This window comes from Stegostoma tigrinum, chromosome 18 (genome assembly GCF_030684315.1).
Source record: "Stegostoma tigrinum isolate sSteTig4 chromosome 18, sSteTig4.hap1, whole genome shotgun sequence".
Taxonomy (NCBI): Eukaryota; Metazoa; Chordata; class Chondrichthyes; order Orectolobiformes; family Stegostomatidae; genus Stegostoma; species Stegostoma tigrinum.
Window position 1 is genome coordinate 45864692 of NC_081371.1, and position 110588 is coordinate 45975279.

General features: G+C 43.2%; 1 protein-coding gene across 3 annotated transcripts; it reads right to left on the reverse strand.

Moving 5' to 3' along the window:
• Positions 1–13656: 13656 nt before the first annotated feature.
• On the reverse strand, positions 13657–110287 carry LOC125460992 (uncharacterized). 3 transcript variants are annotated; one of them, XM_048549246.2, is made up of 18 exons: positions 110091–110287; positions 95182–95279; positions 91022–91119; positions 86697–86771; positions 81656–81722; positions 80112–80269; positions 77292–77429; positions 59039–59157; positions 50275–50381; positions 43972–44037; positions 42408–42490; positions 32105–32218; positions 30903–31013; positions 28453–28629; positions 27372–27525; positions 21070–21194; positions 19538–19671; positions 13657–16235 (listed from the first exon to the last, which is right to left on the reverse strand). In XM_048549246.2, the coding sequence occupies exons 1-18, from the start codon at positions 110248–110250 to the stop codon at positions 15952–15954; spliced, it is 2268 nt and encodes a 755-aa protein (XP_048405203.2). In that variant the 5' UTR covers positions 110251–110287; the 3' UTR covers positions 13657–15951. The 3 variants fall into 3 exon arrangements, with proteins under 3 accessions (XP_048405203.2, XP_048405204.1, XP_048405205.2); XM_048549247.2 differs by lacking the exon at positions 110091–110287 and having other exon boundaries at positions 91022–91144; positions 95182–95230; XM_048549248.2 differs by lacking the exons at positions 13657–16235; positions 21070–21194 and having other exon boundaries at positions 19544–19671.
• Positions 110288–110588: the final 301 nt, after the last annotated feature.

The window sequence follows — 110588 nt, forward strand, 5'->3', positions numbered from 1 at the left end:
ATACATGTTGCACAAAGTATACACCTGTACCCACTGTCTTGGTGTTACCTTTTTTGCTGTAAAGGAAGTTGGATCAAGTGTGGAGTGTCCGAGTGGATATTGTGTGTCACTCACTTCCTTTCATTGTTTATGAATTCTCGTTAGAAGTTCCACAGTAAGTCCAAAGAGATTTTCAATTTGTGGTGTTAGACGTTTAAATTCTCTGGCCTTCTGCTCAACATGTCTGAGGTTGAGAGTGAAGCAATGGCCAGGCAATCGACGCCAGTCCCATGGCCAAACCAGCTACCATTCCATGTTATTGTTGTTGAGATCCCAGTGCTATCATATGCAATTTCATGTGAAATAGACAAAAACAGATGATTACCCCAGTGTAATGTTTGAAAATTTGTCATGCACAAGCACCTAAAAGAGTCAAAGGAGAATGAATTCTTGTAACTTGTTTGTTAACTTGAATTTATACAGCACTTACCATTCTGAGCAACTTCCTAATTGGGGGGGATCTATTACGTCGGAAATAGGGTGAGTTTGAGGAACGGCTGCTGAGGGGTCTTCAGTTCCTGAACAGACTTTGGAGTGACGGGTTGGGCCAGTTTTAGTGATTTTGAGGGGGAAGCCGTTGCTTTGCTGTTCATTCTTCAGTTTGTCCATGGCTACGTTTGCATTTGGACAGGATTATCATCAACTGCCAGACCAGCTTGTAGTTGCGAGGTCTGGGTAAAGTTCTCCAGTTGAAAGTCCTGCCATCCCTACATAAAATCAATCTGGATTGACACTTGGGCATGGGAATTTGAAAATACATGACTGGTAAAATAATCATGGTGCTTACAATATGTTCCTGTACTGTGTAAAAGCCTCCAATGCCTTAGTTTTGCGTTAGAATAGTGAGATGAGGTTTCCCTTTGTCCAAGGAGCAGCATGAGGCCATTGTGCTCCTTGACTCTGCTCTATAAGTCTTAAGTCATAGCTCATCAGTATCTCAGTCCTTGTATCCACCTTTTACTTAATATACCTTCATACACAAGGACACAAGTGGAAGCACAAGTAAATTGTTCAGTCTTTGAAGCCTGCTCCATCAAACAACTTACTGAACTGATTTTTTTTTTTCTTCAACTCTCCATTTTCCTGCTCACTCCCTGTATTGATTTTTCTCAGATATCCAGATTCTCTCTATCCCAGCCTTAAAGTACACTCAATGATCGATCATGCCTGGACCTCCTAAAGTAGAAGATTCCGATAATTAAAGCTGATAACTGATTCTCAATTTCTCCTTGAAAATTGTCATTTCAGTTCCAAATAATTGTCCCTTTTATCCTGAGATTTGTAACCTCCACCCCCTCCACCCCCTCCCCCACATCCCCAAACAAAAGTCAAGTTCCTTTCCACCAGTGACATTCTCAATCTCAGTTCCACGGACTCAACAGGAGGCTATCCTGAACGCTGCTGACAAGAGACTTGTCTTGTTAAAGGTTTTTGTTATGTATCTATTGCGACAATTTGTAATTCAAAGGGAAAGCTTTGAACTAAATAGTTGAAAGCCATTTGATGGTACACTTCTCAACTTGTTTGGTTAAAGCCAGGAAGTTTACTGCCAATCATTATTAATTAGTGCATTCTCCAAGGCAGCACCTCAACTAGTCCAGAGTCCATTTACCAACCCATCAACACTATCTTCTAATGCACTATAAATGTCAGTTTTCCCCTTAAATCTTTATTCTTTCAAATTATCCTGATGAGTGCAAGACAAAAAAATGAACAAAATGCCTTTTTTTTTCAGCAATAAAGTTCTGTACTACCAAATGACTATAAATCTATCCCTTAACTTAGTTTTGAATGACTGCTCACCTGCTCAGATTTTCACTAACCTATTTTGTGAAGAATTGATTCCTGGCATCCTCTCTGAACCGCCTGACCCTAAATTAAGTATTTGCTCAGTGTTCTGTGTACCTTGCACTAACAGAAATAGTTTCTCTGCATTAACTGTACTGATTCCTGTTATATTTTAAATCCTTCAATTGGATCGCTCCATAAGCTTTTAAAACCAAAAACAAGCTGTTTATGCAATCCACATTTGTATTTGCTTACTTTCAGTCTAGATATCCTGAGTTACTTCATAACCAGTTAGATACTTTATGACGTAGAATTTGAAGAGTAGCCATTGCTTTGCAATTTAAAAACGTACATTTCAGTTTTGAATACTTGGCTACGCAACATGGTCTAGCTGTTAGAGCATTGTATCACCTATCGGTGAATGTTTAAATATTATTGATGTGTAGTTTGTGGTGGAAGGGGGTTGCTTTCTTTGGCAGTCATTTACTTAGTGCACTAAGTGTTTGCTTTGGTTGAGAAAACCGGAGTTCATGTGGCTGTTCAACAGTCACTGACAGTTTGAGGGGATGCTTTCCTGGGCAATAATAACTGGAAAGCAGTACAGGTTCTTGGGACCACTGTCCTGCTCCTTCATCATCAGTCAAACAACTTTCATGTAGAATGTTCATTTAAGAAGTGAGTGATGGTCATTCTGTTAGAGTTGGAAATTACTGTGCCTAGTACTGCACCAACATTGTATTCTGTTCTGATACTAACCTTGAAACTGACTTTGAAATGTATCTGCATCTCAAATATTCAGGTATCAAAAGTGATTAAAAAATGTCGGCTGGAATTTGTTGAATGAAATTGAAGTTTTTTTTTCGAGTCTTGTGCCTAGTGTTTCAATATACAAGACACCTTTTGTTCCATGTTCTAAAAAATTGTCATCAGGGTGCAGGCTCAGGTTGTGTTTGTCTTGCACTTAATCGCAGTGTGATACAATTTATTTGGTTTCAGGAGAAGCTCAAAGGAAGTTTGGTATTAAAAATCAATGCAGGGACTTTTTTTTATGCATAATCCCCAACAAGGGATTGAACTAAACATTCAGCAACTGTTTGGTAAACTGCCTGGCTGAAGAGAGATTCTGCAGTTGCATCAATTGCACTTTACAGATGTTACACACTGTCCTGTACCTATTTTAATAAAATGTATTGTGCTCTGATTTGTCATGGCTCGAATGAATTTTGTGTTTTTTTTTAAATCCAGGGGATGTGGGTATTAAGTACAGGGCCTCTATTCCTTGTACCTCTCTCTAGTTATGTAGAAATTAAGTAGGCCATTCAGCCCTACGAACCTGATCTTCTATTCAGTATGCTCAGAGTTGCCCTTCTGTCTCAGTGCCACGTTCCTGCTTCCTCCACGCTCTGGTATTTTTTTTAGATATTAAAGGCATCAATCTCTCTTGAATACACTCAGTGGTTTGACTGGCAAATTCCACAGGTTCACTTTTTTATGTTTGTGTGAAGAAATATTTCCTTACTTCAGTCCTAGGCAGCTCCAGAATTTTGACCCAGTGATGCTGAGGGGCGAGTGAAATATTTCCAAATCATAATGGTGAGTGGCTTGGAGGGGAACTTGCAGGTGGCAGTGTTCCCATGTATCTGCTTCCCTTGACCTTCAAGATATTTTGTGGGTTTGGAAGGTGCTGTTGAAGGAGTCTTGGTGCATCTCAGAAATGTTGGGGTTGACCTTGGGCTTGCAGTTATAGAGGAAAAGCAACCCGTTGTTGGTTTTCCTGCTTGGAAGCATAGTCTGGGTCATGGGAGCTCACTAACCTGATTGAGCTCATTTTTTGAGTGACAATTGGGCATTATGATACAACTGTTGTATCAGGGCTTGGCAATACCTGCCCCCCCCACCCCACCCCGCCCCGGTACAGAAGTTTGAGACTAAATGTTTTCAGATTCTGAGAGGAAAGGATAATAGTTGCATTTAGTAGCAACACAACAGGGTTTGTGAAGGTTGTATTGATTTTTTCAACCATTCCCACCTCTACTGGGTCCCTGGTACCAGAATCAAAAAATAGTCATGAAATTCTCAACACAAGCAGAAGATAGTCACCACCATGGACTGGAAGGGAAACAACATAGGAGTGGAATGAATGTTCATATCTTGGGAATGAAGTCTGACACAACTGGGATCCCTGTGGCGTGGGTAACTGAATTTCAAAGGCATTCCCTGGGTGGTAACTGGGCCAGCTGAGAGATGATAACTGCTCAGATTCTATTCAAGAATAAAGAAATGCCCTGGTTGAGGGAATGGGGTGAATGCATATCCAATGGGGAAAAGGGCAATGGTTAAGACTGGAAAACACGTGGTGAAATCTGAAAACACGTCAGTGGTCCTTTTATCTTTTGACTTTTCTTTATTCATTCTTGGGATGAGGGTGTTGCGGGCCAGGCAGCATTTATTGTCCAGACGGTGCTTGAGAATCAATCACATTGCTGTGGGTCTGCAGTCGCATGTAGGTCAGACCATGTAAGGACGAGAGTTTCCTTCCCTAAAGGGCATTAGTGAACCAGATGGGATTTTCCCCCAACAATCAGCAATGGATTTATGGAGGTCATCAGACTCTTAATTCCAGCAATTTATTGAATTTAGTTTCCACCATCTGCCATGATGGAATTCGAACTTGGGTCTCTGCGTTAACAGTCCCGTGATAATATCACTAGGCTATCACCTTCCCTTCTCTTCCACTCAAACCTTCGTTGACTTCTGAAATAAAAGAATTACCATTACTTTTAACAGTTACCTTGAAAACAGAAGAGAATTTTTTTTTGATCTTGAAAATAACCCAAGGCAGCCAGTTTGTGCAAAGTCTGTTCATAAATTCCAATGAAATAACTGACCAGATCATCATATTCTGGTGCAACAGAATCAACTTGAAGCATGAACGGGTTCTCTCTCCACAGATGCATCTTCAATTGTATTTTCAAAATTTTCCACTTTGTGCTGGTTTTGAGATACATACTGGCCACTATCCTTCCTAAAGTATGAGCTACAGCAGGCCATTCAGTTCATTGAGCCTCCTGAGCTAGTCAATAAGACAATGGGTGATCTGATTTGTTATCTCAAAATCACTTTCCAGTCTCCTTAATTCCTTTGTTAATCAAAATTCTGTCTAATCCAGTCTTGAATTTGGGGAAGAGAGAATTGCCAAGAAATTCTCAGCTGAATGTTTCTTCATAATTCCTTCTCCAAGAACCTGTTCTAAAATGCTTCCATTATAAGTATGTCTGCCCTTGCAGAGACTAAAACTATACATAGTACTCTAATTATGGTCCATACAATTATAGCAAGGATCCCCCAATGTTATGCTACAAAAGAGGCCAAAATCCCAAACAAGGATTTACCTTCTTCCTTACTTACTGAGCCTGCTTACTAACTCTGATTTACATACAATGCCACCTAGATCTCTGTGCTGCAGTGCTCCCTATGTTCTCCATTTAAATAATAATTTTTGTCCTCCTTTCCATGAAAATTAGCAACAGCCCTTTTCTCTCATCTCTAACTGCTAGTTCTGGTCCGCTCAGCTTATGTACATTCCTTTTCAAACTCTTTGTGAGGAGGATTCATTTTACTACAGTTTCTAGCCTTGAGTTAGCAGCAAAATGATCTATAATGCAGGTGGTCTGTACATCTAAATCATGCATTGATGCAGAACAGTTGAAGTCTCAGTGCTGATGCTTTGGCATGTCATTGATTACAGATTGCCAAGTTGAAAGCAACTATTTATCCCACTCTTCCTTATTCACTAGCTAATATCAACCCCAACATAGTAGGCTGTTATCATGTGTAGTCACCTTTGCATGCCCTTAAAATTTGCTGGTTCCCTTTTATGCATCTTGCTTTTACATTTTTGAAGAGCTCTAATAAAATTGTCAAACAAATTTTCCCTTTTACAAAACCATTATTTATTTGGCTTTTCTCTTTTTAATAATTCTGATATTTTCCCAATGACCTGTTCTACAGTGTCCTGCTTTCTATCTCCTGCCTTTCTTGAACATGTGTTGGATTTGTAGTTTTCCTATTCACTGGGCTTTTTTTTAAACAAAATCTGTGGAATTGTGGAAGATTATACCGACATGTCTGTTATTACCGTGTTATGATCACTCTTGCTTAAAAGATTGTTACAATGAAGTTTAATTAATCTTTAATCATGTCTCATTACCTGTTGCCAGACCTAAAGTATCCTTTTTTGTTCTGTTAATTGGGATGTAGGAGCAGGAGCGGACTGTTAAGTCCATTGAACGTGCTCCACTGTTTTAATATGATCATGACCGATTGAGCATTTTGATACTTTTTAAACCCACATTATGTCTTTAAGCATTCACACTATCACTATTCAAAAGATTATCAACCTCGAAATACACTCAAATCCTAAGCTCCCACAGACCTCTAAGTTAGAGAATTCAAAAGATTCACCATAGGTTCCAGAATCTAAAACTGTCGTGCAAGCAACTTCTGAAGTCACCTTTGTCAATTTGATTCATTTTAATTTGAGGATTTGAGTCTGCATGATTTTTACATTCATCCTTTGGATGAGCTACTTTATTCCTTGATTTATGTCCTGCCCTATAGTGTTCTTACTGATACGGGATTGGGGATAAAATGCTCCTACAAGGGACCTCCTTTCCTTTGTTCTTGTTATCCACATCCAACATTTTGATCTTCTGTACCAAGTTCATTTCTCACTACTGTGCTGCTCTCATCCTTTATTAATGGAGCTACACTACCTTATCTTCCTTTTATCTTGTCCTTCCGTGGCTATTTCAATCCCCAGCCATGTTTGTCCCTGTACTGCCTTAGTTGCAAAATGACCATGTACTGAAATCTCTGGAATGGGACTTGACCTGTTATTTTCTGACCCAGAGATAGATTCCACCCTATATGTAATAAAATATATGTGGATGTTAAATCAGAATTTTTTAACAAAATATCTTTCATACCTTCTTTCCCATTGACAGAAATTGGGGATAGGTCTCCCTGGGATGTACTTTAGAAGTATTTTCCACACTCGAGAGGTGCTTCATGGACACAAGTCTTGAGTGTGACCCCTCCCTTTCCCTTTTCCTTGTTCTCTTTGATCTGTCAGGAATTACAAAAGAAAGAAAATTAATGTTATGAACAGTACACAAACTGCAGCTGCTTGTGTTCCGGCTGACCCCTCTCCACTGGTCTTTTTCCTCAGTGCATTCCCAACTTGCTGTGTTTGTCAAACGCGTCCTCCCTTTCACACTAATGTTTGTCCCATGACACTTGCCATAACTCATTCAACAATGTTTCTTTCCTTTGTGTAATTTGAATAATGGTAAACTTGTGCAATATTGTTGCCCTACCATAAGCACATAATGCTGCAAATTTTTGTTTAATGAGAATGTTAAACAAAATAAATGAAGATAAAGCAAAATAAGCTATTTACTTAGTTAAAAGATTTCAGAAAACATGTTAAATATACAATGCTAATAATTCATTTGCAATTCTCTCACTGGAGCTTGAAAGCCAGAGACTGCTCCACTCTATGGTTTGCCTTGACTATGGATTAAATTTATGGTCATGAGAATCAGTTAATCTCTTCCTTGATTCTTCATGTAACTGAGTTCAAACTTTCTCAGCTTCAAATAACTCCTTCAGGCTTTTAAGCAAATACTTTTCACTCTGCAGTACCAAGATAACCTATTTTGAATAAATGCAAACTATCTTCTTCCTATTTTTCAAAAACATATGCAGCTTCAGCTGAAATCACCGCAGACCTGCCCAAACAAGAACTTTAAAAAAGTCCTTCTTTATTTAAAGCTGTGGCATTTCCTTCCCCTCCACCCCTCAACCCCACGGGAAAAAAAAATCAGCATCTTTAATCTGGAAATTTAATGCATGAAACTGTTTACTCTGTGTTCTCCCAATGTGAGTAAATTCACATCACCCTTCAAAAAGATTTCTCACATGTTTTTATATAGCAGCATCATTACTAAAGTGCTCTGAATTCAATCATTAAACACTTTCAGATGATTAGAAAGCCCCTTGACATCAGTTCAAATTCTAAAATCACATTCCAAAATGACTGGTGTTAACATGTACATAGGCATCATCTTGCCATCCAGTCTGCTATTAAAGCGGGAGTTTCAGAATTTTGACCCAGTGAGAAGGAATGGTGTGTTACTCACAGGTACTTGCTATGTATCACCTTCTACATGATAGAAGTTACAGGTTTGGAAGGTGCTGTCGAAACATCTTCAGTAAACTACAGTGCATCCTGTAGATGGTACACACTGCTGCTGCTCTACGTCCATGGTGGAAGAAGTGAATTTTGGAGGTACTAGATGTGGTTCCAAAGACGTGGGCTGGTTTGTCCTGGATGACTTTGAGTGTCTTAAGTGTTGGTGGAGCTGCACTCATCTCAGCCAGTGGGGAGTATTCTATCGCTCTCCTGACTTGTGCCTTGTAAATGGAGGAGACAGTGAATCAGTTACTCACTGTACAATTTCTAGCCTCTGACCTCTTCCTGTAATCATTAGTATTTTATATAGTTAGTCCAATTCAATTTCTGGTCAGTGATAACCCTTTGAATGAATCCTCAGTGTCCACAATGATGGTAAAGCTATTGAATGTCAAGGGAAGATACTTAGTCACTCTCTTCTGCTCTTTGCATTATCGGTCAGTAACCTTTCTTTTCCTGTCTATTCACATCCATTCAACACCTTAGACTATGATTATGTCCAAGTGCTAGGCAATTACTATTGATTCTCATCCTCAAATAAAGAACTTGTAGATGAGATTGGAATTGTGCAGTTCAATAAAACAGTCAGCAGAGAATTGTCACCTGCCCTTCAATCCTCCTGCCATGTCCATTTGATCCAATTGAACAGTTTGACCCCCCTGTTTCAATTCCATCCACATCTCTGAATTAGAGATCTGGGGATTCAAGTTCCACTCCAGCACATGATATACTTTAACTCAAAGTCTGCTGAGTTCAAGATGTTAAATCAGAGTCTCGTCTACGTGTTCAGGTGTTGAAAAGACTGGGCGGAGCAGTATATATCCAGATCCTAATCTTAACCACCATAGCTTTAAATAAATCTCCATCCACATAGAACCCGAGGACTTGCAGATGCTGGAGATCAGAAATAAAAACAAATTGCTGGAAAAATACGGTAGGTATTGCGGCATTTGTGGAGAGCAGTTGGAGTTAAAGTTTCATGTCGTTTTCAGAACTTTTCAGAGATCTTGATGTGCATATCCATAGATTCTTGAAGGCAGGAGGGTAGGTGGATAAGATGGTTGAGAAGGCACATGGGATACTTGCCTTTATTAGTCAAGGCATTGAATATAACAGCAGGGAGGTTCTGATGGTGCTGTATGTAACTCTAGGTAGGTTACAGCTGGAGTACTGCATGCAGTTCTGGTTACTGCACTGTATGAAGGAATTAATTGCACTAGGCAGGGTACACAGGAAACTGATCAGGTTCTGGATGAGAGTTTGCTCGCTGAGCTGGAAGGTTCATTTTCAGACGTTTCGTCACCATTCTAGGTAACATCATCAGTGAGCCTCCGACGAAGCGCTGGTGTTATGTCCTGCTTTCTATTTATCTGGTTAGGTTTTCTTGGGTTGGTGATGTCATTTCCTGTTCTTTTTCAACACATCCATCCTAGGACAAGCCAAACAGAGACACGCACGAGAATTCCTAGAAGCATGGCATTCAAACCGGAACTCCATCGACAAACACATTGATTTGGAGCCAATCCACCATCCCCTGAGAAAAAGAACAGGAAATGACATCACCAATGCAGGAAATGATATCACCAAACCCAAGAAAACCTAACCAGATAAATAGAAAGCGGGACATAACACCAGTGCTTCGTTGGAGGCTCACTGATGATGTTACCTAGAATGGTGACGAAACGTCTGAAAATGAACCTTCCAGCTCAGCGAGCAATCTCATATCCAGAACCTCAACCTGAGCTACAAATCTTCTCAAAACTTGCTATTGATCAGGATGTTGCATGGGATGGAGCATTTCAGCTTTGAAGAGACAGCTCGACAAGCTGGGATTGTTTTCTTTAGTGATGAGGGGAGGTCTGATTGAAGTATCCATTTTTCTGAGGGACATAGACAGGGAGAAGCTTTTCCTCTTAAAGGGTCAATAACCAGGGAACACCATTTTAGGTAAGGAGCAGTAGGCTTTGAAGGAATTCGAGGAAAAACCCTTTCACCGAGTGTGTATAGGAATCTGGAACTCACTGTCTAAAAGGGTCATAGAGGCATGAACTTTCAAGACATTTAATATTTAACAGTTAGATGAGGACTTGGAACGCCCTAGTTTATAAGGTTATAGGCTAAGTGCTGAAAACGGGATTAGAAAATAGATGAACCTTTGATAACTGGTGTATACATAGTGGCACAGTGGCACAGTGGTTGGCACTGCTGCCTCACAGCGCCAGGGACCTGAGTTCAATTCTACCCTTGGGCAACTGTTTGTGTGGAGTTTGCATGTTCTTCCCTGTGAAATTATTCTGGGTGCTCCGGTTTCTGTCCACAGTCCAAAGATGTGCAGGCGAGGTGGATTGGCCATGCTAAATTGCTGGTAGTGTTCAGGGATGTGTAGATTAGGTGGGTTATAGGGGGATGGGATGCTCTGAGGGTTAGTGTGGACCTGTTGGGCCGAAGGGCCTGTTTCCACCCTGTAGGGAATCTATGATCTTCTGTGATCCTGACATAATGGATTGAAGGGCCCCTTTCTTTGCTATCAAATCTCAGACTCCTTGTTGAAGAAAGTGAAAGGTGCTATATAAATGCAAGTTCTTTCGTTGCTAATGGGTTTTCAAGGCTTTAATGTGGCTGTGGTGAGGGAATTTAATGTATTTCAGGAGGGCACTGAGAAACTTGATAAGGTGTGATCGAAGTACAAGCTCTATTTATCCTCACCCGATCTGTAATTATTCATCAAAAACAACGCTGTCGGATGAGGAAGTCTATTTTTCAGATAATTTTATATTGCAGCAGCGTGTTTACCAGCTATTGACAATTTTGTTAAAGGTTAGAAGGTGACATTTATAAAACTCTATCTGTGAAAGGGACAAGTTCTTTCCGACTGAGGGAGTTGTAGTCACGGAGTATGGTGTATTTGAGCTCCCTCTTCTGGTTAAACTGGTGAAGACTGGGCAACATTTACTGTGAATCACTGACTGTGGTGTGTAAGTCTTCCAGTGAGGTAGCTCGGAGGCCTTGTCCTCCAAAGTTACCTTTGGAGCCACAGGTTGGAAGTAACCTTCCAGATGCTGGTCCAATTTCCAGACTTTGAGATCATTACGTTTAAGAAAAGCGGATTTCCAAAACACCTTTTGCGACCCAAGTCATCCCAAAGTGTTTTGGAGCCAATGAAGTACCTTTGGTCATGTAGTCACTGCTGTGGTGTAGCAAATTTGCCATCTAATCCATTCACAGCAAGATCCCACAAGCAACAATGTGCTAATGATCAGATCATGTGTTTTGTTCATGTTAGCTGAGAGATAAATATTAATCAGGATACTCAGGAACCTTTCAGTATCACCTTCTCAAATGGTGACAAAGATTGTTTATGTCTGCTTGTCTGAATGGACAGGTATTGTCTTAATATAGTGAAAGACTACCTGCAAACTGTACAGGATTCTGCACTATCGGTATTGGTCTGAACCTGCATTTATTTCATCACCTCCCGGTTTTTCCAAAATAAATTACATGCAGTTAGATGTGATTTGAGTTTCCTGTTGAAAAGAGATACATGCTGCTGAAGCTCTCCATCTCACACTCATCAGGTCAAATGCGAGATTGTCAAATGATCTGCAAAGGAATTTATATCCAAATGCAATTTATACTGCAGCAGTAAAGGATTGTTTGGCAAGTTGAATTTGATTGGTTGTAGTGTTGCCATGGAGAAAGGAGCAGTGAGCTATAGGTTTCCCAATCTCCCAGACATTTCAAAAAAGGCAGACACTTTCTGTTCCTTTTATTTGTAGACTCCGTGTCCCTGGGAATGAATCTCTGTTGCTCTTGGCAAGTGTAAATGAACCATGTTGGATGCTCAATTAATTATTCTAAATTTATTGTTCAGTGAGTGCTACACCAAACAATGGATTCATATCTAGCAGTGCCTGGGTTTTTTTCAAATGCAGGCTGGTTGAGTACAGTCTGCACTCTGCCTCGTATGAATAGGAGCAAGAACAGAAATTAACATCAAACGTTAACTCTGATATCTCTCCACAAATGCTGTCAGACCTGCTGAGCTTTTCCAGCAATTTTTGTTTCTGATTTACAGTATCCGCAATTCATTTGGTTTTCATGAGCAGGAGCTTGCTGTTTGATTTGATCAGCCAATTTTGAGTGAAGTTGAAAATAGATGCCAGAATAAAAATATGTTCTCAGATGTGTGCACACAAACCTGTGTTATTTCAAATGAGCCACAGGGTTGCTAATGCTTGTGGAAAACTACCTGTCATGTTGTCAGCAACTCTTCCTTTATGTTCCATTTACCAGAAGGACCTGTTCTGATGACATACCGTTACAAAAATAGTACAACACAAACAGGCCATTTGGCCCAACTGGATTGTACTGACAATACTGAACATGTGCCTCTCCTAGACTTATCTTGCATGAGCCACAATTTAAAAAAAACTCTTCAAGTGCAGCAATCCTTCATTAATCTAATCAGTTTGATTTATTTGTGTTGTTATTAGCTATTAAATTCTATCATCGCTTTGGATTAAAAAGTAACTGTCACAAATACAAGGATGATATATTTTCAAGTAAGATTAGCTTTGTTGAAAATAGTTTTGATAGGTCCATTTTATTGCACTGTCATGGTTTTCAGGTATTTAGCTCGAAGTTTCCAATTCAGAATTTAAATAAGAAACTAACAAAAAGTGCAGTTCCCATACCACATCTAGCAGTTCATAATGGAGTAGAACTTGAAGCTCAATTCACCTTTAGAAATCAATTCTTCGGATGTGATAATCTCTAGCACTTATTGTCCATCTAAATTGCTCTTGGGTAGGTGGTAGTCGCCAGTCTTTTTGAACCACTGCTGTCCATACACCTAAAATGCTGTCAGAGATTTCTAAAGCTTTTGATCAGTAACAGTGAATGAATGGTGATATGTTTCCAAGTCAGGATGGTGTGTAACTTTGAGGGAAGCCTAGTGGCAGTGTTACCATGTATCTGCTGCTCTTCTCAGTGGAGAAAGGCTAGGTGTAGGGATTTGCTGTCAAAGGAACCTTAGTGGAATGCTTAAGCCTAAATGTTAATATCATCGACTGCACTGATGTTATATCCTTTCTGAATCTATTTTGTTGATGGAATGTCTATGAACAGTTACTCAGTGTAACACTCCACTCCATACTTATACTCAATTGAGCCCCATGTTTGTTACATACTTTAATATTTTATCCCTGACTTTAACCTAATCTGCCAGTGGCAAGATGTTTGGGCTTGAGTTGGATATCCAACAGACTGATTCAGACTCCATTTACCTGATTTGGGCTAAATGGTGCTTAAAACTCATGAAGATCAAATTGAGACCAATTATTGTGAACTATTTAAAATCAAACATTTATGAACATATATAGAGGTAACTTCAGTAACTAAGGTGAGTCTAAACAAACTGCTGAGGCCTCTTCAACTGAATATGAATAAATAAAAAAAACAGCATTTGATATTATCTAATTCACAAATAAATCAACAGGCATGGAGAAATGTTTCTGTTTGTTTAATATACAAAGTCAATTTAATCAATTTTTACAAAAAATTACACAGGCCATTCATCGTGTATCAATACGAGCCCTTCAATGGCATATATGTACTTTAACATTTGTAACATTCCCATTTGCCTAGAACTTTTCATATTCTTGCTTTTCAAATATTTATTGAATTCTTTCCTTGATGTTTAGAGTCTCTTCTTTAATAGCATTCTACGCCCAGTAATATCTAACACACAAGCGTGTTGAATCCTTTGTGTTCTAGAAGACACTAGCACGACACAGTATTCAGGGCACAAATTATGTTTCAATCCAAATATTTATTAATGGGCATCTACCTCTGCTCATTTTAATAGTTTCCTGTGCAGTGAGTAATACAGCAACAAAGTAACAACCCAAACACGCCAAGTTGGTAGGACTGAACCTCGAGTAGCAAATTGTCAGTGGTTTGTCTCCTAGGTAGGAGAGAATGGGGAGCAGACAGGAGTGGGAGAAAGCATCTGAGAAGGAGGAAATAGAATGGAAGAAAAGGAGGAGGCAGGGGAAAAGAGGCATTGAGGGCACGAGAGAAGAGAAGGGGGAAGAGATGTGAGAAGGGAGAAAGGGGTTGACACCTGATGCCTTATTGTCTGATACTTTGCACATCTCTAAAGCAAAAAGTCATAATCATCCAGAAACCTCTGAGATAATACTCAGTGAAGATAAACACACATTCCAGAGTTAAATATTTTTGTGGATCTGTGAACGGAATGGTGTTGTTTCTGGTGACCTACAGATCTGCTTATGCAGATGGAAAACTGCCTGTCTTAGTTTCGGCAACTTTATATTTTCTCTTGAGTCAATTGGTTCCACTTGCAAGAAGGTCATTTAAAAAAAAAGTATGTTCAGTGCTTGTGCGTATACTTGCAATAGCCAAAAATAATTGCCCATTCCTAGTTGCCTTGAGAAGGTGGTAGTGAGCTGCCTTTTTCAATCACTTCAGTCTACGTGGCAGAGAGAGACACCGACATGCATCAGGGAGGGAGTTGCATGTTTTTGACACAGATAGTGAAGGAACAATGATAGTGTGACAAGGCAGGATAGAGTGTGGCTTGGAGGGGATCTTGCAGATGGTGCTCTTCTGCTCCTGTCCTTCAAGGTGGTTGAAATCTGTGTTTTGAAAAGCCTGTTAGTTAAGTTGAGGCTGTTGGAACAGTGTCTGCTTGGATTTAGCAAAAAAAAACTTGGCTTCAGGACAGCGGGAGCGCTTACTTTTCAGACTAGAGGATGGTGGTCAGTGCTGGCCTTCTACTTCTAGACATTGCAGGTTTGGAATGCACTGTCAAAGGAGCATTCACTGTCAAAGGAACATTCAGAGATAGCAAGAACTGCGGATGCTGGAGTCAGAGACAACACAGTGTGGAACTGGAGGAGCACAGCAGGCCAGGCAGCATCAGAAGAGCAGGAAAGTTGATGCTTCGAGTCGGGACCCTCCTTTAGGGGAAATGAGGTAAGGAGTGAGAGGGTTATGGGAGTATTGAGGTAATTGGATATTGGGATAAGAGGGAAGTATAGTGAAGTAGGTTAAGGGGGTATTAGATTAACTTAGATTAGATAGGGTAAACAGAGTGCCAAACATGGGGTATAAGGCTACTGGGGGAAAGGGATGTGAAATGGAGTATGGAGCAGGGGGCATTGGGGTTGGGGAGGTGGCATACGGGGTAGGAAGTATGGGGGAATGGGGTATAAAAGTGTACATGCAGGGCTAGGAACTGCTCTCTAGATACCATAGTTTTGAAAAACACAAACTAGTCAAACAATTACTGCATTGAAAAATGAAGGCTTTGACTTTACAAGAACATACACATCTACGCTTGACACATTGATTTTTGAACAGTTAACACAGTATGTAAGCTGCGAGTCAGGTTTGATAGACCACTGCTGTAAGCATAATTTTTTTAAAAAAATAGCGTTGCATATTTTTGGGATCCAGGTTTTACTCTTCATTATTTTAGTTCATGTCAGCCATGACTCCGTGGGTAGATCCAAAGACTTCACAGAAGCCACATTAGTCAAGATTTGAACCACAGGGAGGAGATATTAAGACAAACCTCAGAGACAGGGTCTAAAGAAAATCTTCAAAAGCAGTGAGACGTTGAGAATTTTAGTGAGGGATTTCCAGAGCTCAGAGTCTCGGGAACTGAAAGTGTGAACATTGATTGTGGAGCCACTGAAATTAGAGATGTGCTAAAATGGAGGGACTCAGAGACTGCAGAGGGGTGTGGAGTTGGAGCTGACTTCAGAGATGGATAGAGGTGAGATCATGAGGTCTTTGGAAAAGATCAATGAAATGTAAAGTTGATAAATAGGCATTACTAACTATTTATCTTTCTCCTTTTTTGTGTAGGATTTCATAAATGGAATGTAATGGAACTCTGCATTCTTATCTAAATCGTAAGCTGCCAGCAATTTATCAACCTCAGCAGGCAGCAGATTCCACTTTAGACTCATAGACAGTGCCTGAATGTCTCTGAAAGGCACTTTCCCTGTACCATGTGGATCTTGTGCCTTAAGGACTGACTTCAGGTCATTCCAATGTTTGACGATGTCACGCCGCAGTTTCTTCTGGATGTGGGCAACTGGGTTTTTCTGCAAATCCTTTTCTATGTGAGATAGATCAGAATAAAGAATCAAACACAGAGAATACATTTCCAAATTTGGTGGTGAGATGAACTTATCTTAAAAACCTGAAATCAGTGTTTATTCTCAGGAAATACAGGGATGGTGTTCATTGGGGAAACAGTGCAGATAGATGCCATTCAGCCCATCACGTCTGCATTGATGTTCAAAAGCGGATCCTCTTCCCCTATTCCCAGCAAATATGAAATATCATTAAAAATCTAAAGACTGCCGATGGAGTGCATTAGCAGCAGAGACATGAGGAAGGAGCAGTGAGCAAGTTCTGAGGGTGGGAGAGGAGAGTGCTGGGGGTGGGGAAGGTGTGGGGTGATGCTGAGATTGGGGGTGAGGTGGTGCAGTGGGCAGAGGTGTGGGCTGGGCCTGAGCTGGGGAAGGTTTGGGTTGATGTTGGGAGGAGAGGTGGGTAGGTGTGGCTGGGGCAGAGGTTGGGGGCTGGGTTTGGGTGGTGTGGGGTGGGGAAAGTTTGGGGCAGTGCTGGGAGTGGGGGTGAGGAGATGTGGTGGGGGGGAGGCATAGGCTGGGTACTGGGGTGTCGTGGAACGATGCTGGGAGTAGGGGTGGGTAGGTGTTGCTGGGCTTAGCTCTAGGCTGGGTCTGGGTAGTGAGGGCAGGAGTAGGAAAGTGAGAGCTGCTGCTGGGGTTTGATGATCCCTGATCGAGATGAAGCCAGTTGGCTGTTGGAATCTCTGGGGTCCCACTGCCATTCCCACCGCATTCCAGGGCCAAACCTCCCTCATTCTCAACTATTCTTCGGTCACCAATTATACCAGCCTAATGAAAGGTTCTTTCAGTTTCTCTCTCTCTGCATACGCTCTCATGATTTGCTGAGTATTTCTGCTGCATTTTCTGTTTCTATTTAATTTCTTCTCAAGTCCTACTTTTTGTTACTAAGCTCATTTCATTATCTCATCACCATTCAGTCATTTAATCATATTTGTCTCCCACTTCATCAGTCACCTCCCCTCGCTCTTCTCTACTTACTCCAAATCTGTTCCATTCCAGTTCTGATGAAAGATCATTGACCTGAAACAGTCATCCTGTTTTTCTCTCCACTGATGCTGCCAGACCTGTTAGTATTTCCCACTCTTCCTGTTTCTATTTCAGCTCTGGATAAGAGTGACTCTATGGCTTACAAAAATGCTGACGAACGTGGTGTTTGGGCAGAAGGAAGCTCCTGGAACCCTTTGTCCAAATGCTGCAGTTCTAGGGGCTAGTATCCAACCCAGCTTATGTTATTGCTTCTGAAGTGAATGCAATCTTAAACCATCTCAGCAAGAAGGTCTCACAATTTTCATTTCATAACAGTGGCTAATCTTTCTTGGGATACAAAACTTGCCCTGAGAGGAGAGAATGAATTGAATAGGCCTATATTCTCTGGTGTTTGGAAGAATGAGATGGGATGCCATTGAAATCTATCAAATTCTTTGAGAACTGAGCACAGTTGATGCAGAGAGGATGTGTCCTTTGGCTGAACAATGTACAATCAGAGGTTCTAGGATACAGGGTTAGCGATTAAAGGCTGGGATGAGGAGGAACTTATTTCTACACTCTGAGGATTGTGAAGTGTTGGAATTTTCTACTGGTGGTGCAGTGAATGCTCAGGCATTGGCTACATCTGAGACAGATAGCGACAGATTTTTGGATATCAGGAGAATCATGAGCCTTTTAAATGTAGTAGTTGTACTCACCTCCACCACTCCTGCCATACATGGATTATCCTCTGCATTTCAGGTCCTTTTTAAAATCTTTCCTCTCTTCACCTTAAACCTATGTCCTCTAATTTTGGACTCCCCTACCCTGGGGAAAAGACCCTGGCTATTCACTGTATCCATGACCCTCATGACCTTATAAACCTCTATAAGGTCACCCTTCAGCCTCTTACGCTGCGGGGAATAAAAGCCCCAGTCTATTCAGCCTCTCCCTCCAGCCCAAACCGTCCAACCCTGACAACATCCTTGTAAATCTTTTCTGCGCCCTTTCAAGTTCACAACATTTTTCCCAGAGCAAGGAGATCGGAATTGAATGCAGTATTCCAAAAGTGGCTTCACCAATATCCAGTCCAGCTGCAACATGACATCCCAACTACTGCAGCCAATGTCTGACCAATGAAGGCAAATGTGCCAAAAGCCGCCTTCATCACCCTGTCTGCCGATGACTCTACTTTCAAGGAACTGTGCACCTGTACCCCTAGGTCTTGTTGCAGCTACACTCCCCAGGGCCCGACCAGTAAGTGTACAAGTCCTACCCTGGGTTGCCTTACCAAAGCGCAACACCTCATATTTATTTAAGTTTAACTCCATGTGCCACTCCTTGGCCCATTGGTCCATATGATCAAGGTCCCTTTGTACTCTGAGATATTCTTCTTCTCTGTCTGCTACGCCACTTATTTCAGTATCATCTGCAAACTTACTAACCGTGCCTCCTGTATTCACATCTTTATCATTTACATAAATGACAAAAAGTAGTGGACCCAGCACTGATACTTGCGGCACACTGCCGGTCACAGGCCTCCAGCCTGAAAAGTAACCCCCGCTCCCCGCCCCAACCGTTCTTTGTCTCTTACTTTCAAATTTTGTATCCCATTGGCTAGCTCCCTCTGGACCCTGTGATCTAGCCTTACTAACCAGTCTACCTGCAAAACCTTCTCAAATGCTTTACTGAACTCCATATGGACAACGTCTACTACTCTGCTTTCATCAATCTTCTTTGTCACCTCTTCAAAAAACTCAGCCAAGTTAATGAGACATGATTTCCCATGCACAAACCCAGACTGACTACCCCTAATAAGTCCTTGCTTTTCCAAATGCCTGTAATTCTTGTCCCTCAGGATTCCCTCCAACAACTTGGTGATGTAAGGTTCACTGGCCCATGGTTCCTTGGCTTTTCCTTTACAGCCTTTCTTAAATAATGGCACCACATTAGCCAACTTCCAATCTTCCTGCACTTCACCCGTGTCAATTGATGATACAAGTATTTCATCAAAGGGCTGAGCAATCTCTTCCCATATGAATAGAAAGGGTTTAGCAGGATATGGAATTAGGTCAAGATTGGAAAGTCTCGTCAGCATGGATGAGTTGGACCGAAGAGTCTATTTCTATGCTGTACAACTGTGTATAACAGGGTCGCAATGGGAAAATGGAGCTGAAGTAGATATCCAGCTATGGTATCAATGGTGGAGCAAACATGAGGGACTGAATGGCTTTCTCGAGCTCCTAATTCCTGTCTTTCATCTAAATTACTAGAAAGGCATAAAAGTTTCACTAACCTGTGTCCTTCATCTTTTTCATTCTGCTGAAATACCGAAGGAATTTTCTCAATGATATAGCTTCTGCTGGGTAACTGATTGGCAAACTATACCACAGCTTTTCAAGTTCCATGGGGAGAAGGATTATTTTCATTCTAAAGAAAAGGTTCCAATCAACAGTAGCAACACAATGATGTATAATGGACACAGTGTGAGACAGTACAATATTGGTTTTGTGCAGAATTCCCTTTTTAAACCTTGCTGCCACTCCCTCTTCCTTTAAGATGCTCCTTCAAATGCTCCTCTCTCCTGCCCTCAGTGTAACAATTTTACAGGATCCTTTGGCTTTGAACCTCTAGTTCCTAATGCTCTCCACCATGAGATTGGTGGGGGGACGGTAGTCCAAACTTCATTTCTGGCTCTGCTTTCACTAAGTGATCAAGTTTGGTCACTGCAATTGAGCAATAACTTCATTATTGTTGTATAAGGATAGTAGTGAGATGAAGGAGATGCACCTTGGTCTTTCTCACTTGGAAGTTTGCCCAGTCTGTACCCTCCATGTGACTCCAGCTGCATAATAATGTGGTTGACACCTAACTGCCTCTTAAAACTATGCAGTTTTATCGAACACACATAAGGAGAGAGCCTGCCACCCTTTTCACAAGGTAGTAAGCATGCAGCCTTGCCAGCAATACTTACACCCTGACAATGAATAGTTTTAAAGAACAATTCCAACATGTTTAGAAACAAGGGATAGATACAGTCTAGGAGAATAGTTGAAAGGAAAGAAGAAAATTTAGGAGGATCTTTGGAAGGAGGTGAAATTGGGGTGAGATGCAAACTGAATATAATAGCTTCAGTCTTGCCTATGTTCAACCAGAGGCTGGTCTGTGAGGCAACAGAGTGACTAGAAGATTGAGAGATGGGAGAATTGGTAAAGTTTGAGGCTCTGATACAGATCGTGATGCTGATCCCATGTCACATTCTCATTAGAAAGCAGTTAATGCATTTTATGGCTCAGTTTTAGCTAATAGCAGTTTATACCTCTATCAATAATGACATTTTCCATTGTTGTACATTTTCCATCTGACAGCTATGCAGAGATGACTCTAGTTTCTTTGTGTAACGTTTTATTTACAGTGCTTTAAATAGCTAATCCATATTTCAGCTCTCCGCTTCTAACTACTTATACAGTTTGTTGACTTTTCTTTGAGTCCATTAGATACAGTGAACATCAATCCTTAAGAAGACTTGTACTATGAAACCTGAGCAGTGTGAATTGAATTAGATATGGCTGTCAGCAGATCTGGAAGTATTTGTGGTGAGAGAGCTCTGTTTCTGTCTCCACTGAAGCTGCCAGACCTGCAAAGCTTCTGCAGTACTTTGTTTTTTTTTGAATTTCAGATTATCAACATGAACAGTATATTGCTTTTATTAGACGTCTCCTCACCAAACACCACCACGTAAATAAATTCCAAACATGCATGCCTTACATTCTCAACAGTAACTGCGAGGAATAGAAGAGACCTAGTATTGTATTTCAGTAGTGTTACCTCAGCAGTATGTTATCCAGCTTCTCCTTATCTGCTCCACACTCATCATTGATGCAGACACTTATGAAAGTCTGACAAAAGGAGCGGAATTTTCTTTCCAGGAGGCTCCAGATTAATGCTCGCAGCTACAACAGTCGGAACAGGGATACACCATCAGGAAGAGAGCAAACGTCCTCAGATTTATCTGGCTAGTACAGAGTCATAGAGCAGATCCTCTGGTCCAACTAGTTCACACTGCTCATGTGCCCAATCTAAACTAGACCCACCTGCCTGCATTTGGTCCATATCCCTCCAAACTCTTCCTGTTCATATAAGGTCCAAATGTCTTTTAAACTTGAGTGATCTCGTAATCATACTTGTAGACTTGGATCAACAGAATACATTTATGTAGTGACTTTAACATTATCCCAATGTGTTTTACCAACAGTGCTATCAAAAATCAACCCCAAGCCACATACAGGGCTACCTGGACTTGAAGCTTGCTTGTAGAAGTTTCAAAGGCATCTTCAAGGTGAAGGAAGAGGCAGATTGGCAAAGAGATTACAGGAGAGAATTCCAAGTTGAGGGCTTGTGAAGCTGTAGACTCGGCCATAATTTTTGCAGTGATTAAAATAGATGGAGGCGCAAGAAGCCAGAGATTTCAGAGGATTGAAAGAGATAACAGAGATAGGCTGGACTGGGAGGATCTGTCATTGGATTTGAAAACATGAAAAAGTATTTTAAAGTTGAGGCAATATTTGACTGTGAACTGACACACATGACAAAAGAATGAAAGCATTGTTGAATAGAATTTACGTGGGTGTTGTGTTTTCAGTGAGGGATAAACAGTGGAAAGCTAGACAGGATAACTACCTGGAGCCATGCAATCTATTGAGAGAGGCCAAGAACCAGCCCTGGAGCAGGAGATAAAACAAAGTTTAGATCACAATCCAAGGATGTGGGGATGGGAAGTTTAGAACGGCCAGAGTTCTGAGTGCTTATGGAACGTACCAGGAAAACAAAATGAAAATGACCTTTTCAGCCCGCACACTGTTGAACAATGTTTGTTGATCCCTGTGAGACCTGGAACGTGTGCATTGTCCGAGACTAAAACACCTCTGGCCATGTGAAATACATCATCAAAACCCAGCTTTGACTGGGTGTCAATTTGTCATCGACTTGCGAGGGGGTCCTAGGATCTGTTCTTAAACACGTCTGTTAAAATAGCCAACGGAACAGTGCATCGACAGGAAGACGAGATGGATCATTCACGTGGCACATCTGGTTGATGGCTTTGCAAAAGCTTCAGACTTGTCTTTAGCACTGAGGTGATGGGCTCCCCAATCATTGAGGATATAAATATTTGTGGAAACTCCTCCCCCTCCCCCAAGTTGTTTAAGTATCACCACCATTTCAGACTGCATATGGCTGGACTGCAGAGCATGGATCTGATTTGCTGGTTGTGGAATTGCTGAGATTTTTCTATTAGTTATTGCTTATGCTGTGTTGTAGCTTCATAGGTTGTTAGCTCGATCTAAGGCCAGCCCGATGCTGCTCCCGACATGCCCCCTGCACTCCTCATGAAACCAGGGTTGATCCTTGGGTTTGATAACACAGATGCAGTGGGGTTATTCTGAAACGTCAGCTTTTGTGCTTCTGAGATGCTGCTTGGCCTGCTGTGTTCATCCAGCTTCACACTTTATTATCTTACAGTGGGGTTATGTTGTGCCATGGGGTTGCACATTGTATTTGAGTACAGTTCTTGTGCTGCTACAGCCCACAGCTGCAGATGGATGCCCAGCCTTGAATTGCTAAATCTGTTTGAAGCCTGTCTTATTTAGCACAGTGATAAGCCACACAACTCATTGGGAGGTGCACTGTGGCTGGATAATAGATCCTCGATCTGACACGGTGGATTCTAAGGGGTGTCCCATTTAAATTGAAAATAAGGAGAAATCTTTCTTTCTCTCTGAGGGTTGTGGGCCGATGGAACTCCTCAGGGAGTAGTGGAGGTGGGGTTCTCTGAATATTTTTAAGGCAGAGGTAGACAAACTCTTGCCTAATGAGGGAATCAAAATGCTGATAAATGCAGGTGGGTGCTGGGGTCACAATCAAGTCTAGTTATGATCTTAATGAATAATGCAGCAGGTACAAGCAACCTTTTTAAAATTTATTTGTGGAATGTGGGCATCACTGACTGGCCTACTGCTAATTCATTACTAACTGAAATGCTTGTACATCCACATGCAATTCTTTTGCTGATAGTATTCCAACAGAGGGTACAGATAAGAGGGTTGGGGGTCCGATGGCAGTAAGTGCAATCAGTGGGAGATTTCCCTGCCTCTGTCTGACCTGATGTCCTAAAAATTCACATGTTCCACCATCAATGATGCAGACTCCCAGGGAGACTCCTTCCCTCCTGAACACCACCGTGCCTCACCCCCCCCGCCAACGGCCGACGCCGACGGAACCCCACCCACAGCCGATGCCGACGGAACCCCGCCCACGGCCGACGCCCTCATCGCTCCACCCACAACCTCCACAGCCAGCAACCCCAGAGAAGACAGTCACACTGAACCCTGTCGCATCTTCACCATTCCCCCAGACCTTCACCCGCTTCCAACACAAATCCTCCTCCTGGACACCACCCCCAGGCCTCCTACCCTCCCTCGACCTCTTCATCTCTAACTGCCGTCGAGACATTAACCGCCTCAACCTCTCCACCCCTCTCACCCACTCCAACCTCTCCCCCGCAGAACGGGCAGCCCTCCGCTCCCTCCGCTCCAACCCCAACCTCACCATCAAACCCGCAGACAAGGGTGGTGCAGTGGTAGTATGGCGCATTGACCTCTATATCGCCGAGGCCAAATGCCGACTCTCCGACACCACCTCCTACCGCTCGCTCGATCATGACCCCACACCCGAGCACCAAACCATCACCTCCAACACCATTCATGACCTCATCACCTCAGGGGACCTCCCACCCACAGCCTCCAACCTCATTGTTCCCCAACCCCGCACGGCCCGTTTCTATCTCCTTCCCAAAATCCACAAACCTGCCTGCCCTGGTCGACCCATCGTCTCAGCCTGTTCCTGCCCCACTGAACTCATCTCCACCTATCTGGACTCCATTTTCTCCCCTTTGGTCCAGGAACTCCCCACCTACGTCCGTGACACCACCCACGCCCTCCACCTCCTCCAGGACTTCCAATTCCCTGGCCCCCAACACCTCATTTTCACCATGGACGTCCAGTCCCCATAAACCTGCATTCCACATGCAGATGGCCTCAAGGCCCTCCGCTTCTTCCTGTCCCGCAGGCCCGGCCAGTCCCACTCCACCGACACCCTCATCCGCCTAGCCGAACTCGTCCTCACCCTCAACAACTTCTCTTTCGATTCCTCCCACTTCCTACAGACTAAGGGGGTGGCCATGGGCACCCGCATGGGCCCCAGCTATGCTTGCCTCTTTGTAGGATACGTGGAACAGTCCCTCTTCCGCACCTACACAGGCCCCAAACCCCACCTCTTCCTCCGTTACATTGATGACTGTATCGGCACCGCCTCTTGCTCCCCAGAGGAGCTCGAACAGTTCATCCACTTCACCAACACCTTCCACCCCAACCTTCAGTTCACCTGGGCCATCTCCAGCACATCCCTCACCTTCCTGGATCTCTCAGTCTCCATCTCAGGCAACCAGCTTGTAACTGATGTCCATTTCAAGCCCACCGACTCCCACAGCTACCTAGAATACACCTCCTCCCACCCACCCTCCTGCAAAAATTCCATCCCCTATTCCCAATTCCTCCGCCTCCGCTGCATCTGCTCCCACGATGAGGCATTCCATTCCCACACATCCCAGATGTCCAAGTTCTTCAAGGACCGCAACTTTCCCCCCACAGTGGTCGAGAACGCCCTTGACCGCGTCTCCCGCATTTCCCGCGACACATCCCTCACACCCCGCCCCCGCCACAACCGCCCAAAGAGGATCCCCCTCGTTCTCACACACCACCCCACCAATCTCCGGATACAACGCATCATCCTCCGACACTTCCGCCATTTACAATCCCACCCCACCACCCAAGACATTTTTCCATCCCCACCCCTGTCTGCTTTCCGGAGAGACCACTCTCTCCGTGACTCCCTTGTTCGCTCCACACTGCCCTCCAACCCCACCACACCCGGCACCTTCACCTGCAACCACAGAAAATGCTACACTTGCCCCCACACCTCCTCCCTCACCCCTATCCCAGGCCCCAAGATGACTTTCCACATTAAGCAGAGGTTCACCTGCACATCTGCCAATGTGGTATACTGCATCCAGTGTACCCGGTGTGACTTCCTCTACATTGGGGAAACCAAGCGGAGGTTTGGGGACCGCTTTGCAGAACACCTCCGCTCGGTTTGCAATAAACAACTGCACCTCCCAGTCGCAAACCATTTCCACTCCCCCTCCCATTCTTTAGATGACATGTCCATCATGAGCCTCCTGCAGTGCCACAATGATGCCACCCGAAGGTTGCAGGAACAGCAACTCATATTCCGCCTGGGAACCCTGCAGCCTAATGGTATCAATGTGGACTTCACCAGTTTCAAAATCTCCCCTTCCCCCACTGCATCCCAAAACCAGCCCAGCTCTTCCCCTCCACCCACTGCATCCCAAAACCAGTCCAACCTGTCTCTGCCTCCCTAACCTGTTCTTCCTCTCACCCATCCCTTCCTCCCACCCCAAGCCGCACCTCCATCTCCTACCTACTAACCTCATCCCACCTCCTTGACCTGTCCGTCTTCCCTGGACTGACCTATCCCCTCCCTACCTCCCCACCTATACTCTCCTCCCCACCTATCTTCTTTTCTCTCCATCTTCGGTCCGCCTCCCCCTCTCTCCCTATTTATTCCAGGACGCTCACCCCATCCCCCTCTCTGATGAAGGGTCTAGGCCTGAAATGTCAGCTTTTGTGCTCCTGAGATGCTGCTGGGCCTGCTGTGTTCATCCAGCCTCACATTTTATTATCTCACCTCTGGTGGGCCTGTTTTGCAAGTGGGAGAAGTGTGGGCGCTGTGTGTTACAACTCCATGAGAATGGTGATCGTTCCTTATGCCAGCTTATTGTTTGAGTAGCTGCATTTTATTAAGGGTAGAGAAGAACATTATAATTCTTTCAATTGCTGAGTGAACTGGGCCCCCTTATATTTTGGGACAATAAATTGAGGCATCAATGTGTTAATCTTCAACGAAAGTATCACAGCTCAACTGAAACAGTGCAAAATATTTTCAAACAAGTATGCAGAAATTATTTTGTGGAATTTGAGTATTTGATGAAACCATGGACTCGTGGAATGGAGCAACCTGTGGTGTGTCCCTTTTGTTGCCATCCCACTCATCCACAAAACTTGTGTGATGTTAAAATTTTAATTCCGCAATGTGTTGGGTTTATGAACTGATCCTATAACTGAGCCTGAAGGAATTCTTTACCTGAGAGAATAGTGAAACTGCAGAATTCTTTACCCCAAAGGATTGTAGCAGCTGAGTTATTTAGAATATTCAAGTTTAAGATATTGTTCGATGGTGAAAAGGCGAGAAAGCAGAGTTAGGATTATCAAATCAGACATAATCTCACTAAATGGCAGAACAGACTCGATGTGCCAAATGGCCTACTTCTGTCTGACATCTTATGGTTCTATGTTCTTTTTCACTCAGGGAGTGACAGCTATCACAAGAAATGTTTGAAGCAAAAATGTTCAATGCACTTAAGGCGAAACTTGACAAGCTCATGAGAGAGAAGGGAAGAGAGGGCTCTAATGATAGATTTAGATCCTGAAAGATGGGAGGAAGCTCAAGCAGACCATGAACACCAGCATGGACTGGTTGAGCTAAATAGCCCCCCTTTGTGCTGTAAATCCCATGCAACCTTTTGCAAAGAACAATTGGATTAGGAGAGAGAAAATAAAATGAGACAGAAAGAAATAATAAGCAAACAAGTAAAGAATAAAAAGTTTCTGAGGACAATTTACTACAGGAATAAGGATGCGAAATTTTATCAGTTCCCTTTCTGGGCTGGTGAGGTTAAACAGTGTTACAAGAATAGGAATTGTATCATTAAAAGGGTTCTTACGCTGTTAAATACTAGCCTTACCTATTCTGTGGTGAGTTTAACAGGTAATTATGTGTGAAGGTTAACAATGGAGCAGTAGAAATAAGTGCGTAACCTGTGGTTTATCTCAATTTACAATCTCCCAAGTTAATGACAGCAAATGTCTTTAACCTCACTATCACTTTACCAGCAAATTCTGAGACCAATTTAAAACTTGTGGAGATCAGTTTACCTCTGGAAGAGACCGTGGCTTCTGTGCATTGCTGTATCTTGCCCAGTCACTCCCGAATCTGTCCAAGTAACGGATTCTATCTATACGGAAGTTCTTATCATTCAAGAGAAGGGAACATTGGCTTACTTCCTGCTTCAGCTCCCCTGTACTGGGTCTACATTACAAAAAAGAAAATAACAAGAGTGAAGAGTCAATCTAGAGCTGGCTGTGTGAATCGGACCTCCTTATACAATCACAGAATTGATCCAGCTCAGATTGAGGCCATTTGGCCCAACTAATCCATTAAGTGGAATATTACATTGTGACCCTAAAGTGTTAATATTCAACAAAAGCTACACAGCACAACCCAAGCACTGCCAAAGTAATTTCAAAACAATTAATCAGAAAAGATATCGCATGTTCTTTCATTTATAGGCAGGAAATACAAGTCACAGATCTGTATTTATAACACTAGAAGGTGTAAGAGCAGAAGTAAGCTCCTTGGACCATTGGATCTGCTTCACCATTTGATGAGATGATAGGTCTGATGACCCTTAACTCCACCTTTCTGCCTTTTCTCTTTCACTCTTGATTCTCTTACTGATTAGTTTGGTTGCAAAAAGGTGGACATCACCCCAACATTCACTGATACCGTTCAAAATAGATCACAGAATCCTTACAGTGTGGAAACAGGCCCTTTGGCTCAACAAGTCCACACTGATCCTCAGTCATCTCACCCAGACCCATTCCCCTATAATGCACCTAACCTATACATCCCTGAACACTACGGACAATTCAGCATGTCAATCCACCTGGCCTGCACATCATTAGACTGTGGGAGAAAACCCACGTAAACACAGGGAGAATGTGCAAACTCCATACAGACAGTCACCGGAGGGTGGAATCGAACCCAGGTCCTTGATGCTGTGAGGCAGCAGTGCTAACCACTGAGCCACCATGCCACTCCTTTTCCTTTTCTTTTTTCTAATATCAGACTAAATATCAGACTTCCTGGTACCGCTGACAAATAGGAGTCTGAATAAGGAAAGATGTGGTGTTTACTTCACTCACAAACTGTTCACATCTCGGATATTTGACTCACCGGTTTTGAAATAGGCTGAGGAACTTTGAATAGGATACCAGCTTGTTTTCTGTGTCACCGATTTTCACCGCTATGCTATTAAGTTGATTTGCTGAGAGCTGGATCTGAAAATTCTTCTCAATGATTTCCTTAAATGCTTGAATATTAACTGTCTCTTGTGTGCAAACCTCGGCTTTTCTATAGAGTCAAAAAGTTAGACTAATTAACATATATCAAAGCATATAAGGTGAGATGCACACCCAAGTAGATGATGTTGCTATGGGATCCCTGCTCTAGTGAGCATCTTCGTTGGTTATCATGAGAAGTGTGTCTTTGATGGAATGACCACTAACCTCCAAACACTTACATATGTCCGAAATGTAGGTGACACATTTGCAATATTAGAATCTGCAGCCGCAGCAAAGAATTTCTTTGTACGGCCGAATAAATTCCATCCTGCGCTCAAAACTACCATCGAAATGAAGCAATCAAATAGGCTCATTCTTCAATGTGAAACAAAAACAGAAACTGCCGGAAAATCTCAGCAGGTCTGGCAGCATCTGTGCAGAGAAATCAGAGTTAAAGTTTCAGGTCCAGTGACCCTTCTACACTGGACCGAAATGTTAACTCCAATTCCTCTCCCTACAGATGTTGCCAGACCTGCTGAGATTTTCCAGCAGTTTCTGTTTTTGTTTCAAATTTCCAGCATTTGCAGTTTTTTGTCATTCATCAATGTATTAGTTGGGAAATCTCTACAACTATTTGCCAAAAGCCTATTTTCACTGGTCAGTATCCGTGCTGGGATTCTGATAGCCCCATGCACTACAAGGTCAATTGTGTTGGCAACTTGTGGATGGGGCCCTAGGCATCTGCTCACTGTGTAAATTTATGCTGAGATTGGGCATATCAATCCCATCCTGCAGGGTTCTGTTTTATATAGGCGAAAGGAATTAGCACACACAATGAACCCTTTCTCATGACAGAAAAAGCATAAATGAGACTGGCGCCTGTTGCTACATCACCATGGCAACAACCTGACGAATCACAATCTACCTGCCTCGTCTGAAAATGAAGATTGACTTTTTTTTTGTTTTTAATGTATCCCCATGTCAATGAACACCCTCTTTTCATGATGTGTAGATCCTTTTTCAAATCTGTTTGTTGTGTCCCAGTTCTGATGAATATAAGATAAGATGTCTTGACACCGTGTCTCCTTTTAGCAATACTTCAGGGTTCATGAGCAAGACATTTCCAGTCTGGCTCACCACTCTATTATATTTTGCATGTTGGCATGTTTACATTAGATCATGGCTAATCTGTATTCTATATTTTGACCTTGGTTCCATCTCACTTAACATCCTTACCTAACCAGCATTTATCAATCTCAACTCTTATTCACATTGATCTTCAACCTTAGCTGTGTTTTATTTTTGGGAGGTTGACGGTTCCATATTTCCATCGCTCTTTGTGTGAAGAAGTGGTTCCTTCTATCATCCTGAACTAATTTTAAGACATTCCTCCAGTGTTTTGGATTCTCTCCACCAGAGGAAAAGATTTCTCTTTATCAATGCTGTCAAATCCTTTAATCATCGAAAGTATCTCAATTGGATCACTGCTAAACGACACTGACCTAGTCCAATGGTGCGATGTTGCTGAGGATTTTTATGTTGGACTCATTCATCACGACCTAAACTGTTGTGATCGTCTGAAATTTGGTAATTTAAAAAAAAATTCTTGTGTGAGGGCCATTGTTACTAATCCCTAATTGCCCTTGAACTGATTGGCTCTCTCGGCCATGCTAGAAGGCATTTTGCTGTGGGTCTGGAGTCATGTGAAGACCAGAACAGGTAAGGATGGCAGATTTCTTTCCCTGAACTCAGGTTAGTGAGGCAGATGGGTTTTTGTGACTTTTGTTACATGGTCACCATCAAACTAACTCTTTGCTTCCAAGTCCAGATTTCATTAAAATCAAATTTCACCATCTACCATTGTGGGACTTGAACCCAGATCTCAGTGCATTAGCCTAGAGCTCTGGATTACCATTGCAGCTACATCACCACCAGCCTCTTGGTTTAACCACTGCATCTTCTTCTGGAACAGTGTCTGGAACAAACTCTACACTATTCACACATCTGTTTTTTAATTGTAAGTTCAATCTGAAGAAAGGGTTGAATTTGTCTCGTGAGTGCAAAACAAAAGGTTTCAGCAACATACCTTTTTTTAAATTTAACAATATTCAAGTGTAGTTTATGCACCCAGGGTGAGGATCATAAAATAATCCATTAATCTCAACTATGTTCTGCATACTAGAAACCTTGAAAGGTACTGAACTGAAAGGGAATTCTGTCACAATCTATAGCAAAATCAAACACTCCTCAATCACCCACTTACAACTTGAACTAGCTTTTCCTTCATTCATTAGCACAGGTGCACGTTTGAGATAAATATACAAAGTACAAACAAGTGAGTACCTGAATGCTGCCAAGAGCTGAAGGTAGAGCCTGTGACACTGGTTCAACAAACTAACCGTAGCCTCTGAGGCAGTCAGACTGCCCCTAGCAGCCCTCAAATCTCCTTCGTCGCTGACAAACCAATAAAAGATTGAACAGCAGGTATTAACGGTGAGTTAGTCATTTGAGAAAGATCAACGCTTCAAGATGAAAGCTACAATAGCACACAGGGTCAGCGGAGGGACATAGGATCAGAGTAGAAAGCTCCAAGGAGGAGCTGGTCCCAATGTAAGGTGACAAGGCCATTGATTTGAGACTTGGTTGGACAAAGCACATTATTTTCATTCACTTGGGACAAGAGCATCGCTGGCTAAGTCAGTATTTATTGCCCATCCATAGTTAAGGCTCCATTTACATTGCTGAGGTATGGAATCGCATATACCAAACAGAATAAGGATGGCAAATTTCCTTTTCTAAAGGATATTAATGAAACAGAACTCATTTTTATTGACAATCAGCAGCAATTATGCAGTGGTCATTATTTTATTTTTTTTTCATAGAATCCCTACAGTGTGGAAAGAGGCCCTTCAGCCCAGCAAGTCCACACCGACCCTCAGAGCATTCCACCCAGACCCATCCTCCGATAATCCAACTAATCTACACATCCCTGAACACTACGGGCAATTTATCATGGCCAATCCACTAACCTGCACATCTTCAGATCATGGGAGGAAAAGGGAGCACCCAGAGGAAACCCAGACACGGGGAGAATGTGCAAACTCCACACAGACAGTCACCTGAGGATGAAATCAAACCCGGGTCCCTGGTGCTGTGAGGCAGCAGTGCTAACCACAGAGGCACCGTGCTGCCATTTTATGTTAGCTTTTAATTCTTGATCTGCCACGAGGGATTTAAACCCACTTGTCCATGACATTAGCCCTCTGGATTACAAGTCCAATGATACTACCATTAAGCCACTCCCAAATAAACAATATGGCAATATTGTGCAGGTCAGAGGCTGGGTACTCTGTAACAAATAGCTTACTTCTTAATTACCCAATGCTTTTGCACAATCTACATACATTCAGGATTGTGATGTCTTGATGGGTGCATTTCTGAAAACATTCAGGATGTTTGCTGGATCAACACCCCATTCACCTCCTTAAACATTCACACACTCTACACTGACACACAGATCCATGCATTCCCCTTGGATGAGTTACCTGGGACTTAACCTTGGCATCATCTTCTGGAACAGGCTCAGATTCGATCTGCTTTGCAATTTTCCCACAAATGCTGCATAATCCACATACCCATCCTTCCGTCTTAAATTCAATCTGAATAATGGATACAATTACAGTTGACAATTAATGTTTTCTTACTCAATGATTCTATCACAGAGAAAAGAAATTGTACATTTGGTAAAACATTATTCCACCAAAATAAGTTTAGGATTCTGCAATGTTCCATTGCAGGTAGGCTGTTTGGACCCTCACGTTTAAATCAGGACTAATTGGAACCAGCTACTCCTGAATACAGGCATTATTTTTGCCACTGTCCAATCTCATGAAATCTTCCCTTAATTGAGAGATTTTTGGAAAATACTACTAGCTTATTAACAACTTCTTTTAGGATCCTAGGGTCAAGTCCATCTACACTTGGAGACGTGTTAGCCTGTAGTTCCTGCTTCCCATGTCATTGTGTTTCACTCAGTTCCCCTTTCACTCCCACCTCAGGATTTGCAGCTTTGACTGGAATTATTTTTGAATGCTTTGTAACGAAGATAACAAAATATTTGTTCATTTCATCCACAATTTTCTTATTATCTCCTGTTGCCTTACCATTCTCACTTTCAAGATGACCTATGCACACATCACTCAGTTTTCCTTTTTAAGTTCCTGTAGAAACTCTTGCTATCTGTTTTTACATTCCTAGCTATCTCCCTCTCATAATCTAATTTCTTCATCTTTGCGAACCTTTTAGTCATTCTCTACATTCCGACCAATCATTTGACCTGCCACTCATGAAACAGTTTTGCGATCTTTCCCTAATTTTGATACTTTCCTAAATATCTTTAGTCAACCTGGCCTCCCCTTAGAACTACAGTTTGAGGTAGGAAGGAAGTATTCTGAAATATCCCCTGCAATGTTTCCTCATACAATTATAGAATGCCTTCAGTGCAGAAAGTGGCCATTCAGCCCAACAGCCCTCTGAAGTGCATCCCACCCAGACCCAGCCCCTCCAATCTATGCCCATAACCCTGCATTTCCCATTGCTAACCCACCTAGCCTATATATTCCTGGACACCATGGGGCAATTTACCACGGCTAGTCCACCTAATCAGCACATCTTTGAACTATGGGGGGAAGACCCATGAAGGCAAGTGGAGAACGTACAAACAGCACAAGGTTAGAATTGAACCCATGTCCTTGGCGTGATAAGGCAGCAGTGCCAACCACTGAGCCACCGTGCCACCTGTATCTGTTTGGATCTATCCCCTAGCTTAATCTGTCAGTTCACTTCAACTGCCTGAACTTTCATGCTCGCACCATTGTCCTTATTAAAGTTTAAAATGCTAGCCTTAGAACTAGTGAAGCATTTTGATGACAAGAATTTTAAAATCAAAACATTGCACAACCAGAAGCCAATGCTATTGAGGGACCAGAGAAGTCAAATTCAGAATCACGCTAAATCAATTGCAAGAAATGGCCAGGGCATTGCAGATTTAAAGGAAGCCGTTCTTATGCAAAAAGTAAGATTGATGAAGTGGGTTCTGAAATAAAGTACTGCAGTTGAAAGCCAAGGATGGTTCCACGTTGGAGAGTGTGAGAATATCACAGGATTAATGTAGTTTCCTGTTATGTTTGGTATACAGATGGATTCATGTATAATGGGGCATAAATCTTCTTCAGACAAATAATCCTTTGGGGAATGGCCTGAATGATTGTAGGTGGGAAATCACTCAAATCTCTCGGGATAGACAGAATGAGAGCCATTTGTTTGAATGAACTGTGAACTTTATCTCATTGGACAACTCAACAGTGTGAATTATGAGTTTTGTCTGCTGCATGACTATGCTTTCTGGGTCATTGCAAACATTGAGTGGGAGTTTTTCGTTCCTCTCTTGATGGGTCTGACTCCTGTTGAAATTTCCGTTGCCACCATCTTCTCAGGGATCCAGATGAGAGTTCATTCCATCCTTACGACTACTGAGAATCTGAGCAGAGTGAGCAATCAAAATTGACTATCAACAGTGACTCACTATCACTTTGAGCCTGATGGTTATGAGCTTAAGTCCTTTTATCAGATCCGAGATACTGGGCAGAATCTAACAGGGAAGGAAGGAATCTTGCCCACTGTTTTGACAACTGGTGAGGAAACCACCATGGGATAGGTTCAAGAGAACTATGTGGCCATCAGACACTTAACTGCTCAGATTTGGGATCTACAAAATTGAGGATCTGAGAGGTGGAAATCCCACTTGCAGAGAGCTACCAGCCAATCAGAGACCACAGAATCCTCATTGCTGTTAGCACCAAAAGGGCATCAGTGGCAGCTGCTGGTAATGCACCCAAAATGGACACAGGATCAATGAGGAACCCAGGCTAAAGGTGAGTAAGCATGGGATGTGGGTTGTGATGAGTGGCATGGAAGATGGTCAGGACAAGAGGGTTGAAGACAAGGGCTAGAGTGAATCCTTCCCTTTCCTGATGTGTGGTCCCTCAACCAGTGCCTGGTTTTAAGTCTCTCTCTCTCTCTCTCTCACTCACACACACACACACACACACACACACACACACACACACACACACACACGGAGATTGACACAACTCCAGTAGCTTGGTTGGGCAGTCTTCAGGAAACATCATAAAATCATGTGAGTCCCACTGAATCACTGAGCCACTGTGGAATTCCAGTGGATCTGTGGATAACTAATGCCAATTGTCTTGTTAATGAGCCTAATTGCAATCCAGTCACTGTTCCCACCCTCATCTTAATTGGGGTCTGTTTTCCCAATACATAGGAATTCAACATGGATTCTTCCACCCATTGCCCTGGTCTACCTGCCAATGTGACTGCTTCAGTGCCACAATTAAATTTCACCCATTAGCTCAGCTACTCTGTTCACAAATACCTGCCTGATCTGTGGACTGTTCATGGATTTTGAACAAATAATCCAAGTTGACAGATCACATGTAATACTGAGTGAGTGCTGCACTGTTGGCTATGTTAGCTTTCATGTGAGCAATTAAAGTAAGACCCTGTCTGTCCCCTCAATATGCCATAGCAGCTTGAGATTTCTCCCCAATGTTTGAGTCAATGTCTATGAATTTTCCTCACAGCGTCATGGACCCAGGTTCAATTCCAGCTGAGGGCGACTGTCTGTGTGGAGTTTGCACATTCTCCCCATGTCTGCGTGGGTTTCCTCCAGGTGCTCCAGTTTCCTTCCACACTCCAAAGATGTGCAGGCTAGGTGGTTTGGTCAAGCTACATTCTCCACAGTGTCCAGGGATGTGAAAGCTAGGTGGATTAGGCATGGGGAAATCCAGGGTTATAGGGGCAGGGTAGGGAGTTAGGTCTGAGTGGGATGTTCTTCAGAGGGGTCAGGGCTAACTCGATGGGTTGAATGACCTGCTTCCACGCTGTAGGGATTTCATGATTCCATGAAACAAAGAGAATGAGAAATCTGGAACATTCTCCCCAAAATAGCTAGCAAGGCTAGGAGCTACGACTTGGGAGCAGGAGGAGGGCATTCAGTGCCACGAGCCTGCTCCAGCACTCGATAAAATCATGGCTGCTCTGATATTCCTGAATATCTTCAACAAACTTCCGCCTCCCCTGCCCCTTACCCCCAACACCCAGCTTAGCAAGAATTTATCCATCTCTACCTTAAAAACATTCATGTTCTCTGCCTCCAGTATCTTTGGGGAAAATAATTCTAAAGAATCATTGCTCTCAGTAAGAAAAACATTCTTCCCATCTCTGTTACGTGAGAGTCTCCCTGTTTCAGATTCTTCAAGAGGAAACATTCTCTCCACATTCACCCTGTCAAAGATGTTAGGATGTGCCATCAAATTATCTTGTACCTTTATATGACAGAAACCCAGTCGGTTAAGACAGAGATGAGCCTTAATCTAATTGAATGACAGAATGTCTGACTCTCTAACAAACTTGATGAGCTGGTTAGCCTCCTTCTGTTTTAATGCTCTCATTATCCCTCATTCTACATCACTCAAACACATTATTTAGTTTCCTCTATCATTGTAGTGTTATGGATCATTGTCCACAATTTTCAGGTCCATCTTTCATATTAGGTCCATATTAGAACAGTGACCAGGGGAATCAATGGTTATGGGAAAAGGGTAGGAAAGTAGACATGAGGAATAGTGGATCAGCCATGATCCTATTGAATGGCGGAGCTGACTTGAGGGCCAACTGGCCTACTCTTGTTCCTACTTCTTATGGGCTATGGACAACAATTCAAAAAGTCCTTTATTCATTGCAAGATTTTTTTTGGTGTTTTGAAGTTGAAAAAGTTGGTACAGAAATGCAAAGTTCTTCCTTTCATCCTCACCATGAGTACAGGATGTATGATGGGTAATTATGCCAAAGTGATGACTGACAATCACCCACAACCTTGCTTTGTGACTCCAGGCTTGGCGTTTTCCCACCTATCCGCTCCTCTCACCTGAACCCCCGCTCGCACCTCCTACCTACCAGCCTCATCCCCACCTCCTTGGCCTGTCCGTCTTCCCTTGACTGACCAACCCCCATCCTAACTCCCCACCTACACTCTCACCTTTACTGGCTCCATCCCTGCCTTCTTGACCTGTCTGTCTCCTCTCCACCTCTCTGCTCCTTTATCCACCTTCCATCTGCCTCCCCCTCTCTCTGTGTTTATTTCAGTGTCCCCTTCCCCTCCCCCATTTCTGATGAAGGATCTAGGCCCATAACGTCAGCCTTCCTGCTCCTCTGATGCTGCTAGGCCTGCTGTGTTCATCCAGCTCCACACTGTATCATCTCTATCTTTCTTTCACAGGAGGTGGGATTGCTCACTGGGCCAGCATTTATTGACCATCCCAAGTTGCTCTTGAGGAGGAGATGGTGTTCTTGAACCATTACAATCCATCTCATGTAGATACACCCATTATGCTATGAGGGAGGAAGTTGCAGGATTATGACAGAGCTACAGTGAAGGAACAGTGATATATTTCCAAGTCAGGGTGGTGAGTGGCTTGGAGAGGGACTTGCAGGTGGTGGTGTTCTGATATACCTGCTGCCCTTGTCCTTCTAGATGCCAGGGGTTTGGAAGGTGCTGTGAGGCAGGAACCTGTAGTTAGATGTCGGCATTTCAGTAGCAGAGATATCTCAATGGGCTGTCTGGGTGGAAGAGTTTACAGATACTGGGATGTGAGGTGAGGCTGTGGAGGGAATTGAGTGTGAGGATGAGAACTGTAAATACGTGGCACTGTCACACCATCAAGCCCAGTAGGCAAAAGGGTCAATGTGACTTCATAAGTGTTAGGTCTGTTCCCATTGATGACTCTGTCTCCTAGCCACTAATTTCATTCTTCTCCCCACCAAACATGAGGGGCAACTTTGATGCTATATTTGATTCTGGGATGAATTTGCAACCACATATCCACACAATATTTAGACCACTCATTTCCACCTCCATAATATCATCCAACTTAGCCCCATCGCAGCTCAACCACCACTGTGATTCTCAGCGATGCCTTTGTTATGGCTAGACTTGACTGTTCCAATGTACTGCCAACTGAGGACAGGGGAGGCAATGGCCTAGTGGTATTATCACTGGACTGTTAATCTAGAGAACCAGGTAATGTTCTGAGGACTGAGGTTTAAATCCTGCCATGGCAGGTGGCAAAATTTGAATTCAATAAAAAAAATCTGGAATTAAGACTCTAATGATGACCATGAATCCATTGCCAATTGTTGGGAAAAAAACCCATCTGGTTCACTAATGTCCTTTCGGGAAGGAAACCTTATCTCTTCTGGCCTACATGTGACTCTAGACCCAAAGCAATGTGGTTGACTCTTAACTGCCCTCTGGGCAATTAGGGATGGGCAATAAATGCTGCCAGGCCAGTGACACCCTCATCCCATATCAAATAAAGAGGAAAGAAAAAGACCTTCATTCTAAGCTCCATAACCTTGAGGTCTTCCAGAAGTCTGCTGTTGTGCCTAAACTCATAGAAAGTCCCGTTCGCCCAACAAACCCTCTGCTTGTGGACTCATACAGGCTCCTGTTTGAGTAAAATTTCAGTTTTAAAATTCTCTTTCTTGTTTTTAAATCCTCGCTTGCTTTTACCTCCCCCTATCTCTGCAATCTCCTCCAGTCCCACAACTCTCTGAAATATTCATGCTCAACTAATCCTGATGGCTTTCTAGGCCCAGCTTTCTTCTGGATCTTGCCTTCAGCTGCCTGCCCCTTGACCTTGGAATTCACTCCCTGATCCCCGCTATCTCATTGCATCTTTCTTCTGTTTGAGGAAAGATTGAAAAAGTTGGGATTGTTCTCCTTAGAGAGGAAGTGGCTAAGAGGTGAAGCTTTCAAAATTATGTTTGGGCTTTGTACAATAACTAGGTAGAAATGTTTCTGCCCTTAGAAAGGTTCAATAACCAAAGGGTACAGAGTGAAAAAAAAAGGATTTGTAAAAGAAGCTAAAGCCAGACCAGGAAATATTTTTCACTCGGTGAGTAGTTAGGAATGGAATGCACTGCCTGGAAATATGGTGGAGGCTGGGTCAATCGAGACACTGAAGAAGGCATTGGATGATTATATGGATAGAAATGATCTGCAAGGATAGGGGAATGAAACAGGAGACTGACAGTAGGTACCGGTGCTCATTTGAAGAGGTGGTGTAGATATGATAGGCCACATGGTCTTATGCACCATAACACTCTGTGATTCTCTTTTAAGGTGGTCTTTACTCTTTGATCAAACTTCTTGATTGTCCGCCATAAACTTTTCTTATGTGGCTCAGTGTCAGATTTTGCTTAATGAAACTCAAGTGAATTTTATTACGTTAAGGGTGTCTCACAATTGCAAATTGGCAGGGTGTTCTGGAGCAGTGGTAATATCTCTACCTTTGAGCCAGGAGACATGGGCTGAAGTCCCACCTGCTCCAGAGGTATGAAGTGACATCTCTGACAAGGTCACTTAGAAAATATCCATACAATACAGGCAGTGCAGTGACAACGCTTGGATAAGGTGAATGATGGGAAATGGGTTTTCGATCTCAACTTAGATATTCTCACTGAGGGGGACGCTAAACAGCAATGAGACCAAACAGTAAACAGGTCACGTATATCTTAACAGCTGATGCTGTTAACAATTCTGAATAGTTGTGTCTGCATAAAATTGATTCTTTTTGGAGCTCGCATCAGCTGCTGTAAAAATTCCAGGTGCATACATTGTCCGCAGAACAGAGGCATTTATCATAAGGTGCATGGATAATATACTCACAGCAACATGAGCCGTTTGACATTGTTGTCACACAAGACAGAGACAAAGAGGCAGGATCACTCAGTTTTGGGATTTAATAGAGATTTTAAATTATTGTTGTCCATTAAACCCAGTTGCAAAGAAAAAAATTTGCTGCATCATCCTGGATCATTAAGGTTGTAGCCCTGTCAACATTTTTATCCTCAAATACCAAGCAGTATAGCTTTGGAGGAAGAGCAGCACGCATTTTATTTTGTTCTTGCAACACATGTAGATGTCACAGCTAAGACCAGCATTTGTTAGCCGTCCCTAATTATCCTTGAACTGAGTGATGTATAAAGCCATTTCAGAGGTGATTGAAGAGTCAATCACAATGCTATGAGTCTGAAGTCACATGGAGGCTAGACCGGGTAAGCATGCCAGATTTTCCTTCCTGACATGGACCATATGGTCTCTTACAAAAATGGTTTCCTGTTCAGCATTATCAAATTTATTAAATAATTGAATTTAAATTGCATCAGTGGACATGGTGGGATTTGAACTCATGCCCCCAAAGCATTAGTCTGGGCCTCTGGGCTACTGGTCTTGTGACAGCAACACTGTACCATCAATTTCTATTCACTCCCTTGAGGTTGTGGGTCAATTGAAAATATCCAAACTGAGGTTGTTGTGTTATTTTGGTGAACAAGGTTGTTAAACTGTGAGGAAACCAAAGGGTGAGGGTCTGAGGAATGGATTTAAAACACAGATCAGTTACAATATAAAGAACAAGCTCAAGGAGCTGAACAGCACTTACTGTTCCTATCGATGTAAATGATCGGGAAATATCTCATCTGACCCAAAACTGACTTCAGGTTGCCACAAGCATTATAGCCAGTGGAAATGGGTTTCATTTAAGATCATAAGACATAGTAACAGAATAAGGCCATTCAGTTTACTGAGACTGCTCCTCTACTTAATGAAATCATGACTCATCTAATAAAGCACAACTCCACTTTCTTGCCTTATCTCTGTAACGCTTGATTCCCTTAACAATTAGAAATCTGTCTGTCTTTGCCTTGAATATAGTTAGCAACCCAGGCTCAACAGATCTCCCATAGTCAAGAGTACCACAGGTCCATCAGCTTCTGAGAGAAAAAAAATCTTCCTCATCTCTTTCTTAAATGGACAAATTCTTTCTCCTTGGTCCCAGACTCTCCCACAAGGGGAAACAACCTTTCCACACTGACCTTATCAAGCCTCCTAAGAATTTTGAATGTTTCAATTAGTTGTCAATTTTCCCATACTCAAGTAAGTGTAAGTCCAATCAACTCAGCCTCTCCTCATAGGGAAATCCCTTCATACCCTGAATAAATCTAGTGAATCATCTCTGGACAGCATCCAATGTTCTGCATATCTTTCAGGGGACCTGAGCTAGACGTAGTATTCCACCGATTGTCTGCCTAGTACCTTATATAGTTTTAACAAGACATCCAGCTATTTATAATCCATTCTCTTTGAAAAAAGTCCAGCATTATATCTGCTTTCCCTCTTACGCGCTGAATTTGGCTGATAGTTTTTTATGTTTCATGCACTAGGATCTCTAAGACCCTCTATGCTGTAGCTTTCTGCAGTCTTTCTCCATTGAAATAATATTCAACTCTTTTATTCTCCCTGCCAAAATAGTTGCACTTTGAAACATCTTTCTTTCATAACGTCTTTATACAAATCAAGCATTGATGAAGTTTAGTGTTGTGTAGGATGTGTGACAAGAAATTCACAAGTGGACGTACATGGAATAGTGTAGGTTAGATGGGCTTCAGATCGGTATGACAGGTCGGCACAACATCGAGGGCCGAAGGGCCTGTACTGTGCTGTAATGTTCTATATGTTCTATGTTCCAGATAAAATTGAATTCATCTTCTTCTGAATGATTTATTTATTGTCACATGCATCTCGGGAGATACAGTGAAAACTGCTGTGATGCCACAATCCGGTGCCATTTTGAGGTAAAAAATGAATAAAAAGAAATTACTTAAATAGAGTTCATCTTTATCAGCTGGAGTCCCAAACACAGTTCCAGGACTTCTGCAAGGTCCCTGCCCTGGGCCTACCATGCCACGAGCCCCTGCTCCAGACACTGGGACTGCTGGAGATGGCAAAACAGTCCACAATCTGGGCCTACCCCAATCCCAAGTCCCCACCCTGCTATCACTGCAGCCAATGCCCCTCCGCACCCACTAAAACGCCGAGCAGCAGTTACACAACACAGAGGCAGGGAGACATTTTCTGAGCTTTTATCAAAAAACCTTGGCCGACACAACTTGTAGAAACTTCTTACTCATGAAAATTTCTTTTTGTATGAATGGGGCCTTTGAAGTTTGGCAAAGGCTGCAGCAGATTCTTCCTGTCCTTGGAACCTTTTTAACCAATCTCTGAAAATCCAGTCTGCAAAATGAAAAGTGGCAAAAACTAGAGACGCAAAGAGCATAGAAATTGATGGAAGTGCTGAGTGTGACTCGGCAGTCTCTGAAAGTGATGACTGAGGGATAAATATTGGTGACAGCATTATGGAGAATCATCTGTTCTTCAAAGTAATAGCACAGTGAGATCTTTTTAATCTAACTAAGAGGACACAAGATCCTAAGTTGAATACCTCATCTGCTGGACAGTGTTAAACTACCTTTAGAACTGCACAGGAATATTAGCTTAGAGAAGATCTCTGAGCTGGGACTTGAACGTACAACCTTCAAACTCAAGTGAGAGAGCTACCCACTGAGCCAGTGCAGTAATATCACATGCAATCCCTTCCATCCAAGATATAAAGTACCAACAGTTAAATTCCATCTGTTGCTGGAAAAGCTCAGCCGGTCTGGCAGCATCTGTGAAGGAAAAAAGAGTTAACGTTTCGGGTCCAGTGACGCTTCCTCAGAACCAGGGTCACCAAACCCGAAACATTAACTCTGTTTTTTTCCTTCACGGACGCTGCTAGATCTGCTGAGCTTTTCCAGTGACTTTGTTTTTGTTCCTGATTTACAGCATCTGCAGTTCTTTCAGTTTTTAAATTCCATCAGTACCTTGCTAACAGATGCTCCAAATCCATGACAAACATTGAAATTTTCAGGTCTACCAGCGCATGTCGAAATGCAGTCTTGCTGATCTGAAATGTGAAATAAAACTGCATAACTCAAGTCAGTTAAATTCCTTCTGAAATATTCAATGAAATTACGGTACAAGTCTATGGCCTGGTTAGTTTGCAATTGAAACGAGGCTATAGGAAATCAGCAGGGCAGCGGGATTTTTTTTTGATTGATTGGAGAGAGAATGGTGCTGTGGGATTAGTTTGGAATTGATATATGCATATGGGGAGAAAGTGGGGCAGTGGGACTAGTTTGGGATTGACACAGGGACATCAGGGAGAACAGAACAGTGGCATTATTTTAATAACTATTACAGGACAAGAGCAAGGACACCAGTGGGTTTAGTTTGGTATTAGAAAGAGAGTGGGCCCATGAGATTAGTTTAGGATGGATAGAGCATGCGGAGACAGTGGAGGGCTATATAGTTAATGTTCTTTGAATATTTCTCTCGTATTTCAGTTAAAAATTGCCAAATTTACACCAAAGGAGGAGTCTATTTATTCTATCATGCCCATGCTAACTCTGTGAATGAACTGTTTAATTAGTCCAAATAAAGTCAGAGTCCCATATCTTGGAGACAGGCCCTTCAGCCTAAACTGGTCCATGCCGACCAAAATGTCCATCCACGCTAACCCCACTTCCCTGCACTTGGCCCATATCCTTCTAAACCTTTCTTATTCCATGTATTGTCCTCATGCCTTTTCAATGTTGTTAATGTACCCACCTTAACCACTTCTGCTGGCAGCTCATTCCATATGCATACCAGCCTCTGTGTATAAAAAGAGTTCCTATTTGTTCTTTCCCCTCTTAGTTTAAGGTCATGCCCTCTAGTCCTTAATTCCCCAACCCTGGGAAAAAGACGGAGTGCATTCAGTCTATCCATGCCTCTCGTAATCTTATACACTATTTTTTAAGATCTCCCCCCCTCCTCAGTCTCCTATGATCTAAAGAAAAGAAGTCCTAGCTTGTCCAGCCCTCCTTATAACTCAGTCTCTTGAGTCCTGGTAACATCCTTGTAAATTTCTTCTGTACTCTTTCCACTCTAATAACATCCATATCCGCTGTTCTTTGCCCACAGAATTGGGAAAGGCTCCCCCTCAAACATTCCAATTCCCAATTCCCTTTGGAAAGTCATAATTGAATCTGCTTACACCACTCTTTCATGCCAGGTATTCAAATCACAATGGACTGTGTAAAATAAATCTCCCATCTGGTTCATTTGCCAATTAATTAAATACGTGTTCCCTGCTTACTGACCCTCCTGCCAGTGAAAATTTCTCATCCCTTTCTATTCCATATAAATCCCTAATTTCCCAAAGATCCTGTCAAATTTCCAGAATAGAATCTATTAATGTCCTCAGCAGTAAATTGCATGAAGGTGGAATCTGAATGGTGATCGTAATCTCTTCTGTTCCCTGCACAGTGCCATCTGGAGCTCATGTTTGACAATTAAAAGAGAGATAAAGTGGATAATACCCTCTGTAATGTGTTAGCTACTTACCAAACCATTGGTTTCTTTGTCATACTTGGCAAACTCATGGAGGATGGATACACAGGCTTCCTCCAGCTAGAAGAAATGGATAATAATCTTGAGTCAGTACAGTAGTCTGTCCTAACTCAGTCTGTCTGCTGGTTGTTACCCTCATCCATATCATCATTACTTCTAGAGTTCACTGTTCCAATGCATCTCTGGCTGCAGAACATTTTAGACTAGACTAGATTAGATTAGACTATCTACAGAGTTGAAACAGGCCCTTCAGCCCAACAAGTCCACACCGCCCCTTGAAGCATCCCACCCAGACCCATCCCCATATAACCCACACCCCTGAACACTACGGGCAATTTAGCATGGTCAATCCACCTAGCCTGCACATCTTTGGACTGTGGGAGGAAACCAGAGCACCCGGAGGAAACCCACGCAGACACAGGGAGAATGTGCAAACTCCACACAGACAGTCGCCTGAGGCTGGAATCGAACCTGGGCCCCCTGGCACTGTGAGGCTGTAGTGTTAACCACTGAGCCACCGTGCTGCCCAAATTTTGTGACCGTGTTAATGGTTCCCAAATTTTATGAAGTAATTTATGATATTGCCCTCTGCCACTGAATTCCTGATATCCAATCTCACAGAGTTGAGTGTGCATTTGTAAAAGCTACCTACAAATGCAAATCCACAGTGAAAGGCAGAACTGGACTCTGAAGTGAAGTGGACTGACAGAGAAAGTCTTCCTCCTCATGTGTCAAGCTCCAACACCACATAGCGCAGTGCCAACAAAACACTACTTCTAAAAATGGAACCAGGGAAAAAGGGAGTTGTGTTTTGTGGAGAGATTGAAGATAATGCAGAAAATAAGGTTAAAAGGAGATTTATTCGAGGTGTTCAAAACCAAGAAGAGTCTAGATGGAGTGGATAAAGAGACTGTGGACAAATGTGAAAGGATTAGAATCAGAGGGCACAGATTTAAAGTAATTGGAAAATGCAGCAATGGAGACAAGAGGAGAAACCACTTCACATAGTGTGTGGTTAGGATCTACCTGAGTGTTTGACAATGTTCTAAATGTTCACACAAGCTGATGAGTGCGCAGGCCCATTGACTTCTGATTCCTGAAGTCATTTCCGTACTTAGACCTTGGACATCCATGCAGTGGCCGCAAACAACAGAAGTACGGTAGTGTGTGTGTGGTGGAAACAGGATCAGCCAGATTTCTCAAGAGGGAATTGAATAAGCTTCTAAAGAGAAAACAATTGCTGGGCCATGAGAATCAGATCAGGCAAGTTGATCTTGCCAAAAGCTAGCTAGGACTTGATGGGCTAACTGGCCTCCTTCTTTCTGTGTTCTAAACATTCTAAGATGACTGTCACCATGAAGGACTGCATTGAGTATAGGAGTTGGGAGGTCATGTTGTGGCTATACAGGACATTGGTTAGGCTACTTTCAGAATACTGTATGTAATTCTGCTCTTACTGCTAATAGAAAAGAGGTTGTGAAACTTGAAAAGGTTCAGGAAAGATTTACAAGGATGTTGCCAGTGTTGGGAGGTTTGAGATATAGGGAGAGACTGAATAGGTACTTACCTTGGAGCGTTGGAGGCTGAGGAGTGACCTTACAGAGGTTTATAAAATCATGGGGGGCATTGATAAACTGAATAGACAGGGTCTTTTCCACAGGATAGGGGGATCCAAAACTGGAGAGCATAGGTTTAAGGTGAGAGGGGAAAGATTTAAAACGGACCTAAGCGGCATTTTTTTCATGCAGAGGGTGGTGCATGTATGGAATGAGCTGCCCAGAGGAAGCAGTGGAAGCTGGTACTATTACAACATTTAAAAGGTATCTGGATGTGTGTATGAATAGAAAGGGTATTGAGGGATATGGGCCAAATGCTGGCAAATGGGACTAGATTTATTTAGGATATCTGGTTGGCATGGATGAGTTGGACCAAAGGGCTGTTTCTGTGCTGTACATCTCTGTGACTCTAAGGGTGAGCTACTGTTCAGTGGGTACTGCCCTTGGCTCTGAGTCAAAAGGTTTGATTTGATTTATTATTACTGTCACATGTACCTAGGTAGAGTGAAAAGTTTTGTTTTGCATGCCTGTACAGGCAGATCATACATAGAACATAGAACAGGCCCTTTGGCCCTCGATGTTGCGCTGTCCTAAGAACTAATCTAAGCCCCTCCCCCTACACTATCCCATCATCATCCATATGCTTATCCAAGGACTGTTTAAATACCCCTAATGCGGCTGAGTTAACTACATTGGCAGGCAGGGCGTTCCACGCCTTTACCACTCTCTGAGTAAAGAACCTGCCTCTGACATCTGTCTTAAATCTATCACCCCTCATTTTGTAGCTATGCCCCCCATGCCCCCTTGTACAAGCTGAAGTCATTATCCTTGGAAAAAGACTACCCTATCTAATCTTCTGATCATCTTGTATGTCTCTATTAAATCCCCTCTTAGTCTCCTTCTCTCCAATGAGAACAGACCCAAGTCCCTCAGCCTTTCTTCATAGGGCCTGCGCTCCAGACCAGGCAACATCCTGGTAAATCTCCTCTGCACCTTTTCCAATGTTTCCACATCCTTCCTGTAATGGGACGACCAGAACTGCACGCAATATTCCAAGTGAGGCCGCACTAGCGTTTTGAACAGGGTACACTTCTGGCTGCCCCACTACAGGAAGGATATTAATAAATTGGAGAGGGCGCAGAAAAGATTTACTGGATATGTTGAGATTTTTTTCACTGGAGTGAAGGAGGTTGAGGATGACCTTTATAGAGGTTTATAACATCATGGGGAGGCATTGATAGGGTGAATAGTAAAGGTCTTTTCCTTTGGGTAGGGGAGTTCAAAACTAGAAGGCGTAATTCTGAAGTAAGAGGACAAAGATTGAAAAGGAACCTGTGAGGGTGGTTCGTATGTGGAATAAACTGCCAGAAGTAATGGTAGATGCAGCTATGGGTACAACACTTAACAGACATTTGGACATGTACACGAATAGGAAAGTTTAGAAAGATGTAGACCAAACAAAAGCAAATGGGACTACCATATTTTGGGAAACTTGGTCAGTATGGATAAGTTGGACTGCAGGGTCTGTTTCTGTGCTGTATGACTGTATGACTCAATAAAGAATAAGCATCTATGACAGTGCTAACCTTTTTGAACATCCAATCCCTCTATCATTGACGCTCAGTAACAGCAATGTGTACCATCTACAAGATACACAGCAGAAATTCATCAAAGATCCTTTGACAATGCCTTCCAAACCCACAACAACTTCCATACTGAAGGGCAAGGGTAGCAGACACATAGGAACACCACCACCTGCAAGTTCCCTGCCGAGCCACATACCATTCTGACTTGGAAATATACTGGCGTTCCTTCAGTGTTGCTGAATCAAAATCCTGGAATTCTCTCCCTCCCAGAATAATGAGTCTACTACAGGACATGGGCTGCAGCCGTTCAAGAATGCAGCTCATTGCTAACTTTCTCAAGGGCATACTGGGATGAACAATAAACATTGGCCCATCCAGCTATGTCCTCATCCAATAAGTTAATAAACTTTTAAAAAAAATTTCCAATGGGCCCAGGTGGAGATGAAGGGCAAACAGTGAGCAGGGGAACACTTAAAAATCCAAGTGTCCCAGCTCTTCAGTCAACACCTGTCTTATCTGCAGCAGGGTGTGGTGATCAAGCATTGGACTGTTTAGTCACTTCAGATACATGACTCCAAAGTGGAAGAAATTGACCCTTGGTCTTGAAGGGGCTGCCTAAGAAAAGCTTAAACATAGCCGGCTCAGTTCAATTTCTGATCAATGCTAACGTGCAGCATGTTGATACCAGGCAATTCAGACAGTGAATATTTTCCAGAAAGAACCACAGATCAGGAACAGTGCACCCACTCATCCTGAGGTCATGAAACCAACTTGATCATAATGAGCTTTCCTGTCAATCCAGCTCCACACCTCGCCATCTCGGATTCTCCAGCATCTGCAGCTCCCACCATCTCCTATCACAACTAGCTAATGCTCTGGTTGATACTTTTCAAAGCAAACCTATAAATTTCTGATATAACATAGTGTGGAGACGACGGAACCCAGCAGGCCAGGCAGCACCAGAGGAACAGGAAAGCCGCCACCCCGGGTTGGGACCCCTCCTCAGAAAATTTTGAATTTCTGATTTTCTGAAGAAGGGTCCCAAACTGAAACATCAACATTCCCGCTCCTCTGGCCCTGCCTGGCCTGCTGTGCTCCCCCAGCTCCACACCATGCCATATCAGAAAGTTCTAGTTGTGATCAGAGATAATGGGAACCACAGATGCTGGAGAATCTGAAAGGCAACATTTTCGACAATGCCATACTCCATCAGTCTTGATATAGCTCAAAGCTGTGGGATCGGTCTTGGACCCACAACACACAGCTTCTTCCCCGCTGTTATTAGACTTCTGATTAGACCTCTAAAATTACAAATCTAATGTTGATTTTGCTTTTTGTGTACCTTCTCTGCAGCCATAACATTGTATTAGAACAGGGCCAGGAATACAAAGTTCATTAGACTTTACTGTTCCACATCTCTTGCAGTAGAACATTTTGTGTCTCGGTTAATGTTTTCCAGATTTTATTAAATAATTTATGATTTTACCCTCTGCCAATGAATTCCTGCATTGAGTATGCATTTGTAACAGCTGCCTAGAACAGGGCCAGGAATACAATGTTATGGCTGCCAGAGAAGGTGCACAAAAAGCAAAATCAACATTAGATTTGTAATTTTTGAGGTCCAATCAGAAGTCTGCTAACAATGGGGAAGAAGCTGTGTGTTGTGGGTCCAAGACCGCTCCCACAGCTTTGAGCTATATCGAGACTGATGGAGTATGGCATTGTCGAAAATGTTGCCTTTCAAAGAGGATGCTAAATCAAGGTCCTGCCATCTTTTGAGGTGGATGTTAAAGAATGCATGGCAGTATTTTCTCGAAGGACAGGGGAATTCGCCCTCGTGAACTGGCCCAATATTTATCGTCAACCAACAACACTAAAGACATTATTCACTTTCTTAATGCTTTAGACATTGCTGCTTGTGGGAGCTTGCTGTGAACAAATTGGTTGGTACAATAAATAAAGGGGAACAAGATCGCTGACAAAGTGGTGGAGAGAATGGAATACCGATGCACCCAACTCAAATTTCAGACCCACAGCCTTGCATTGCCCTACAACAGCATCTGTTCCTCAGGGCAAATCTGGGTGGAATTCACTGATGCTGAACAAAACAACAAATATAAAGCAGCTTTAAATAATGTCTTGCGTCACAGCAGAGGATATAGCAGTTTCGCAGCTGTAAGTGATTATACATCAGATGAAAACACTGAGATGTGCAAACAGCTCACGCATAACTCACCTTGTCCTAGTATAATCTTCACAGATACTGTCTGGGTATAACCGAGAGACCGAAAAATTACATTTAAAAAAGTTCTGCCCTCATAGAATACATAAAGGAAGACAGGTCTGTATGAGAGATAGCAGGAACTGCAGATGCTGGAAAATCTGAGATAACAAGGCGTAGAGCTGGATGAAAACAGCAGGCCAAGCAGTATCGGGGAGCAGGCAGGCTGACGTTTTGGGCCGAGACCCTTCTTCAGAAGGCCTGAAACGTCAGCCTTCCTGCTCCTCTGATGCTGTTTGGCCTGCTGTGTTCATCCAGCTTTAGACCTCGTTATCTCAGGTCTGTATGAGACATTGTCAGCAATTCACCTCACCTGAATAAGTTTCTGGATTCTGACAAGCTGATCAGTTAGGAAGGAAGTGAGAGTTCCGTTTGTTCTCTGAAAATCCACACTTCAATATTCATTACTGGGCATCACTGGCAAGTCTGATATTTATTGTACCTCATTAGTTGTCCCTTGGGGTGTGCATCCTTCTTGAGTCACTGCAGTCCATGTTGTAAAGGTGCCTCCCCCAGTGCTGTTAGGGATGGTGTTCCAGGATACTAACCCAAGCTGTAATCTACAGGAATACGTACCAGGAGCTGGATGATGGTTTAGACCAAATAACACTGTATCAGCCCAAAATAGCCTCCTTCCATGCGATAAATCCCACCAAGTCTAGTCTGCATTGGTGCCGATAACTGCCAGAAATGTTTATTACAGCTGATCCAGGTGGAACCCCATGGAAGATCTCCTGATATCAGCCACGTTGTTGCAAACCAGGCTGCAGATTCCAAAGAAACTCATTTCCAATTTACAACAGTTGACAGATTGTGTGAGAGCCACAGGTTGGTGCTAGCTGTGCATTAGTTTCTCGCATTCTTTTTCACCTACCTTATCTTTAAATATCTTAATAATGTCTTCACTGGGATCAGCTACACCAGTTGATGCGTTGTGTTTATTTTTAGCCGTTGGTGACCTTGCTGAATCTTCATTTGGATCTGAAAGAGATTTATGATCATTCTGTTGGAGCCTGTGCTTTGAAATCGCAAGCAGCTTTACAATTCAAACACTTTGCTGCAGATGAATTGCAAGTTCTCATTCTACTCTGGACAGGTTTTACCCACCCATCACTCCCCCCCCCCCCGTCTCCCACTTTAAACTGAGCACCAAATCCCGTGCCAATGCTCAAGCTTTTTCCTGTGCCACTGTAATATTCCACAGGGCCGCTCTTTTGTTCCTAACCTCCCAGGGATCTGGCCCATCCCTGTCTCCTGGGAATCCTGCCAACCCCATTTGTGGATTGTTAAATCCCTGCTACATCACAGTCCTCTGTTAGCAAATTTCCAGAGATACTTTAAGTATATTCCTTATAGTCTGTGCATTGTGTGCATCCTTTTCCCAATACAAATTTCTTCCATTCATGTTGCAGTCCAAGTCTCCCTGAACCCTCATGGCCAAACTCCTGGTGTTACAGTAAAAGATTAGTGATGATGGGGAGGCAGTGGAAGAGTGGTAATGTCACTGGGATTGAAATCTAGAGGGCCAGCTTAAAATTCTAGGGCATGCCACTATAGCAGATAGTGAAATTTGAATTCAATGAAAAAACCTGGAATAGGAGCCTCATGGCCATTATGCAACCCTATCAATGTCTGGTTCACCAATGTCCTTTAGGGAAGGCAATCTTATATCCGTACCTGGCCTGCCTACATGTGACTCCAGGCCCACAGCAATGCGTTCGACTCTTCCTGCTTGGTAGCTTCACCAGGTTGACACTTCATTTTTAGGAATGCCTGGTGCATTCAGAGATAACACAGTGTGGAGCTGGAAGAATACAGCAGGCCAGGCAGCATCAGAGGAGCTTGAAAGTTGATGTTTTGGATGAAGAAGGGTCCTGACCTGAAACATCAACTTACCTCCTCCGCTGGTGCTGTTTGGCCTGCTGTGTTCCTCCACCTTGACACTGTGTTGTCTCTGACTCTGGCATCTGCAATTCTTGCTATCTTCGTGTTTGATTCTTGACTGTCTTCTGGGCGTTAGGGACGGGCAATAAATGCTGTCCTAGCCAACACTGCCCACATCCATGGATGAATGAAAAAAATTTCATTGAATGTTGAAGTGGGCTCGTAGGGCTGAATGGCCGGCTCCTCCTGCTTGTTTCTTATCCCAATCCATTGCTCATTCTTTTAGGAAGCACTAAAGATGGCAAGGGTACTCTGGCTGGGGGATTTCAATACCCACCACCAAGAGAAGCTCAGCGGCGGCGCTACTGATTGAGCTGGCCAGGTCCTAAAGCACATAGCTGCCAGACTGAGTCTGTGGGAGGTGGTGAGGGAGCCCACAAGAGGGAAAAACATAAACAAATAGTTGCTGGAAAAGCTCAACAGGTCTGGCAGTATCTGTGAATAAAAATCAGAGTTAATGTTTTGGGTCTGGTGCCCCTTCCTCAGAACTGAGGGTACCTAGGAAAATGTCGATTTATATGCAGAAGATAGGTGGGGGGAAGGGGTCAGGAGTAAACGATAAGTAGGGATGGAACCCGAAGAGAGAGAAGAACAGTCGGACAGATAAAGAATTGGATAACAATCCAGCTAGGAGAGTGAATAGCTGTTAATGGAGACTGTTAATGGCTAACAATAGATAGTGTGTTAGAGAAGACAATGTGATAGCAAAGCCTGGTGTGTGGGGGTTGGGGGCTAGGACAAGGCCCTAAAATTATTGTGCGGAGGTCTACAGGGACTCCAAGTGGAAAATGAGGTGTTGTTCTTCCAGCTTGCGCTGAACTTTGCTGGAACACTGCAGCAAGCCAGAGACAGAGAAGTTGGCCAGGGAACAGGGTGGTGTGTTAAAGTGGCCGGAAACTAGAAGTTCAGGGTCATTTTTTGCGATCAGAGGAGGCCACATTGTGAGCAGCAAATGCAGGAGGTTAGATTGTGGGAAGTACAGGTGAATTGTTGCTTTGCCTGGAAGGTATGTTTGGGTCCTTGGATTCTGGGAAAGGAGGAGGTAAATGGGCAGGTGTTGCACCTTCGCCGGTTACAGGGGAAGGTGCCGTAGGGCTGTGGGGGGTTGTTAGGGGTGAAGGAAGAATGGACCAGGGTGGCCCGAAGGCAGACCTTGCGGAAGGCAGACAAGAGAGGGGAGGAGAATATGTGCCAAGTGGTGGCAGAAATGGCAGCTGATGATCTGGATGTGGGCGGAAGTGTGGGACACAGTTTGGACCCAGTTGAGGCCCTTGTTGACAATGGTGCTGGCAACTCCTTGGTTGAAGAAGTAAGTTCTGTTGCCAAAGTTGGCCTCATTGGAACATACACGATGGAGACAGAGGAACTGGGAGAATGGAACGGAGTCTTTACAGGAAGCAGGGTGCGAGGATGTATTGGGAAAAACATACTTGACCTCATCCTGATCAATCTCCAGATCAATCAATCTCCACGACAGTATTTGTAACAATGACCACCACATAGTCCTTGTTGAGATGTCACATTCAATTTAACCTCCACTAATTGTGTGGCACTGTCAATGTGGTAAATGGGATAGATTTCAAACAGCAACTCAAGATTGAGCATTGATTGAAGCACTGTGAGCAATCAACAGCAGCAGAACTGTATGCCTGCACAATCTGTAACCTCATGGCCTGGTATATCTTCCATTCAATCATTATCAACAGGGGATCAACACTAGCTCAATGGAGAGTGCAGGAGGGCACGCAATGGAGAGTGCAGGAGGGCACCAGGCATTCCTAAAAATGAAGTGTCAACCTGGTGAAGCTACCAAATAGGACCACTTGCACGCCAAACAGGATAAAAAGCAAGTGACAGGCACAGCTATGCAATCCCACTCCCAAAAATCAGATCCAAGCTCTGCAGTCCTGCCACATCCGGTTGCTAATGGTGGTGGACAATTAAACAACTCACTGGAGGAGGTGTCTCCACAAATATCCCCATCCTCAATGATGGAGGAGCCCAGCGTATCAGTGCCAAAGATAAGGCTGAAGCATTTGCCACTATCTTCAGCCAGAAATGCTGAGTAGATGATCCAATTAGGCCTCCTCAGTCATCCGCAGCATCACAGATATCAGTCTTCAGCCCGTTGGATTCACTCCATGAGCCATCAAGAAACAGTTGGAGGAACTGGATACTGTAAAGGCTATGGACCCTGACAACATTCCAGCAATAGTACCGAAGACCTGTGCTTCAGAATTTGTTGCTCCCCTAGCCAAGTTCTGCCAGTACAGTAACAACACTGTCATCTACATGACAATGTGGAAAATTGCCCCAGATATGACCTGTACAGAAAAAGCAGGACAAATCCAACCTGGCCAAATACCGCCCCATCAATCTACTCTCAATCATCAGTAAAGTAATGGAAGATATAATCAACAGTGCTATCAAGCAGCACCTGCTCAGTGATGCCCAGTTTGGGTTCCACCAGGGCCACTCAGCTCCTGACTTCATTACAGCCTTGGTTCAAACATGGACAAGAGAGCTGAATTCCAGAAATGAGGTGAGAGTGATAGATCTTGGCATCAGGGCCATATTTGTACATGTGTGGCATCAAGAAGCCCTAGCAAAACTGGAATCGATGGGTATCGGGGGCAAACTACCCAGTGCTTGGTGTCAAACCTGGCAGAGAGGAAGATGGTCGTGGTTATTGGAGGCCAATCATCTCAGCTCCAGGACATCTCTGCAGGAGGTCCTCAGGGTAGTGCCCCAGGCCCAACCATCTTCAGCTGCTTCATCAATGACTTTCCTTCCATCATAAGGTTAGATGTGGGGATATTCAGTGATGATTGCTCAACATTCAACACTACTCAGAACTCCCTCTATATTGAAGCAGTCCTTGTTCAATTGCAACAACATCTGGGCAATATAATAAAATGTGAGGCTGGATGAACACAGCAGGCCAAGCAGCATCTCAGGAGCACAAAAGCTGACGTTTCGGGCCTAGACCCTTCATCAGAGAGGGGGATGGGGGGAGGGAACTGGAATAAATAGGGAGAGAGGGGGAGGCGGTGCAATGGGAGAGAGATTCCCTGAGGTTGGTCCGGAGGGAGGAGGGTAACTTCTTCAGGTTAGGCATCCCTGGAAGAGGCTTCGCAGTGAGGTTAAAATAGTATCAGAGATAATGGGAACTGCAGATGCTGGAGATTCCAAGATAATAAAATGTGAGGCTGGATGAACACAGCAGGCCAAGCAGCATCTCAGGAGCACAAAAGCTGACGTTTCGGGCCTAGACCCTTGTGCTCCTGAGATGCTGCTTGGCCTGCTGTGTTCATCCAGCCTCACATTTTATTATCTTGGAATTCTCCAGCATCTGCAGTTCCCATTAACATCTGGGCAATATCCAGGTTTGGACTGACAAGTGGCAAGTAACATTCACATCACACATATGCCGGGCAATGATCATCTCTGACAAGAGACAATCAAACCTCCACCCCATGACATTCAATGGTGTTACCATCACTGAATCCCCCACTATCAACATTCTTGGAGTTACTTTTGACCAGAAGCTCAGCTGAATTGCCCATTCAATAGGCACCACATTCACAAACATCCAATCCTCCACCACCAATACTCAGCAGCAGCAGCAGTGTGTACTATCTACAAAGATGCGCTGGAGGAATTCACCAAACATACTTAGACAGCAGCTTCTGAGATAAGAAAGAGTACAGGGAGGAGATAGAGAGCTTAATGGCATGGTGTAAAGACAACTATCTCTCTCTTTATGTCAGTAAAACAAAGAAGTTGTTCATTGGCTTCAGAAAGTGGAGTTGAGGACATTCCCCTGTCAGTACCAATGGTTCTGAGATGGAGGTGGTTAAGGGGTAAACATAACCTTTACTTGGAATACTGCGTCCAGTTCTGGGCGCCCTATTATAGGAAAGATGTGGATGCTTTGGAGAGGGTTCAGAGGAGGTTTACCAGGATGCTGCCTGGACTGGAGGGCTTATCTTATGAAGAGAGGTTGACTGAGCTCGGTCTCTTTTCATTGGAGAAAAGGAGGAGGAGAGGGGACCTAATTGAGGTATACAAGATAATGAGAGGCATAGATAGAGTTGATAGCCAGAGACTATTTCCCAGGGCAGAAATGACTAGCACGAGGGGTCATAGTTTTAAGCTGGTTGGTGGAAAGTATAGAGGGGATGTCAGAGGCAGGTTCTTCACGCAGAGAGTTGTGAGAGCATGGAATGCGTTGCCAGCAGCAGTTGTGGAAGCAAGGTCATTGGGGTCATTTAAGAGACTGCTGGACATGTATATGGTCACAGAAATTTGAGGGTGCTTACATGAGGATCAATGGTCGGCACAACATTGTGGGCTGAAGGGCCTGTTCTGTGCTGTACTGTTCTATGTTCTATGTTCTATGTTCTATGTTCTATAACCAATAATCTATCCTGGTTCATCCACATCTATGCTGCAGTCAAAAAAGCCTCTCCTTCATCAGAAGGCTCAGGAAATTCAGCATGTCCGCAATGACTCTTAACAATTTTTATCGAAGCACCATATAAAGCATACTATCTGGATGCATTACAGCTTGCTATAGCAACTGTTCTGCCCAAATAGCAAGAAATTACAGTGAGTTGTGAATACAGCCCAGTCCATCACATAAACCAGTCTGTCTCGGGAAAGCAGCCAACATAATCAAAGACACACCCTCCTGCAACCCTGGTTTTTCACTTTTCCACTGTCTTCCATCAGGCAGAAGATAAAAAGTTTGCAAACACGTACCAACTGGCTCGAGAACAGTTTCTTCCTTGCTGTTATCAGACTTATGAAAAGACCTTTCATATATTAGAGTTGATATTTCTCCGCACCTTCTCTGTTGCTCTAACATTATATTCTGCATTCTGTTCTATTACCCTGCTATACTTATGAAAAGTATGCTTTGTCTGGTTAGCACACGGAGCACTACTTTTCACTGTATCTAAGACCATTAGACAATAATAAACCAAATCAAATCAAATCAAAACCCACAACCACTTCCATATACAAGGACAATGGGAATAGATACATGGAAGCACCATCACCTGCAAGTTCCCCTCCATGCCATTCACCATCCTGACTTGGAAATATGTCACTGTTCCGTCGCTATCACTGGGTCAATTTCCTGGAATTCTCTCCCTAATGGCATTGTGGATCAACCTACAGCACATGGATTGCAACTGTTTAGGAAGGCAGCTCACCATCACCTTCTCAAGGGCAACTAGGGATGGGCAACAAATTCTGGCCAGCCAGCGACGCCACGTCTCAAGTGAATAAAAAAGTTTGTATTATGCAGTTATCTCCTCCCCACTACACATTGCTGCCAATCCTAATCCTGATCTAAAATTGTCACTTCAGCACATTGTAACCCTAATACCATTCTGACCTCAACTGTTAATTTTTCCTTCCATGAAATTTTGTCCTTGACAATTACAGGTAGTGAGTTTGCACATTCCATTTTATCGCCTTTTTAAAAATTTGTTTATGAGATGTGAGTGTCTGCAGCTGTCTTTTCCCTTCCTTCATTGACCCTGACCCCTTATAAACTGCTGCGGTCCTTTTGGGGCACCCACTGTGCTGTCAGGAAGGGAATTCTGAGATTCTGACCCAGTGACTGGGCCAATGCTTGGTAACCATTTCTGAAGTGCAAAGCCAGCAACTACAAAGGATGACTTGTAACATCATCCAAATGAATGTTGCTCCTCACCAAAAGCATGTAGATGGGGGCCGGATGAAACTTTCAAGATTGTGATTGATGGGGATCGATAACAAGGAGCATGGGTCAAAGCGGGAAGTTTGCGAAAGAAATTGGGATACATTGAGAACCATAATCTCATTGCAGAACAGAACAGGTTCAAGGTGCTGAATGGCCTCGTCCTGTTAGTGTCACACATATCACAGTTTGCATCAAATTATTTTTATCTCCTTCCTTCCAGTTCAATGCTGAGATTGTCTACTCATTATGTCGAAGACTTTGTCCACTACCATGCATCTCACTTAGTTTCAATATCACAAAAATATCCACACAACTGTCCTATCCCAGTCTCAACGGATATGAAGATATTGTTTGTCTCTTATGTGGTATTCATATATGAATAGGATAAGACTATTCAGCCTCTCAAACATGTCCTGCCATTCAATTAGATTATGAATGATCTCTATCTTAACTCCATTTATTTGCCCAAGTTTCAGAATCATTAATACTTGGCCTTGATCCCAAATCCCTGCTCTCCATCATTACTGTGCTTGTAGCCACCTGAAGTTTGCTAACTGGAATTCTCTTCTTGCATAGCCACTCTGTTCCATTCATAGGATGTGGGCATCACTGGGAAGGCTGGCATTTGTTGTTCTTCTGTAACTGTCCTTGAGCTGAGCGACTTGCTAAATTACATCAGAGGGCAGTAACGAGTCAACCACGTTGCTGTGGATCCGGAGTCACATGTAGGGCAAACCAGGTAAGGACAGCAGATTTCCCTAAAGGGCATTAGTAAATGGCAATTGATGATAGCTTCATCATGCTACTACAGACACAAATTTTCAATTGTTAATTGTGTTTAAATTCCTTCAGCTGCCATTTTGGGGTTTGAGCTCATGTCCCCAGAGCATTAGATTGGGCCTCTCAATTACTAATCCCAGTAACATTACCACTAATGTTCCCTCTAAGCCACAGGGCTGCACATGTGCACAGGTATTCTGAGGGTCTTTGCCTGGCAACGGGTGTTGCCAACACCATTCCTGGCATTGACTTCCAGTGCCAGAAGTTGCTCCCACGCACGGACCACGGAGGTCTGCCTGAAGAAAAAGGATCAGTGGCAACGCTGACTACCGGCCCACCACCATTACTCCCAACCTAATTACACTTCTGTCCTTCCAAAAACCCCCTCAAAAAGCTGCCTCTCGAATCACAATTCTGTGCTTTTGCCCCTCCTAACATTACTTCTTTTAGTGATGTACCCTGAACTATGAATTTGTTCAGATGTTTTGGCATCGCTGTCCATATTGTCGCCAAATATGGTTTGAGCTGTTGAACAACTATATCAGCAGAGTTTGCTACACCCCAAGATATGGCGGCAGAGTGATGATAGAACTGGGTTAGTAATACAGAGGCACTAAGCTGGTATTCTTGGGGGATGGGTTACATCTCACCATGAATTACGTTAACAAAATCGCAGATTGAACGTTAATCATTGTCATTTTAACCATAAAAGTACAATTTTTGTAAAAACCCATCTCATTCACTAATGTTCCTTAAGGAAGGAAATCTGCCAGTCCTACCTAGTCTGGGAGTACCTATGCTGGCCGTGCCAGTGAAACCCACATTCCCACGAAAGAATAAAACAGCCAGGCTGTTTCAGGGATAGCAAGAAATGCAGATGCTGGAGGCAGAGATAGCACAGTGTGGAGCTGGAGGAATACAGCAGGCCAGGCAGCATCAGAGGGGCAGGAAAGTTGACGTTTTGGGTCAGCGTTATGAACTCATTGTATGAAAGCAAGGTAGGGGCAGAAACCCTCAGCATACTTAGGAATCATTTGCTATGTACTTGCAGTGCATTAGCCCTGATGGAGATGAATGACGAGTGGAAGGAGTGGTTAAACTGGACAGTTCTTTCCCAGCACAAACATGATGGCTTGAATGATCTCCTTTTGTGCAGTAACTTTTTAAGATTTTAAATTACCTGTTCTACAGATTGTGCTGTGATTCGTCGTTTCATGATGAATTGTTTGTTGGGAATTTACTCCAATGTCATGTAAAAGCTGTTCAGTTGGGATTTCCAATTTTCTCTCCTTACTAACCCTGCATAGTGAAAAGAAAAGCAGCATTGTTAAAAAGTGGAATAACTAATGTTTTCACAATACAAAGTATTGGAATGTTTGATGCTTTTTTTAAAAAAGTCTGTTTTGTCTGATGATGCATCAGCCATAACAAAAGGAATTTAATCAGAATTCGCCACCCTAGGACATTTCCCAGGAAACAGCCAGCGAAATAATTCTGTGATAATGGGAACTGCAGATGCTGGAGAATCCAAGATAACAAAATGTGGAGCTGGATGAACACAGCAGGCCAAGCAGCATCTCAGGAGTACAAAAGCTGACGTTTCGGGACTAGACCCTTCATCAGAAAGCAGAAATAATTCTGGTGTGTTTACTTTAGTAATGTACAACACATTTCTGCAGTGACTTGACTCGGCAAGCAGTTGCAGTATGACTTTTTCTTTTAATATCTTTTCCAAGGAAATCACTGACACGACCTGTATTTGTTGGCCATCTCCAATTGCCTTTTGAACGAATGGTTTACTACGGCTATTTCAGGGGGCACCTAAGAGTCAACCACATTGCTGAAGATCTGGAGCTACACGTTGGTGAGATTGACTAGGAATAACAATTCCCTTCTGCAAAGGGCATTTGTGAATCAGTTGTGTTTTACGTTGATAAGTGATAGTGACATCATTATCAATATTAGCTTTCAATTTATTTGTATTTATTCATGGGATGTGGGCATCGCTGGCATGTATTGCCCATCCCTGATTGCCCAGAGGGCAGTTAAGAGACAGCCAAATTGTTGTAGGTCTGGAGTCACAAATTGGCCAGACCAGGTAAGGACTGCAGTTCTCCTCCATAAAGAGTATCAGTGAACCAGATGAGATTTTCTAACAATTGACAGTGGATTCATAGCCATCATTAGGCTCTTAATTTCACATATTTATTGAATTCAAATTCCACCATCTACAATTGCTGGATTTGAATCCCAGTCCCCAGAAAATTACTTGGGTCCCTGGATTAACAGTTCAGCGATAATACCACTAGGTGGTGACAGAGGGAGTTGAGTTTATGCTCCCAGCGGTTGTAGTGAGGGAGGGAGGTGAGAGTGTGTTCCTGGTGGTGGAGGGAGGTGAGAGTGTGTTCTTGGTGGCAGAGGAGGAAGGTGAGAGTGTGTTCCTGGTGGTGGAGGAGGGAGGTGGGAGTGTGTTCCTGGTGGTGGAGGAAGGAGGCGAGAGTGTGTTCCTGGTGGCGGAAGGGGTGAGAGTGGGTTCCTGCTGGTGATGGAGGGAGGTGAGAGTGGGTTCCTGGTGGTGGAGGGAGGTGAGAGTGTGTTCCTGGTGGCAGAGAGAGGAGAGAGTGTGTTCTTGGTGGCAGAGGAGGGAGGTGAGAGTGTGTTCCTGGTGGTGGAGGAAGGAGGTGAGAGTGTGTTCCTGGTGGCGGAAGGGGTGAGAGTGAGTTCCTGGTGGTGATGGAGGGAGGTGAGAATGGATTCCTGGTGGTGGAGGGAGGTGAGACTGTGTTCCTGGTGGCGGAGGGAGGTTAGATAACAAAGTGTGGACCTGGATGAACACAGCAGGCCAAGCAGCTTCTTAGGAGCACAAAAGCTGACGTTTCAGGCCTAGACCCTTCATCAGAAAAGGGGGATTTGGGGAGAGAGGGGAGGCGGACCGAAGATGGATAGAGGAGAAGATAGGTGGAGAGGAGAGTATAGGTGAGGAGGTAGTGAGGGGATAGGTCAGTCCGGGGAGGACAGACAGGTCAAGGGGGCGGGATGAGGTTAGTAGGTAGGAAATGGAGGTGCAGCTTGAGGTGGGAGGAGAGGATAGGTGAGAGGAAGAACAGGTTAGGGAGGCGGGGACGAGATGGGCTGGTTTTGGGATGCAATGGGGGGAGGGGAGATTTTGAAGCTTGTGAAATCCACACTGATACCATTAGGCTGCAGGGTTCCCAAGCGGAACTTGCTGTTCCTGCAACCATCAGGTGGCATCGTTATGGCACTGCTGGAGGCCCAGGATGGACATGTTGTCTAAGGAATGGAAGGGTGTTCCTGGTGGTGGAGGGAGGTGAGAGTGGGCTCCTGGTGGAGGAGGATGGAGGTGAGAGTGTGTTCCTGGTGGTGGAGGGAGGTGAGAGTGTGTTCCTGGGGGTGGAGGGAGATGAGAGTGTGTTTCTGGTGGTGGAGGGAGGTGGGAGTGGGTTCCTGTTGGTGGAAGGGGGTGAGAGGGTGTTCCTGGTGGTGGAGGGAGGTGAGAGTGGGTTGCTGGTGGTGGAAGAGGCAGGTGAGAGTGTGTTCCTGGTGGTGGAGGAGGGAGGCAAGAATGTGTTCTGGTGGTGGTCTAGGGAGGTGACGGGGGTTCCTGGTGGCGGAGGAGGGAGGTGAGTGTGTGTTCCTGGTCACGGAGAGACGCAAGCGTGTGGTCCTGGTGGAGGAGGAAAGAGATGACAATGTGTTTCTGGTGGTGGGGGAAGGAGGCAAGAGTGTGTTCCTGGTCGCGGAGGGAGGTGGGAGTGTGTTCCTCGTGGTGGAGGAAGGAGGTGAGAGTGTGTTCCTGGTGGTGGAGGGAGGTGAGAGTGGGTTGCTGGTACTGGAGAGACGCGAGCGTGTGGTCCTGGTGGAGGAGGAGAGAGATGACAATGTGTTTCTGGTGGTGGGGGAAGGAGGCAAGAGTATGTTCCTGGTCGCGGAGGGAGGTGGGAGTGTGTTCCTCGTGGTGGAGGAAGGAGGTGAGAGTGTGTTCCTGGTGGTGGAGGGAGGTGAGAGTGGGTTGCTGGTACTGGAGAGACGCGAGCGTGTGGTCCTGGTGGAGGAGGAGAGAGATGACAATGTGTTTCTGGTGGTGGAGGAAGAAGGCAAGAGTGTGTTCCTGGACGCGGAGGGAGGTGGGAGTGTGTTCCTCATGGTGGAGGAAGGAGGTGAGAGTGTGTTCCTGGTGGTGAAAGAAGGAGGTGAGAGTGTGTTCCTGGTGGCGGAGGGAGGTGAGAGTGTGTTCCTGGTGGTGGAGGGAGATGAGAGTGGTTCCTGGTGGTGAAGGATGGAGGTGAGAGGGTGTTCCTGGTGGTGAAGGAAGGAGGTGAGAGGGTATTCCTGGTGGTGAAGGATGGAGATGAGAGTGGTTCCTAGTGGCAGAGGGAGATGAGAGTGGTTCCCAGTGGTGGAGGGAGATGAGAGTGGTTCCTAGTGGCGGAGGGAGATGAGAGTGGTTCCTGGTGGCGGAGGAGGATAGAGGAGAGTTTGGGCCCAGTGCCTGGTGTTGGACCTGGCAGCCATGGCAACAGCAGCTGCGTTACAGAGTTTGGCCTGGTGAAGACTCATGGCAATAATATCATTGGTAGAAACAAGATGGTGAGGGGCAGCACAGCAAAGGGACTTGAGGCTGGCCAATTGCTTCCTGCTGGTTTTGGGGTACAATGGCTCAGAACTTAATAAGAACAGTAATGTTCAACTTTTAACTTTATTCTTTTACTTTATACCTGAGACTTTGTGGCTAGGCACCTTTGAATATAAGATGGCTCTGGGAATGGTGACTTTGTACACTTTTCACTGTACTCCTGTATTCCTGTACTTGAGTACATGTGACAATAAAGCCTGATTTACTAAATTTACAACGCAAGACAGCATGTTAACAGAACACAGCAAGCCAAAATAACAAATGAAGCAGGCAGAAATAATATTTTTAGAAGAGATGAAAGCAAAAAGAGAAAATAAATGAATGTCTCACAGTGGACACAATAGCAAATGAATACCATCTTCAAAATATATTGGCAAAGTCTAGGCTTCACGAATGGCATAAAACCGAAAGCCTTGTGCAGTAATTATCAAGATCTGCACCGTCAGCTTGCTTTCGCTCAAAATACATATCCATAATTCAGGAATGACGACACCGGCTGGTTTCTTATTGACTGTCACTGCAACTGCACATAGAAAATGTAAACTGCCACCACAAACGAGCATTTAACAGCTGAGCTTTTTCTTCTTAAATTTGCAATACATAATTGCTCATGTTCTTTTTGTTTACCACATACCTAGCTTCAAGTTTTACTGCAGGCAATTGGTCACATAATTCACAATGGCCTCTTGGTGCAGGTGAAATGCTGAACTGAAGTCGCATCTTCCCTCTCACATGGACAGTAAAGAATCCATGGACATGATTTGATGAACCGGGGGGCTGTTGCACATTATGTCCTTTATTCATTCACGGGATGTGGGCATCACTGGCTAGGGTAGCATTTATTGCCCATCCCTAATTGCCCGGAGGGCAGTTCAGAGTCAACCACATTGCTGTGGGTCTGGAGTCACATGTAATCCCTGAGGTTTTTCTCTATCTTTGTGATACCCACTCCCAACAAACCTCACACTGCCCCTGCCCACCCCCACCACAAAAAGTTCCATGCTAAGATGATGGTGACATGGTGGCCTATGTTACTAGAATAATATTCCAGAAGTAGGGAAGCTGGTTCGCAACTGCATCACAGCATGTGGCAGAATTAAAACTCAATTGATATATCTGGAATTCAAGGGTTCTTGGGGTGTGGTGGTATTGTCACTACTTCTGAGCCAGGAGTGTTCCAGAAGTGTGTAATAATATTGCTGATCAGTTTGATTAAAAACACCATCTTAGTGAACTGTAATACCACCTAAAAGCATATATCTGGAAATGAAAGCTCATCAGAGTGTTGGTAGGATTCAATTATCACTGATTATTGCACTATCATCCATATACCTATCTAATAGCTGCTTAAATGCCCCTAATGAGGCCGAGTCCACTACCCTCTCCGGCAATGCATTCCACATCCCGACCACTCTCTGAGTAAAAACCCTTCCTCTGCCTTCTCCCCTGTATCTACCTCCACTCACTTTAAAACTATGCGCCCTCGTAATAGCTACCTCCACCCTAGGAAAAAGTCTCTGGTTGTTCACTCTATCTATATCTCTGATCATTTTTTACGCCTCTATCGAGTCACCTCTCATCCTTCATTGTTCTAACGAGAAAAGCCCTAGTTCTCTCAATCTTTCCTTGTAAGACCTTCCCTCCATTCCAGGCAACATCTGGTAAATCTCCTCTGCATCATTTCCAAAGCCTCTACTTCTTTCCTGTACGAACAAGCCACTTAGTTCAAATCTAAAGATTACTGGCCTTGCTGGAGGCACCCACAACCCGTTAAAGAATAAAAACACTCCCATACGCTCCCTCATTCACCCCACAGCCACTCTCCCTCATTCACCCCACAGCCACTCTCCCTCATTCACCCCACAGCCTCCCCACAGCCACTCTCCCTCATTCACCCCACAGCTTCCCCAAAGCCACCCTCCCCTCCCCAGTAGATACTTCCCATGTCCAATGGACTAGGCCAAAGGTAAATATCTCACTATTGTAGGAAAAGGATGAATTGAGATTTCAATTGTTTCACTAGTTGCTGTTAGTCGGGCCCTTTTGGCTAGGCAGCTGGCATTGTGGATCTGATTAATATCCCAAAGCACTGCTTAAATTCCTGTTCAATCTCCATACAGTCATTGACCCTTTACAGCATGGAAAGAGAACCTTTGGACTACACCAGGCATCAAGTATCTATCTGTTTTACTCCAATTTTCCAGCACTTGGCCCATAGTTTTCTAAGTCAAGGCACTTCAAATGCTCATCTAAATAGGTCTTAAATGTCTTGAGGGTTCTTACCTCTACCACTGTTTCAGACAGTAAGTTCCAAATACCTACAAACCCTCTTGGTGAAATTATCTTTCTTCAAGTCCCTTTGAAACCTCCTGCTCCTTATGATAGACCCACAGCCTTGTGGTCTCCCTTTTCAGCCTATCTGTGATTAAAAATAATGTCACAACACACTTTGCTGCAGTTCAGCAAATGATTGCCAAGGACCTGTATTGGGCAGAGATTTCGCTGAGGAACATGATACGGTTTGTCATTGTTGTCGTTTTCTTTCATACTCTGACAGCTATATTTCAAGATAAAATACAACTCTATTTCACATTTGAATCAGACATTGGTGATCACCAAAGATCAGAACTATGTGCGTCCCCTAGCTTTTATTTGCAAGTCTAAGTGCAGCTAAGATCAAATATAAATGGAGTTATTAGGGACATAAATAATGATAATCCAATAATGCACCTTTCTGGTAAAGTTGTAACATCAATTGATGGGCAAGTTCCCGGAATTGCTTTTAGTTGGGTTAAGTAAACTGCCTGTCAGGTGGGGACAAAACTCCTTGCTATCTGTTTTACAGGTCAGCATGCTTGTATCACTTGCCTGAATTAACAGGCGATTGGTCACTGAAGTTGGCCCGTTACCCCTCGGAAGAGCCTGGAAGTAACCTAAAGGGTTGGCAGGTGCTGAGGTGGAATGCGATATCACCCACTCACCCTCTCCATGGCTCATCCACGCCAACTTTTGCCACTTCATGCACCCAACCAACTGCTCCATTGGCCTCTTGTACTCTCCATTTCAGACTAAGCCACTTTACCTATTCCTATGGCTCCCCCATATGTCCCATGCTGTTTTACCCAATCCCCTTGGCCCTTTGTAGCTTGAAAGTCAACTTCAGTGAAAACTGATTTCGATTCAATACAGTTAAATTCCTTCAAGTACTTAATCCTAAATGAAAACAAACATTTCATTCAAGTACTTAATCCTGTTTGAAAGCACACATTTGTATAAAGCGTGCCACATGGAAGACTTTGAGCTGTCAATTAAATACACGCTGGGCACTTGCAAGCACCCCACTGTGATAAAAAGAGATTGTGGCGTCAGTGATGCAGCAGTAATCCTATGTTGATAACCCTCAGTCCCCTGTCTAAAGACAGCAAGTGAAATGGTAAGCATTGTTTTTTTTCAAAGGCAGTGCGTGCCTTTTTTATCATCTAATGAAAACCTCGCATTTATATAGCACGTCATGATTTTTCAAAGCACTCTGCAGCCAATTAAATACACTTTGAATTATAGATCCTGTCAAAAACAGCAACCAATTTGTACCCAAGAAAATCCCACAAACAGTGATAATCATCAAATAATTGGTTTGGCGAAGTGACCTCCTCTTCTTTGAATGAGTTTCACAGGTTCTTGCGAAAGGACAATCTGAAAGTCCACACATCTGACAGAGCAGCAAGGAGAAGGTCAACCTGGATTTTTCACTCAAATCTAGAGTGGGACACATACCCACAAAACCACTGGCTGAAATGCATGAGTTCTACTTACAGAAGTGGTCTGAACAGACACACAAACATATGATCAGGACCAGATTACACCATTCAGCTCCTCAAGCGTGCTCTGCCATTCAAGAAGCATGTGGGTGATCTGATTGTAACCTCGTTCCCACCTACCATTAATAAATAATCTATCCCTGCCTTAAAAATATTCAAGGGCTCTGCTCTCACTGCCTTTCCAGGGAGACAATTCCAAAGACTGACTAGCCTCAGAGAAGTTTTTTGACGAATCTCTGTTTTAAGTGGGTGGCCCCTGATTATTAAACAGTGACCCTTAGTTTTAGATTCTCCCGCAACAGGAACATTCTCTCCAAACCTACCTTGTCAAGATCCTCAGGACTTTAAATTTTTCACTGAAATTGGGGGGGCACGGTGGCTCAGTGGTTAGCACTGCAGCCTCACAGCACCAGGAACCTGGATTCAATTCCAGCCTCTGGTGACTATATGTGTGGAGTTTGCACATTCTCCCCGTGTCTGAGTGGGTTTCCTCTGGGTGCTCAGGTTTCCTCCCACAGTCCAAACATGTGCAGGCTAGGTGGATTGGCCAAAATAAATTGCACATAGTGTTGAGGGATATGTAGATTAGGTGGGTTATGAGGGATGGGTCTGGGTGGGATGCTCTGAGGGGTGTTGTGGACTTGTTGGGCCAAAGGGCCTGTTTCCACACTGTACAGATTCTTTGTTTTAAGTTACCTCTTACTCTTCTAAACTCCAGTGGATACATGTCCAATCTTTCCTCATAGGACAACCTGCCCATTCCTGCTGTGTTCATCCAGCTCTACACCTTGTTATCTCAGATTCTCCAGCATCTGCAGTTCCTATTATCTCTGAAACAATTTTAACCCCACTGCGAAGCCTTTTCTAAGGATGCCTACCCTGAAGAAGTTACCCTCCTCCCTCCAGAAAGACCTCTGTGGATCTCCCTATTTATTTCAGAACCCCCATCCCCTCCCCCATTTCTGAAGAAGGGTCTAGGCCCAAAATGTCAGCTTTCCTGCTCCTCTGATGCTGCTTGACCTGCTGTGTTCATCCAGCTCTACACTTTGTTATCTCTCATTCCAGGTACTAGTCTAGTGAACCAATACAGTTACATCCTTCCTTAAATAAGGGGGCCAACACTGCACATAGTTCTCCAGATGAGTCTCCCAAATCATAACTACTTTACTTTTCCATTCAATTCATCTCACAAAAAGCAGATTCTATCAGATTTCCTAATTGCTTTTTGTACTTGTGTAATAATTTCTCTCCATTCATGCATGAGGACACCAAGATTGCTCTGCAATCTCTGACCATTTAGATAACATGCTTCTTTTTCATTCTTCCTGCCAAGATGGACAACTTTACATTTTCCCACATTATATTCAAATTTGTCACATCTTTCCTCATTCATTTAATCCATCAATGTCTTTTTGTTACCTCCTTGTGACCTCTTCACCACTTACTTTCCTATCAATCCTTGAGTCATCAGCAAATTTGGCAACCATACCTTTCACCCTTTTGTGTAAGTCATCTCTATAAATTGACAGTTGAGAACCCAGCACACTTTTCACCACACCACATTGCTGTTGGGTTGTGGCATCACATGTAGGCCAGACCAGCTAAGGATTGCAGATTTCCTTCCCTAAAGGTCACCAGGGAACCCGATCAGCATATGTGAACATAGAATGCACACATTCAAAAGTAATGATCCCAACATCTTCATCCTGAGCCTCAGTTTTATTAGCACATGATCACCTCGACTGTAGACAATTTGTAAACTTGAAGTCAATAAAGTCTGGGCTGGCATCAGGAAACGAAAGAATGAAGCTGTGGGATGGTCAGATCAAATTAATGGGTTTATTTCCTTTCAGAATGGCACACAGTACATGTAGAATTAGAATTAGAATTAGCTTTATAGTTGCATGTACTCACATGAGTTCAGTGAAAAGTTTACAAGTCATCACCAAGGTATCTAGGTACCGATTCTTAAGTATAAATGTACTCATTTTGGGTCTGACTCCAAGCCTCCACCAACATGCTTGCCTTTCAGTGCCTGTACAGAAATTAGGGATGCCCAATAAATGCTGGCCTAGCTAGTGACACCCAGATTCAGAGAACAAACTTATTTTTAAAAACACAAGTGATAGCTAAGAGGGGGAACTTCCTGATAAGTAGACAGAACACGAGGATTGATTTTAAAATCTACTTCCTGAAATTGGTATAACTACTAAAACTGTTTTTTGTTTGAAATGAGGGGCACTCAATCAAAAATAAAACAATGGCTCCCAAAAATACCAGCTCTTGGTTGGCCAATTCTGCTAACTGAGAAGGTACTGAAAGTGGGATGATTGCCTTTGGACAACAACAATTTAGATCCAGTGAAACAGTAAAAGAGCAAATCAATAACAGGATCAATTTTTATGCTCATTAACTGCACACAGTGCAAAGTGAATAGCTTTTTTGGTATCTGCCTCAAAGATGAAAATGAATCTTGCCGACTGCGATAAGGATAATACCAGCTTATACCTTTCATAGTCTTTTACAGAATCTGCAAAAATGTAGATTTCAAGTAACTCCCCATTGAAAATACTGTTTTATTTTATAGACAGTGTACCCTTTCTGACAACATAACCAGAAATATGTGCAATGCCTTCAGCCTGCTTCGCACACACTATGACAAATTAAATGTTAAAATCTGGCAGCTACACATGAGGTATCTGGGATCACATGATGGGTGATTCTATTCGTTGGCAAAACCCACTATCAGCTGACAGTGTGGGGCAGGCTGCTAAAGAAACCTCCAAGATGTGCAGGGATATTATGCACCCCAACTAAAACTTTCCTGCCCAACTCCAGTGCCATTAACACAAAATTTGATAGCACAAGGGTGTTTTTTTAAATAAATCACACAAACTGGGAGGCCACTCAGCCCCTCAAGCCTGCTCTGCCATTCAATAAGAACATAGCTGATCTGATTATCCCACATTCCCACTTACTCCTGATAATCTTTCACCTCCTTGCTTACCAGGAACATATCGACAGCTGGGCTCTGTTTCCACCAGCTTTTCTTGAAGAGAATTCCAAAGACACACAACACTTTGAGAGTGAAAAAAATCTTCTCATCTCTGTTTTGATGGGCAATTTCTCATTTGTAAACATTTTGCTTTCGTTTTATTCATATATGCAGCATTATCATTTGATGGGACTAGTTTTGCCAGATAGCTAGATGTGTGATGACTGGGAAATATTGATGGCTACTAGAGTGTTCAGAGTATTGTGGAGGAAACAATTATTGTCTGATTGCTGCTCCACTTGAGCTTTCCTCAACATTGCTCCGCAGCTTTTACTGGGTCTTCTGTGGCAGGCTTTAACAGATATGTGGCGCACAGTGTCCATCACAGAGTTCTATCACAGTGCAGTAGAGTAAGGGGTGATGCAGTTTCTTGGATTAAGCACCATCGCCAATATGATATTGTCTGATTGCTTCCCTAGAAATTAGTTCATGTCACATGAACCTCAAAAACTGGGTTCTTATTTGAGAAGATATCTTGAAGTTTATTAATGCTAACTATTTACACTGTCATGATAACTCAGACTTACATGTAGTCTTGATTCTGTATTTACAGACTGTTACAGTTTTGTTACATATATAGTACTAACTACCTAAACACACATTTAACTCTTTGGCACTGAGAGGGAATGACAGAAAGTGAAGATCTATATACTAGAACACTACATCTAGTGATATCATGCAACTGTCAACAAGGTACATTGTTTTTCTGAGCTGGAATCTACATCATAATACAAATTCTCTTTTTCTTATAAAGAATAGAAACTATTTTTCCAATAAACATGTACAAGGATGTATGTAGATACATTACCCTGCACATTAAAATTACACCTTGGCAGACATAACGCTTGAGCAGATCTAGCTCTTGTACCGGTATTGTGAATTGCTCCTGTAGCTTCATTCTTTGGTGTGCTGTCTATCAGCACAGATAGATCTGTATCATTTTTCAACAGATGAATGGCTATAGTCTGGCATGGTACCTTCACTATCCAAGCTTTTATCCAATGTGTTGTGTCCTATTTTTCACAGGAAATGACCGTCGCACTTTACCAACATATGATCTATGCTGGACGCACTGATGTAGAATGTTTCTGTGAACCCATGTCTTTGTGTGAGAAACTTGAACTCTGATCCTTGTCCTGGTTCAAGTTGGGATAAGAGTCTGCACTGTCACTGATCATACACTTGTATCATTTATTCCTGTCATTCTGACGAACAATTGTGTATACATGAGTGTGTGGGGGAGAAGAACTATGTGGATCTATCTTCCAAATATTAGAGTTGACTGTGAAGATGAACATTTATCTTGAGGAACAGCACGTAGATTTGACATTGTTGTTTGAAAATCTTGGCAAGTCCCTTTACATTTGACAATGGTTGATTTTATGGTATAAACAGTGCATTCTGTGAGACTGTTGAATTGAAGGTAATAAAGAGAAGAGATAATAAGTTCAACACCAAGTTCCTGCACATATCTTAGAGGGGTGTCCTGAGCATCACTGCCAAACACAATTTGTCTCAGACAAAGGAATTTAGTAAAATAATCAATCTTCAGTCCTTGAGCATGGAGATATTAATGGCGATCTTGAATCATGGCTCAGAAGGAATTTTGCTTGTGATGAGAGTTTCTTTTGATTGTTAGGTTGATGGAGTTGAAACGTTTCACAGAATTCATCAGTTGATCAATGCCCTTATTGATGTCAGCCCAATAAATGGATTCAAATGCTTGACTTTTATCTGCATCCACATATGATCTATTTTTATGTTACTTAGGGTGTCTTGATATAGAGCTAGTGAAATTAATAACCTGTTTTCCTTTGGATAGTTCATTCCTGGAGGATCTTAGTTCATTTCTGAAGGAGCAGAATGAACATGTTTGTTTGGGGATCTGTTTTTTTATGTTCGGATGACTTCTTGACACTGAATTTTTTGAGCTGCTGTATCTGGTCACCATCTGAAGTATTTTGCTGAATCTGCTGTGCTCAGCTGCAATGAAAACATTCAAGATTAATGTTGTTGTCTGGAATCTTTGGTCTTGAAACTGATGAGTTTGTCATCTTGTGAATTGCGGTAATGTGTAGACTAATTGCACACTGGTAGACCAATAATAGAAGATCGTGCTGTATCAATGATGTAAGTGGTTTCAGGGTGTCTGTCCTGAAGAACAATATTGACATTGAAGGTGGATCATATCAATGCAATGGATGTCAGACACACTGTAAATGTTAGCTTATCATGTATGGACAGCACCACATTGTGCTGGCTTGCTGGCATATGCAAGATGTGTAAAGGGATGATAGTTGCTTTCTACCACTGTCAATCATGGTGTCTGGTGCATTCCTTTTGTGGCATTTCATTTGGATGGAGATGAAGGCTTCAGATTTTCTGATTATGAGGTTGTAGAATACCAAATTTGATAATATTGTACTCTCTGACTGGGTTCTGAAAGCTTTGACACTGCAGATACCTCTTGGGCTTCATTGACATGCTAAGAATGAAACTTCGGGGGCACTTTGACATTATTCCTTCCAGCCTGTGTCCCTTCTTCACATGCCGCTGTGTGGCTTTGCATCGTGTTGCAGTTTCCAGTGCAATTGGATTTCTTGCACATTTTAGCCCAAAGCTCTTTTGCAGAAAATCGCGTATATTTGTCTGAAAATGCTGGACAATGTAATGGTGGGTGAGACAAGGCTCGCCTTGTAAATGATTTGGATGTTTTACCATACATGCTGATGGCTGCAACAATTGCTCCAGGGTCAAGCAACTGAAAATGTTGCTGGGTGGCACCAATGGCCTCAAATTTGCTTCGCCCCCCAAGCATTGAGTTGATGGTACATTCTTTGACTTTGTTATGAATTACTTTTCTGAAGGATTTATAGGTGTAGAAGCATTGACCAATTCCATAAGCCTTTCAGCTACATTAGATTCGGTGAGATCACATTCTGTACCATTACATTGACAAGTACCTACAGCGTGGCAGTAGCTGAAATGACATGAACACAGAGCCTGTGTATCCTGAAGGCTGTTGTTCTTTTAAAATATTGGAAAATATTGAGCGTGTCTCATCATCAGAAATAATGGAGGATTTGATTCTTCATTTTCCAAAGCAATAAGGAGTTTGACTACCTGTCTTTCTTTATCAGCTTCGAGAAGTAAAGACTGATTTGTCCTTTAAGTAACTGAAATTTGTGTTACTTTGCACTCATCAAAGCCATCCCACAGGGTAACGGCTGCCCTGATCCAATCATTTCTCACCACATACTGTGCAAGCTCATGAAAGGCATTAAGGCAGTAATTGAGTCCCTCAAAGAAAGACACCATCAAAATGCGAAATAGGTGCTTTCTTTTCCTTTTTGTAGCATGAACTATACTACAGTTAATCAACATGACTCATCAGTTTTAACTCAGGCTACAGCACAGCCACATACGTTAACCATAGTGTGTCATTTCAGCTTTTAATCAAACATGATAAGATTAATTTGATGGATTACTTGGTATGAGATTAAAAAAAACTGCAGATGTTGGAATCTAAGGTAGACAACAGCAGGCTGGAAAAACACAGCGAGCCAGGCAGCGTCTGGAGGGGGAGAATTTAACATTTCGGGTATTACCCTTCCTCAGGACTGATGGATCACTTGTCTCATTGTTTCAATTGAGTGTTGTCCTGTGTATAAAATTGATGCTGGCAATTTCTCTGCTTTGTAGCTGTACCTCAGTGGATCGTGCTCTGAGATCGGAGTCACAGCACAGCTTGTGGGTTCAAGTCTCCCCACGTGTCAGCACTTTTGTCAGCCAGCTGTGCCATTAACCATAAAGGCCTGTCTACTTTCAATGGCAGCTGGTGGAATTTAAATTCAAGAAATAAATTTGGAATTGAAAGCTAATTTTACTGACAGTGGCCATCAATTGTTGTAAAAGTCTATCTGTGCAAAAGGGGTAAATGGCAGTATTCAAAGAAGATTATTGAGGAGACAGTGGTTGAGTGTTAATGTCACCAGGTCAATCAACCTGAACCCCTCTGATTGTGGGTTTAAATCTCATGGCAGATGGCGAAATTTGAATTCAATGAGAATTTACAACTAAAAAGTGGTTGTGTATTCACTGACAATTGTCATTAAAACATATCTGGTGCACAAAATGTCCTTCAGTGAAGAAAATCTGCCATCCTTACCTGGTCTGGCCTACATGTGTCTCCAGACCCACAGCGATGTGGTTTACTCTTATTGCCGTCTGAGTAATCGGGGACAGGTAATAAATGCTGTGCTAACCAGTGATGTGCACATCCTACAAGGGAATCATTCCCTTGGCAAATATTTATTCCTCAATCAACAGGGCTGAAACAAACTGTCTTTAGTCATTTGCCACATCGCAGTTAGTGCACACACTGTGCATCAGCTTCTGATGGCGATGAAATTTGCAAAGTATTGAATAAAAGTATTGAGATTTTCAGAACATCTTCAGGACATGGAAGGGGCTACAGAAACACAAGTCGTTATTTTAAGAGGCAACACAATGGAAAAGAACAATTCAACACCGGTATAATGTTTCAGGCCATTCCAATAATTTTTATACCATTGCAGGATGTGTCAGTGGATGAGCAGAAATTGTGCCCCCTCCTCACTCCGCAATTGCCCTTGAATGGATTAGTTTGCTCAGCCATTTCAGAGGGCAGTTTCTAGACAGCCCCATGCCTTGCTTTGAATGTAGCCTGACATGTAGCTGTACTATGTAAGCACAGCAGATTTGCCACCCCTAAGGGATGTTAGTGAAGCAGGTGGTTCTTTACAACAGTTGATATTCACCATCATGGAGACCAGCTTTCAATTCCAGATTTATTTACTGAATTTACTTTCCACCAGTTGCTGTGGTGGGATTTGAAATGCTCCAGCCCCTCACCCCGCAAAAAAAGGAAGCAGTAGTCTGGGTTGCTGGATGACTGACCCAGTGACACAAGTGACACAACAATACAGAATACATTTCTCTTATCAAATTCCCACTCTGTCACATTGGATCATTCAAATTCTCTTTATATAAACTGTTTTTGATTGTCAGGCAGTATAGAGTACTGTTAAACCATTTCTGCCTTGGGTTATTGCACAGATTTTAAGCTGGGGGTGGGGGTAGGGATTCAAGTTTTAGGGGTCAATGGCTGGGATTTCCTCAGCTCCCTTCAACTCAGTGATAATGGGAACTGCAGATGCTGGAGAATCCAAGATAATAAAATGTGAGGCTGGATGAACACAGCAGGCCAAGCAGCATCTCAGGAGCACAAAAGCTGACGTTTCGGGCCTAGACCCTTCATCAGAGAGGGGGATGGGGTGAGGGTTCTGGAATAAATAGGGAGAGAGGGGGAGGCGGACTGAAGATGGAGAGAAAAGAAGATAAGTGGAGAGGAGAGTATAGGTGGGGAGGTATGGGGGGGATAGGTCAGTCCAGGGAAGACGGACAGGTCAAGGAGGTGGGATGAGGTTAGTAGGTAGGAGTTGGAGGTGCGGCTTGGGGTGGGAGGAAGGGATGGGTGAGAGGAAGAACAGGTTAGGGAGGCAGAGACAGGTTGGACCGGTTTTGGGATGCAGTGGGGGGAGGGGACGAACTGGGCTGGTTTAGGGATGCGGTGGGGGAAGGGGAGATTTTGAAGCTGGTGAAGTCCACATTGATGCCATTGGGCTGCAGGGTTCCCAAGCGTTGCTGTTCCTGCAATCTTCGGGTGGCATCATTGTGGCACTGCAGGAGGCCCATGATGGACATGTCATCTGAAGAATGGGAGGGGGAGTGGAAATGGTTTGCGACTGGGAGGTGCAGTTGCTTATTGCGAACTGAGCGGAGGTGTTCTGCAAAGCGGTCCCCAAGCCTCCGCTTGGTTTCCCCAATGTCGAGGAAGCCACACCGGGTACAGTGGATGCAGTATACCACATTGGCAGATGTGCAGGTGAACCTCTGCTTAATGTGGAAAGTCATCTTGGGGCCTAGGATAGGGGTGAGGGAGGAGGTGTGTGGGGAAGTGTAGCATTTCCTGCGGTTGCAGGGGAAGGTGGCGGGTGTGGTGGGGTTGGAGGGCAGTGTGGAGCGAACAAGGGAGTCATGGAGAGAGTGGTCTCTCCAGAAAGCAGACAAGGGTGGGGATGGAAAAATGTCTTGGGTGGTGGGGTCGGATTGTAGATGGCGGAAGTGTCGGAGGATGATGCATTGTATCCGGAGGTTGGTGGGGCCAGCAACTCATATTCCGCTTGGGAACCCTGCAGCCCAATGGCATCAATGTGGACTTCACCAGCTTCAAAATCTCCCCTCCCCCCACCGCATCCCTAAACCAGCCCAGTTCGTCCCCTCCCCCCACTGCACCACACAACCAGCCCAGCTCTTCAATCAGCATGGACTTGGAATCCTGCACACATCGTACTTGGATATTTGGACCTCAGTCCCTGTGCCTGTGATTTGGTTCAAGGTTATCTGGGAGCGAAAGCTTGGCTCCCTCTATTAAATTGTCAGTTAAAAATGGCAGGCATTATGAATGGTTCAGGACCATTTTGAGAATTGCCCCAGTCTATATTTTAATCTCCCTTAACCTTTGACCATTTCCCATCAGACTGTGTGAGTTAAAATCAGGTGTGGTAGCAGATCTACGGTGCAGGGTAACTAAGGAATCTTAGGGTAAGTCTAAATGATTTGTGCAGGACTGGGTCAGCCAGCAGGTAATGTTGTGACTCAGTGATAATGGTTGTATGGTTTAATAACCCTTTATTAATACAGTCCTAGAGCATTGCTGAAAAGAGGACCCATTTTGTCAAAAGCGTTTCAACTTGCATTCATCGGGACAATTCACAAGAATACCAAAATAAAATGGAACAACCTTTCGAACGCCATTTAAGGAGAGAGTGCTGTTTGGTTGGCAAATGGATTGTACTTGGTAGAAAAATTGTCATGCAGAATGCACCATTTACATGATGACTGACAGTTAACTATCAAGCTTTGTTTAAATGTCAATCAAGAAGGTGGACTCTGATTTGTTGGGATTGTCGTTTAATGCATATGAACATCATGGAAACTACAAACATTAAAACACGGGGCCCTGTTGTTTGCAGCAGAAAGAGTGTGTAGACACACTGTGCTTATTAATGAAACAGATGACAGCTTTTCATTGGCTCATTTCTCCCCATGGCTGGTTATTATAGTTTCAAGAACCATCCTCCCTTCTTCCCCACACCTCTAATTTTGAAATCATGCCCTCCCTTCCACTCTTACAGCTTCTAGCCCCTACCCCTGCTCTCACAATCCCAGTTTCAAGGTCACCAACATTACCTCTTCTCTTCCTAGTCCCATGCCAAGTTGAGACATTACGTATTTTATTTGATAAGAGTAGACCACCCTGCAGCAGTCACCCTGTCTTGGTGTGCTTGTGTTACAATTTTGTGTAATGATGGTTATGAGAAACAAAGATTTCGATATTGCGGGGGCAGATGAAAACACAGGGTCTATGTGAGCTCCCTTGAGTTAATATTTAGGTAGGGAAGCAGGTTCTATCTAAAACATTGCTTGTTGGTTTCAATCCACAGGTACTGACTGTCCTGCTGTCTAAGTCCAGTATTCTCTGTTATTACAACAGTCCATGGTTTATTCCTCATTGAATCGAAGTGTCAGACAGCACAGAAACAGACCCTTCAGTCCAACCAGTCCACGCTGGCCACAATCCAAAACTAAACTGGTCCCACCTGCCTGCTCCCGGCCTACATCCCTCCAAACCTTTCCTATTCAGGTATTTATCTAAGTGTCTGTTAAACATCAAAACTGCGCCTGCGTCCACCACTTCCTCAGGAAGTTCATTCTATACATGAAGCTTCATGTCTGCTTTCAGTTGCTGGATCCATAAGAACAGTGAGAAATATATGATACTCTCCCTCCCTGAGCTGCTCACCTCAGCCACAGGTGGTTGAACTCCTCATTGCTTATTAGAAGCCCCATGCTGCGAAGAGCTTGCTTTAGTTGTTCAGCTGTAATGATTCCCCCAGGCTGTAGACACGACGGTTCGAAATGGGACTTCATTGAAAATCCACTAGGAAACAATTAAAATAAATAAATTAGGGAGAGAATCATAGTAACAGTCACAGAAGGAGGTCATTCAGCCCACTATAACTTTGCTGCCTCTCTACAATAGCATTTCAGGTAGGCCCTTTTATCCTTTCCTCTCTGACCTGTAAAAGATTTCCCTGCACATAGTCATAGAAATATACAGCATGGAAACAGATCCTTTGGTCCAACCATGCCGACCAGATATCCTAAATGAATCTCGTCCCCTAAGGTTTTGGAGTAGATTTGTAGCTGGGGTTATGCGCTTTGTGGTTGAGCTGGTTTCTTGTTTTGCAGACATTTCATTAGCCTGCTGGTTAACATCATCAGTGCAGCCTCTGGTGAAGCATTGGTTTTCCCGCCTGGTTTTTAAACCCTGGGGTCCGTTGACATGGATTGCCTCACTTCCGGTTTTGCACATTCCACTACAAAGGAAAACCGGAAGTGAGGCATTCCATCTCAACGGACCCCAGGGTTTAAAAACCAGGCGGGAAAACACACTGACGCTTCATTGGAGGCTGCACTGATGATGTTAACGCTGAAGCTTTTGCAGCAATCTTCAGCCCGAAGTGCTGTGTGGAGATCCACCTCAGGCTCCTTTAGTGGTCCCCAGCATTAAAGATATCAGTCTTTAACCAATTCAATTCACGCCATGTGATAACAAGAAATGGTTGGAGACACTGCATACTGTAAAGGTTATGGCCCTGACAACATTCCCAGCAATAGTACTGAAGGCTTGTTCTCCAGTACTTACCGCACCCCAAGCCAAGCAGAAACTCCACTGGACTCACCACTTAAACACAGTGGCTACACAAACAGGTCAGAGACTAGGAATACTGCAGTGAGTAACTCATCTCCTGACTCCCCAAAGCCAGTCCATCATTTACAAGACATAAGTCAGGAATGTGACAGAATACTCACCACCTGCCTGGATGAGTGTAGCTCCGACAACACTCAAGAAGCTTGAATGCCATGCAGGGCAAAACAGTTCACTTGATTGGCAGTACATTCACAAGCATCCAATCCTGCCACCACCAATGCTCAGTAGCAGCAGTGTGTACAAGATGCACTGCAGAAATTCACCAAAGATTCTTGGATGGCACCTTCCAAACCCACAACTATCTCCATCTAGAAGGACAAGGGCAGCAGATATATGGGAATACCACCACTTTCAAGTTCCCCTCCAAGCCACTCATCATTCTGACTTGGAAATATATCACCATTCCTCCACTGTCACTGGGTCAAAATCCTGGAATTTCCTCCCTAATGGCAATGTAGGTCAACCCAGAGCAGATAGACTACAACGGTTCTGAAGGCAGCTCACCACCACCTTCTCAAGTTCAGTTTCAGGTTTGAGTTCTACGATTGGTACTAATGAAATTTCAAACTGTGCATGATTCTGTCCACTTTACAGCCCAAGGATCCAAATAATCATCACAATAATTTATGTTTTACTTGAGGTGGAATGAATGAACTGTACTGAGAGCTGTAAACAGTATGGTGTACATTACAGTCCACTCATCTCTGTAATTGCATGTTTGATACTTATGAAGCTATTTTCAATAAGCAGGTTTAAAGTGAGAAGGAAAGGATTTAGAAAGAAATTGAGGCGCAGCTTGTTCACACAGAGAGTGGTATGTATATGGAACGAGCTGTGAGAGGAAGTTGTGGAGCCAGGCCTAATTACAACATTTAAAAGACTTCTGGATGGGTATATGAATAGGAAGGGCTAGAGGGATATGGGATTAGGTCAGATTGGGACATTTGGTCAGCATGGACAAGTTAAACCGAAGGGTCTACTTCCATGCTATATGACTCCATTACAACATGGAGAAAAAAAATGAATACAATACACATGTAAATCTGTTAGATGTTGACTGTCAATGTTGCTTTAAGATATTTTGTCCAAAACCTGCTTTTCTACATTGGGTGTTAATTAAGAAATTGTTTTTAAAAGGGGGACTGCATAGGATGAAGGATCTGGGCCCGAAACGTCAGCTTTTGTGCTCCTGAGATGCTGCTTGGCCTGCTGTGTTCATCCAGCTCCACACCTTGTTATACTGCATAGGCATTTGAATTGAGCTTTAGAAGTATATGAGGAAAGGATAGAAAAAGATGGTTAACTCCATTTAAGGAGCGGGCATAGATGCAACTGGACAATTGATCTTCATTCTGAAGCATGGTCAGTGTTATTCTGTAGGCAGTCAATATGCACATGGTGAACTTTCACAAATGGCTATGTCATTATGAATTGGTCATCCTTTTATTGCTGTTGATTGAGGGATAAATGTTAGCAGGGACTTAACAGGAGATTATACCTGATCCGCTTCATTTCATAGGGTCTTCTATGCCTGACTCATCATTTATGAGGTGTGGAATCATTCTGTGCTGAAATTATCTGTTGTGATCCCTGCATTATAAAAGTGACAATGCTTGATAAAGACGACATCAGCTATAAAATACTATAGTACTTTCTGAAGTTATGATAGGCTCATTATAAAATGCAAGCCTGTCTTCATTACCTACAATAATTGACACAGATAATGAACAGTTTCCTCAAAAATTGCTTGCCCCACACCACCGTCTGTGCCCTCACCAGTAAGCCTCTTACTACATAGTCTCATGTCGGAACAAATCAAATATGACTGAATCCCACGGCACTGCGCACCTTTCTTGTACTTTCTGTTTAAGTAAAGCAAGATGATTTTCAGTGGTTTCTTCAACTTTGCGTGAGTTTTGCAGCAGAAAACAACTGTTGGCGATTTTGGTCCCTGTCTCTTGCAATTGCTTCGGTTGAATATTCTTTATCCACTCAGTTTTCCTGACCTATGGAAGAAAACTTCAAACTAGTAAATAGTACTGAACAAGTACTGGCTGAAGTAAGATCCATGTAAGTAAATGATTGACCTGGGGCCTAAAGATGCAACCAAGTATGGACCTGGTATAGCATTAAATAGCAGTTCTGAAATCATTACTGACAGCTTGAAACTTGTGATTAAATAAGCATGGGAGCTGAGAGCAGGGCAGCCCTTGAGTCTGCTCTGCCATTTAATAAAATCATGAATGATCTGGTTTCCCCAGTCCTGCCTAGCCTTGATAATCTTTCACCTCTGGGTTATAAAGAATCTATCTACCTCTGCCTTAAAAATAATTAAGACTCTTCCTTCACCATTTCTTCAGAGAGAGAATTCTTAAGAGTCACAGTCCTCTGTGAGGAATAATTTCTCCTAATCTTTGTACCAATGAGCAAACCCTGATTTTTAAGCAGTGACCTCAAGTTAATGATTCTTCCACAAATAGAAGCATCTTTTTCATATCCACTTTGTTAAAATCCGAGGCCTAGTCTGTCCAACCTTTCCTCAACAGAGAATCCATCCATTCCACGTGTCTGAAATGACAAACAGAACTTTCTGGAAAAAGTCAGCAAGTCTGATAGTATCTGTGGAGAGAAAGCAGTGTTAACATTTTGGGTCCAGTGACCCTTCTTCAGGACTAATTGTAGCTAGGAAAAGGTTACTATCTAGTCTGAAGACGGGGAGAGTAAGGAGTAAACAATAGGTGGAGATGGAGCCCAAAGAGAGGACGCGTTGGGTCGACAAAGGAATGGGTAACAGTCAGTCTGGGAGAATGAATAGCTGCTAATGGGGACCATCAATGGCTGACGATGGGTCGCTTGTGTTAGCAACCCATGTGATGACAAGGCTGGTGTGTGGTGGTTGGGCTAAGGGCATGGGAGGTGTTCAGGCCCTAAAATTAATGAACTCGATAATAAGTCCTGAAGGTTGCAGAGTCCCCAATGAGGTGCCTTTCTTCCAGCTTGCACTGTGCTGGAGCACTGCAGCAAGCCTGAGACAGAGATGTCAGCTAGAGAACGCGTGGTGTGTGGAAATATCAGGCACCAGGAAGCTCAAAATAATTTCCGAGGACAGAACATCGGTGTTCTGCAAAGTGGTCGCCTGGTTTGGGTTTCATCTTCCCAGTGCAGAGAAAACCACATTGTGAGCAGCAAATATGGATGGTGATGAGATAGTGTAGGGGAATGGGTTTAGATTAATTTCAAGCCAAAGTGTTTGTGTTTTCAGAAATTTTATGAATAAGATGTATTCCTGAAAAAGGATTCTCCAGCAATGTGTCCTTCTTCTCTGAAATACATGAGCTACTTCATTTTTTAACAAAGGCGTCGCATGATTTCTGTCAGCACCTTCTCCTTACCTCAGCGTCCTGGAAACAGCTGACAAAGTCAGCAAAGGAGATTCGTGATAGCCCAGCCATTCCTAAACTGCAAAGAGACGAAGACAGAAAATGTTTAATAATTATCCTCATTCTGATGACAAGCATCGACATAAAAAAGTTTACACTATCAGCAGAATGCGCCCTGAACAAAGACACAATCGCTACAGATTAGGAGACAGGCACAATAATCCGGAAATGCAAATGTGGAGTTTAATAGGATGTGTAATCAGAGCCGCAGGTTCTGATTAGTAGCTTGTCACAGCCGCCCAGGTACAAAACTATTCCAAATATGTAAAATACAGCAGTCTTTCTCTAATATATGGGGATAAGGCAGGGAAGTAGAATTGAAGATTGTCACATGAGAACTGGGCTATCCATATAAACACTGTGGTTACAATAGCAGGTCAGAGGTTAGGAAATCTGCACCTAGTAACTCATCTCTTGATCCCACAAAGCCGGTCCACCATCTACAAGGTACAACTCAGGAGTACGGTGGAATACTCCCCACTTGCCTGGATGGGTGTACTGAAGCTTGAAACCATCCAGGACAAAGCAGCCTGCACGATTGGCACCACATACACAAACACCTGTTCCCTGCAGCACCAATGCTCTGTAGAAGCAGCGTGTATTATCTACAAGATGCACTGCAGAAATTTACCTATGCTCCTCTGACAGCAGTTTCCAAACCCATGACCACATCTGTTTACAGAGACAAGGGATGTAGATACCTGGAAACACCACCATCTTAAAGATACCCTCCAAGCCGCATATAATCCTGATGTGAATATACATTGTCGTATCCTTAGTGTCACTGGGGTCAACATCTCAATGGTATTGTGAGTGTATTTATATCAAATGGATTGCAACAGTTCGAGGAGTCAACTCATCAGCACCTTCTCAGGGACAACCAGGGGTGGGGAGTAAATGCTGGCCCTTCCAGTGACACCCACATCCCATGAATTAATTAAAAAACACATCAGCCATGATCTCATTGGGTGGCAGAGCAGACACAATGGATGAAATGGCCTGCTGCTAATCTTATGCTCTTATCATGTTTGTCTCATATGTTCAAAGTCTCTGTCTGAAAGAGGTGGAAGCATTGTGAAAGATTGCCTGTGAAGAATGCCCAAAGGTTTCTAACATTTGTTGTTTGGTCTCGTGGTGCAGTAGTACTGTCCCTTCCTCCAGGTCAGGAGGTTCGAATTGAAGTCCCACCTTCCTTAAAGGTGTGTCATAATGTACATCCAAACAGGTTGATTTTCCAAATGCAGCATACATCTTGATGTTCTTATTTTCAATTTTCTTAGCTTCTTTTCATTTAAAAAGGAATTCTTGAATTTTAATGTTGGTTATCTGATCCAGCGGCACTTGCTAACCAGTTTTCCAATTTGTAAACCAGAGAGGAAGACAATTTTTTGCAGGAATCCAGTAAGAATCAAAACCCTCACTTGGTCAGGCGATTGTACTACATTTGACAAAAACTATGGGTAGAAATGGTTAGCCACAGGATATAGGGGCATTGAAAGACTTGTGTGACTGTAGAAATGATTCCCAGATGGTAGGTTGGCTGCCTCATGTCAGGGTACAGGATATTTCTGAACCAGTGCATGGTCTAGACAAATACGTGCCTGAGGGACGGTTTCAGATACTGAGACACTGGGGCTAATCCTGAAGAAAGGAGCACCCCTACAAGATGAATAGCTGCCCCTGAACAGGACCAGAACCAGGATCAATGCTCTCATTCAAGGATACAACCCATACTGTCAGGGAGAGGTTATTTGGCATGGGAAATGGAAGCAAAAGGCAGCAGGGAGGAGAAGGACTGAGCTCTGAGACAGGGAGATCTGAACAGAAGTAAAACTTGAAATATCACAAAAATTGCAGGCACATTATTGAGGACAATAGCAAAAAGTGACAGGAGATTTAGTCTCTGTGAGCCAAAGGCACTAACTTCTACATGGGATTATGTTGTGATGACAGAGATATGGCTCAAACAAGACCAGGAATGGGTCCTCAGTGTTCCTGGTAATTCCGAGTATTCCAGAATGATCGAGGAGCGTGGGTGGATGTATTTGTAGTAGTCGTAACGAGGTCAGCCAGGTGGACTTCATAGAATATGACTGCGGCTGTTCATCTGGTCCAGTCAGGGAGCCCTGGCTGACAGATATAATCAGGAGTGTCAGACATCCTGTTCACTCAGAGAGCTGAATCAGTGTTAAAGTCTCTCCATGTGTAAATAAAGGGTGGCTTGGTGACTGGGATACTGGCCTCTGTGGAGTTAATCCAGTATTGATAAAGGATGTTTAAATAAATTCACTCATTACCCATCCCTAGATGCCTCGGATAGAACTGATTGGCTTGCGATTCCATATGATAGAACAATTAAAAGTCAATTACCTTGCTCTGCATCTGGAGTCTCATGCTAGAGCAGGTAGAAGTGACAGTTGCCTGAAGGGCATTTTGGAAATCAGAGACCGTTTTGATGACAATGATTTGACAGTCATCATTAGACATTTAATTCCAGATCTAAATAAAAATTAGAATTCAAATTCCACCATTTTTGTAGTGAGACTCATACTCAGGTCCCCAGAACCTTACCTGGGTCTTTGGATTAATAGTCTAGCACCAACAGCACTGAGATAATGCCTCCCCTCAGCTTCTACAGCTCAATTAGAAAGGACTGATGAGATAGCTCTAGGATTTAATCCACTGGGCCTGAGTTGAGGAATAGAAGGGAAGCAGTTGTCTTACGTGAAGTTTATTTTGCTACAGTTTTAATATTGAGAAGGAGATAGATGAGCAAAGTTTTCAAAGTTGTGTAGAAAACCTAGAATAGTGATATTAAGATGCATTTTTCACCCTTGGGAGAAACAGTGCGCACAGTAAGGAAGGAAAGAAATTTCTGTTGTCTGTGACAGAGAACTTCCTCAACTAGTGAGCTGGATTTTGCCTTAGAGTTAAGTGTTCAGCTTAGAAGGAGCTACTGCAGAACACAGCTACAAAGGAACTATGAGGAGATATCTGGGCCTTTTAGCTCTGACCTTAGTAAATAGTGAGAGGTTAACCTAGAAATTTGCATCAAACTAAACTCTCAGGGACGGCCAATTGAGACAGATTCCAGCCAATAGATAGTAATGAAATTAAAAAGGAAATCATTAATAAGTAAGAAATAGTAGGAACTGCAGATGCTGGAGAATCTGGGATAACAAGGTGTGGAGCTGGATGAACACAGCAGGCCAAGCAGCATCATAGGAGCAGGAAAGCTGACGTTTCGGGCCTAGACCCTTCATCAGAAAAAGGGTCTAGCCCCGAAACGTCAGCTTTCCTGCTCCTATGATGCTGCCTGGCCTGCTGCGTTCATCCAGCTCACATCTTGTTATTATCAATGAGGAAGACTGATAATCAGAACTGAAAGAACTGCGGACACTGTAAATCAGAAACAAAACCAGAAGTCACTGGAAAAGCTCAGCTGGTCTGACAGCATCAGTGAAGAGAAATTAGACATAAGTTCCGAGGAAGGATCACTGGATCCGAAACGTTAACTCTGATTTCTTTTCATAGATGCAGTCAGATCTGCCAAGGTTTTCCATTAACTTCTGTTTTTGTTTCTGATAATAAAAAAGTTGACTTTTAGAAAGGCTCAGCAGGTAGTTCTAGTACTTCTGCTCCAAAGGACCCTTGGTTCATGTCCCACCTCAGGAGCCCATGCCCCTAAAACAACCCAGGAGAGACAGACCAGTTTGTTGTATGGGTGCCAGACTGCACAGTCCAGATAAATGTGGAGGGCTAGTGGTAGGAATGGCATCCATCTTTAGAAAAAACAGTCCCACAGATAGTAAACCTAAGCCTGGATGAAAAGCTTAGAAAACAGTGCCCTGCATACATCCAAACAGCTCGTGACCAGCCTCTCGCTAACCCTTCTTCTTACTCCAGAATATGGCGGAAGAACAGGATACGGGCATGCACACACCCACGGGTTTACAATCTCTTCATTCTTGATCCAGAGCATTGAGGTGTCAGATGTGGCTCGCTGGGTAGTGGCTTTGCCTCTGAGTCACATGTTTATGGGCTCAAATTCCAAGTGGGAGATTGCATGCAAAATCTAGGCTGGTCGAAGAATTCCTTTCGTCTGTATCTCCCTCTCTCCATTAGGCCACTTTCTCACTAAGATACCCTTTCTCCAGAAAGGGTCCACTCAACTGCTCGAGTTCCCCTACCGATCCTATTCCTCACCATCACCATGTGCACTGGGGACCTTGCTACAATAGGTTACTGTTAGAGTAAGACTCTGAGGTAGGTGTTAGTTGAAATGATGGAAGCTTTGTCAGCCTTGGTGTGAAGTATTAGAGTTTGCTAATGAATCTAGTCTGATAAGACTGCAGCACAGAGATGGAGTGATCAGATTAACACAACCACGATGTTGCTCTTCTAAAGCTGGGCTTTTAGTTGCTGCTAGTGTGCGCAGTGAGATCCTATAAACGGCAGTGGGATTAAAATAAAATCTGTTGCAGTGACATTAGTTCGGGAGAAGATTTTGACCTTGGCACTGGGATAGAACTCCCTGTTCTTCCTCAAAATAGTGATGAAGGGATCTTTTAATGTTGCTTCTGAAAGATGGTATTTTTAACAGTGCCAGCTCTCTCCAAGCACTGCAAAAGCAAGTTTGTGATCATCCCATTTCCAACAAGCAGATTCTGGTTTCACTGCAGCCAATGGGATCTGCATGTGGGACCCAAGTGACAAATTAAACCTGGAAGTATGACTTCTTCTCTTGAATTTCATAGTCTCAATTCCTTCGAGGCTAATTATGAACATGTATCTTCGCCTCAACCATCCCACTGTCCTCTTCACTGATACACTGAAAGCCTGAGTGAGAATGCTGGGAACAGAATGAAAGATAATTTGATTCCTTCAGTACTTCACTGAGATTCTCCCTCCCAGTTTTCAGAACCAACACGTTCATTAACCTCCAACTGTTAACAAATGAAACCACTGGAATATATTTAAAGATTATAATTACCTGCCAAGGAAATCATTGACCTGTTGTGTATTTAAATATCCACACAAGTTCCAAAGAATCCTTGTCAGCGCCTCCCTGTGCCAAATAAAACAGTTAACGGTCGATGATTGGTTAGCATGCCAACAACAATTTCGATTTTTTTGGCTCTTTAAGGCAATAAATTCTCTCAGGTGCTTCACAAAAGAATTATCAACAGCAGGCTGGAATTCCCTCCCTGATGGCTTTTTGGGTCAATCCACAGCACATGGATTGCAGTGGAATCCACAGCACACCATCACAAGGGCTACTAGAGACGGGCAAGAAATACTGACCAGCCAGCAACACCCACATCCCACAAATGAAACAAGTAAAAATAAAGACTTTCAGCCAAACAATGCAAACTTTGGACAAATGACTAAAACCTTAGGCAAAAGGAGAATTTCAAGGAGTGCCCTCAATGAAGAAAGTGATGTCGGGGGTTGCCAGGGTCCCAGGAGAGAAGTTTAAAACCTCGGCAGGTGAAGGCACAACACAGCGATTGAAGGATGCTCAAGATTTGAGGAAGGTTGTGATGTTTGGAGGAGATAATAGACAAAGTGGGAAAGGAGGCGAGGGAGAAGTTTACACACCAGATGGAAACTATAAAACGGAGGTGATGCCAGGTTGGGAGATTGGTCAGCGAACGCATGCCGATGGGTAAAAGGGATTTGATGTGAGTCAGGGTATGAGCAGCAGAGTTTTGAATAAGCTCACTTTTATAGATTCTGAAAGGTGGAGAGCCTGCCCAGAGAGCTCTGGAGTAGCTCACTATGTTAACAGCACAGTTTAAAATGTCACAAATTGATCTTTTGGTTGCCTTATGTCAGGATGAATCCAAGGGTTAAGCAATTGCAATCAAAACCATAATATTACAAGAATAATAATAGGTAAAAACCAAAAGAACTGTGGATGCTGTAAATCAGGAACAGAAACAGAAGTTGCTGGAAAAGCTCAGCAGGTCTGGCAGCATCTGCGGAGAAATAAATCAGAGTTAGCATTTTCGGGTTCGGTGACCATTCCTCAGTTCTGGGGAAGGGTCACTGGACTCGAAACATTAACTTCTGATGTTTTCTTCACAGGTGCTGCCAGACCTGCTGAGCTTTTCCAAAAAGAGTATTTGCATTCATGACAGATTTTAAATGCTAATAAAGAAATTGTCCCAGTTCCTGCTACAAATGCTTTCACTGCGGCACCCAGTGTGGCTAAAGGCCACCAAAGCCAAACAGGTAGGTGATACATACCAGTTTCAGACTGAACAATCATTATCACTACCCAATTACCTGGGATGGCTCACACTCATGGAGCTGTTAATACTCCCTTAGATTTTCCACTCACTTCTCTTGGCTCTGTGCGTCCCTGCTTTTTACAACTTCAGGGGAGAAGGAACATTTATATAAGACTTCAGTGTGTCCTCGAGATGTCTTACGATGCTTCACAGCTGATGAATTACTTAAATCTTTAAATGTAATTTAAAAACACTTTCTGTTGGGGTTTTCACTTTCTCAGCATTCCATATCCCAGTGAAAATCCCTCAAGGAAAAACAAAATAACTGAGATGATGGCAGTGGCATCCTGGGATAGAAGTCCAGAACCCTAGGTTTATGCGCTTGGGTCATAGATCCCACCATGCCAGATGGTGGTGTTTCAATTCAAGTCTGGAATGGAAGGCTAGTCTAAACATGACCATGTAGCCATTGTCATGAAAACCCATCTGGTTTACTGAGGTCATTCATGGAAAGAAATCTGCCACCCTTACCCGGTCTGGCCAACAAGTGACCTAGATCCACAGCAATGTGGTTAACTCTTCACATACCCCCGAAGGTGGCCCTATCCAATCAGATCAAGGGGCAATTAGGGATTAGCAATAAATGCTGCCCTGGCCATTGATGCCCATATCCATGATTAATCAACAAAAAAATTCGAATCTGGCTCATGGGATCAGATCCCCAATTCATGTAAAAGCTGGTTTGGCTAAAACTTAACAGCTTCTTGGAAAAGGGGTCAGGAATTGTAATGCATGATTAATCTGCACCCGTTCAATGTAATTGAGGCAGTACACAAAGTTAGTGCAATCTGCTAATCCAAACGACCTCGGTGGACAGCAGTACATGTGCTGTTGAGCGTTTGCCTGTCTCAAAAGGAAGCCCAAGTAGGTTTAACCGCAGCACCACATACACTGCAGTACTTAACGCCAGCCTGCGCCCACTAAAGGGAAATGTACTGTTGCTGCAGCAAGTACTGGAAGTGACTGTAGAAGAGTGTCTGAGTGATAGCAAGGGCATGTAGACTGTGCAGCATAGCAGTGTGTGGAGGCCAGATTCTCAGACACAGTGTTCAAAGCCATGGTGTATGAGGGAAGGAGTAGGAGAGATGTCCTTTAACCACAGCGGACCCTGAGGAAATCCTGCAGACAAGCACGGAAGTGGGAATGGCAGCAGATGGGGGAGGCGATGGCCTAATAGTGTTATTGCTGGACCGTTAGCCCAGAGACCCAGATAACATTCTGGGGACCCGGGTTCAAATTCCACCACAGCAGATGGTAGAATTTTAATTCAATAAATATCTGGAATTAAGAGTCTAATGATAACCATGAACCCACTGTCGATTGTTGGGAAAAACCCATCTGGTTCGCTAATATCTCTTAGGGAAGGAAACTGCCATCCTTACCCGGTCTGGTCAACATGTGACTCTAGACCCACAGCAACATTGTTGACTGGTAATTGCCCTCTGGGCAAACAGGGATGGGAAATAAATGCTGCCTGGCCAGCGACACGCTTATCCCGAGAATGAATAAAGGAGGCCATCATGGGTGCAACCAGATGGAGTGTAAAATGGTGTTGCGCTTATAGAAACCAGATTTGAATGAAGTGATGCCTACAACTCAGCATGTTTTATTTATTCACTGTGGGATGCAGACATTGCTGGTTGGCCAGTGTTTTTTTTTTGCATATCCTTAGTTGCCCTTGAATTGCATTTTTGAGCCACATGCTGTAGGTTGACCCACAATACCCTCAGGAAGGGAATTCCATAATTTTGACACAGTGACAGTGAAGGAAAAGCCATATGTCACAGCCACACCTTCTTAGTCACTGATAGTATTGTCCACACACCTCACTCTGAGGCTGCAGGAGTTGGCTAAGTTCCTTGAGTAGATGAGACTCTGGCTTATATTCAGGGAGCAAAAATACACCTGGAAAATCCTGCTGAAACTCCTTTACAGCCTCTGCCTCTATACATCTCCATCACCTCCCTCTCACTCTGCATCCAAGTGTAAATGATACCAAGATACTCATCACTTAGATTGAATTTTGTGCTCAGAGCCTTAGTCATCATCACTAACATCTACCCCACATGCAGTCACCAATGATAATTTGGTCCCAAACCAGTCGGTGAGGTATAAAGCTAAACACTAATATTTTTCCTGACAATAGGTTTATTCACAGAATGCAGTATCGCATATGTATGGTTCCTACTTCCCAAAATACCTGTGTACTAGTAGTCCCTCTTTCTATGTGTGTTAGGTATAATACCCTTCACCTTCGTATCTTTATAGATAACTTACCTACAATTAGCAAACTGAACTACCTTGTCAAGACTTCCACAAACACAAGCACAGCAAGTAGAGAGAAGTCAGCAATTACCAGGGATCCCTTTAAACGTGAGATGTAGGGGTGCACAGAGAGGGAACTCCATGCTGCTGAACGTTTATTCAGCTCTATGCAGTTAAGATACAGTGTTAGGTGGAGTAACAACATCCCACTTCAGCATTGGAATCAAATTGTCAATTTCATAATGACTGACATACAAGCTGCCTGTTCTATTTGGAGACATACTCCTAATGTCCACATTAACTCCGTCGCTAACATGACATTTGCCATGGGTTCTGCTGGGCATATGCACACAAGGTGCAAATGGCACTTCTCTAACAGAATTACATCAGTAGTGCTGAAATTACCTAGGCTCAGAGCCTAAACTGCAGTCTTAAACTGTCCTCAAGGAAACTAGGATGTGATGGGCCAAATGGCCTTCTTCTGTACTGTCATGACAGACTCTGTTTGGCAACAAGAATAAACATTAATTAGTAATAAATGCCTGTCATTCCAGTAATAATGATACATAATGAGGTGATGACTAACAGGTGCCTGCTGGAGACTCCAACTCCTTTTGCAGCTTTCAAGCAACATTCAACCAACAAACTCTATGCCCAAAATAAACTGTGGTGTACTAAAGACAACAGGAAGATGTATCATCCATCAAGACTTTTGGCTTTCTCCCAAAGGAAGAGCTGTGTAGAATTTATCACTTACTTTGAAACTGTGCCTGCTCCCTTAGGATCACTCGACTGAAACATCCGCTGAACTGTTTGAAACCTGGAGTTCAACTTCTCTCTGATCAAAGCTCTGACCTGGAGTTAAAGGAGTCACAGCACACTGTAATAATCATGATACAAAAGTGTAAGATTAAATCAAATCTACTGCTAGACATTCCCAGTGAGGATTTTCAACACATGCCCTTACATCTGTGCACATTGATAAAACAGGCAAAGATAAAAGTGCTCATGTCTGCGTCTGTGGAGACAGTAACAAAGCAAACATTTCAGGCTGATGAACTCTTGATAGGACTGGATGAAGCCAGTCAAAGGAAAGGAGGATGGGGGAACGGACAAAAGAAAAGGTTAGTAATAAAGTGAAACATAGGAACAGAATAAGCCATTCAGCCCATTGGCCCTGCTCCACAATTTAATACAATCAGGGTTAATCATCCACCTATTTACTTAGAGTAACCCTTTACATTGTTATTATTTAGAAAACTGTCAATCTTCACTTTATTCAATGACTGAGCTTCTATAGCCCTTTGGGGTTGAGAATTCCAAAGATACACAACCCTCTAAGTGAACAATAAAACTCTCTTTATTTCCTTATGAAGAGGCTGCCACTTTATTTAGAAGACAGGGAGATGAAATAATAAGATGGACAATGTGCCATCCAGAAGGCGGTGGTAATAGGACAATTAAAGGAATAAAAAATTAATCCAGCTGGGGTACATAAGGCAAACAGTTGCTGCCCAAAACAACATGAGTGTGGCTTTCGTTGAAGTCTATGTTCGGAAGATGGTAAAAGTGTTAAAGAAACAAGAACTGCAGTTCTCAGGCTTCAGATTCATTTCACTGGGACACTGCACAAAACCCAAGGACACATTTCTGTTTTTATTCCAATCAGTACTCTTTTCCTTGCACAACATCATTTTTTTTCTCTTTGAAATTTGCTATTTTTACATCTGTCCATCTGTTATTTTGGGAGTTGATTTTCATTTCTCTTCTTTCTTCCACAGAAAAATCATTGAGTATCACCTTGACGAATGCAATTGGTTTGGAATTGATTGTCACCTGTTCTCTTTGACTTACTCACCAATGGGGGAAATCCATTTAATCTTGTCTCGTTTTCTTTACCTCCAAGTTGTTAAATTTGTTTGTGGGATTTGGGCATCACTGACTAAGTCAGTATTTATTGCCCATTCCTAATTATCCAATGCAGGTAAAGTTATAACATTTAAAAGGCATTTCAATAAGTGCATGAATATGAATGGTTTGGAGGGATAATGGGGAGGTGGGATTAGTTTAGTTTGGGAAAATGATGGCATGGACTATTTGGACTGAAGAGTCCATTTCCATGCTGTATTACCCTATGAATTCTATGAGATGCCTTCTTAAAACACAATAGACCAAGTAATCTAGGTACGTCTCCAGGGCAGTTAGGAAGTGAATTCTAAGATTTAACCCAGCAATAGTAAAAGAACAGTGACATAGTTCCAAGTCAGGGCAATGCATGGCACAGAAGTGAACTTGCAGATGATGGTTTTCCCATGAATCTAGTCCTGTTGCCATCCTAGGTGATACAGGTTGTGGGTTTGTTAAACCCTATATCCACAGTGGATCGTTGTCCCATTTTGGCTTAGGCCCAGATAATGGATCCCTAACTTTCCCAACTTCATCTCAGAGATTAGACTCATCCATCCCAAGAATCAGTATTGTAGGTCTGTGTTGTGCTATCTGTTAGGACAGGGGTTCCCAAAGTGGGGTTACAACCTACGGTGAGGTCATGATCTGCAATTCTGGGGTCAGGAACTCCAAGGACAGCACTAGTTGCTGTGGTACATCTGCCGCTCTTCTCTGGTCTTACAGGACTTCTCTACTCCATTGACATCTGCTGTCCTAATAGCAAGCACTCCCCAAAACTACAACATTTTTAGAGGCAGGATTAAGTCTTAAAAAGTTGATCACAATGGAAATTATCAGAATGCTGGGTTAATACCAGCAGCAATGGAAAGACTTAAAATGGATCATTAGGCTGAATCACCATGTTCTAAAGAAGGGAAATCATGTTTAACCAATTTATTGAAGTTCTTTGAGGAAGTTACATGTGCTGTGATCAAAGGGGAACTGGTGACCTACTGTATACGGATTTCTAAAAGGCATTTGATGAGGGGTCACTTCAGGAAAATAAAGGCTTGTGATGTAGGGAGTAACATATTGGAATGGATAAAGGATTGGCTAGCTAACAGGAAGCAAAGAATAAGCATATGTGGGTCTTTTTCAACTGCTGTTGACACAAAGATAGGAAAGACAACTTCAAAAAGAACACGAGGACGTTACAAAGAGACATTGATAGGTAAGTGATAATGGGAACTGCAGATGCTGTAGAATCCAAGATAACCAAGTGTGAAGCTGGATGAACACAACAGGCCAAGCAGCATCTCAGGAGCACAAAAGCTGATGTTTCGGGCCTTGACCCTTCATCAGAGAGCTGATTTGATGAAGGGTCTAGGCCCGAAACATCAGCTTTTGTGCTCCTGAGATGCTGCTTGGCCTGCTGTGTTCATCCAGCCGCACACTTTGTTATCATTGATAGGTAAGTGACTGGTCAAAGATCTGGTAAATGGAGTATAATGTAGAAACGTAGGACAACTTGAAGAATGAAAAGCAATTTATCTAAATGGTGAGAAATGCTCTGAGATGCGTGACTTAGTGCATGAATCACAAAAGGTTAATATGCCAGCGCAGCAAGTCATTAGGAAAACAAATGGAACAGTAGAGTGCATTGTGAGGGTAATTAATTACAAAAGGAGGGAGGTTATACTTCACTTATACAGGGGCCTGGCTCGACCACATCTTGTGTACTGTGCACAGTAATAGTCTCCTTCTTTAAGGAAAGATGTAAATTAGTTGGAAGCAGTTTGGAGAGGATTTGTACACCAACAACTGGAATGGGAGGGTTGACTTGAGAGAAAGGACAGGCTTGTATTTGCTGGATTTTAGAAATATAAGAGGCAATCTGAATGAAACATAGAAGATCCTGAAGTTTCCTGACAGGGTGGATGTGGGAAGGATGTTTCCTTTTGTGCGAGAACTGGGGCTCACAGCTTAAAAAGTAACAGACGCTCAACTAAAACCGAGATGAGAAGACTTTTTTTTTCGCTCAAGTTCTTTGGAACTCTCTCGCTGAAATGACTGCATATTTTTAAAGCTGAAGTGGATAGATTCGTGATGAACAATGGGGTGAAAGATCATTGGGGTAGGTGGGAACATGGTGTAGTCAGTCAGTCATGATTTATTGACTGGACGAACAGGCCTGAGGTGCTGAATAGTCTACTCCTGCTCCTGATTTATTTTTCTTTCTTTCATATCCAGAACTGCTCTCACATTCAACAATCCAATTCTTTTCCAATCACCAAATGACCCATTATATCTTTTTTCATCCATTAACCACCACCAGTAAATCACTTGCATTTTTCCAACTGATTAATTTACGTGCAAAGCCTGTTAAAGGTAATGCAAGCCATCAAAGGTGAAGGAGAGATAGGGAGCTGTTGCTCCTGATTTGTATGTTTTCAGACATTAATTGACCTCTAAAGGGCCTCAATTGACAGGGGCAGTGGGTGGTGAGAAGACTTTCCGTGGGCATTCTAGGCACAGATCTAATTGGATGGAGGTCCAAATGTGGGGGTGCCTCCACCTGCTATTATGTCCCATCAATTAAATGCTCCTTCAACACCATACCACCCAGGGTAACTAGTGAGGGGAACGAATCGTTGTATTAAGTGTGTATTTTCCCTCTTTTGACGGTCGATAATACAATCTTGACGCTGACAGCTTGTTTCTTGCTAAGACTTTGCATACAGGAGTCACTGGCATTAATTTCCATCCCTAATTGACTTCTAATAATCTACTTTACTCTCAGCGATTAACAATGATGCACCTTAATGCTGTAATCCTAAACACCTTCTTCACAAAAGAATGGGCAAGGATTAAAAGTCAGCACTAGAAAGGCTGTTTAGAAAGGCTGTTTGTATATAGGTAGTGTCTCGACCATAGGATCAGGAGGCCTGGGTTCGTGCCCTATCTGGCCTTGGTATGTGTGAACAGGTTGATTAGAAGTATCTGGAAGGGAACTGATATGCTCACACTAACCTTATTTGTGTCATGTATCTGTCTGGGTGAACACACCGTTGAGAAGCGACCTATTGCAGTGTGAGCTCGTGATCTGTCACCATTGCCTGCTGAAAACCCTATGAGGGAAGAAAAATACACAGAGCATTTAACACCATCCAAACAAGAAGGAAGTAATCACCCCTCTGGAAATACTCGGTATTTTATTGAGAGGAAACTCATATTGTTACTGATACAATTGTTTTTTTTCCTCCTTCTGAACTCTGCCACATCTCCCACCACAGGGTTTTCTGTTCCTAATACTGATTTCTGGCTTTCACAGTCTTTTGCTTTTCATTGACAAGGGAAACAATGAGCGTGGTTGAGCAGCTCTGTAACATTATTTTCAAGGTTCCATTGTTTCACTTTGCTTCTGTAAACTCTCCCTCAAGGTTACTATTAAAAATGGACATGAACAGCGAATGAAAGGGAAGTTAGTCATGGCTATGAACTTGATGGATCCTCTCTCACAGGCAGTGAGCTCACTGTTGGTGTATTACAGTTCATTGCATTCTGCATTCCTCAGTTCTGCTACCACAAAAATCTGTGTCTTCTTTCGTAATGGGTGAAAATCATTCAAACACTTTGTCATCATAAATCCAGACTAAACTGAAGTATCGTAAATCGAGTTCAAAATTTTTCAAAATACTGTCATCCAATAGAGGATGTAGTACAACATAGAAGGAGGCCATTGAGTCTACACTGGCTCTTCAAATGGTCATCATTACCCACTGTCATCACTTCCTGTTTTTCTACATATCCTTGCATACTATTTCTGTTCAAACAATCATTTTGTACCTTCATGAATATCTCATTTGAACCTGCATCCACCACACTTCCAGGCAGTGAATCCCACACCCAAAGCACACACTGAGTGAAGCAGATTTCTCTCTCCATAACATTTGCTCCTTTTGCAAATCATTTTAAACCTACACACTCTGGTTGTTATTCCTGATTCGTACTTCATCTGCTCTCATCCAGCCCATCCATGATTTTGAAATTCACCACTTTTCCTTCTTTCTCCTCAAAAAGTCCCAATGTCTTTAAACAATCCACTTAACTGCATTTCCTTCCATTTCAGTTTGCTGTATGTAACAGAGGATGGTGGAGATGTTGGTGTGATGGCAATGTTGCCAGACCAGTGAGCCAGAGGCCCAGGCTAATGTTCTAGGGAAATGGGTTCAAATCCTACCACAGCAGAAGGGAAAATTTAAATGCAACTATTTAACGAAGCTGGAATTGAAAGCTCGTCCCAATATGGTGCTGGTGAAATAGCCATGAAGAGCCATCTGGTTTAGGGTTAAATAACAAGAGGGAAGATTTGTGGGAAGAATGGTGTCATCCAAATTAAGAATCCAAGCTTTTAGATTTCAGAGATGAAGCAATGGTGTAGTGGTAATGTCATTGGACTAGTAATCCAGAATTCCAGGCTAATGATAGTGGTGCATGGGTTTAATTCACCACCGTGACAAATAGTGAAATTTGAATTCAATGTAAAAAGCTAGCCTACTGCAGGCCAAATAAGTACTATTAATTGGTGCAAAAATCCATCTGGTTCACTAATGCCCCTTAGTGAAGGAAATCCGCTGCTCTTGTCTGGTCTGGCCTACATGCAACTCCAAGCCCGTGGCAATGCAGCTGACTTTGCTGTGCTCTCTGGGCAATTTGGAATGGCCTAACCAGCAATGTACCCCTTCCAGGAACAAAATTTTTAAAAGATGGGTAAATTAAACATGTTGAATGTGACATTTGTGTTGCCCTGTAGTATCAATTCTAATTTCCACATAGGACTTTTACTGAACTTTAACCTTTACATTCGTTTATTGGTAAAACAATGAGAGGGAGAGCAAGGTTTGCGAGCATTTTACTTTCTGGGTAGCTAAATGTGGGAGATGTTCTATAAATAACTATACATGTGCAAAGTCTTCCCCAGATTTTGCAGGCTGCATTTTCCACTAAAATGAGTAAAAATGGATAAAGCAGTGTCACCAATAGCCTCATCTGTGGATCATGGGTCACTTTTATACTTTCAAGGATTGTGGGATTTGCTGGTAAGTCCAGCATTTGATGCTGTGAGGTCATCTCAGAGGTCAATTAAGATCCAAACACGTAGTGGTGGGTCTGGAGTCACATGTAGGTCAGACCAGGTAAGGGCTTCCTTCCTTAAAGGATACAATTGAGCTAGATGGTGACAAATTTATAACAATGTTTACAGCTTCTGCAATCATTGACTGTGGTTACATGCTCGCCAGTCTTTTGATTTACTTTTGTTTAATTGAATTTCTCCATTTCCCGTTGAGAGATTTTAACTCATGCCCCCAGAACGTTAGTCTGGGGTTTGAATCCTTAATCCAACAATGGTGGATCTGTATGCTGGCCACCCACCCCCACTCCCAGTCCATTGAAAGAAGTTAATTTGCTTCAATTTCAGAGGTTTTGGTATCTCTAAAGAAAGGTCACTGGACTTGAAATGTTCACTCTGTTTCTTTCTCCACAAGTGCTGCCAGATGTGCTGAGTTTCTCCAGTAATTTCTGTTTCACTTTGACTTCATAGGACAGCCCCACTCAATCAAATATCAAAAACAAAACACAAGTCTCCGAATCTCAACTATTCATGTTTCCCTTAAGAGTAAAAAAATCCATTTCCAGGACCCTCCAGCAAAACCTGAGGCCCTGTTATTAAACCCACAGGGTCGGCAAACAATCCAAACTTTTTACAAAAATCCATAAATGGTGCACACGAAACCCTGTAGTTCTGGAGCAGGCCTCAAAAACTGTTTTAAAAGGAATCACCATGGCTACAGAAATGCTCACAAGTTAGTTATTAACTTCAGATGCTCAGAAATCCCACTGGTTACTAACTGAAAAACCAGAAACCCAAATTTACAATAAATAATATTTTTAAAACGTATGTAAATCTCACAGTTCACTGTACAAACTTGGACCTTAATCTGCCAAAAGATTGACTCTTCAAGACTGAGCATGATAGTTTGTTTTTAAAGATCTGGATCAGAGGTAGAGAAAAGATAATGGAGAAGCTGAATATGTGGAATGATAGCCTTTGATAACCATAATGAAATCAAATATTTTAAAGGTCAGTTACTGCTGTGATATAGCTAATTTGCAACACAGCTGCTGTAAGGAACATTGCAGTAAGTTGGGGAGATGATAGTGCTTATGTACTAATGCAAAACTCTAGGCTAATTGTCTGGGACATTCTTTTATCAAACTTATGAAGGGATATGCTGTGATCACTACTCTGATGACATTACTTGGGTTTGAATGAGGCTGGTCTTGCAAGGTTGTTTATGTCAAATTATTTATAATATACAGATATTGTTTCAGGTCCGATCCCAAATTTGAGTCCTTCCGATCTTGGTTTCTTACATTACCACTATGACTACACTTCAAAAGTAATTCAACAGAGAGGCTCGAGTTGTTTTCCACTGAATAGAAGAATCTGAAAGGTGACTTAAGTGAAGTGTACCTAGTTATGAAGAGCTTGGATAGAGTGGACAAAGGAGACTTATTGGCTCTAGCGGAGGGAAGACAGCGATTTAAGGTGATTGGTGGAGGATCAGAGGAAACCTTTTGCACCCAGAGAGTGGTGTGTGTCTGGAATTCAGAGCCAAATTTGGCAGTTGAGTCAAAAACCCTCAACCCATTTAAAAAGAACCTGGATGTGCACTTGGACCTCTTTAACCTGTAAAACTACAAACCAGGTGCTGGAAATGACCTAATTTTTTTTTATTTGGCCAGTGCAGTCACAATGGGCTGAATAGCCTCTTCCTAAGCAGTAACTTTTCTATGGAAGCACTTTGGGAAGTCCTCAAATATTGAAAGGCACTATAGCAATGCAAGATTGTTATCTTATTTCCTTTTCCTTTTCCACGATAAAATAGCTTTACTGATTTTTTTTGCGGTTACCAAGTCAATAATTTTATCTGTCTCTTGCCCGACAGGGTGCACAAGATTGTCTGTATAGAAAATCATGCACAGCATATCTGTGGCAAGTCTCATAAGTCACAATGGGTTGAATTTACAAATGCTTTTTAAGTTTAAAAAGATTTCAGCCACTTCAAGGTTACTTTCTGCCTGATTCCAAGTAGCAGCCAACATTTCACAGATTACTCATTGTCATTCAAACATAGATTCATAGTGCTGCCTGGCTTGAATTCTGCCCATCAAAATCAGAAATGGAGAAAAAAGAGAATTGCTTTCTTATGCTGCTTTTTCAGATCTTTGTTTCTCATTGGAACAATCTCTTCACCTCAAACGCAGCCTAAAACTTCTAACGGGGCAGAGGGATGGTGCTGACCAACTGGATGCTCTGTCAGCTGATAATGCTTCTGCATGAGAAGTGCTATAAAGAGAGCAAGGCCAATGTTTATTGTCCAACTCATTTTGCTTTTCAAAAGCTGGTGGTGAGCTGTTGACTCAAACTGACACAGTCCTTGGTTTGTAAGGTCATCCACAATTCTGTCAGGGAGAGACTTTCTAGTCTTTGACCCAGCTGAGGGGTGGTGATAGATTTCCAGGGAATATTGGCGAGCTTGTCCGCTCCACACTGCCCTCCAACCCCACCACACCCGGCACCTTCCCCTGCCCCCACACCTCCTGGCGAGTGGCGAGCTTGTCCGTTCCACACTGCCCTCCAACCCCACCACACCCGGCACCTTCCCCTGTCCCCACACCTCCTCCCTCACCCCCATCCCAGGCCCCAAGAAGACTTTACATATTCAGCAGATGTTCACCTGCACATCTGCCAATGTGGTATACTGTATCCACTGTACCCGGTGTGGCTTTCTCTACATTGGGGAAACCAAGCGGAGGCTTGGGGGCCGCTTTGCAGAACACCTCTGCTCAGTTCGCAACAAACAACTGCACCTCCCAGTCGCGAACCATTTCCACTCCCCCTCCCATTCCTCAGACGACATGTCCATCATGGGCCTCCTGCAGTGCCACAATGATGCCACCCAAAGTTTGCAGGAACAGCAACTCATATTCCGCTTGGGAACCCTGCAGCCCGATGGTATCAATGTGGACTTCACAAGCTTCAAAATCTCCCCTTCCCCCACTGCATCCCAAAACCAGCCCAGCTCGTCCCCTCTCCCCACTGCATCCCAAAACCAGCCCAGCTTGTCCCAGCATCCCTAACCTGTTCTTCCTCTCATCTATCCCCTCCTCCCACCTCAAGCCGCACCTTCATTTCCTACCTACTAACCTCATCCTGCCTGCTTGACCTGTCCATCTTCCCTGGACTGACCTACCCCTCCCTACCTCCCCACCTATACTCTCCTCCACCTATCTTCTTTTCTCTCCATCTTTGGTCCACCTCCCCCTCTCTCCCTATTTATTCCAGAACCCTCTCCCCATCCCCCTCTCTGATGAAGGGTCTAGGCCCAAAACGTCAGCTTTTGTGCTCCTCTAATGCTGCTTGGCCTGTTGTGGTCATCCAGCTCCACACTTTGTTATCTTGGATTCTCCAGCATCTGCAGTTCCCATTATCTCTGAGAATGCTACATGTTGAGACTCAACTAACACAGGTGCTCACTACAACAGTTGACTTTCATTTTGCTTTTCAATGCTAAAACCACCAAATGATCATGAACTGACCTTGTCTATTGCAATTATTCCCAATCCCGCCTTTCCCAAAACAAGTCAATTAAGAGACAGAGATAGTAGGAACTTCAGATCCTGGAGAATCTGAGATAACAAGGTGTACAGCTGGATGAATACAGCAGGCAAAGCAGCAACAGAGGAGCAGGAAGGCTGACGTTTCGGACATAGACCCTTCTTCAGAAAATTTTCTGAAGAAGGGCCTAGGCCCGAAATGTCAGCCTTTCTGCTCCTCTGGTGCTGCTTGGCCTGCTGTGTTCATCCGGCTCTACACCTTGTTATCTCAATTAAGATACAGGCCTTACTAATTACTTCTGTGACTTTCAAAACTGAATTCAATAATTATGATTTTTTTAAAAAAAGCTGCAAATACTGGAAACCTAAATAAAAACAGAAAATGCTGATGGCACATGGCATGTCAGTTAGCTTGTGGAAAAAGAAGAAAGAGATTAATGAATAAGGGCCCACGACTGATAAATTAACCTGCCAGTTTACAAAACACTCTCTAGAAGACAGAATCACACAATAACACTCCATAAAGAGCACAGCAGAAAAAGGAGTGTAATAAAAGTCGAAAATGCATGAACAGGAGAGTAGGTCAAGCAGCATCTGTGGAGAGCGTGGGATGAATGTAGGAGAAGATGTTTCCACCTGTGGCTGAATATAGTTATAGGATCGGGAACACTCATTTAAAACTGAGGTAGGAAGGAATTACTTCTCCCAGAGGATAGTGAAAGTTTGGAATCTTCTAACCCAGAGGGTCATGGAGGCTAGATCACTGAAAGTATCAAAGGGAATGTTGTTAGATTTGAAATATCGAAGCGTTGACGGCTTACATGAGCTGGCATAAAAGAGGAGCTGAGACAAGTAGGAATTAAACCATGATCATACAGAATGGTGGGACTAGGCTGGAAGGGCCAAATGGCCTATTCTTGCTCCTAACCTAAACTTTGTGACCCTTTCAGGACCCTAAGATCATCTCTCCTCAGATACTGGTTGAGTCACTCACCACCTCAACGTTATTTAGAGGGTCCAGCATCTGCAGCATTTTGCTTTTTATCACGACTTTTCTCCAAATTCCTGACAGGCTGGACAGAGAAATGGAGAGAAATAAAAGTGCAATGTCTGCTACCTGAAACCGAAACAGAAAATACTCATTGTATCTATAACCCTGCGTGCAGATCATATCGCATGGTCTGATCATTTCACTCTGGGAAATCTAGTCTGAACCTACATTACTTATAATTTAACAGTGTTAGGTTTGAATCTTATAATACTTATTAACTATCACCTAAGATTGCATTAAAATTCATTAATGAGAGGGCTCGTTGAAACTTGCCCATCTCTATTCAAAGATCAATTACTGGATAAAGAGATTTCAGATCGTTAATCCCTTTGGCAGCTCAAATGATCCAGGAAGGTATATATATTTCCAGAAAAGTATTGCTAAGCAGAATATTACAGGTGTGTTCAAAAACTGAATTGATTGAGAAGAACAGGACATTTGATCACTTTCAATCAGCAAGAGTGCAGTAGCAGGAGGCCAGGATTGGTGTGGCTTAAGTTCAATTGACACTGAGTAAAAGTAATTGCAATCTATGATGCTCAATAGCCACCATAGAGTGCATCATCACTTGAGAGTCTTGGTCACCAAGAGTACTTGTCAAATACACAAGCATGCATCATATTATAATCAGAAAGCTGCATCATTTACAACATCAAACCAACCAAAAGTATTTTAGAACATAGAACATAGAACAATACAGCGCAGAACAGGCCCTTTGATCCTCAATGTTGCGCCAACCTGTGAACTAATCTAAGCCCCTCCCCCTACACTATCCCATCATCATCCATATGCTTATCCAAGGGCTGTTTAAATGCCCCTAATGTGGCTGAGTTAACTACATTGGCAGGCAGGGCGTTCCACGCCCTTACCACTCTCTGAGTAAAGAACCTGCCTCTGACATCTGTCTTAAATCTATCACCCCTCAATTTGTAGCTATGCCCCCTTGTACAAGCTGACGTCATCATCCTCAGAAAAAGAGTCTCACTGTCCACTCTATCTAATCCTCTGATCATCTTGTATGTCTCTATTAAATCCCCTCTTAGCCTCCTCCTCTCCAATGAGAACAGGCCCAAGTCCCTCAGCCTTTCTTCATAAGGCCTTCGCTCCAGACCAGGCAACATCCTAGTAAATCTCCTCTGCACCTTTTCCAGTGCTTCCACATTGTTCCTGTAATGGGGGACCAGAACTGCACGCAATACTCCAAGTGAGGCCGCACTAGCGTTTTGTACAGTTGCAGCATGACATCACGGCTCCAGAACTCAATCCCTCTACTAATAGAACCTAACACACCGTAAGCCTTCTTAATAGCATGATCAACCTGGGTGGCAACTTTCAGGGATCTATGTACATGGACACCAAGATCCCTCTGCATATTCACACTACCAAGAATCTTTCCATTGACCCAGTATTCTGCCTTCCTATTATTCCTCACAAAGCGAATCACCTCACATTTATCCACATTGAACTCCATTTGCCACCTTTCAGCCCAATTCTGCAGTTTATCCAAGTCTCCCTGCAACCTGCAACATTCTTCCACACTGTCCACCACTTAACCGACTTTAGTGTCATCTGCAAACTTACTAACCCATCCACCTATGCCTGTGTCCAAGTCATTTATAAAAATGACAAACAGCAGTGGTCTTAAAACAGATCCTTGAGGCACACCACTAGTGACCTGACTCCAGGCTGAATATTTTCCATCACCCACCACTCGTTGCCTTCTTACAGAAAGCAAGTTTCTAATCCAAACTGCTAAATCTCCCGCAATCCCATGCCTCCCTATTTTCTCCAATAGCCTACCATGTGGAACCTCATCAAAAGCTTTACTGAAGTCTTTGTAATGAAATACTTTTGAAGTGCAATCACAATAATTTAGAAATCACTGCACGCAATTTAGACAATGCAAGCTCCTACAGATAGTGGTGACTGAAGGACCAGATTATCTGTTCTTTTTTTGATACTGATTGAGTGACAAACAAGGACATTGGGATTATTACGCTGCACTTTTTTTTGAACTGGCACAGTTGAAGCTTTCATTTGCATCTGAGGGAGAAGTGAGCCATACTTAATATTTTACTCAATAGTCAGAACCTCCAGTGCAGCGGTATTGTTCCCAAATGTGCAGCATTCCCACAGGGACAATGTAATCATGAAAAATCTTTTGCATAGCCTCTAATTTGTGTCAGAATTGAGCAAGGTATTTTTGTTAAAATTACGATCACATTTTATGGAATGCTTTGGTGTTTTTTACTTTAATGATTCATGGACTCATAGAGTCCTCCAGCATGGAGACAGGCCCTTTGGCCCAAACTGGTCCATGCTAACCAAAATGACCATCCACACTAAGCCCATTTTCCTGCACAGCCCATATCCTTCTAAACCTTTCCCACCCATATATTTATCCAAATGCCTTTTAAATGGTGTTAATGTACCTGCCACAACCACTTCCGCTGGCAGCTCATTCCATATATGTACCAGCCTCTGTGTAAAAAAAGTTGCACCTCAGGTTCCCATGTATTCTTTCGCCTCTTATTTTAAATTGATGTCCTCTTGTCCTTAATTCCCCAACCCTTGGAAAAAGACTGAGTGCATTCACCCTACCCATGCCTCTCATGATTATATACACTTCTTTAAGATCCCACCCCCTACCCCCCTCAGTCTCCAATGCTGTAAAGAAAAAAGTCCTAGCTTGTCCAGCCTCTCTTTAGAACTCAGTCCCTTGAGTCCTGGTAGCATCCTTGTAAATTTCTTCGGCACTCTTTCCACTTTAATAACATTCTTCCTACAGCAAGGTGACCAAAAGCTGAACACAATACTCCAAGTGCAGCCTCATCAACATCCTGTATAACTGCAAGATAACTTCCCAACTTCCACACTCGATGTACTGACTGATGAAGCCCAGTGTGCCAAAAGCCTTCTTCACTGACCTGTGTACCGGTGACTCCACTTTCAGAGAACTGTGCACCTGAATTCCAAGGCCCCACTCTTCCACCACACTCCTTAAGGCCATACCATTCATCATGAAACTCCTACCTTGATTTGACTTTCCAAAATGCAACACCTCACACTTCTTTCTTAAACTTCATTTGCTGTTTCTTCGCTCTCCAGCTGATCAAGATCCTGCTGCAATTTCTGATAACCTTCCTTACTGTCCACAATTCCTCCTGTTTTAGTGTCATTCACAAACTTACTTATGATGCTTTGTACTTTCTTGTTCAAATCATTGATATAGATAACAAACTGCAATGGGCTCAGCACCGACCACTCAAGTACACTGCTAGTCACAGTCTGACAAGTATCCTTCCACTACTACTCTCTGCTTTCCACCAACAAGCCAACTGCATATCCAATTTGCTAGCTCTTCCTGGATTTCATGCGATCTAACCTTCCAGATCAGCCTACCATGTCAAATCTTATCAAAGGCCTTACTGAAATCCATATCGACTACGTCTACTGCCCTTCCTGGTCACTTCAAAGAACTTTAACAAATTTGTGAGGCATGATCTCCCACGCACGAAGCCATGCCGATTACGCCTGATCAAACCCTGTCTTTCCAAATGCATATATATCTTATCCCTTCTCAAGTAACTTACCTACCACAGATGTTAAGCTTACTGGTCTATAATACGCAGGTTTATCTTTGCAGCCCTTCTTGAATAAAGGCACAACTTTTGCTACCCCCCAGTCTTCCAGGACCTCACCTATGAATAATGATGATGCAATTATATCACATAAGATCCCTGCAATTTCTTCTCTAGTGTCTTGCAGGGTTCTTGGATATATCTGGTCAGGACCAGGAGATTTATCCACCTTCATACATTCTAATACTTCCAACAGTTCCTGTAGTGTAATATGCACTGTCTCTAAAATATCGCCACTAACTCTCCCCAGTTCCAAAGTCTTTATATTTTTCTCCATTGTAAACAGAGAGGAGAAATATTTATTGAGGACCTTGTCTGCCTCCTGTGTTGTGAAAATTAAAATCCCCCACTATGACAACCTTATTTCTCCCGCAAGTCTCCACAATTTCCTGCATATTTGTTCCTCTCATTCCTGGTAACTATATGGGGCCTAAAAAACAACCCCAATAATGTCACCATTCTCTTCTCATTTCTTAGCTCCACCCACAAAGCCTCACTGGATGATCCCTCAGTTATTTCATCTCTGACTACTGCTGTGATACTCCCTTTAATCAAAAATGCAACTCACCCTCCCCTCTTTCCTCCACCTCTGTCCCTCCTAAAGGACCTGTACTCTGGCACATTAAGCTACCAGTCCAGTCCCTCCCTTAGCCATGTTTCTGTAATGGCTATAATATCCCAGTCCCATACACGGATCCATGCCCTGAGCTCATCAGCCTTACCTGTCAGTCCTTACCATTGAAATAGATGCAACTTAATCCAACAGGCATTCCTCGCTCCCTGTACTGTTCCAGCCTGAGCATAGAAACCCTACAGCGTGGGAGCAGGGCATTCGGCCCATTGAGTTCACACTGCCCCTCCTAAGAGCATCCCAACCAGACCCACCACCTACCCTATCACTGCATTTCTTGCCCTAGACACTACGGGTAATTTAACGTAGCCAATCCACCTAACCTGAACATCTTTGGACTGTGAGAGGAAACTGGAACACCCAGAGGAAACCACTCAGACAAAGGGAGAATGTGCAAACTTCACACAGATAGTCGCCCGAGGCTGGAGTTGAACCCATGTCCCTGGCACTGTCTCCTCAACGGGCTATTCCTGATTACTGTATCTCCTTCCAACCTAACACATGCCTCACTGCTGTTGAGGATCCCACCCCCCCCCCACCAATCTAGTTTAAACCCTTCGTTGCAGCACTAGCAAACTTGCCCGCTGGGATACTGGGCCCCCTCCAGCTTGGGTGCAAGCCATTTCTTGAACAGTTCACCTCTGCCCCAGCAGAGATCCCAATGATCCAGAAATCTGAATCCATGCCTCCTGCACCAATTCTTTAGCCAAACATTCATCTGCCACATCCTCCTGTTCTTACTCTCACTAGCCCATGGCACTGGAGGTAATCCAGAGATTCCTGCTGACAAGGTCCTGTATTTTAACTTTTTTCCTAGCATCTATAATCACTCAGCAGGACTTCATCCACCATAGCTAGCTATATCATTTGTGACAACATATAAAATGACCTCTGGCTGCTCACTGTCCCCCTTGAGAACATTCTGCAGCCACTCCAAGACATGCTTGACCCTGGCACCTCGGAAACGATACTCCATTCTGCATTCCTATTTGCAGCTACAGAATCTCCTGTCTCTTCACGTAACTATTGAGTTCCCTATCACTAAGGTCCTGTTTACCTTTACCCTTTCCCACTCTGCCTCGGAGCCAGTCATTGTGCCGCTGATCTGGTTCCTGGTGCTTTCGCCTAAACAATCAACCCCCCCAACAGTATCCAAAACGGTATACTTGTTTTCGAGGGGAAAGGCCACAGGGGATTCCTGCACTCTCGGCCAACTCCCATTGCCTTTTTCTGGTGGTCGATGTGACCCCCTCACTAAGACTCTTATCCATACGCTCAGCATCTCGGATGATCCTGAGTGCATCCAGCTCCCTAACACAGTTTCCCGGGAGCTGCAGCTAGGTGCAATTCCCACACATGTAATCATCAGGGACAATGGAAGTCTCCCTGAGCCCCCACATCCTGCAGTGAGGAGCCCTCACTGCCATCTCAAATGCTCTAAAACTAAAGACAGAAGGACTTTGCCTGAGTATACCTGTACTTTTTGGTGAACCGCTGCTTACTGGAGCCTCTCAAACCAACACCTTACTTCTCATTCTGCTACCAACAAATCTTGAATTGCACATTTCTTTCCCCCTGTTTTTTGGGTTAGAGTTGGGTATTTAAGTTGTTGTACCCACATTAATGTTCCTGTCACTGAGGAAAAAGCCCCAGCATATGATCACTGCCAAGTGGTCTTAGCCAAAAGACAAGGGGCCTAACTACTCCTTAATACCAGGCCCATAACAATCCACTCCTCAGTGCAGGCGACTGCTTCCAGGCTCTCATGTATGTGTGAAAGTGCTGCCTCTCCCTCACAGTTGCCCTCTACTGGATGATCCTCTACATTGTATGTTTCTAGGAATGCTGGCAAGGCCGACACTAATTGTCTGCTCTTATCCATCTTGAGAACATGGTGATGCCTTCTTAAACTATTGGTAGCAATTCAATAAGGTTCAATGATTTATCAGATTACACCAAAGGGCTTCTAAGAGTCAACCATGCACTAAAGTCACTTATACATCAGATTTCATAATGTCTAAACATTTCTTTTCCAAAATGATAGCCATGGAACAAACTGGATTTTTATGACAATTTAACACCTTCACAGTCATTTTTGCTGATAGCAACTCTTTTTTATTTCCAATCCGTTTAAATTGATGTGGGGGATTTGAACTCACTGATGGATTGGTCTAATAGCATGACCACAGTACACAACAAATTGCACGACTTTGGAAAATATATGTAAATAAATGACATCTTGCCAAACATTTTGTAATAAGGTCGACACTTCTTTGAAATTAATCTTTTGTTCCCTAATGCTCTCTTTTATTACCCCAATGTCTTGATTCTCAGCTGAGAACCTCATAACACATTGTTCAATAGACTGTACTTAGCAAATCTGAAGATTGATATGCAGACAAATTTTTTTATATAAAATTCACAAGTTGAACCAAAGCTAACAAAATGTGTACCCAAGCCCTGCTCCAGCAACAGCATTATCCGATAAAATGTGCTTTATTGTGAGTGACGTTTTAAGACCTGAGTGAAGCCAAAGAGTTTGGACTTGAGTTTAAATAAGTTTAATAATTTTACAATACAATTAATTTTGACTGAAGTGAACATTTCATTGGAGGCTCCAATGTCATCACTGGCATGTGCAATGATCATATAATTTCAGGTCTTGCCCATCCAGATAGACACTGGAAGATATCTTTCACAATGGCCCTCAGATGCCTTGAGACTGAAATTTCACAACTTCAGAACTCCCAAAGCATTTTCTAGCCATTGGATTACTTTTCAAAGAGTAGTTACTGTTGAAATGTAAGCAAATCAGAGCCAATGCACACATACAAAGCTCCCACTGCCATTTCATAAATGGTTGGATAACCTGGTTTTAAGCTTTGGCCAAGGGATAAATATTAATCAAGATGTCGGGAGAACCCCCTGCCTTCAGTTTCTCCATTCTCTCCCAATTTCTCTCTTGCCTCTCCTAATCTCCTTCTTTCCCTTCCAGGCTGCATTCTGCTCACCTCCCCCTTGTCTTTCCTGATTACATCCACCCCACCTGGTCACACCCAAACCTATCACAAATGCTCAGTTCCTTATGCTAACCCTTGTCCCCTCACCCACGAACTGCCCCCCACTTCACCATGCGGACTATTGTCAGCACTCCAAAACTCCAAAGCCATTTTGCTGCTGGTCCAATTGAAATGGTGCCCAAGACCTAATATCTGCAAAATTTCAAAGCCATGGTCTGCGCCAACCATGGTGCTAGTCATTTACAGAATCACAGAATTACAGTGCAGAAAGAGGTCATGTGGCCCATTGCTACTGCATTGGCTCTCCAGCGAGCAGCATTACCAGTCAACTCTTTTCTGCTTGTCAACATGTCAACATTCATGGCTTTGGGCCAAGTGCTGGAAAGTGGGATTACTGTAGACAGGTTGGCACAGAATCAATGCAACCTAAGGGCTTCACTGAGCTGCATGTTCGTATAGCTCTATGTCCTTCTGGTCCTTTCTCCCTCAGTCACCTCAACCATTGATTCTGAATTGTGGTAGCAACCTCCATATGTTTAGCCGCTCTCAGAAAACTCCTTTCTCCTGAGTCCCTGACTAGATTTACTGGTGACCAATTTAAGTTTTAAGGCTCCTAGAATTATTTTTGAGTTATCCTCAACAGTCAAGTGGAAGACTTTTACGCATCACAACATTCATTTACGCGTCACTCATTCTGTCTTTGCAGAAACAAGGGTGATGTGTGAATGAATACAAAGAACCCCATTTACTCTTACACTCAGCAAACCCCTAGGCCGTGCTCCCTGAGACTAAGACAAAGCTCATTCAAATTGCCCTTAAGGAGTCAGAGAAAGGCAGACAACAACCTGGGAAATATTGGCTTACGTTCAGCCCTGCCTCTCCCTACCCTGTAAAAGTGTGGCTGCCTTCCTTACCTGGCGAGCAGGGTGCCCGGCCTGCAAAGTGTGGCTGTGCCGTAGCAGCTCTCCCTGAGCCCAAAGTAGCACTGTCCACCCGCAAGCTCAGCGGGTCAGCTGGAGTTCCCCTTAGCCCGGGCCGGCTGATGGAGGGCAGCTTCAGGGAAGTGACAGACATCCTCCTGCGCAGTTGGAGAGACAGACTTGCAGGTCAAACAAACAGACACCAACTGAGAAAGGCAGCCTGCGCATTAGCGTCAACAGCTTGTATAGTTTGTGTTGCTACAGTAACCTGCCTTACTTTGGACGGGCTTTCAAATGCTTTATTCACTCCAACTACAATAGGTGTCAGATTGTCTGAGATATTACTCTAACCCTCCAGCTTTATTTTACAATATGCTATACATGGATTACAACACAGAGACAGGCCATTCAGTCCAACAGGTTTATGCCAGCCTATAACTGTACATGATCTTATAGACTTTTAGCAGTGAAAATGCATGTTTTAAAACAAAG

Coding starts and splice junctions, on each gene's coding strand:
- LOC125460992 (XM_048549246.2), bottom strand. CDS start 110,250: ATGTCTGTCACTTCCCTGAAGCTGCCCTCCATCAGCCGGCCCGGGCTA. Junction 80,270..81,655: donor GCTGTTTCCAGGACGCTGAG/GTAAGGAGAAGG, acceptor TTTCTTCCATAG/GTCAGGAAAACTGAGTGGAT. Junction 77,430..80,111: donor AAACAGAAAGTACAAGAAAG/GTGCGCAGTGCC, acceptor ATTGTTTCCTAG/TGGATTTTCAATGAAGTCCC.